The following is a 137831-nucleotide window of genomic DNA, read 5'->3' as shown; positions in this document are numbered from 1 at the left end:
CTGCGCGTCCGGAGCCTGTGCTCCGCGGCGGGAGAGGCAAAAAAAGTAAGAGCCCCGAATACAAAAAAAAAAAAAAAAAAAAACAAAACTAAATTTTATCTTATATTTCCCTTTAAAATTTCATATTTAATTAGCATTATTTTAATGTACATTCATTAAGATCTAGAAATAAAAGCAGAGGTTATCTTAGAAGGCATAAATTATGCATTTCCAAGCATAGTTTGTTTTACCCTATATATTGTCAAATAAATTTTACAGCATTATGAGAAAGTTGAAAGTTACAGTTTAGCCTGGTACTTAAAACCATGGGCTCAGGAGTCACCTTGGTTTAAATACCTGCCCTCTAGTGGCTGTGTGACGTTGGTTCCATTTCTAAACCTAAGCCTCAGTCTGCACATCTGTGAAGGGGGGCTAAAAATAGTGGCCTCTTTAATAGGGTTGTTGGGAAAATTACCTGACATAATTCTTGCAAAGCACAAAGTATATGAATTTAAGGCCTATAAATGTTAGATATTTATCTTACAAAAATTAAAACACTCAGATATTTTGAAGTTAAAGGTGGAATACCTCCAATTCTACACAGTTGTAAGGGATAATTTTTTCTTTCTTGTATACCAATTACAGTAATCATTGTCAGAACAAGAGGCATGTATATTACTTAATTTAACTAAACCATAAAAGTAAGTGCGCTGAGTATGTTTCTTCCTTAGCAAATTGTGCATAATGATTTATCAAATTAAGCATGTATATTTGAATATATATTCTGTGTGTGTGTGTGTGTGTGTGTTTGTTTCTTGAGGAGCCTTATTATAGGAATTTTAAAAAATCAGAAACATGAAATAAACATGAAAAAATAAAGAAATAAACACTGTTAACCTTTTGGTGCTAATATTACCAATATCTTTTAAACTCCTACCCATAAATATCCTCACATGCAAGTGTGTTTATTCTTGTGCATATGTTTCTATGATGCAAAGGCATAAATTATTTGTGCATTTGTTTGCCAGACACTGATCATACAGTAATATTAATTTATACCCTGCCATTTCTTATTTGACAGTATCTGCTACCAGGAATATATAGATATTCTGCAAAAGAACATCACATATGTACAAGATTAATCATTGTGTCATTGTAATAGAAGAAAGGGGTAGCTAATTATTTTGAATTTAAAATATCAAAAGTAGAGTTAGGAGCCTCTCCTTAAACATAAGCTCTTAACACTGGTTTATCATTCCTTCCTTGGTTGGATTCAAGATTATCTCCCTCTTCATTCATTCATTCGGTCAGTTTAGTGAGTCACAAAATGTTTATTGTCTACTCTTTGCTGGGAATCTGCCAGGCCCTGTGGTATTATATGGTCAGTTCCTTCAAGTGGCTTATAGCCTGCCACCTGGTTAATTCCTTTTTGTCCCTCAGGTTCACTTAGATATCCCTTTGTACAGGAAACCAGTGAAGACTGTGTTAAGTGCCCACTTTTCTGTTCCCTAGCAGCCCGTATGACCCCCTTTTCTTAGACTTATCACACAGCATGACATTGCTCGTTTGCTTCTCTGTGCCTCATACTAGCTGGTTGACTCCACCAGTAGAGAGTGTATATTCTTGGCTGAGGTTGTTTCCTCAGCAGTTAGCACAGTGCCAGGCATAGTGGGTTATCAACAAATATATTAAATGAATCAATGATTATTTTGCCTTGACTTCTCCATTGTCCCTATTTATATTTTTTGCTTCATTTTTTAGTGCTTGTGTTTAATTATTTCTTCTCTGTGTGTCAGTGCTGCCTGACCCTAATTGGGTAAGACACTGTCTATTTAATCAATCTTTTTCCATGTCCAGAACAGAACAGTTCATGTGATCAAGGCTGTAGACTTGAAATAACTTGTTCTGAAATTAAATTATTTTAAGCTCAAGGGCAGGAACTACAGAGTTTTCCATTCTCTCACACCTTCTGATTCTCTACATAAAAAGCTATTCAATAAATATTAAGTAATATGAAATGTGATTTCAGAGAAAATATTGACTAAAGATAGCAGTGGAATAGCTAACATGTCTGATAGTTTTAGAGAGGCAGTATACTAAATAGGGCTTGCATTTGGACAGGTTTGGCACCAGCCAGATCTGGATTTGAACACTGGCTCTGCCACTGACTTTGTGGTCCTGAGACTCTTTCTCCATTTTTATAAAGTATTAATAAAACTTATCTAATTAGAGTCTTACAAGGGATAAATAAGATAAAATTTGATAAACACCAGGCACATAGTACAGTGGTCTATAGTTGTTTTACTATTTTCTTTCTGACCTTTAAGAGGCTTCTTAAGATAAATAGGAGATTCTTTACATTTGTATATTATGCCTGCATATTTATTGGTTCTTTTCTTCTACAAAAAAAGACATACTTTTAAGTGCAAGTAAAAGCTTCTGGGTCTTTATAATTGTGGGTGCATAGGAGTGCCTGCAGTAAACAAACGGATTCTATGTTGCAGCTTCCAGAGATGGAGAAATCTGGAGACTGGACCAGAGTGTGAAGAGGATACAATTCTGCATAGAGCCTGCTTTTAATCAGTTGGCCACTAAAAAATGCCAATTCCAAAATGAGTTGTAGAAAGTACTTATTTAAGTTAAGGAGAGTTGGCCACTTTAAACTGGAATGCAGGATATGTCACTTTATTTTAAAGGAAATGATTGCTCCTGTGATATGCTTTTCAAAGCACAATATTAAAGTTGAAAAGAAATCTTTTAAAATGTGTATTTTTATTTTTGTAAAAGCAGTATTAAAATCATATTATTCAGAGTAGAGACTGAAATTGGGAATGACTTGTTTTAAAATCTGTTTCTTGAACTGTCATTACATCTACATGCAAATGAGGTAATTATAACTCAAAATAATCTTGCACATAGTACATGCAAAAAATGTAGGCTAATTCTAGAGTTAAGATTTCTATGACATCCTTTGTTTCAGAATTCATTAAAAAATAGTGTCTGGGCGAGTTGATTAAGTTCTTCTGTTTTATTCTCTGTATGATAACTACAAATCGAGAAATCATTGTATATTTGAATCTGGGTTAACTTCTTGAAGTAAAATTTGAAAAGTAAGAAAGGAAAAATTATACACACAGGGACACACACATTATATGTATATATTTAAGATTTGGAGGAAGCCAAATTTACTCTGCTCAAACACAGACACAGCTGCATAATCTCAAGTCTTTACTGGAGCAAAGCCAGCCCACAAGGGTTACTGCCACTCACAGCAAATCTGAATGTCTCTCTGGCAAGAAGACCCAGAAATAGACCCCAGCAGGTGGAAGCCAAGTTTTCATTGTTTTTTCTACTAAAACCCCTATCAGAGACATTACTTCTCCTCCCCTGGGAGGAGTAAGGAGGTGAACAGAGCCTGGAAATATTCTTTCCACACTTTGCCCTTGGGGAGAATGGGTTGGAAATTTCCTCTATGAAAACATGAGGAGCGTGTGTTTGTGTGTGTGTGTGTGTTATATTGCCTGACACTATTAATACATTTTTAATTTAATCTTTCTCCATATGTATACATACACACATTTTTTTATCTTTAAAGTTTACATAAGTATGTATGTATACATACATACACACACATACTCCTTATGAGAGAGAGAGAAAGGGGGAAGGAGAGAATAAGGAGAAAATAGAATGAAATTTTTCTTTTTAAAAAAATTTTTATATTTAATTTTTATTTAATATTGGAGTATAGTTGATTTACAATGTTGTTTTAGTTTCAGGCATACTGCACAGAAGGAAATTTTTCAATTGTTTCAAGTTTCAAAGTGAAAAGCCAGAGTAGTCATAAAAGTCCAGGAACATCAGCTAATTTACTGAAGATAAATTCCCATAATTATTTCTATTTATCTTTGATCTTTTCTTGTTATGATTAACATTATTGTCAGAGTATGTAATGTCCCCAAAGTCATGAAGAGCTTAAATATGATCATGACATCATTTTTCAGAAAGTAAGGCAAGTATGGGTATCCCCCGAGAAGTGCATTTTGCCTTTTCATATAGCTTAAGATCCATTTGCATATAACATTTATCCATTTTTGGTTTGTTTTTCCATGTTTTTTTTCCAGAAAGGATTGGGGTGGAATTATGTTATAAATTCCTGTGTTTACATGCTTGATTGTGCTCTCAGAATCTAGAGAGATAAAGTCTTTTTAATAAATATCTGTTTCCTTATTTAAAGGTCAAAAACTCTATCCATATTATCCACCATCTAAGTTTTAAAAAAAATACATTGGTAACTTTAGTATTTTATATATAGTTCATGAACCATATATGAAACAAAACATTCACAGCATTTTTATATAAGGACTTAAAATCCAAGAATGTGATTGAGTTCATTTTCTTTTAGAATTTTATTCAAGGGAAGTAGCTTGCAGTAATTAAATAATAAAATAGTTTACATGTAAATTTATTGTTCATTTACCTTTTTCATTTACATACTCCTTTTTCAGGTTTGCATTCTCTGCTAACAGATACAGGATGTCAACATAAACTGAAGATGTGACTGTAGATTTTCTAGACAAAGTAGCTGTGCTTAGAATTTAATGACTACAGAATAAAGGAAGAAATGTTATTTATGTTTGTTCAGACAGCTGATGTATAAAGAATACTATTAAATATCACTGACTCACATTTTCACTTTTACTTTTTAATTCTAGTTGAATTAATTTGCTCTGTTTTATAATATAAATAGGACATTTTTATGAAAGAAGAGGTTCTTTATAAGTACCAGATTTCATATTTCTATTTATGCCTGTCTTAGTCATTTTAAATTTAAAAATATTTATTTGTGCTTATCTTTCTGTACACATTAGTGGTATTTAATGAAAGATTCCAGTTACTAAACTGGTATATAACTTTCTTAGAGAATTTGTGTATTTCTGTTATATTATTTGTTTATCTTATTAGTAATAACTATTACTACAATGAGATTGAATTTCATTAGAGTAATAATAGCTTTGCCTTTATTAAACCTTAGAAGAAATAAATGGCTTTTCTAAAATCAGCTCTTTGATCTATTTAAATTTTAGCTAAGTAAACAGGTGATCAAAGAGTATCCTTATTGTCCCTAATATCATTGTGTTGGGTCTGTGTGGGTCAGGGGTAAAGGAGGGGGTGGATTTGTTTGTATTCCTTTTTTTTCCCTCTCTCTTTCAATGTACTAGGTCATTGCTTGATGTTCACAGCAAGCAGCAAAAGGGTTCACCACTGTGTTCCCAAGCTAGTACCAACCAGCCCTGCTGTTTCTACTCCGAGGACAGAGGATGAGGCCTCTCCTGTCTCCATGACAACGATGTGTCCTTTGGGAAGCTGCTTGTAGCTAAAGACCTTCTGAGAGCTGGGGGAGGGGCCGTTTCTGAGGAAAATCTCACCTCATTTCCCCTCTTACCAGCGCATTATGTCTCTGCATAACGCTGTACCCAAAAGCCACACACCCAAAACCTTATTTCATAAACAAAGGGCCATATCACAGGGATTTTTCTAGCATCTGGCATATAGTTTCACATCCTCTTCTCCCGTTTTGTGTTAACTTTATCTCTAGTTCTCCAATTCCCTGAAATGATTTAAATATTAATGATCATTGGAAAGCCAAACGCTGCCTTAGCCTGGGAATATTGTTGCTATACATTATGAATATTTGAAAGGAAAAAAATGTTTGTTTCTTTACTTTTTGTTTAAACAGACTTACTAGTATAATTTAAAAATGTAGCTCGCACAAAAAAACCATTTCATCCTTAGACAACAGAGATGTGTGCCATATACATTATGCAAACCTAAATTTACCAGATTAATTCATTAGGGGGTGAGCATTTGATTTACATTTGCCACAAATCTTCAGCAATATTTAACATATATATTTATTCCCTTAAATAAGCTCTGTTCCAAGGAAATGAGTTAAAAAAAAATTATTCTTTTTGCCCCGTGGCTCTATCTGGTAATGGTACTGGGCTGGTACAATAACCTTCCCTCTCTTCTCTACGTTTTCTCTCAAGGCGTCTCTTCCAGTTTGTGGCTTCAACTAGCATACTGAATCAAATGAATTACTGTGTCAAGAGTGTCTTGGGGTCTGGATCCTTCCTTACCCTGGGGTGGGGGCTGCACGTGGACCGAATTCAGATAAGCGGGAACTACGTTTCCCAGAATTCCCTTTGCGGTCCGACTTCGGCGTAGTGACGTGCACACGCAGAACTGGAGCAGCTGCCATATTTGCGCTCTGAGGTGGCGTGTGGTCGCAAGCGGAGTGCGAGATTGGGCCTGTGGTTGCCTGTCCTGTGGGCAGCACTGGGGCCTGCGACTCGTCTAGCTCCCGCCAGATCTTTTTCTCCTTCTCTGGGTCCGGGACCAGGCCGGCGTGCGGCTTCGCGTTGCGGGGGGCCAGCCTCTCTGGCAGGCTACCCGCTCTCGGAATCTTCGCTTTTGGTTTCTTTGAATCCTGGACCAGGTGCGTGAAGCACGACCGAATTTAAGCGTGACAAGTCCACAGTTATATGGGAGGTCTTAGCTTACTTTTCTTAGTAACTAATAGAATAAGCAGACAAAACGTCAAACAGAGATGAGTAAACACTAAATATGTGGATCCCTGTACCTCACAATTGCGGAATAGACATTGTTTTCAAAGACATGCAGAATATTTACTGAAAAAGACTATATGCCATCTCTGAAGTAAATCTCAGCAAGATTTTATTTAATTTATTTAAAAAATTTTATTTTATTACATGAATACTTAAGGAGATCTATCCTCATAACACTTTTTTTTTTTTTTTTTTTTTTTTTTTCGCGGGCCTCTCCCTTCTGTTGCCTCTCCCGTTACGGAGCACAGGCTCCGGACGCGCAGGCTCAGCGGCCATGGCTCACGGGCCCAGCCGCTCCGCGGCATGTGGGATCCTCCCGGACCGGTGCACGAACCCGTGTCCCCTGCATCGGCAGGCAGACTCTCAACCACTGCACCACCAGGGAAGCCCCTCATAACACATTTTTAAGTGTACAAAACATTATTGTTAATTGTAGGTACAATGTTGTGCAGAAGATCTCTAGAGCTTATTCATCTTGATTAATTGAAACTTTATGCCTGTTTTAACTCCCCATTTCCCCCTCCTTCAACCCCTGGCAATCACCATTCCAATCTTTGAATCTATGAATTTGACTACTTTAGATACCTCATATCAATGGAATTATGCAGTATTTGTTTTTCTGTGAATGGTTTATTTCACGTCCCATAATGTTCTCAAGGTTCATCCATGTTATCTCATATTGCATAACTTCTTTCTTGAACAGTATTCCATTGTATGTGCATACCACATTTTCTTTATCCATTCATGTGTCATTGCACATTTAGGTTGTTCCCATAACTTGAATATTTTGACTAGTGTTGGCAATGAAAATGGGAGTGCTGATATATCTTTGAGATTGTGATTTCAATTCTTTTAGATAAATAATCAGAAGTGGGATTGATGGATCATATGGCAGTTCTATTTTTAATTTTTTGAGGAACTTTCATACTGTTTTCCATAGTAGCTACACCATTTTACATTCCCGCCAGCATTGTGCAAGAGTACCAATTTCTCCACATGCTTGCCAATACTTATTATCTTCTTGGATGTGTAGATTAATGCTTTTCATAAAATTTGGGAAGTTTTCAGCCATTATTTCTTCAAATGTTTTCTTTTTCTCTTTTTTTCTCTCCTTTTGGTACAACCGTTACACGTATGTTGGTGTGCTTAATGGTATCTCACATTTCCCTGAGGCTGTTTATTTTACTTCATTTTTTCCTCCCTCTGTTTTTCAGTTTTGTGTAATCTCTATTGATCTATCCTCAGCTTTGTTGACTTTTTTGTTCTGTCAGATGAAGTTCACTGTGGAACCCCTGTAATGAAATTTCCACTGTAGTTATTGTGTTTTTAAACTCTAGGTTGTTGTTATTTACTTGCTTGGTTTTTTTTAACTTTTAAGTTTTATTTATTTAGTGATTTGGGTGAACTAATTTTGGAAAGTCTATTTCCTTAGTGCAGCCTCTAATTTCCCTGCTCAGATTATTTTCCTTTATTTTTCTTTCTTAGCCTGGATACCTTGGTATTACCCTGGGATCAGCATTAGCTACTTAATTTGTCAATGTTCTGCTTGAGCCCTCTAGGCCCGTTAATTTTTTTACACTTTGCCATTGGATGTGTGTGTGGCTTGGAGGCTGTTATCCCAGGCCAGGGATTTTGGTTTTTGGTTTTCAGCCAGGAACTAGTAGCTTGGAGTTTTCCTCTCTGATTGCTCCTGAGGGAGTACAGTCTTGGACATGAACACAGTCTTTCAGACTGCCAGGGATGAGTATGAATTTCTTTTTAATCCTGGCCGCCTAGGAGTCACCTCTGGGTCAGAAAAGTTTATTCAGTCAGTGTTTAGTTGGAGGTTGGGTTTAAGCCTTTCATGCAAGTGAGCCTTCTGTCCTATTTTGATGGGTTTGCCTGCAGTTCAGGGAGTGCTTTAATGTCTGCACCATGTCTTCTTCAGATTTCTCCTGAGTGGGTGAAGCCTAGTGCGTGTATACAGTCCTCTTGACCCATAGAATTGGCTATGACCTCAACAGGGCTGTTTTGCCTTTCTCATTCCTTAGTTTACTCTATTAAACTAATGACTGCTCTGCTGTTCTGCTTGTATTGTGGAACTACTAGCCTCCTCTCGACTAAAGTCCACCTAGATCACTCTTGTTTTCAAAAACATCCTTAGACATGGAGTTCTGCACTTCTTGTTCCAAATAAAGTCAGTCTTCTCACGAACTGCTTTAGAGTTTTTTCTCCTTTTGGCCTGCCTTCTCTGGATAGGAGCCCCACACCACTGCAACCGAATCAGAGTCCTGCCTCTCCCTCAGTGACATCCTTCTTTAGGAGTGGGTACTCGATGGTGGGTGGTAGCCCCTGGTCTAGACATGGCATTCCTGTAGTGGAAACTCTGACCTCTGAGTGAGCTGAGGTGGGTGTAGTTCGGGCCCCAAGTACTCTTCATCTGTCATGCCGCGGGTAGAATTTGTGCTATGCAAATGGAGACTGGGTGGGGCAAGAGACACCTGGTCCTCTCAGGAAAGCCGGTCTGGAATAGAGTTCCTGCAGTATGTGGCTGCGGGTGGGGATGGGAATGAGAATGAGAAGTGAAGGCAGCCTGTTTCTCCTGGGACTGAGCACTAGGGGCAGAGGGAGTCCTGCGTTCTCAGAGTGCCCAGGATAAAGCTCCTGTAACATGGAACTGGCAGCAGGGGAAGACAGTGAGTTGTGGCTCAAATGCCACATACCCTTATTGTTTTTCCTGATATTTAGTAGATTTTCTTGAAGAAGTGTTTCTCCATTTGTTGTATGCCCCTAGGACAATTTCCAGAGACCTTAAATAATTGGTCTTAATAATTTTGACCATAGTTGTTTTACTGATGAGAGAGTTCTCTGAGTTTCTTACTCAGCCATGCTAGAAGATTCATCTTTTTTTTTTTTTTTTTGCGGTACGCGGGCCTCTCACTGTTGTGGCCTCTCCCGTTGCGGAGCACAGGCTCCGGACGCGCAGGCTCAGCGGCCATGGCTCACGGGCCCAGCCGCTCCGCGGCACGTGGGATCCTCCCGGACCGGGGCACGAACCCGTGTCCCCTGCATCGGCAGGCGGACTCTCAACCACTGCGCCACCAGGGAAGCCCTGCCTTTCCTTTTGAGTGTTGTGAAAGGTATCGTGCAGATTCTCTGGCTTCTCTTCTGTTCCTCTGAAAAATATCAGATGAGTTCAACTCCAGACTATCTTTCCTGCAGTGGGCAACAGCTGAAAACCCTGGATGTTTAAGACTTAGCATGGCAGCTCTAAATCTGTTGCACATGGGCAAATTTAAGGGCTCAACCAGATTTGTATGGTTCTGTCACTTTCCAGCTGCTGTGGTTGTTTCAAACTCTATGCTCTGATTTCTCAAATTGTAAGACTGTAAATTTCTATCAAGATTTCAGCTCAGTGCTGACTGGATCCTGAACTCAGATGAAAACAGTAATAAACAGGAAACTTATCCAGTGCCATTTCCTTTTTCCAGTTTTCTGGCTTTTTGGAGTCACTCCCTATACCAAAAGGTAATTGTATTTTGTTCAAGATCTACAGTTTTTATTTATCAGAACATTGGTCTGATATTATCTACCTCACCATTTCCAGGAGGGGAAACTAGAAGTTCATTTTTAAGCCTTCAAATATATTCCTAAAAGTTAAATTTGTAATTTAATTGTATCCAAATCAGAAAATGTGGTGTGCTCTGTATGACACCAGTACTTTGAAGTTTTTTGACACTTGCTTTTTGATCTGTCATTTAATGCATTTTTAGTAAATGCAACATGTGCACTTGAAAAAAAAACAGACTTTTTCAAATGTTGTTGCAGAGTTCTTTATGTGTCTAATAGGTAAAGCTAATTGTAATCAAAGATTACATATCCTTATAGGTCTTCCTGTCCACTTGAGCTATCAGTTATTCAGCAAAAATGTTAAAATCTTTCATTGTATGATAAATTTGTCTGTTTCCCCTTGGGATTGAATAGATTTTTGCTTTATATATTTTAAAGATAATTTCAATAAGTGCATCCAGCTTAAAATTGTTATGTCTTAGAGTTTTTTTTTAATTGGAGTATAATTGCTTTACAGTGTTGTGTTATTTTCTACTGTACAATGATGTGAATCAGCTATACGTATACCTATATCACCTCCCTCTTGGACCGCCCTCCCACCTCCCACTCCCATCCCACCCATCTAGGTCATCACAGAGCACTGAGCTGAGCTTCCTGTGCTTTATAGCATGTTCCCACTAGCTATCTATTTTACACATGGTAGTGTATATGTTTTAGAGTTTTAAACCTATTTTGTCTCTAATACAAATATGTGAGTATTCATTATGTTAGTATTTGCCTGATAATTTTCAAATCCTGTTACTTTTAAGTTTTCTGTATTTTTGTGTTTTAGGTTTATTTATTTTAAATAACTAGACTGTAAAAATAAACATGATTTTTCTTTGCCTTTTAACTGGGCAGTTCAATGTATTCACTGGTAATTACTAACATATTACTGACATATTTTTATAGATATCACCAATGCCGTGGTGTTATATTGTATTCTATGCTGGAGTTTTTCTCTAGAGTATACCATTTTTATAGAATACAGTGTGATTTTTCCCCTGGAGTTGTGTAACACAGTTATCCTGGATAATAAAGCAGTATGTTGCAGTGATTAAGAGATTGGCTCTACAGCCAGTTTTCCTGGATAAATATCTTTATTGTGGTTCTTCCTAGCAATGCATCATTGGGCAAGTTAAGAATATTACATGTATCTCAATCTCTTCATAGTTCTTATCTTCATCGGGTTAATGTGGATTAATGTGGATTAATGAGGATTACCATGTAAAGTATTTGAAAATGACTAGATTAGAACATAATAAGCAGTCATTACATGTTGAGTATTGTTAATTTCCACCAAGTTGTTTTGTAGGTTTTATTTGTCTTATTTTTCCCTACTTTTATCTTCCTTCTTGTGCCTTTGAATTTCTTAAATATCAAGTTTTCCATTTTCTTCCTATAGTAGTTATAACGTTTTTATTCCATTTTTTGTCTTTACATGTATATCCTTAAGATTTTAGTAAGCATTTTAAGCAAAATTTAAAGTTAATATCTTTACCAAACTCCTGAACAATACGAAGACCTTAGAATTCTTTTTTTTAATTTAAGTATAGTTGATTTACAATATTGTATTACTTTCAGATACATAATGTAGTGATTCAATATTTTTATAGATTATGCTCCATTTAAAGTTATTACAAAGTAATGGCTGTATTTCCTTATGCTGTACAATATATCCTTGTTGCTTATTTACTTTATACATAGTAGTTTGTATCTCTTAATCCCATACCTCTTTCTTGCCCCCTCATCCCTCTCCCCACCAGTAGCCACTAGTTCTCTATATCTGAGTCTGTTTCTGTTTTGTTATATATATACATTTGTTTTGGTTTTTAGATTCCACATATAGGTGATAACATAAGAGGACTTACCGTGGTGGTAGTGTGGAGCTGTGCTGCAGAGCAGGTGGGGTAGGTGTGGGTTGGGGCATGGGCTGTGGCCATGTGGCTGCAGTCAGGGACACAGACTGCTTCTGATGTGCTGCCTGTGTAAGTGCCAGTAATGTCTGCCCCTGCCCTACTAAGACACTGCTCTGGGTCTGAGCCATCTTTGTGCCTTACAGCCGACACACCCCTCGGCCACAGCAGCCCTCGCCCTGTGTGGAGTTGTGTCCTGAAGCAAGTGGGTCTAAGTGGTGCTCAGGTCAGGCCAGGGCATGTGCTGGGATGGTAGGAGAAGAGCAGTTTCAGTGTGCCTTTTCTGCCCTGTTTCAGGAAGGTGGATTTTAAGTCTCCCATTTTGTTTTGATTTCAATCATTACATTCTTTATTTCTGTAAATAGCATGATATCCTTCAAGTATGCCTCATAATTTTGTATCTCTCACTCATCGTCTTTGTTTTTTCTTTTTCAGGCAGTGTAAATTCTCCAGCTATGTTCTTTTATGTCAAGATTATCTTGGCCTTACTCAGTCTTTTGCTTTTCAATATAAATTTCAGAATCAGGTCATCAGTTTCTATAAAGGAAAAGTCTGCTTGGATTTGAGATTTTTGTTGTGATTGCACTGAAAATAATTACATCATACATGTGTATGATGTAATTTTTTTACATTATATGTATATGTGAGATAATATATATCTCAGTTTGTATATATGACTTTCTAATAATGAATTTTACCACGCATGATCTCTCTGTTTTATTTAGACTCTGAATTCTGGGTCTATGACTATGAATCTTGGGAGACTTTTTTCTGTAAACTAGAGCTAAGACCAGACAGTGTTCCCTTGCTAAGATTTTCTTTCTATCTGCTTTTGCAAGGTTGATTTTTAAAAATGCTTTCATTAAGTGTGTAGCTTTTTGTGGATCTTGAATTTATTCAGGATCTCTAACCCATATTGGGTTAATCTTTGTCTTCTATTTTCTGTACGCAGGCAGTTAAAACCAAGCTATAGGTCACTGGGATCAATAGAAGCCCACAGAATAGCCTCTGACTTTAGTGCTAGCTTACCTTTCACTATCAGCCCTAAGGAATTTCCCTTGTTTTCTGGTAAGGCTAACCGTACATTAAAATGATCTTCTAAAAATATTTTATTCTGTTTTTAGATATTTTGTGACAAGAGTTTTAGGATAATTGTCCCATTATATGCTGGAAATATACATTCATCAAGCAAAATCCTAGTTATCAGTGTATTACCAGTGTACCTATGAGTTATTCAAGTGAAGAATATATACATGATTAAGGTAGTGAAATAAAACCTGATAATGTTTTTTTATCCATGCAGCATACATCTAACTGAGGACAACTAAGTAAACCTATTCTTTCACTGGCAGAATTAATGAAATGAAATTATTTTTTTTCAGTAGTTTTTGCTAGGCAATAGGCATTGCTTGTAAACTATAGTTACAAGGTGTACTGTATTTCTGAGATATTTTGTAATTATGGTAGTGCTTTATCTGAATTTAGATGCTAATAAATTAGAGAGTCATTCTCAGTAAGGACTGGAAAAAATTTACTGGTGGTGTTGTTTGTCACTTAAGTATTTTTGTGTTTTCCTGCAAGACTCAATTCTAGCAATGTATCTGAAAACTGGTAGTCACATACCCTGTTAGTCATTGCTGATAAAGGATAAAAGGGTGAGAAAATTAATGAGATGCATCCCATACCTTGGATATACTACAATCTATTAGAAGAGATAAGTGCAAAGGAGGTAATACAGCATGGTATGGTACATAAAATCCTAGATGCACATTAGGAAGTCTGAGGAGAAATGTTTCGGGGAAATCTGAGGAAGCTTTGAAAAGATGATATTTGAGCCAGTTTTTGAAAGATGAGCAACAATTTGTCAGGGAAAAAAAGAGAAAGACATTTCAGGCAAAGACTGTAGCATGTGCCAAGACAGGAGAGATGTCCAAAAATTGTGTAATTGGAGACTATGTGATTCCGTGGGGAGGAGGCATGAGTTGTGGAGTGATGGCCAATGACAGAGGATAGTAGTGGGATATGTGAGGGACAGCTTATTCAGGGTTTTTTTTTTTTTTTTTTAAACTCTGTAATAAGAAAGGGAAATGGATTTTCTGAATAATGGGATGCCATCAGGTTTAGAAGATTTCAGATGTGTATTTCAGTATGCCAGCTGGACGGAATATTGGAGAGACTCGAGAGAAGAGGAGAGGAGAAATACTGCAGATGGAAGGACACATAGGAAGGAGACAGTTACAACAAAGTTTGGTTGCATCAAATCATAAATGTCTTTCTCTGTGAAAGAATAAAACATTTTAGGTGTTATCATAAGAGAATGATGTGCATCTTTTATTCTTTTTTCAGTAAAAATAGTGTTCTAGGGAATATAAGACTTAAGCCCAACTTCCTTAAGTTTTGTGGCAAATGTTAATGACAGAAGGAGTAAGTACACTTGTAGTTCGAGACAATTTTACAAATAACTAATGATTTCTTTGTTTTAATTTCTTCTGTTACATATCAGGTGTTGTCTTTTAGAAATCTGTAACATCATAGAAGAGAAATAATAGCTGTCCTTTCAATTATTTAAAACATTCTTCAACTTTGTCATATAAAATCTTTGAGGATAAGACTTCTTCATTAGTGGGGCTAAAGTCAAGGTCAGATGTTGCATTTCTATTTTAAGTTATCTGAGTAATGTTTTAAATGGTGTATTGACAATGCACATTTTTTAAAATTAAGTATTATTCATATAAAGGAAATTACTCATTTTGAATGGCAATTTGATTTTGAACATAGAATTTTAGAATTAAAGTACTACTAGAGACAGCATACCTAATCCAGCATCCCCATTCAAATAAAGGGGGAATCTGAGGGGCCAGAATTTGGTTTGCCTGGATTACACTGCTAGTTTTATACCAGAACTGAAACTAGAAGCCAAGTGTCAGAACTCTTGGTCCAGTTCTTCTTACATTTTTCATTTCCACAAAAATGGTCAGTAAGAACTTTCTTTATGATTACTACTGAGTAGTTTGAAATGCACAAGAATGATTTTCAAGTTATTGTATTCTAGTTATTTGAAGATTAGTAAAACACGTAAATTTATATAGACATTATCTTTCAGCTACATTATTTGAAATGCAGAATTCTCATTTTTCTCTCCACACAAATGGTTTTTCTTTACTAAAGGATCACTTATTGGTAATTTAGTATCACTTATTGTTGATTTAGTATCACTTGGTGAATTTAAGTTTCTTTAATTTCATGGTATTGTTATTTCTATGTCCAACTTGATTAATTCTATTTTTTACAAAATTCTATCATGAAGTTTAATAATAGAAGGATTTTTCTTGTGAAAGTAGTCATTTCAAAAATCTGTCAAATTGTATTAGCAACCCTGTATTCTGAACATTTTTCCGAATATCCTTTAGCTAGGTATATTTTTTAAAGTATTTTTTTTTTTTTTGCAGCTGAGACTCTTCTGAACATAAGATCATTTAGATATAATGCATATCAATTAATAGATTGCTTGGCTAATGATTATATAATAGGATGCATAAAAAGGTTAAGGACTTTGCAGAGTAATACTTGACTTCTCTGTGGTGTTGGCAAGATCTGAAAATTTACCTGAACAGCAAGAAGGCAACAAATTACAATTAAGTCACCTCATACCGTTTATGTTGGGGAAATTATGAAATGTGTATTTAGATCCAATTCATCAAAAATATAAGCATTATAACTGGAGTTTTCTACTGAGAAGAAACATTTGGTTTTGACCTGACATAAATCCAAGGGACCCTGAAAAAAATGTTAATATAAATTTTCAATCACTGCATCATTAATATTTTATGTGTAAATAGGAGTTCATAAAATGGATTTAAGTAACAAACTATGTAATATAACATTTATTTAGTGCCAAGAAATTTGGAGATTACAATAATTACATTGAGAGGAGTTGAGGTCAAAATGTTTACAGCCAGGGGAGTTAATTGAAATGGATAACCATTATAGATGGCTACTATTATTGTTGTTGAACTTGAAAGTTGGAATATGTGAGCTTCATCTTTTGCACACAGAAAAGTTCACAAAAACTGCTTTTAATAGACTTTATTCTATAGTACTGCTTGGTGGATCATGCAGTAGGTTGTTATAAAATTCATGGGAACTTTTATGTATACAAATGTCAGATCAAGTACAGGTTTCATTAATTATATATGTTTTAAACTTCCAACAATTAAAAAAAACCCAGAAGCCAGGAAATTAAATACAATAAAAAATGAAATATTTATTCGTTTGGCTCAATAATGACATAGCTCACCATTTGTTTTAGTAATAGCAATTCCCTGCATGCAGTTCATCAATACACTACAAGTAAATAGTTGTGTAAAAGGAATTAACATTAATCTTTTGGTTTGTGCAAAAAACAAAAATTTATATCATGTTAGGTAATTGCACAGCTTAGCCACTATGTTCATGGCTAAGAGGGTCAGAGCCCAAGTTATATCTCTGATAGCTTTAGTGCAATAGGAATTAAAAAAATAAGACTAGTCTGCATAAGCAAATACTACAAAAGTTGAGTAAAAAAAAACCTTCCATGGATAAAGGGTTATATTGAGGCAACCATAGTTGGTAGAAAATGATCTAGGTTTCAATTTTTGACCAATGTTCTCCTACTGGAATGGTAGAAAATATATTATAACAAAGAAATCCACAAAACACATTGTTTAACTTTTATTTTAAGAAATTATCCATTGAAAATTCTTATGGATTTAAAAGTTTGGAGTTGTGATTAAAAATAAAAAGAAAAAGCATAAAGTAAAATAAATTGGCATGTCATCAACCTGAAAATAATTTTCTTATGTACAAAATGCAACAAATAAAATTGATTATATTTTTACATTATTTATATTTAAACAAGTTTTAGACATATTTTAGCAAAATATGAAGTATAGGTTTTGACAGTAGGCAGTATGCAGTGTGTTTCCTTGAAATCTAGAGAGACACCATATGACACAAGTTGAATTAAAAATGCAAAAGGAAAGGTGCTTTTAAATAACTGCAAGCTATTCTGCTTGATGTACTAGACATAGAGCTGGTTAAATCACTCTACTACCAACATGTGACGACTTCTAACCAAGACTTGTGAAGAATGGATTGAGTAAAATAGAGCGGCATAGGTAATTAACATGCATTAGTGGTAGTCTTCAAACTATTTATGTTTAATGAATGGTGCAGGATACAACCCCGTTGGAAGCTCGTAAAAGACACATACACTGTGGTACATACTTGATTTAATAGAAGTTGTTTATCAGGAGATATATATATATATATATATACACACATAAATATATATATATATATATATATATATGTATTCCCAAACATGCCCCACAGGATAAAATAACTATTTACATAAAAGAGGGTGTGTTTAATTGACATAAAATGTCAGCTTTGCTGAGAGCAGAAGATGGCAAAGCAACACTGAATCAGAAGGTGGAACAACTATTCTAAAGGGATACTTTAGATATACTTTTCTAGAACAGATTTATTAGATTACTTTTTTTGGAAAGCATTTAACCAAAATTAAATATAGTGCTCTGGAACTTAGAATAAAATTTGCACTTGCTGAAACAGAATACTTTGCATAAAAATAATCCTTTAAAAATTAGAGGAGACTTTACAGGCACGTAACTGTTTAGATATAAACAAACATAGACTAAAACACTTTCAAAATTAAAGCCATCTAGAAAACGGAAGTACCTGAAATTGTTACTAGATTTTTTCTTTCTGGTTTTGAGCAAGAACTTCATCTCTTGGACAAAACCCTTTGTCTGATTATTCGAGAAACTTGTGGAGTAGGAACACAGGGCTCTTATATACTTTTTTCTCAACTTAAATTTCATTTGCAAAAATAGTGACATAGTATTATGAATAAACTATGAAGTAGTGACTAGGGAAATCCACTAGAACAAATTCTGTAAAAATATTGCAGATATGGAAGTTAAAAATAGAGTGGATGCAAGTACTGTACTAAAAGTGTTTGGTGTAGTTACAATGATCACTTTGCACAACTATCCCTACAGTCTAGGTAGCCATTGAGTTTCTCCTCAGCAGTGTCAGCTGGTAATGAAAACAGCAACCTCTTGTCAGTGTTGATACCCTGACTCACAGAGTTATAGTGATGGAGAGGTCACTGTCTTGTTATAGGCACTGACCATGAGTATTTGTTAAAACAGTTTGGCATAGACCTCCTCTGGGAGTCCAGTTGACACATAAACTTTACCTTCTTAGGCTGTAAACAATTGATCACAAAGATAATTCTTTGTCTCTTTTTACTTTTGATTTTCCCTCACCTCTTTCCCTTTGCTTTCTTTTTCTGGTCTGTCTTTTCCAAACTTTTCTTTGTCTGGCTTTGTTACACTATCATAGGAAGGAGGAGAGGTGGTAGAGGAACTTCCATCTGTTTTTTCTGGGGTGGAGTTCCCATTTAATTTGTCAATAATCATATCGTCTTTTATAGGTAAATCAATCCTCCCTTTGATTGCTTCTTTGTTATACTCACTTAATACCGTCTTTAACCTTTGCCTTAAAAGATAACATCTGAAATTACGCTGAATGATAGCAGCAGATACCTCCTCTTGTTTGCGTTTCAAAGTGGTTGTAATGGGCTCATAGGAGACTTTGGAGGGGTTCGATGCCATGAACCGATCTTCCATTTGTATTCGAAGGGCATCCATCTCTCCACTTTCACCCAAAACACGCTTTGTAAAGGCAAATAAAATGTCGAGGCAGTGGATCCTGTCCCCATTGACCATGGGCAGATCCATGGCAATGAGCTGGACTTTGTTTGGTTTTGCTATGAGAAGAGGAGGATCCAGGGCAGCTGCAAAATCAGAGAGCTTGGAGAACTCTATGAACTGGGTGGCATCAGGATCAAACTTCTCCCAAACCTCATAGAACATCTCAAAGTCGTCCTCATTCAGGGGCTCTGCACTTTCTTCAGTAGCAACACTGAAGTTCTCCAGGATGACAGCGATGTACATGTTCACCACGACCAGAAATGATATGATGATGTAACTGACAAAAAAGAAAATCCCCACAGATGGGTTCCCACAATCTCCCTTAACTGAGCTGCCAGGGTGAATTGTGTCAGGGTCACAGTCAGGCGGTGCACTGTTGAGAATAGGTGCTAGCAATCCATCCCAGCCACCAGAGGTGGTAATCTGGAACAGGCAGATCATGCTGTTGCCAAAAGTTTCAAAATTGAACATGTCATCAATTCCAGCTTCCTTTTTAACATAGGCGAAGTTGGACATCCCAAAGATGGCGTAGATGAACATGACTAGGAAGAGCAGGAGGCCGATGTTAAACAACGCAGGAAGGGACATCATCAAAGCAAAGAGCAGCGTGCGAATCCCCTTGGCCCCTTTGATCAGACGCAGGATTCGGCCAATCCTGGCAAGACGGATCACTCGGAACAGGGTAGGGGACACAAAATATTTCTCTATCAGCTCAGCCAGAAACATACCTATGGAACAATACAGAAAACAGCTAAACAGTGAGTATCTTATGCTTATATGAACGCTTTTTCTTTGCAAGGTTAATGAAAACAACAAATTTGTTATGCGTATAAACCTTTACTGTTTGGATCCACTTCCTAATATTACCAGTGAAAGATTATAGAGTTTTATTTAATAATTCTATAATGTCATAAACCAATATGGACTCTTGCAAAATCCCATAAGTTAAATAATCTCACATAGTGGTATGGCATTTTAAGATTATATACACCCAATTACTATGAATAGTTATCCTCGCATATGAAATGTGCCAACAGCAAACAAAGACTATTTCTGAAATCTTCAAATATATTGTTTTCTTTTTTTGAATAGTTAAATTCTTCAGTTAGTGGAAAATGAACAAGAGTGTTGAACTTTAGAGTTATACACATTATGATTCTCAGATCTAATTTCCATGTTACACAGGTGATAGGCTTTGGGGACTTTTCCAACAACTGCACTTCTCTGTAAATAAACCATTCTTACCTACAATGGAGAGAATCACCACCACAAAATCAAAGATGTTCCAGCCTATGGTGAAGTAGTAGTATCTGAGGGAGATAAGTTTCAGCACAAATTCTCCAGTGAACAGGATAATGAACACAAGGTTGATCCGGGACAAGACTAGAGTCATATATTTGCTCTGGTCATCAGTTTCTACCATCATGGTGACCATATTGAGGCAGATAAGGATCATGATGCTGATATCAAAAACTTGTCTGGTTACAAAATCAAAGACCATTCCTTGGTATTTGTTCTAGAAGGAGAGGAAGGAGAAGGTTAATATGCATATTTCATAAATATTGATCCATAAAATTGCAGATGAAGTCCTTTACGTATGGCCCATGGGATGTGCACCCTTCTCACATTACTGCAAACAAATTTGTTAAAAAAAGAGCAATAAATGAAGAATGTCATATGACAAAAACAAAATATAATTGTTTTATTTAGGTCCCATGGGAAGACAAAGCTGAATAAAACATAAATTGGTGGCAACTGGTTGATAATGTGCATGGGCTTTGCTTGATTTTAATAACTGATAATTTTTACAAAAAATAATGACAACTAATAATGAAGATTTACAAAGTAGGTTAATATAGACAGACTTTTAGATGGATGAATATGCCAATTCATTTATCAATGCTTTAGGGATTTTGAATTATAGCTTATTTCTGTCTGTCCATCCCTCAAAATATGTCAGTTGTTTTCTATTTAATTCTGCCTCTTCTAACTATAATATTTAAATGACATTCAGTAAAGTAGGTATATGCCCTTTTTTGTGCCCTCCCTTACATCATCCCTCTGCCCTGCTTCCCCTCTCCCCCCCACCCCCCTCCTGCACCTACTCCAACTACTCTTAAAAATAATGCAAAGTGGAGTCATTTATAGGATTCATGAGACCTTGTCAAGTCCCAGTTCTGGCGATTACAGGCTTTGTGACTTTACGTACAGTATATACCTTCTTTGGGTCTCAGTTCCTTATTCCTTACCCATCTAAGAGGATAGGTGATTTAGAATACAGCTCTGTGAACATAGTCCACCATCTTTATGACTTTCCACTATAATGAAGCTCTACAGAGTATGCATTCTGAATAAATCTTTTGTGTGTGGGTGTATTTGCTGAAACAAACTATTTTGATGATACCCTTTTCCTTTCTAAAAACGTTAAAAATATTTTCTAGTCATAACAATGGAGAGAACAAATAGCATAGAGGGAGCCCATGGGTGTAGAATGGGAAGTCTGGAAAACTCCAGCTACTTAAAAGGATAAGAGGGTGCCATGTAACAAGATCAGAGGAGCTGGAACCAGGTGTGTTGTTGGCAACAGTAGGTGGCAGCAGGAGCATGAACCTTGCTTTGGAAGCAGTTATTGGGAACCCTGACTTGGAGGTTTTCAACTGACAAACTAAAGAACATTGCCTCATTTTTAAGAACTTAGTAATTCTTACAGTGTAGTAGTTGCAAATTGTGTTACACAGTATGTACTTCACAATTAGGTCATATTATATATTGATGATATCACCTAATATGTTCTGATCCAGAGCACTGCCCAATTTCATCATATGGAAATAGGGCTTTGGAATGTTAAAGAAGATGAGTAATTCTTACTGCAGGCCGAGGTATGGGTTTCTGAGGTTTCTTGGACCCAAGTTTCTTCATTGCATTGTAATATTTTTTTTGTTCCTCTGTCATAAATATGTCTTGACCTCCAAAGTAAAGACATAGTATAAAACTGGTTACAATCCAACCTGTATTACAACAGTACTTTTACAAAAGTATTTCTGAGTCTCTCCTTTAATCCTTTTTTTTCAGTTTTTAAATGGATATTATCCTGCTTCACATAGATTTATCCTGCTTTTCCCTTTTATGTGAAATTCTGAGTACCTTAACATTATGTAAAACCCATAATCACATAAAACTCTGATTAGTACAGGATTCTAATTTGATTATATTACATTTAGAAGGAGGCTCAGGAGTCTCAAATATATTTTCATGAAAGAAAAAAAATCTTAGTCATTTCAGTGTTGACAATTTTACTTCTTTATTCAACACTTTTTGAGCACTTCCTGTGTCTTAGACAGTGCACCCAGTATCAGAACTACATAGATATATAAGACACAGTGTCTATATGCAAACAAAGAAAAACAACCCAGTACTGCAGAGATAACAATAATCTGTTTCTGAATCTGTTCCGAGATTCAGAAACAGGCTTTATATAGGGGAGTACTCTTAAGCTAGACCTTAAAGGATGATTAAGGGTTTGCTAGGCAAAGCACTTTAGGAAGAGAAAATATCCTATGTAAAGTCATGGAGGGAGAAGAGCATGCCTTGTTCAGAAAAGGGCAGAAAATCCATGTAGCTGTGTATGTAGCAAGTGATAGTGTTAATGGTGGGTACCTGAGGAGTAGGGAAGTGCATATAGAAAGTGTGGTGTGGAAGAAGATGAAGCAGGAAGACTGGGTGGAGATAATTCCTGAAAGGCTCTGTAAGCAAGGGTAAAGCATTGAGGCCCACTGGATGTTTTGAAGCAGTGGTCATATTTTTGAGTCAGAAAGACACTACAGCAGATCTGCAGAGGATGAATCTGGAGAGGAGCCACCAGTTAGAGGCTGGGCTCCTCTGCAGCTGAACTGACCACATAGTGAATGGAAGACAATTTAAAAATGATCTAACTCCGTCATGACTATGAGTGTCCTGGTTATTTGGATGTAAAACAGACAGAACCTCAGAATGGAGAAAGGTGAGAGCTGAGGAATACTTATCTTCTTTTTCTGTTGGTTGAAGTTATCTATGATGACACCAATGAATAGATTCAGAGTGAAGAATGACCCAAAGATGATAAAGATGACAAAGTATAAGTACATATACAGATTTTCTTCATATACAGGCTGAAGTTTAACCTAAATAATATTGAAAATATTAAATAATATTTAAAAACACAATAAATACTTGAGCTAAATTAAAAATTTGGTGAGTGTTGTTGCTTATTATAGAGTTATTTTTGCCTTGACCTGAGATACTGTTCTGCAAAAGCAATTCTTTTCTCAAATTAGTATGACCTAATATAATGAAAATTTGTAATTTTACGATTGTTCTTAAATCTATTTTCCCATTGTGGCTTACCTGTACCTATTCTTTAGAGTAAGTAGCAGTGGTATAAACAAGGCAAACATTTTGAACCTGTTATTAGTCTTACTATAATTTTTTTTGCAATATTTTCTCCTTGGGTTTGTAAATGCTAGCTCTTGGAGATAAGGCTTTAATAACAGAACATCAAATTCTAAGAGGAAAATTCAGCATAAACAGATATGTTCTGAGGAACTATTTTTATTCCTATTTTCTAAATTGAGTTTCCCTGAAACTTGCTTGCTTTTATCATGATATTTTTGGAAGCTGCTTCACAGACTCTGGTTTATCATACTCTCCAGGGGTAGGGAGAGACAAATTACTTGCCCACTGAGCAGCTTTCCCAATCTTAAGAGTCTCATTTACTGGACCAATCTGATTCTTCTAATCCATGCAGTTAGATATCCTTTCATATTAGATCTATAATAGACATATGTTAACCAAAATATCATTTATATTGAAGTGAATTGGCTTAAAAAGAGAATTTCTATATGCAGTTATAAATGTTCTGATTGCTTCTAATATAAAATTCTGGGCCTTTCAGTTAAATTATCACTATGGAAAAATCTAGTAGCTATAAATAGTATCTGAGTGAAACTTACATCTCGTGAATCAACAGCTGCATACATAATATCCATCCAGCCTTTAAATGTGGCCTGTAAACAACATATATTTGAATTCTGCATAAAAACCTAATCCAAGAATACGCATTTTACCATATGAAAATATGATAGTGTTATTAAATATAACTTTTTGTACAATATTATGAAATATTCTACAAAGAGATTGAAATGGATTGAATGAAGAAATGAAATTGAAATAGAACAAGATTTTATTTCAAAACTGGAACTCTTTTTCTTTGTTTGTCTTGGAAGGTATTTTGTTTTTTTCTACACTAACATGTAACTAGGTGAAACTCTCATCTCAGTCTCAAATCCCTTTCAAAAGGTAAGCTCTATGATTCAAACCTCTTGTGTCTTTAAACACTCAACTGTTTTCATTAAATTCTTGATTAGTTAATATACTGTCAGTTAAGTCAAAATAATTAAATATTACACATTTTGAAATCCACTCCATAAGATTTGCATTTCCACACATAGTAGAACTATACTCCTTAGATCTTGGTACAGTTATCTGTACATTAATCTGTACATTATCTGTACATTATCTGTATCTGTGTGTTAATTAATACTTAGATTAATACATAGATTAATAATCTATACATTTAATTAATCACTACAATAGATACGTTATTATTTTAATACATATAATTGCTTCTTTGGCATTTATTGCTACAGAAAATTAAAAATGGTAATAGCACAATAACATTCAATAATAGAGTAAGAAAAGACAGGAAGCAGAAATATAAAATCACATTAAAACATATTAACAACTGAACACTGGGGAAAATATATTTTAAAATCACTGCAAAACATCTTCTTTAGTCAAGTCACGCTAATAGTACAGGTGTTATCATCAACTACTTTCGTGCTATCAGATATTAATCACTCAAAGAACATCAGAGAAATGATTTTACTTGAAACATTTTGAAAACGTATTCAAAACTCATACAGTAGGCACTTACCACTTGAAGCAATGCGAGATAGCCAGCGCCAACATTATCAAAGTTTACTTTCACATTTTTCCACCGAGCTTTCTTGCCAAGAGCCTGACAATCACTCAAATTGTTAACTTCACTAACTTCAAACATGTTACCAGTTGTCGTGTTTACACAGTGGTAGAACTTGCCAGCAAACAAATTCACACCCATGATGCTAAAGATCAGCCAGAAGATGAGACAAACCAACAGCACGTTCATGATAGAGGGAATTGCTCCAACAAGAGCATTCACAACCACCTAGAAGAGGAGATAAGGATAAGGCAGCTTACAAATTGTTAAAATGGAAACCATTTCTTCCATTATTTATTCAATATAAAATGGGTGTGAAACGAGTTAAATAAAAATCTAGGTGGACAAGTTTGTTTCTTCTGATATTTTCTAGGACATATTCGGTAGGGGAAAACAAACAGTGACACACTAAAGAGCTAAAGGATTTAAAGAAAGCAAAATATGCCAAAGTGTGAAAAGAAATAAACAAAAACCTGATATAGTAAGATGGAGTCAGAAAATGTTTGTATGCTGGGGAAAAAAAGAAAAAAAAAGATGTATTAAATACCAACAAGAAATAATCATCATTCAACAATACATGTTAACTTTCAGGTGTGTTCATGAATGATTGATTGAAAACATGGTTAAACAAACCCATTACAAATAAAGTATTAATAATGCCTTAAATCTGTATCACCAGATCAAGTTAACTTTTGATGAAGTTGAAGAATGGTATAAGGAATTTACAAGGTCCTTTTTCCCCATATTGATAATTCCTAATTTTAAAAAAGTATATTAAATTAGGAAATGAGATGGAATTTATCTCTGGACATAAATTACTGAATGTATTCCCATTATTATTGATCCAAATCTCTTAAATGTTCACTTCAGGGCACATGTTACTTCACCAACCCAGGCCAACCTATTTCATGAAGGAGAAATTCAGTCATCTTTCCTCTAAATTCAGAAGAGATTAATGTGTATTTTCAAATCTCTAGTGATTTGTATCTTTTCTTATCTAATTAATCTAGCTCATACTGGGACTATTTTGTTAGGCACTTATATTAAATGAAACGATTGTTTTATTTTAAAATACTGAAACATTATTTTAGAAATCAACACCAAAGAATTAATATCAAAACCTGAAATCCAAAATTGTAAAAATTTCTTATGCTACTTGAATCTTATTTCATTTAGAAATTGTCATATATATTATACTGAAACCAGGTTGTCTTGGCTCTAAAATGTGTGTAAAATGACCTCCCACAAGTTCTCTTATCATCAAATAAATGCATGCCTTTTACCATATTTTATACCTAGAATGTTAATTCTGCCATATGACAAAATTAAAAATGCCAAACTAGAATAGTTTTCAGATTAAACTTGGAAGTTTTCTATTTTGTTCAATTGCTGTCTCCCCTCAAAAATGAATTATTCGGGCTTCCCTTGTGGTGCAGTGATTGAGAGTCCGCCTGCCGATGCAGGGGACACAGGTTCGTGCCCCGGTCCGGGAAGATCCCACATGCCACGGAGCGGCTGGGCCCGTGAGCCATGGCCGCTGAGCCTGTGCGTCCGGAGCCTGTGCTCCACAATGGGAGAGGCCACAACAGTGAGAGGCCCACGTACCGCAAAAAAAAAAAAAGAATTATTCATATGAAACCATGCAGCCAGATGAAGGCTTAAATAATGTGAGTGATGGTAAAAGATTGATGTGGAAAAAACTTGAAATTACATAATCATTTTTATTAACTTTATCTTGTCTTGTGACTTTATCAAGTAGCAATGAAAGAAAATTATAATGTAAAAGCAAGTATTTCTTTGCTTACAGTGCATCTGGAGAGTGGTTTCATTCTTCCTGGTGAGTGAATCTCAAAGTCAAAACTGAAGTGTTTTTATCACTTAAACAAACCACCTCCTAACATAAAAGCCCCATGGCATAGAAGAAATTCAGTATCCATGTGCATTTGCAAGCTGGATTAAACAAAGCTGGCCTTTGTGCTAAATAGTATTTTGAGGGGCGTGGCAAGTAGATGTGTATATAAGTGTGTACTTTATGTTTAGATGCATAAAATATACACTAAGGAAGAGAGCTGGAGAGGAAAATACAAGTGCTAAAGGAAAAAGTGAACCTCATTCAGAATGCTCACTTAAAAGGGAGATCTATGAAACAAACCCCAGGGGTTGCCTTCAATACTTAGTTAATTATCCTAACCCCTACTTTGGTTGCTTAGGATATATAGATTTTGTCAGAGGCTACAATTTAGTGTTGTTTTCTTGTACAACAACTTTTATTACTGATATTAATTGAAGAAGTAGAGCACACAAAAACCATTCTATCTTTCATTCATTACTGGTAATTTTTTAGAAATCAAACTACCTACTGAGAGGAAGAAAAATCTCCTCCTAGGATGAATGTCAGTAGTAAATAATTATAAAATGCATAAGCAATGAAAAGAAATAAATGGCAACACGTAGGTTTTACTTGTTGTGGAAATATCCTTGAACTGTCACCAGAAGACTTGGATTCTAGTTCTAGTTCTGCCACAAACAATTTTTGAGGGCCTATTTTAGTTTCAGGAGGCTAGGCTCAGTGATCCTTAGGATTTCTGCTTTGAAATTTTGTAATTCTATGAAATAAATATCAGAAGAGTATGGCAGCCCTCTGTATCTAAATCATTACCTACACTTAATTTTTTTCAACAACGCGTTTTATTTAATTAATTAATTTTTTGTCCGCGCTGTGTGGCATGTGGGATCTTAGTACCCTGACCAGGGATTGAACCTGTGCCCCCTGCGTTGGGACCTGGAGTCTTAACCACTGGACTGCCAGGGAAATCCTTACATTTAATTTTGACATGAATCATCAGAGAACCTGTATTTTTCTTACCCTCATGCCTTCAAACCGGGATAAAGCCCTCAGTGGTCTTAAAGCTCTTAATGTCCGTAGGGATTTGATGGCACCAAGTTCTGAGTAACCGAGAGCATTGGCTACCAAGCTAACCAAAGAAACCTAAAGAAGAAACAAATATCAATCAGTCCACCAAGAATATATCTATTCTTTAGTGCCGACCAAATAAAAATTCAGACATACCTTGGCAGCCTTCATATTCCACATAGTGCGATCATCTTACATTGCCAGCCTCATATCATATTATTGCTTTTCTTATCAGTGAAACTGGAGTCTTTGCCCATTTATATAAACATCTGTAAACCCGTCCAGTTAGATATTTTACCCATGGAGCCCTTTTCAACCTGTGCATACACCACTGATGATTTGGGATTTGATTCAAAAGCCATGTGCTCCACGGATCTGTGCTTAATATCATTGATTAGAAATCATGCTTTGCTTCCAAATTTATGTAATATCTTGGTTATGTGTATTGGAGGCATTGACCATGTAATAGAGTCAATAGGTTAGATATCTTCTCTCCCCTTCCAGGTCACATTAACTTTTTATGGGCTGAGATGAAGCATTTTTCTTTTAACGTTCCTAATAATGTCTGGTTGAATATGTTTTAGTCAATATATGTTGGATAAATAAAAAAAGAATAAAATATAACCTGGAAAAACATTTTATCAGACCACATAGTTTCATAGTAATGAAAAATATTTTATCTAAACTACTGGACTTACAATTTAAAATATAGTACCTCTCATTCAGAATGATAATACATTTTTCTGATATTTACACAAATGCTAAATTTTACTTAAATATATGAAAGGTTAAAGAAGACATGTCTCTTTTGGGAGGAAGAGACTTTATTTGCTTTTATTTTCTTTCAATATAATAACATTTATTGAAAATTTACTATATGTTAGGTTCTGTTCTGAGTGTCTTACATGTATAAATCTCAAGAAGTAGGTACTATTACTTTTGCCTTTTCACCAGTGAGGAAGTTGAGTTTCCCCCACACTCCCCCCTTCAAAAAAAAAAAAAAGATGTACAGGTAGAAAGAGGTGAAGTTAGAATCCAAGTGATCTGACTTCAAAACCATATCTCAGCCTTTTTCCTCCATTATCAAAAATTCATCCTTAATCTGAACCACGGAACACAGAAAATGACTTGTATGATTATCTTCTCAATTCTTGCAAGGATTTTATATTACTAGTCTTCTTCTTGATGCATCAGAGAGAGGTTAATTTACTACATCCACTGGATGGCTTAAAGGTCATGGTGTAAAGGTGACACCAAAACCAGAACTGAGACTTTACAGGCAAATGGAGCCACTGTCCCCTCATTATTTAATTTAACATACATCTCGCAGAATTGAACAGAAAAATAAATGACTTGAATGTTAAACTTCACTAGTGGCAGTATAATTTATCGAGCTATTCATTTCTGTCTAGTGTTTGCTGCTACAGAAGAGTGGAAAGATGGGGAAATATACATCTCTGATATACATCAGAGAATGCACAGGCTTGTATATTCTGGGCTCATTTGCCTCCGGAAGCATTCACAGCTTTAAGTTTCTGGAGCTGCTTTCTGAAGACTTCCCTCATCTTCCCAACCAAGTCCTGAGACTTGGGCATTTAAAGGGAAGTGGCTGCAAATTTCTTAAGACCCTGATGTAAGGAAGCTCACGCTTTGAAAGGAAAAGAAAGGTAATGGTCAGAACCAGGAGGTTCTGGAAGAATAGCAAGTTTTGGGTTCAAATCTGAGAGGTACCACTTGCACACTGGGGCGGCTCTGTGTGTTGCTAGAGAAGCTGCATTTTAGTGAACTGCCCTCTTTTAATGGACTTCATGTCATTTTGTGTAGGACAAAAACTCATTGAGTTAAGTATTGTGAAAAACTTAATATGCTTTAAAGGCAATTTTGAAATAAATAATTTTAAAGATTTTCAACATACTTAAAATTGGAAGATGATGCCTTATGTTGGTAGGGTGCTTTAAAACTTACAGTGATCTTTTTCACTCATTATCTGTGTCTGAGAGTAGTAAAATGACTAGTCAAAGAAAAGGTAGCAAGGGGCAAGCACATAACTGGAATTTCTGTTTTCAAGTCCAGTGTGTTTCCCATCTCAGCAACTTTGTCCTTGACCTTTCAATACACAATGTTTTAATCTTAGTCTCTTATGCTAAACACAAAAGGCATTCTTCCTAATGTGTGCAAAGTGTAACAGAAACTCTTTGCCAAAAACTGAATTTTTAGTACAAATTTACATGATTCTAGATACCTTACTATCCAGAAAATATATGAAACCACAGGGGGTGGTTTAGTTGTCATCCACACCCTTCCACAGTCCTGTGGCAGTTGAGATTGAGAAGGAAGGGAATAATGCAGGAGGGAGTTGACGGTTCTGAAGAAGACCCTGGAAGTCCTGTGATTGTTTAATGAACTAAGTGATATGAATTTATTTCCCTTAAAATGGCTAAAGATAATTTTTTAAATTCAGTATAAGCAGTTAAAAGATTAAAACCATATGATCACCTCCATACATCGAGATGATACATTTCATTGCAAAGCCTTGCTTAATTTTTGATGGAGAAATTTAGAAGCATTCTCATTAAAACCAGAAATAAAAAAATATGTCCACTATCAACATTATTATTTAACACTTTCTGGAAAAAGAAATAAGAGCTATAACAATTAGAAAAGTGGAAGAAGCCATTATTTACATATATGTTATTTTTGACCTCAAAAAATCAGGGGAATAAAGTGAAAAACTATTGTAAACAATAATATAATTATTTTCGGTTGTAATATATTTTTTCATATTAATTTTTTAAAGTTTATGTGTGTCTTTTGAAACTACACAAACTTTAAAATATTAACAAGGAAAAATAAAAGTATAAGAATAATCTAAAATATTGTTTTAAGAAGAAGAGCAATCAGAAAGGACAAATTCCACCTGATATTAAAGCTAATTATAGATCTACAATAATTAAAGCTGTCATATTAGTAGACAAAGAAGTGAATTAAACAAACCCAAATTAGACGCAAGGCATACTGGCATACCAAGATTTAGCACATAGAAAAGGGTAGCATTTTAAATGAGAGGTGAAAGAAACAACTAAAATGAGAAGCCATTTTGAGGAAGATAGAATTGGAGTCTCACCTCACACCTTACACCAAAATAAGTTCCAGACTGATCAAAAGTTCAAACATAAAAATGGATGAAGAAACAAAACTCAAACAGTAAAGCTGAGGGAAAAAGCATGACAAAATGTTTTAATAATCTTTAAAGCAAATGGTCTTCTAAGCATGAGAAAAACCAAAAAGGGAGAAAAAGGCTGATAAATTTGACTAAACCAATATGAAAACATTTTCACATGACAAAAAAAAAGCTCAAGAGACAAAAGCCCAAATCAGCAAAATAGTCATACCACATGTGACAAAATAGTAAATTTCCTTAATGTAAAAGGAGGTCCTACAAATCAGTAACAAAAAGGTCATTAACCAAATAGTATGACATACAAATTCCCTCTAAACTTTCATTTTAATATATTTGTTTGAACAACATATTTATTTATACTCCTTATTGAAATTTAACTCGAAGGAAAGCAAAAGAATACAAAGAGAATGCAAGAGACAAGAAGGAAGAGAGTTTTAAAAAAATTCTGGAGTTTGAAAAAATAAAGCACACCGGAATGATTACTTTCTCAGCAGAGCAAAAGCAGCAGCAGAAACCCAAGTTCCTGAAGAAGTAAGTCAAATTGTTCCAATGGACTCTGAAAATTTCTGGACATGGAGGCCCTGTGTTCTTCTAAAACAGGCGGTAATGGATGGCATTGAAAACAGAATCGATTCAAAGTCTCTGTATAGGGAAGCTGGACATTCTTGAGTCCCTTCACCCACCCTTCTCCAGCCCTGCCAGAGAGCAGAATGGAATAATACTCCTTCACGACTTACAAAGTAAAATCTGTATTTGTTACAGAGGTCAGAACGTAGCAACAATAATCCACATTGTGGTTGGGTTTCCTTGTGAGACCACAAAAGCCTCTTTAATACATCATGCAATGGAGGGTTTTCCATTAATAGTACCATAGGGTTTAAATAGCATGTAGACTAACTCAGTATTTCCTAGAGAAGGGCACCTGGAGTTTCAGATTGCTAAGTGCATACCTCCTTCCTTCTACTCCAGAACAGTCGGCTAAGCAGCTTCTAAAATGGGGCTCAGGTGATGGTGAGGGAACAGGTACAAATCTTCCATGGAAGTGGTGGCAGAGGGCTCTTAACGAAGATGGGAGGTTGGGGATACTGGAGATGGCAGGGTTTGATCAGCTGGGATGGGTAATGTTTATAGTAGGAATAGAGTGAAGACCATCCAGTGTCTGAGAAGTGAAGAGCAGTTCGTATGCAATGTCAGTCAGGAATGAAAGTCCTTACACTTTTATGTAATGGAAGTCTGTAACTCAAGCCTGCCTCTTTGCTTTTGACATTCTCCTACTTTTATCTTAGGCTTTTATAGTTTATTTATTTGTCTATAACTTTTTACATGATTAGAAAATTCATAATGCTCACCAGACATGTAAAAGTGAGCATCTTGGTAATTATGGTATTTGTGGCAGAGGGAAACTGGAGATAATCTAAGTGCTCATTCCTGGGGAATGGATGAGTAAATTCTGGTGGTGCATCGCTGGGGACTGCACTGTGGCATGTAGACACCATGGGTTCCATAGGAATTTCATTGAAATATTGCAAACACCATTTTTAAAAAAATGAGGACTTTGAATCAGGTGATTTCTAAGTTTACTTCCTTGCCTGGAATTCCATAATTCAGTAATTTCAAGATGATTAAAGCAATATAATGCTATATGTTATTCATGTTGAGAAGATAAATCACAGTATCTTTACTAATGGAGGCATCATCTTTAATCAAGTATTCTACTGGTAAAATACTGGTAAAAGTGCTAGTCTGATTGATAGTGAGCATGATTACTTATGGGGTATGTAATTGTGAATCTGTTCTTAGGTTTAATTATTGTTTTTTTCTAGGAAAATAGGAATTGTTTTTGACATTTTACTTAATGAACATATGTTATATAGTCACTTAATAGCTAAGTAATTACTCCGTGTCTCAGTTTCCTCATCTACAAAATTGGGATCATAACAGTGGATACCTCAGTGGTTGTTGTGATGATTAAATTAATTAAAGCAAAGGTTAATCATTATTAATATTATACATGAGAGCCCTTATCTGCCTTCAGTGTCACTGCTTAGAATCTTAGCAGTGATGAGCTGGTACGATATCCGATAGGAAGGCTTTTAGAAAAAGAAAGAGACATGTGGATCTTCCTAAGGGAGATATTTAACGAGGTCATGACTAGAGAGGCAGGGAGAACATTTATAAAGCAGCTCAGTGCTTTGTGACCACCTAGAGGGGTGGGATAGGGAGGGTGGGAGGGAGACGCAAGAGGGAAGACATATGGGGATATATGTATATATATATCTGATTCACTTTGTTATAAAGCAGAAACTAACACACCATTTTAAAGCAATTATACCCCAATAAAGATGTTAAAAGAAATAAAAGCCATTGCTTGGTCTAGTTAGTCATTGTGATGTTGGTGTGTTGTTGAAGAGGAGGGTCCAGACCTCCAATTCATTTTTTAGTTGGTAATTTGAAGTAGAATTTGCTGATTGATTGACTGTGAGGGGTGAAAGAAAGGGAGAGGCTGAAGATGACATTTAGCTTAGCTTCATAAATATACCACTACCAGACTAAACAGGACATTCAGGAAGAAATGCATGACTGGAGGGAAAAAGTAATGAATGTACTCAGTCAGGAGGAGGATCAGTAGAATTATCTAGGAAGCAATTAGAAATGTGAATTGGGGTTTAAGGGAAGACCAGTATTGGCTAAAAGTCATAATCTTTTAAAAACTGGAATATAGAATTTATGCTATTAAATTAACAGGATTATCTCTTTAAACATAGCCAGTGAAAAATTTTTCTTATTAATAAATTGATAATGCTAAAAGAATTAAATTCTTCCTGAAAAGGAACAAAGTGAGTCATTCCTATTAGGAGACATTTGTAGAAAAAGCCAAAGCACATACTAGACTGTTTACATGGAAGTATGTTTGAAGAGAGATCAGAAATTGATATGAAATGACAATAATTTATAGCTATTCAGTTCCTTTACCTCAAAGTTTTTAAGTTAATCAAATATTTCCACAAGAGCTCCAGGTGAAATTCAAGGCAGGTGTGTACATATTAGCAAGGCATCTTATTGTTTTCATTCACCACCACCAAAGGCAGCCACCTTCAGAGTGTAATGTGGGAACTCTTTGACTAGTGCAACATGACAATTTACGTATATCTGTGCTCTGTTGAAAAATATGGGGCAAAGAAAGAGCACAGTGCTAGACAGAGGTACCTCTGACCTAATAGCTGTGTGACATCTCTAAACCTCATTTTATCAGTAGCAAAATAGAGATAAAAATAAGAATTACATCACAGGATTGTTATGAGGATTAATAAATACTGTATAATTAAAAAGAGATACTGATAATGAGGTTGGTAATGTAGGGGTTAGGAAGCACAGTCATTAGAGCCAGACTCCTTGGTTACAAAATCCAGCTTAGCCTCTTCCTTATTTACTGTGTTTACAAGTAACAACTTTTCTTTGTCTTAGTTTCCCCATCTGCAAAATGAGAATAATTATGGTTTCTAGCTCATAGAGTTTTGAAGATTAGATGAATTAACATGTAAAGTGATTTTAGCAGCAGTTGTACACAGTAAGCATTAAATCAGGGTTACCAATTTTCTTTATTATTATTAGGTAAGGCTCTGAATTAGTGCTGTTCCCACAGTAAGTGTTCAGGACTAGGCATCTTATTGTGGCTACTAATATTAATAACAATTCTGGCTTCATTGTTGAGGATGCTGTTATGTCAAAAATAAATGTCAAGAACAGCCAGGATCACCTGATCCTAGAGGTTGATGGCAATTGTAAATACATACTAGAATCAGAAAATGTCCCTATTCTGCTTTTGTTCACTTCAGCAGAGCAGCTGATGAGGATTCTAAGGAGCCCTTGAGCAAGCAGGATGTCTGAGTAGCAGACATCAAGCATCTCATTTCAACCACATCAGCAACCTGTGCTGTCTCTAAAGTGGAAATCACTTGTGGACAATAAATATTTCATGATGGTTGAATCTTTACCAAGAGTGTGTTTTGGAAACATTAGCACCTTAGGATAATTTAGAACCAAATTTGAAGTTGTCATGATAGATGCTCAATGAATTTTCTTAGGGATGACACTTATGCAAAAATCCATAAGGACCGCAATAAATGTGATTTTTTTTCAATAAATTATGATCACATGTTTAATTCATTCTATGGATAATAATAGCATCTAAAGTATAGCTTGTATAGTTATAATACAGGATAGTTTGGTTTTCATATGAATATAGTATCTTTTGCCTTTGGATAGGAGAAAATAATTATACAGAGTTAGAAAAAGTGGTCCATCTAGTGTGCGATTCTGACAACAAAGGCATGGGTTAAGTTGTCCTACTTGATTCCAACCTGAATTATCATACTTGCTGTCTCTATCTCTTCGCCTCCATTCTTCCTCAATCTTACCAATATTTCTAGTACTTTATCCCCATACTTCCATGAGACATCTCTTAACTATGACAGCAATGACGTCCATTCTGCCAAATCTAAGTGTCATTTCTCAGTACTCCTGTCACTTGACCTCCTTGCAGCCTTTTGATCACAAAATTGATCACCTCTCCTTTGGAAAAACCCAACTATCCTCCTCTGGGCTTCTGTGATACCATGTATATTTTGTTTTCCTTTTTCTTCTAATTGCTACTTCTCAATCTAATTTACTGGTTCCTTCTCTTTTGCCCAACTTCTAAATGTTGAAGTGTCTCCAGAGTTTGGTCTGAGCTCTTTTGTTTGTCAGCTTGCATTCTCTCCCTAGGTGAGCTAATCCAGGTTCATGATTTCAAATGTCATCTCTTTCCTGATGACTGACAAATCCATAATCAGGTGTTAGATTCTCTTCAGAACTCGAGACTTGGGTAAAACTCACCGTGTATTCTTGAATGTCTAATTGGCATCTCAAACTTAGTACATCCCTCTTCCACCTACCATCTGCTTGCCCTGTCAAGCCTGTTTTCTGATCTTATCCATTCCAGTTAATGGTTTCATCTTCTACCCATTTGTTCAGATTGAAAGAAACTCTGTTTATCGAATTCTCCTTTTTCTTCATGTCATACAGCCAGTTCATCAGTAAGTCTCATTGCCTTAGTCTAAGACATAATCTTCTCTTTCCTAGATTATTAACACAGCTCCCTAATTGGTCTCCCTGCTTTGACTTTTTTGCTGTTCCTTCACCATAGCCAGATGTGATAATTTCTCCCTTGAGTTTCCCATTGTAACTGTAATCAATATACATTAAATTACATAATATGTACAATATACATTAAATTACAGTAAAACATGAACTTCTTACCATGGCCTCTAGGTGCCTTTCTGAATTCAGTGTCTCTTGCCCGTGTTTCATCACACACAAACACAACAGTTTTCCTTCTGTCTCTTGAATGTCCCTGGCTTATACTTCGGCGCCTTGAGATTGTTCTTTTCTATTCCCTCAGGTCTTCAAATAACTGTCCCATTGTTATAGACTGAATGTTTATGTCCCCCCAAAAATTCATATGTTGAAACCTAATCCCCAGTGTGAAGGTATTTGGAGGTGGGGTCTTTGGTAGGGTATTAGGTTATGAAGGCAGAGCCCTCATGAATGAGATTGGTGCCCTTATTTATAAAAGACACCCCAGAGAGCTTGCTTACCCCTTCCTGTATGTGAAGACACAGCGAGAAGACTGCTGCCTATGAATCAGGAAGCAGGCTCTCACCAGACACTGAATCTGCTGGCACTTTATTCTGGGACTTTGCAGCCTCCAGAACTGTGAGAAATAAATTCTGTTGTTTACAGGTCACTAAGTCTATGGTATTGTGTTACAGCAGCCCACAGGTACTGAGACACTATTTCTCATCATTTACCTTCTCATCATTTACCTCATCAAAGACACCTTCCATAGAGACTCTGGGTAAAACTCTCCTCCTCCCCACTCTGCAGTCATTCTCTATCCTGTTATCCTGTTTTCTTTCATAGTAGTGATCACCATCTGCTTTTATCTTATTTTTGGATTTTATTTGTTTACATCTTTACTGTCTGTTCCAGTCTCTCCTAGAGTGTTAGATCCTGTAGATCTAACAGGGCTTGATTTGTCTTGTTCATATCTTCTTTATCTAAAATAGCATGTGGCCCTTATTAGGTGCTCAAAATATTTATTAGATCAATGAATGAATGTTAATGGAGGTTGGAGAGATAACCCAATACCTTTACTTTTAGGTAGGGAATTGAAGATAGATAAATTTTACATAGATAAATTTCTCCAGGTTTAAAAGTGTATTTCTTCTGGTTTGAAGTTACTTCACTTATACTTCAGTTTTTGGGGTTTTGCTTTGTTTTGTTTTGAGCTTTCTGTGACTGCTTAGTTGGTATAGCAATCTATCTTACGGACTGTGAAACTCTTTTAAGTATGTTTTACTTGTACTTTCAAAAACTGTTTTAACTCTTTTTACTTTAGCTTATTGGACCCAGTGGTCTGAGAACAAGTTGTTGGTTGAGGTTACATGAATTCACATATTTGAGTCCCTGCTTTGGGAAAAGAGGAAGATAGATCCATTTAAGATTACATAACTTGCCCAAAGGTACTCAGTTCCATTTTACTAATTTAAACTTACTAAAAGGGAAGTAATTTGGGGGGCACCATTCTTTGACATTATTCTGTAGCTAACTAAGTGTCTATATTAGCTTTCTAAGGATTCAAACATGATACAAAACCTTGGCAGGTTTTTGCATCACATTTATTTCTTCTATATGAGGGAAGTACACGGACTTAAGTACAATGTAGTAAGTGTTTCAGTGAATGTAAAATTTTCAGTTAATGAAAATATTTTAGTAAATTTCAGAATTTTCTGGAGAAGTTCTATCACATTTTTAAGTGATCTTCATACATGACAAAAGTTTTTTGAACCAGAAACTATTATGTGTTTCGTGTCCCATCATTTCAGGGAAAAGCTGGAGATCATAAATGCTGAATTCCAAAGCCAGTATGAAAATATAAATATAACATCTGTACGAGTTAGATAAGAAATCTGTAGGGTAAAGGAGCACTGAATTGAGATTTAGGAAATTAGGACACTAATCTCAACTTTGTTACTAAGTAGTTGTGCTATCTAAGGAAAATTCTTCAAACTGAGGCTTTAGTTTACAATAAATTGTTTAGAAGACTGTGTAGAATAGAGCGTAGATATTCTTTAAGGTCCGTTCAATCTGCAGAATATGAAAATATTAAACTTCCCTGTTTGGAAGCTTTTCAGGACAGTATTGAGATTCATCTCTATTATTCATTAAAGACCAGACACGGGAAGTTGGAAGTCATTTCTGATCTATTAATAGTGACTTGGCACCAGATTTCGTCTCAACTCAAAGGGTTGAACACATTTTGGTTATAGAACTTCGAGTATGTATGTATGGGAGAAAGGGGAGTAGAATTTAGATAGGCCCACACTTGTCAAAGACGATAAAAAGAATGAATGCACACATAATGACAATCATTGATTCATAGTGGCAAGCGTTAGAACTAAAAATTAAGTGCTTTATAATTGCTGGGAAACAGCTAGAGATAGTGCTTAAGCACCTTTTTGAGGTGGAGGAGGCTGAGAAGCCTTGTGCAATGGAACATCACAGACTACAAAGGACCAGTTGACTCTCATTTTGCCCCAGTGCCTGTCCATTGCTTGGAATAAAAAAGTAGGCTGCAAGTCAGACAGGTCTTGTTATTGGCAATGTTCCTGTGACTGTTCACCTCAGGGTAATCAGATTCAGAACAGGGCTTCTACACCTATCTCTTTGCATGGTAAATATTTCATTAGCTACTGAGATATCTAACTACTGATTTAAGAATGGAAATACATTTTATTGTCTCTGTGGGTTTGTGGCTGAATGAATACAGTGAATAGGTTATTTTAACATTATTTAGTAACATACACTCTAGTAAGGGATTAGAGTGCAATTCTGACAATTCCTGGCCCCAAATATGTCTTGATTTTGCCTCCTGGAGATACTTTTTTTCAATTGAACTGTTAATAAGCTAGATCTGTCAATTAACAGATTTTTAACTATTCCTTACCTTGAGATCCTTAATTTTCAGAAAAAGAAGAGCTATTTGCTTGTGGCCTAGAACAACTCTCTCTGTGTTTTCTCTTACCACTGTCCACATTTTTAGGACCTTTTCTACTGCTTTCCCTTGAGACTTACCTCATTTTTGCATTTTTTTGTACTTTTTTAAAAAGATAATTGCATAATTGTGTCAGAATTAGTGAAACTAGGGTCTAATTAAAGTCAAGGTTTTAATTATAGAAATATATGAAATGTCAAACTTGCCTCTTTTAAGAATAATTTCATAAAAATCACTTAGGATACTTACATCGACAATCAAGAAATCTAGCCAGCACCAGGCATTAGTGAAATAGGTTTGAAATCCATAAGCTACCCATTTGAGAAGCATTTCCAGGATGAATATATAAGTGAAGACCTTGTCAGCATATTCTAGCATGGTTTTGATAGTTTTTCGTTGTTCAATGTATATATCTTCAAAAGCCTGTGAATCAAGAATGCTTTTATTTTATTTGAATGGCTTGCCTCCACCCAAATACTTGATAAATTCTTAGTAGAATGCTTGGCACAAAGCACTAATTTGATAAATATTGGCTAGTATCAGACAAATGTGGAACCAGATGAAATCTAAAGACTAAAACTAATGGAAAATGTTGGCAAGAAAACGTCAGTATCTTTACTGATTTAGTTTGTGCTTTCTTCTCTGCCTCTCACCCCAAAATCTGTATCTCAATTACTTCTACAAAGACATGCTCTTAGAGAAGTAATATGAACTCAGAAAATATCTAGAAGTTCTGTTAACGAGGGATAGACTTGGCCTATTCCAACCTTACTTTCATCAATTCTCTGAATGATCTGGCTCATTTTGAAAGAATAAATTGATTAGACATAAAAAAATACACTTTTAGTCCATAAATATTACTATGATTATTTGGGAGAACTGGATGGGATTTGACATGGAAGGTAATGTAGTTACAGAATGTCCCTGGAAATGGTTGTCTCAGTAAGGAAAACATCTGTTAGAAAAGCACCAGATGAGAAATTCCATCTGGCTGCTCATGGTTCTAATTTATTCTGTAATGAATTTTGCATAGTTAAACCCTGGGTGCCAAGCTCTGCAAGGTACAAATACACTTCTTGTTTTGCTCCTTAAACTAAGTGTATGCTTCTGGTATTTTTGGAGATAAGCTATTTCACTAGAACCTGATTCTTGCCAATAATGCGTTACACTTACCAAAGCACCACTACTGAGAAGGATCATGAAGACAATGAAAGTCTCAAACCAGTTGTGTTCAACAATGCTGTAGCAGGTTTTCCGCAGATTCCACCAGACTTTTCCTTTGCCTTCTTCTATACTTACTTGACAGAATGGAAACTTTTTAATACATCCTAAAAGATAACATTAAATATAATAAATTAGAAATATATATTTCAATCTTAAATAGGAAGAAATAAACTTTGTTCCTCCCTCCCCAGTCCTAGTCTCAGATCATCATTTTATACAGCAACTGGCTACTTCATCCCTTAGTTATCTTCAGCATCCCTCCTGTATAGTGAATCATTCTCAGACTTACATATCAGCCAGCTACCTAGAATCAAAGAATTACTTTACCAAGAGCTGCTTGAGTATAAATGGTTCCATTCTTTAACCCTGCTTAGGATCTGTCTTTGCCTCAAGGCCAATCATGGACAAGAACATCTCTCAGGTTTGGGGAAAAACTGCATATTCAAATTGTTTATTCATTTTTTGATGTGATCCTGGATTTTTACACACTTCTTTTCACACAGAAAATTCCCCTGTCTCCCAAGGTATCATCCACTGTCAGTTTTCCCAAGCTATTTATTTTCAGCCTCAGTGCTTTTCTTAGTCACACCTATGACTCATCTTGTCAGTCAGTATCTCTCTTCCTTTGTCCTACCTCTCTTAGCTTTCATGTTATTTCTAAACTTCCATCCACTCTTCTGCTCTGAGTTACTACTTATGGGATTCAATCCAATCACACTGAATCAGCAAACCTTTATTGATTTGTGTGCTAGCCACTGTACTGGTCACTGTGAGAATAACTGCTGGTCTCCCTGACAAGGCTTTAGAGCACATCTATATCCCCAAACAGCTCTGGTCACAGCCCAAATTAACCACATTTGAAACTGTTAGAGATGGAGTGTAATTATTGCAGCATCTATAAATCAAATCACAACATTGCCAATGAGGTCTGAAGGGATTGCTTTATCAATAATGAGATGATGTTCCAGAATGCCATTTATCTTCTAGGGTTCACTTCTCCACATTCTGGAGGATGAAAAAAAGGACGTGTCAAATTATCTTAATTGTCCAGGCACAGTAGCTGCTATAGTATAAACAGGAAATACAGATAAATTAACTTTTTGGAAGAAAAGAGGAAAACAAAGATAAATATGCCTTCACCATTTCATTGAAATATTTCCTTCAAATGAGGTATATTTAGTCTCTGTAAGGAAAGAAGGGAGATTGCATTTAACCATATTAGAGCTTGTTTACCTTCAGTAAAACAAGCTTCTGGCTTAAGGTCTTCCTCGGGTTCAATTTCAGCTTGTTCACCTTCTCGGGGCAGAGCAACATCAACTGTACTTCCTTCAGATGAGCTGATTGCATTTAATTTCTGGAAACAAAATCGCATTGCAAAGATGTGATTTTTCTCCCCTTTTATTCAGCTAATTTGGAAATGCTCTGTGATGGTGTGAAAAAATGATGGTGGTAGTGATAGCATTTGACTCTGTTAACAGTACTGATAATTGTGTACTAATAATTTAACATACTTGAAGTCCTATTGTTTAAAACAATGTAACTACTAAGTTGATTCAGACAAAAAATGGTTAGACAGCATTCAATGTGGGTGATTTGGAAGGGAGTGATTTTACTGATTAACTTGTTTATGATCTCTATTTGTCTATGGATGCCATATGAAAATAATTTAATACATCAACACTCAGGCCAAATCAAGAATAGTTTGATAAAAGTTTGGTATGCTGACATTCACTATTGATTATATTAACTAAAATGCTTCAAATCAAATTGTAATTTCCACTCTTCAATGGAAATTTTCAGAGGGCAAAGAACATTACCAGTTGTCTGTAACTACTGTCCATGTTTCTGTAATTTTAGAAAGGAAGAGTGGCACATTAACATTAGTCACAGTCATTATAGTTCAACTTTGAGCTATATTTTTCTCTGGCTTACATAATTTTCTTTTTACTTTACTAGCAGAAAAATGATAGATCTCTCTTTCTCTTTCCCTTTTTTGAACTGCTTAAATGAATTCAATACTTGCCAAAGAATTCTAAACGAAATGGAAATTTCTTTATAAATGACATTGTTCAAAATCTGTATAGACTTTCATTAGGAGCATATTCCGAATTCAACATGTGATCAGGCTGTGAATTTTTCCTTTAAAAAAATTATTGTGACATGCCACGTGGCTAGGAAGAGCCACTTTAGTGTTGCAAGAATAAATATCTAATAAGTACTCTGATACCACTTGGGATGACATTATGGATGTGCAATGCTTTATGAAAAGTGATGCAAAGATATGACATACAGCACAACCCAGGGAATGTAAAACTTTTAGAATGAAAGAACATGGACATGTTAATGGTTTCAAAGGCCCCATTAACTTTAGTAGCTGAGTGATAGGGTCACTCTGCCCTAACCCTCTGAAAGAGTTAATGTGTTACTGAAAAATACCTGGATAACTCCCTAAGCATCAGTCATATTGGAGGAAATTTGGCTCAAAATTCTTGATTTTTTGAAATCACCATGCAAATGTGGTTTAATACTTTATAACGTGAACATGGAAGAGTAGTGTCCAGATGATATTTTCTGTGGTATTACTTTGAGGGTGACGTTAACCATGTCCAATTAAATATATTATGAAAGTTACCCTAAGTCAAAATATAATTCTATAATAAAATATCTCCTAGTCTGGAGTATGCTAAAGAGAGGCTAGGCCATCAATTATGGCCTATGGTTCTTAGGATCATTAGAGTACAAGAATTTTTACCATTAAAATCCTCTACTTTTTGGAGAGGTGGAAGGTAAAGACATATTTTATTCTCTCAGGATTTTTCTACTTCTTACAGCCAGAATATCTTTATTCTTTTAAGAAAATCCCAGGAAAGCTACTGCTGGATAGAATTGCAGCAGCCTCTGGTATAACCAAGAAAATACTAGATAATTCTTCCCTTCCAATTTCATTGGTGGTTTATGAGTTGGACACTCTGACATTTGATGAGTGGCAGCAATAATATCCACTGTATAAATAAAACCAGGAAGAAACCAAATTATTTTGAGGTTAGTTATAAAAAGCTTCATGTTTCTTCTTCCTTTTGGCCAATCCAAGCTGAATAATTTCTTCTGAGCCTGGTCACGATCCACCTTTTCCGTGAAGCCTTTCTTTCTTATGATTTCTCCATGCTAAATTTTATAGAACGTTTTGCCCATAATACTTGTTTGCTTTGACCAAATAGTCTCATAAATATATATATATATATAAATTATATATATACATAAAATTGTATATTTATGTACATATATACATACATATTAAAATGTACACACATACACAAATGTACATCTATACACCAAAAGATTCAAGCATAGAACAGACACTAAATGGTTATGTTGAATTTATGAAAAATGAATGATTGAATGCATTTTGTTATTACTCTTATAGAGAGAATTATAGTGTTTAGATAATTTGATCTCTTCATTTTGATATGTAACTCAATTGTGGCCTTTGCAGAAGTCTGTTTAGTTGTATTAGAAAATGCATTTTCTTAATGAATAGGAATTATTAATGATATTTTAGTGATAAAAACACATATTTCCAAAATGTTTCTCTAAAATATTGGCAGACATTCAATAAAGAAATCTGAAGGAAGAAAGTTATAAGTATATATGTATACACACGCAAATACACATATACTTTTCCATTTGAAAACTTTAGAAAATATACTCACCCTGCACTTCTTATTTACCACTGTTAATACAGTTGTGAAATGTTCAATTTTTTGCATTATAATTCTCTGCCATGTATTACACAAGTGTCTTATATTTAAATACAAATATTTAAAGCAAATCCTTTACAGCACAAGTGATGGTAGCCATTAATCTGAATGGCAATTGTATCCACCATTTACCAAGTATCGACCTCTGGATGTGTCTTTGTTATTGGTACTGTCTTTAGATTGTAAACTTTTGTGAATGTGTTTAGTATGTTAAAATACAAATAATTTCAATTTTCTAAATAGCTATGGAGGTAATGTACATTGTAAAGCAGAGAGGGTCCGTGTGTGAGTTAGTTTACCTCTATCTGCCTGGCATTATGAAGCATAGCATGTCTTTTGAAAACAGACAAGGAAAAAAACTCTGCATGTATTCTGCTCTTCTCAAATGAGCAGAACCCATTTTACATGCAGAATTGCTTCACCGTTATCCAGGAGTTTTTCTGATTATAAGGATAAGCTCATTAACCTTATGCTCTGCAAAACTCCTTAAGGAATGTTTAGACAGAGACTTGATGAATCAAGGTTTAAAAAATAGTTGGTAGGCTAGTGTTTCTGCCACTGAAAGTGTTTTGTGGGAGGCTCCTTTTCCTATGAAAGTTGGCATAAAGTTAATTCCTGCTAGTTGGAGAGTCAGGCTTATTCATGGTATAATCTTCATAGGCCACATTTTTGTCATAAGAAGGTACATATACTTTATCCTATGAAGTTATAAAAATATTGTATCAACTACATAAACATTTTAAAGTTGTGAATTTACCTACATTTATAAATTAAAGCTTAGACTGTGTTCTTATTAAGTTACAACAACTTACCAATTAAGATATACTGCCTGATAAGCTTTAGTCACTGGAAACATAAAGAATTTTACTACTGTATTTTAAAATTTTGAAATTTAGATCCTAGAAAACTACTTAAGCATTTAAAATTCTGTACATGGATATAATACTATCTTCATAATCTAAACATTTCTAATTAAGTTCAACATTTTGGCATTCATACTCTGGTAGAGGGTAGTTTGTCATATATTTTGTCATAACCATACCAAAATGACTTCCAAATTTTATTTAAAAACACATAACTGATTTAAAAGCAGGTGACTGATGATAAATACAAAGAATAACTTACTTTCTTTAAATTGCCATAGCTGTGCTACTAAAATGATAAAAAAAAAAGATACCTGAAATGAAATTTTCCACATTAAGGAACTTGATGACTATACTAAATAACTAAAATTAATACTTGTTCTGAAGTAGTTATAAAAATGTAATTAGGTATATAGGCATAACAGTAGAAAGCTTCCATATAAAACCACATAGTACAAGCTCATCACTTGTTTTCTTGTACCATTTTCTCCCTATCCGTCCAATATTTTATGGCACTTAAGGCTAGATTCTTCCATCCCTTGTAGAAACTACTGAGTCTACAGAGGGATGATGACTTATGCTCTACAAATGCACACTGGAAAGCAGGTTTGAAGATGCAACATTCTCCAGGCCTAATTCAGCCACAGGAAGCATGCCTGGCTGAAGCAGAAGCCCGGCGCAATGCTGTGGAAGCCGCACGCTGGTCCAAGAACCATGTTCTCAAAGACATGGTACCTGAATGTGAAGTTTTCAAGGTTAGCTGCAAATACTACTTGTAAGAAATGACAGAATCAGCACCCAGAAAGGCCATTTTCCCCTGATAACATGAACTTATATAGAAATCCCCCCTTATGGCGAATATTGCTCAATTTTTATCTAATTAAATAGTGAAATTTAACTTTCAGAAATGGAAGAGAATGTTAGCAACTGGCCTACTTCCACCGAAATGCGCTCACATTTCATTTATTTTCAGTCAGCTGTCAAATGTTTGACTCTCACAAACTGCTATATGATTCAAAAGGCAAAAATAAAAGATTCAGCCATTACAGACTGCCTTTAAAATCTAGCCATTTCTTTCAAAATTTCTGGGTTTTGTCTTGAAAGTAAAAGAAGAAAATCTTTTGGTTACACAATCTATCAGGGCCTTAGTCTGATCTTTTGGATATGTATATCCATATCTTGACTGATATTTCATTTGAAGGACAGGTAGCCACACAGTGAGGTCACTGGGCTGCATATCCAAGGCAGGAGGAACACGACTAAAACCAATAGCTCTTTTTTTTCTGGACCACTTATTGAATGGTTAAAAATATAAACCATCTCTATTTAGTTTGGCCTTAACATATTTTAAATGTGTAACACCCCTGATGCACCTTTTATTTTAAAAGAGCCTTACTACGAACATAATATAGGAAACTGACAATAATTATATGGTAGTTGAAGAATAAGGTAAAAGGACATCCAGCAGGCAAAAGAAAAAGCTGGTTTATGTTAAGAAGATAATACAAAATTTCCATCTAAACTTGCCTTAATTTTTATTTCAGCAGAAGTACACTGAAGCACCAAAACCTTTCTCTAAAGGTCGAGATAGGTTTAAAATGGCTATTCACACTCCCATCTGTGCCACATTCAGTTTCTCAGAGAGCATTTGGAAGACACTGAGAACGTAACAGAAATAGGAAGCTAGAGGTATTCTCCCATTGCTCTCCAGATTCTGAAAACGGAGCACAGGGCCTTTTCTAGAAGGGTACGTGCTTGGGACCTTAGTCAAGCATCATTTTCAAAGTTTCCATAACGACTTTGAAAAAGAGGGAATCCTGTTATAAACATGGTGTAAAAGATAATTTTCCAGTACCATTTAATTCTGCCCTGCTTGTGAAGAAAAAATAATCAGATTTTCTTCAATGACTAATAATCTTGTTTTACTCCTAAAACTAAAAAGTCATTTTAAGTAAAATTACATAAATCACCAGGGGCTGTATTTTAGAAAAATTTTTATTTATAATTTTATGTCTGAATTTGTTTCATTTTACAGCTAATTCTCAGTTATCCCTAAAGAAGAAGAGAGTATGTATAAATTAAACCTACAGACAAACCCCAAGCTCTAATTAGGTTTTTTTTTTTTTTTCACCAGAAGCCTTGAAAAGTGCTAATACTCATGAACTTTTCACTTTTGCTTTTTAATTTGCCTTCAAGAACACTCACTCTGGGGAATTCCCTGGTGGTCCAGTGGTTTAAGACTCAGACTTTCATTGCTGTGGACCCGGCTTTGATCCCTGGTCAGGGAACTAAGATCCCACAAGCCGTGTGGTGTGCCCAAAAACAAACAAGCAAGAACACTCACTCTGGCTGTGATTCCAGTAACAGGAGAAAGTTGAGTCAAGAGAATAAACTAAAGATTTATTTCATCCACAAACCTACAGCAATTTTTGGAGATATCCTTTATTCCTCATAAAACTATAATCAATAATTAATAATCCAAAGTAGGAAATTTTCCAAGTCTCTTTTTTGCCTGCTCAGTTTTGGGTAGAACATTTAGGGAGAAATTAATGTAGATCAGAGAAATTTAAAAAAATGGGTACACTGAACCAATTACTTAATATTAAGATGCAATGAACTTTTCCTACCCTGTATCATGATGCTTTTCATTTTTTAATTACAGTGATCATTTAGGGTTTGGCAGACACATGACTTAACAACTTCCCCAAACTACATGAAAATCCAAGATATGTAGTGCCCAAATGTATACAGACTATGGCCCTTCATATCCAAAATCTCATGATCACCTTGCTCTTTTTTTTTTAATGGAGGCTTTCCCCCAAAACATGAAAGCAAACATTTCTATCTGGAGCACATGACTTGGATGGGTTGAAAATTATATTCACAGATCTGAATATAATGATCTGAAAATGGCAACACTGTCAAACAAACCCTGTGAGGCTCATTTTGGTAATACAGTTTACTTATAAGGGCTGAATCAACAACAGCAAAAAGTTGTGGTCTTATTTTAATGAAATAAAAGCAGAAAAAAAAATGCATCCTCTCAAGTTCTTAACTATTTTGAACTTTAAACATTTCTATCATGTTTTAAAATAGATATAAATCCTATAGAGCATGCAATTATTGCTTTTAAAAGCCTAAACAGACTAAACTGGAAAGTCATTAACAGAATCAAAAACGGTGTTGGGACTGCCCGTCTTGCCTGACCATGCTGTGATGTGTCACACGATTCAGCAGAGAGCAGCTGGGCACGTCTAGCACTTCCTTGCCATGGCAGGGGAAGGAACGTAGCTGAGTAGCATGCAGGCCAGTCAAAATTTATTTAGAAAGTGATTGTACGTGTACAACTTGCTTGGGTAACCTGGGTAAAAGTGGTGGCACGAGCCTCTGGCTGGTTAAAAAACACCAGAGTTTCATTCTTGAAGGCTCCAGCTTGATTTTACCCCTGTGAGAAGTAAGAATGGTAAGCAGTGAAGGTCACAGTATGATATTCCTAGATTGAGCTTTGGAATTCAACTTCAAATATGCTTCTTCAGAGCATTTATTCTATATCCTTCACCTGGGAAGACAATGAAAGCTTTCAAGAACTAAATTGTAAAAAATCCATAATTATATAAAAATGTCAAGAAATCATGTTTATATAAAAACAGAATTCTACATTATATCTTGTCATAAGATATATACAATCCCAAGGTTTTACAAAATAAAAGGATCACTATTTTGAAATTCATGCCTTCAATTTCCTTAAAATTTTTTTCATGCAAAACTGTATGTTCGTTTCCATACCAGTCTGTTTATGTTACTGGTGCATATAATAGATACACATATATAAAATATGTATTACATAATATAATAACAGCAATTCATATTTTTATCTCTAAAAACTTCTAGAGATCATTTCTCCCCAACTGTGGTATAGCTAGATATTTTGAAAATGAATGGAAGGAATAGAGCAGCTAGAGTTTTCAAATACTATCTAAATTAATGATTAATTTACTGCCTCTTCTTAAAGCAGAAATGTGTTGCAAATTTTTTTTTCTTTTCTTTCTTCCTTTCTTTTGAAATGTATCGTTCTGTTAGGTTTAACTTGTATGATTTTTCACTTTGTCAGCAAAGAGAAAGGATATTTTGTGTCCCCCAAAGCACCGCCCAATGTTCTTTATCTACTTGTGTTCAAAAAACTAAGAAGTGCGAACCAATATGCCACTTTATGGATACGTTATTTTTAATTTGTGTGTGTGTGTGTATGAGTGTGTGTGTGCAATAGCTAATAAAAAAAGAACAACCCAGCCAACATAAATGTGAATCTGATATGTGACCTGTGTTCAATGCCAGCAGTTTTCAGAAATTTCAGATCAAAACTGAACTTCGCTGGAATTTATTTAAATTTATTCTATAATGCTGATTTTTACTTTTATTTTTGAAAACAGTGTACAGTTGACCCTGGGACGACACAGGTTTGAACTGTGCAGGTCCACTTACACACAGATTTTTTTCAATAGTAAATACTACAGCTACAGGATCCTCAGTTGGCTGCATTTGTAGATGTGGGAGTGCAGATACGAAATCATGTATATGGAGGGGCAACTGTAAATTATACTCGGATTTTCAACTGGATGTAGGGTTGACACCCCTAACTCCTGTGTTGTTCAAGGGTCAACTGTACTTTTAAACTTAGTGTGAGCATACGTGAGAATTGCCCTATTATTCTTTCAAGGTTTTTCTGGTACTAATTTAAAAAATCATCCACGTAAAACTTACTGCTGAATTTAATTTTACTGTGCAAAATAATTTGAAATTTTATCCTAGCTTTACAAAAGTTTTAATTTTATATTTACTTTTAAGTATTTTCCCTCTAATATATCTGTATACTTTAAACAATTTTATTACATTCTGTAATTGGATTCCATGTATCCAAAACTAGCTTGGAAGAGGACAGATGATTATTTAAAAAAATCACCCAATAAAGAATTTTTGTTCAGATAATAAAATGTTTTCAAGGACTTGAAAATGAAGACATTGTATCTCATTGTTCCAAGTTTATGATTTTTTAGTCATTAAAAAAAAGGACATGACAATGAGGTAGTATTCTCCTAAAGCAATAATTTGAAATATCTGTGGACATCATAGAGTTTTTTTTTTTTTAACATCTTTATTGGAGTATAACTGCTTTACAATGTTGTGTTAGTTTCTACTGTATAACAAAGTGAGTCTTTGAAGTATTCTGGAAACCAACTTTTTGGTAAAAAGAAATTAAGATATATCATTTCCATGAGTGCAGTGAGATGAAACCTATGATGTTAACATAGCAAATGTTTCTCTGCCTCTTTGGCTTTTCTATCTCTTCTTGACCCCAAGCTAGTCTTGTCCCGAGTCTTCCCTTATTTTCTCTTTGTAATTACTTCTTTAGGGAACTCCTCTATTTTCAAGGAATCAGATAATTATGAAATCTGCATTATTAAATCTCTTTTTAAACCCTGACTGCTCATTCAGTCTCTCGTTCTCACTATATCCCACTTCTAATTCAGTATGTCCCAATTGAATTCTTTCTCTTCCCCCATAAACCTGGTAACCTTCTTAAAAAGGCCATTTCAGACAGTTGCATCACCATTTTCCCAATTTCTCAGATTCTTTACTAGGTTGGTCAAAAGCCAGTTAGTCTCAGTTCCCATACTTATTACCGTAGCCCAGAATTCTGTCACCTCATTATTATCAAATGATTGTTACCACATTCCCCAAGATAACAGTTCTCACTCTAAACGGTTTTACTTATTGCTATCAAATAAATTTTCCTAAAACATCACTTTCCTATTGCTTTTCACCTGCTTAGCACCTTATTGACTATGCAGCCAATTCCAAGCTCCTTGACTTACTTCAAAGACTGTATAATCTGAAACTACCTTACTCACCCATACATATTTTTCCAGTCTTTTCAACCAATACTTTATACATGCTGATTATTTCACTGCTGCACCTTAATACTAAGCTCACTCTAACTCTGGCTTTTGTTTAGTAAGTTTCTGCTTTTTGCTTTCTGTTCATGTATTTGACCACATTTTGAGGTCTACTTTAATTTTATCTCTTCCATTTAACAATTTGCTATGTTCTTGCTGTTCTCAATACTTGTATAATCTTGTATTCAGTCCTACAGGATTAAACTTTTTAATAGGTTTTTAATAATTTTGTGAGTTAGTATTAGCTTCCTCAAAGATGCTGAGATTTCCCTGAAGGGGGTTATGTTATGAATCTCTCCTTTAACTCTTCCTTACCCTTAGTATCCAGCAGAGTGCTGAATTCACAAAAGTGCTCAATAAATGCCTGTTAATTAATTGATGATTTTCTTAAATAAATCTATGTCAAGTGATGGAAAATAAAATTAGAATTTAATTCTTATTTCACCAGAATGAGCAACACATAAATTAGAATTGAACTCTCTAAGTAGACTTTGAGTGGAATTTCGGAGAAAGAATGTTATGCCTCATTTTGTGTGTATTTTTACCTTTTTCAAAATATTTTCAAATTTACCATTATAATATATCTCAGAAGCTCTGAAATGCCTGAAAAAAAGGATCGGGAGGCTATCAGTTGTGACACTGTCAGCTACTTACTACTTATACAAATTCTGTTGACATATTACTAAAAAAAGAAGGTTCCAAAATATGCTCACAAAATTAGACATGATTTGTCTGATTCCTATGGTGTCAATATTTATACCCTCATGCTAAAACCTGTCTTTTATAACCCTGTGCTAGACTTAACTTCCTACTTCCTACTGGTATATCAGAAGTCTATAAATAAGTAATAATAAAAAATTTAATCCTGTTCTGCACAATTGCAGAATTAATACCACTAAGCTACTATCATAGGATCCTATGAATTTTAATCCTACAGGAGGAACAATTTCCTTTCTTTTCTTTTAAATAAGTAGTAATATGACAGTAAGAACAGCTTTCCAGTCTACAGTTTAACTGTAATCCTTAAGTAGAGTTTTTTTAAATAGTTCTTAACTATTTCCAAGTTAATCTGGAAGGCCTTATAGATTTGCTCATCCTTAACTGGGCAAAATGTAATCAGTACTACTTTTAATTTCCTAATATGTGTAAAATTTTAATAAATGAATAATACTCTTATCATAGGCAATAAAAGGTTTAGAGGAGAACAAAAAGTACACAAAACTTTCACATTAAAAAAAATCATAGCAAAACTTAATATATTATAGAAAGTAAGGAGATAACACTTTAACAATAATCAATAAAATATGGTTCATTGTTATTTTTTCTAAAGAGCATAATCGAATGTAGAATAGAATGTATTAAATAAAATCTGTTTTTTTGAAGGCCACGTCTTTTAATCAGACTTTCAAACTATCAAGAAGATGAATATACTAATTATTCAGAATGATGATTTTCTGTGGAAAGTTGGAATTTCAATGGATGGAATTCTCAAAAAATATCTCATAATTTTCCAACATTACTGTATATATGACTTTCAATACACTTTTTAATAATGCATATAAGCACAATAAAAATACTAAGTAACTTGTGCATGGTTTTTATAGGAAATGCAAGAAAAACTTTAAAAGCATTCTTACCTCTTTGCTTTCTTCTAGTTCTGACTCACTGCTGAACTCTTCAGTATTTAAGTTTTCAAAGTCAGACTCTCCAACAGCAATTGGCACTGTTACAGTGAGGCTGGGATTATTTATGAATGACATATAGTCATTTTCATCGATTACATATTTTTCAACACTGCTTCCAGTACCTACACCACTGGTGGTTCCATTCCCATCCTTAAGATAATTAAGCTCTTTGCTTATTTCAATCCCAGTATTATTGGACACACAGCTGTCTATTTTGTTGCCTTCATGGATTTCTATACCTTTTGGCTTTCTGAAAAAGGTTTTTTGGAAACACTCCTGTATCTTATTTTTCACATAATCAATTCCCTTTTGCATCCTTCCTACTGCAATCTGGAGATTGTTCATTTCATTATCATCATCAGTGGCAGCAAGATTGTCTGAGCTAAATGAACTCAACAATAAGGCCAGAAAGAGGTTCAGAACCTAAAAGAAAAAAAGAAAATTTTGCTGTATTAATATTGAAGTATGCATAAACATAACAGCTTAAACAGGGAACTCATAGATCTTTGCTAAAATTAATTCAACAGCTGCTTCTTGAATGCTTACTGTATTTCAGAAACCTTGTCTTAATCACACACCATTTAAAGAACCTGAAATCTTCTACCTGCTCTAAGGACAAAATGGTAAAACAAGCACCCTTCCTTTCAAACCGAGAAGGACAACAGGAAATTGGAGGTTCTAAGATTTAAATTGTGTCTACTCAGGGTTGCCAGTGAAAATACAAAAATCCCGTTTTTGTGGTTTTGGCTAATGAGAAAAAAAAGAGATATTTTCATTTTAGTCATTTTACTGCATTTTACCAGCTTGTCTAGGGAATGTCTAGCTTCATGTGTGTAAATAATGAATTTATCTGTTTAATAGCCTGATGGATATGTGTTAAAACAACATACTTGAAATACAAATTCCATTGTCCCATGACCACAAACTTTTATAGCAGCAGAAATTACTAAAGGCGAATTATAAAAGGTTTAACACATTTCTCATCAGTATACTTTGAAATATATGTGTCCAAATAGTTCAACAGATGGAGAGAAGTCTAAAATTATTCCAGGGTTTAGGCTGGACCCATATAATGTAAATTACTTTTCTTTTTACTTTTTTTTTTTTTTGCAGAAAACATGAAGAAATCTCAGTGTATCATTTGGATACATGGGGAAAAATATTACCCAATTAACTGATAAAATATGAATAATAGAAGAAGAATTCGTTATAGCTGATACAAAATAAAATTTATTTATAATAATATTTTTAGCTTGAAATGTAGTTACTGAGTTTCAAAATATGTTACATGGTAGGAAGACTCATGCTAAGCCAGAACCCCAGTTTGTTGCCTTATTTTTATATCAGATTTATTCAGAATCTAGAGCTTCCTTATTTACTATTCTGAAAAAATTGCATGTCCACAGGTATCCCACAAACATTCTTTTAAGCAGTCTCATTTGAAATGTACTTCTCAAAGGAAAGGTTCAGTATGATAGCATAAAGAAACACTCTGACCACACATGATTGAAAAATGTAAGCATTAAAACACATAAATATACAAATTGTGCTTCTATATTAGTGCTTTTAAGTCAGAGCTAAAAGTAAGTCTTTTAAATCTGGTCAGTGTTTATACATGTGCATAACTTAAACCTCAATAATTTATTTTCCTTTAATAAAGCAAATTCAGGGAAGAATATATTTCCAAGATGTTTGGATAATTACAATACATAGCTAAAATATAATGCACTATTTCATTGAAATTTGTCTTCAAAATTTGGTAATATGCAACTTATGCCTCTGAGTAAGCAAACAATATGAACTATGTATGTGTAAAGAACAGTTTTAATAGTCTTTTGTTTAGAATTACTGGAGATTGTAACCTCATCAAAATAATAATAGAATAAAAATAATTCAGGCCATAAAAAATAATATTAGGACAAAGCTAGTCTTGACAAAAACATTTTTTTTGAAGAAGGAAAACTAAAAACTAATATTTTTGTCCCTGGACTGTCACGGGTATACCTCATGTAATCCTCACATAAACCATAAGATTTCAGTTCTGTTTTTACAGTTTCATAGTCGGGGAGTTTTAGGCTGAGAGAAGTTAAGCAACTTGCCCATGCTCAGAGTGCTAGTACTGGGATTTGAGTCTAGGTTGTTGATGATAAAACCAGATGTGTCTGCTGCATCAGGCCACCTTCTTAGCCACTGTCTGATCTTGTTCTTAATTATGAGCATTTGTAATACATACGTACCACCAGGTTTCCAATGACCATGACCAACATGAAAACAATAAGGCACATGGTTTGGCCAGCGACCTCCATGCAGTCCCACATGGTCTCTATCCACTCTCCACACAGCACTCGGAACACAATCAGGAAGGAGTGGAAGAAGTCATTCATGTGCCAGCGTGGGAGTTGACAGTTACTAGAGATCTTGCAGACACATTCTTTGTAGCTCTTACCAAAGAGCTGCATGCCGACCACAGCAAAAATGAAGACGATGATGGCCAACACCAAGGTGAGATTACCTAGAGCCCCCACTGAATTGCCAATGATCTTAATTAGCATATTCAGAGTGGGCCAGGATTTTGCCAGCTTGAAAACTCGAAGCTGTAATCAAGTGAAAATATACTCTTAGTAGTAGTCACAATATAATTTTAAAAGTTAGGTAGACATCATTTTATCAGTATGATACTATATTGTAGTCCCACCTCTGAGGAATATAAAATCTCAAACTATATTAAAATTCAAATCCAGAAAAAAGTGTTAATAATACTGGAATTGTAAATCAAATCATAATATCATTTAAGTGCAAATATAAGAGAGAGAAAATATTTCAGAAATGAGAAAACATTTCTGATTCATCAACAGATATATCCATGAAAACAAATTAATACTTTGATTACAGACATTTGTGAATTTAGCAAGCTAATGTCACCTCCAACTGTATTTTCGAGAGTAAAAAGAAATATTAAAAGTATGAGGTGTATATATATATATATATATATATATATATATACATATATATATATATATATATTTTTTTTTTTTTTGTGGTACACGGGCCCCTCACCGCTGCGGCCTCTCCCGCTGCGGAGCACAGGCCCCGGACGCGCAGGCCCAGCAGCCATGGCCCATGGGCCTAGCCGCTCCGCGGCATATGGGGCCCTCCCGGCCCGGGGCACGAACCGGTGTCCCCTGCATCGGCCAGGCGGACTCTCAACCACTGCGCCACCAGGGAAGCCCTGAGTTATATATTTTTAATGGACACTTATAAAAAAAAGTAAAATAAATTAATTTGATAAACTTAAGGAAAAGCTTCTTTTCAATTTGAAAAATACACATTTTACTTAATTTCCAATAAAATTTTGCATATTTTTAAATAATTTTTCTTGCTAAATTCAAAAAAATTTGTTATACCATTGTCTAAAGTGCTAATGGGATCAAATGTTTTCCCACATATTCCTTTAAAGTAGTTACCACTAATATAAGTAAGGTTGATAAAAAGATTTATTGGGTATAAAGTTTTTATTTATATTTCTTTAGAGACTTTAAAGCAAAAAAATTTTTTTAATGAATTTAAAACATAATTTTAGAAGCACATGTGTGTTTTTAAATGTGCCTTACATAGTTAATTATTATGAAGTGTTTCAACCATTTTTCATCATTCTTGATAAACAGTCACACTCAGCTTTAAAGAGAACATTTATATATTTTCTTAGAATATCACACATACTGGTTTAAGTTTAAAATATCATTGAGGTAAAAAGCTATAAAAACTATACACATTGATTCATTTTTGAAATAAGTATTTTGCCAATGAAAGATAGAATATAAACATAGTCTATGCAGATACCAGTCTGAACGATCTCAGTACAGACAGTCCCTCCACATTTGCCAGGCCAAGCTCCATTAAACTAAGGCTGACAATAATTCCATCAAAGATATTCCAGCCCTCTTGGAAATAATAATATGGATCCATGGCAATGATCTTGAGGACCATTTCTGCTGTGAAGATCCCAGTGAAGACCTAAAGTAAAATAGAGATCAGTACTTCAAGCATTGAAAAAGTTTTGACACTCTAAGAATTTGTAAAGAAGGTTAAACAGTTATGAGTAAAAATATCTAAAATTTAAAGTGAAGAAATGTGACAAATGGATATACAAGTTTAGCATTTTTTTCAGGGGAATATTTTAAGTGGATTTGTGTTAGTTAATGAATCTGCTAGATTTCCAAGACAATGCTGATTTGAAAACATTTCATTGTCCACATTTGAAATCCGATACTAAATAATAGCTACTGAATTATTGCCTTTTTTGGTACCCTATGTTTCTACCATAATCCCAACCAATTTTTTTTAAGTATTGCAATAAGAACAATTTATGTATTATTGGAAGTCACTCAAAAATTACTTCAAATTGGTAAAAACCATATTTTGTTCTTCATTTTTATTTGTTTTTAAGGGACACCATCTTATTTCTATAATTTTATAAACATTCCTGAAATAAGAGTGAGTTTGCCACAAATGTTTTATAATAATTATCTCTGGATTTATGCCTCAGAATTAAGGTTAATGGATAAGTAGAGCAAGGAACTGCAGATTTAATTGAAAGCATCAGGAGAACATTCTCAGTATGCATACACCCAAAATTAGGATTAATAAATTATTTGAGTGGCTGGATGAATGTCTATTTGAAAATGGTTTTGTTTTTTAATTCAAAACCACAGGCTAAGACGCCCAAGGACATGAAGAGCTATGAAATTATTCTTGCGAAAAATCTTTTAAAGCAATTATATTAACTATAGGTAAAAGCTGCATATTATGACTAAAGTCAAGCTTACCACTTACCAAGGTAAATCAGCCTTTACCTTGAAGGAACTTTGTCAAAATAACAGTATCAAAATTATTTGGTTTCCTAAAATATATTAATTAAAGGAAATCTTGTTCTACTCTTACAAAGTGTAATTGCAGCCAGCATCTCATTTTCCCAATCACAGAAAGACCTAAGGGAAATACCCATAGCAGAAAAGATAGCTTAACTTCAGTTCATCATTCATTCACTCAAATAGAAGTAAAATGTAATTCAAGCAAGCTTAGTACATGAAAATCCAGATATGCTGGAATGCACATTAAAAAGTGATTTTTTTCATTTATAGAAGGACTTACCCTGGGGTATTTTTTCCCTGGTGAATGTAAAATAAGTTCTGATTTATATGAATTTTATTTCTTATATAAAGTTTTAGGAGCAGCTACTATTTGAAATACACAGCCTGATTATAGAAATATATGAGTTAAATTGAGTTAGAAACAATCCAGGTAAATGATCTACACATATCTCTTCCTACAGAAAATCATAAGGTGAACTTTTCAGCTCTTCTGAAATGACTAGAAGATGTCCTGCATTTTAAAAACCCATACCTTAAACTTACATTCTTTCATCTAAAATTTAATCCCAGCATGAAATTCTCTTTAAAAATAACATTTTAATTACAATTTGCAGTTTAATGTCATAGCTATTTATCTCTTTAAATGCTTTCAGTTTAGGCCCTAAAAATCATTGGGATTGTTTTACGTACATTTTAGTCTAGTTTAGCATTGTCAGTGATTAAGAGTTTTGAAAAAATCTTTCTCATTCTAGCAAAGGTCAACTGAGGCTATTGATCATGATGCTTATGTTTATAAAATTTTAAAACTCCATCAAAAAATGCTAAGAACACAGAGAACTGCAACCCCTGGATATGTATATGGTTATGTACATAAATCCGTGTATGGTTTATAAACATACATTCTGCTGCCTTTGAATTTCTTTATCATGAGGAATTTTTAAGACTAAGACAATTAATAAAAACATACTGAATGTTTATTGTTTGAACTTAGCCTAATTATAATATATCTTGTCTTCTGAAGAAGCTTTTTGTGTTTTGAAATTTTGGATTATATGTTTCTGTAGCCATTCATTCATTAATAAAAAATTGCTGAGTACTTACTAGACGTTGTACTAGGCTTTGAAAATGCAGTACTAATTAGGATATACAAACTGAGAATGCATAAACCTAATTCATTTAGGCTGATAAATTTCTTATGGAAAATACATCTATAGGCTTCCTAAGCCAGCTTCTTTAATGAGGAGGTAAGTTCAGCGAAAAGTTTCTAACCTATTGTACGTGATGACACAAGACAATCAGCAAAAGTGTAAGTGCTAAAGGTGGGGATGAGAATCAGCCTGGGAGTCTGGACCAAGAGTAAACAAATTTCAAGCATTTTGTTTTGGGGGGTACTGGGCTTGGATGATCAAATGTTAGGGCTTAAGGTCTCAGTTCAGGGATAAGAAAGTTTCCTTACTGAGTATTTACTTAGAGAGGAAAGTTCTGTTGATACATACATTAAAAAGATAGAAATGTTAGTTCTAAAGGCTCAAGTTTGAATATTGATCAGTTTGCTCCACAGAACCTCTTCTTGTCCAGACTGACATTCCACTCTTTTGTAGTGAATTTGACATAACTGTAGCCGCCTTTCGCTCCATTACTATTAGCTTCTTGTTTTAATGGTTTTAGTTTTATCATCCTCATGCCTTTTGGATTTGTATCTTTAAATATTTGTTGTTGTTGTTGATTCTTTTTTGAAGGATGAAATTGAAATATATTTAAAGAAAAATGGTGGGACATCATTTAACATTTATGATTTTCTTTTATCTCATCTGTCAGATGAGGATAGTGAGATGTTTCATCAGGTCTGTGTTTAATATTCTTGGATTTCTATCAGTATTATATTGCTTAGCAAATTTTATTACAAACTGTAGTGTACACACAATTATTGTTACACAAGAACTTTATTAGTAGTTGTTAGAAAGAGACGAGAAGGCAGTTTTATATTACACTAGGAGAGGAGTTAGATGGCCAAATAGCACTTCTTCATTGATGAGAGTGGCTTCATAGGTGAGGTCTAGAATTTGGCTCCCATGGTTTTATCTTTCAATAAACGAGCCATTTTTTTCCTTCAAAAAGTTATCATGTCCCTTTCCTGAGATTTTGAATTCATATCCTACACCACACCATTTAATTAAAATTATTTTGCTAATTATGTTTCTTTAGACTTTTATTTGCAAATAGCCTGTAAGATTTTTAGAACAGGTACCATTTTCTAAGTTCCCATCTAGGTCTAGCAGAATAAAGGGATATCATGGACCTCTAATCACTGGTTAGGAAAGTTATAGTAAGAAAAATAATTAGTGTAGGTGCTACAGATCTCTATCAATACTCCCTGAAGAAAAAGTTACAGGTTAGTTGGAAATGTTTGTATGATGAAGAGGTTATCTAACCTACTATGATTGATGGAAGATTCCTTGCTTATAGAATCCCTAAGATGAGTGCATGGGTTTTATAATGGTTAAAACAAAATTTAAAAATGAAAGCAAAACAGAGCATCTTAGAGAAACTCAGTAGAGATTTGAGGTCTCTTGATACTCAAATTTGATCAATCCAATCAAAAGGAAGTGATGTAATTTTTATATGCTCCAGAAAGAGGAAACAAAAAGGCACATTGATCTAAGTAAAGACTGGAAGTTCCACAACTCTTTTATGGAAAATTCTTTTGTTATCAATTCAACCAAAAAACTCGATGTCCTTATTTATAAGGCAATATGCAATCATTTGCGTAGTAATAAACTAGTCCATAGAAATTTTAAATTTATTTTAATGAGAAAACTGTAAACTCCCCACAGAATATGCGATGTAACATCCATCCATGGAGTATAATATAAATCCAAATTCAGCTAAGTACCCATGCTATAAGGAATATATTCTCTCTTTTTCTCTGTGTATATATATATTATATATATATACTTTTTCATATATAAATATTTATTATAAAGCTTGTTGTGGGTATAAAATAAGATATGTAAAACTATGAAATACTTTACAGATATACATTATTACTACTACTCATAATGAGCTTTTAGCCAATAGTAACAGTCAGTTTACACATTCTCTTATTCCTAAGGTTAGAAATAGTTAAGTCTGTTCTCTGTCGTCTACACTCTCTGTCTTCAAGAGTCTTGTTTTCCCAACACTAAGCTCAGCTTATGCATGGTTCTACCACAGTCAACCAGTGGTAGAACCCCACTTCCCTACTTCATTATCTCCATCACTACTCAAAGTTACAGATTTTAGAATGAGGGACATCTAGTCCAACACATTGTGCTCATGAGAAGGAAATACTTGTGACTTTTTTAAGACCACCCAGATATTTAGCATGGACAACTGGATTTGGACCCAGATTTGTTGCTTTAGTCTAGTGCTTTTCCATTTGATTGTCCTATAATCCAATGTCTCTTATCCTGTCCCTCTATACTCAGTTGCTTCAACATTGAAATTCTATAAAACCTCAGCTTTCTGCTTCACTCTGACAAATTTCCAAAATTTTCCCTAACTGTCTAATATCCTGGGAAAAATACAGCAGCTAGAGCAGAACTATTTTCCGTCAGTATTTCAAAGAAAGGTTAATAGCATACAGAAGAGGAAGGAAATTGTTTATTGAGCACGTGCTAGATGCCAGGCACAGTGCTACGTGTTTTCACATTATCTCATTAGATCTTCACAACAACTCTGGGAGATGAGTATTATTATATCCATTTCAATAATAGAAAACAAAGACTCAGATTTTTTATCAAACTTGTCCAGATGCTTCATTATTAGTAAGGTCAAACCCAGTTCCACCTGACTCCAAACCCATGTTCTTTTATGAAAAGATGCTGCATGATGCCTTTTTGGGTAGGAAACAAGCAGTTGGTTATTTATCGAGCTACAACCATGTAAACACTCTGCAAGATACAAAAGAAAAATGGGATGTGAGCTCTGCTATGGAGTAATTTTTAGTGGATTTTGTTTAATATTCAACTAAGTTCTATTCACAAATGCATTAGGAATTAAGAAAAAGTGTGTTTGATATGGGCTGAGTATCATATTAGAGGAGATGAGGCTTCAGTTGGACCTTGAAGAATATGAAGAATTGAGATGAAGTGATTTGAGTTGGAGTACTTTAAATGTGAAGGTAGAGAACAGTGATATACTATCCCATATGTAAGCATATAAACATTTGTGTGTTATAGTGACAAGGCTGTTCTGATAAGACTGCTGGTGGTTGGTTAGGAACCAAAGGAAAATAAGCTGGTATAGGAAGGATGGAATCAGATAGGGAGTTTTGAAAACCAGTTAAGAGTGTTGAACCACAAATATAGGCAATAGATACTTTAGCAAGATGAAAGCATACTGAGTGCAGAGTACTAGAAATATGATTTTAATAGTAGTTACAGGAGTAAAGAAGTTGATACCTGGAAAAAAAGAAATAATGGGTCTTCATATAAAATTGTATAAATATATAAGAAATAAAGAGAAAGTAAGTCAAATGGCTATCTTCGAAGCTGGAAGGCTCTTTGAAGTTGGAAGGCTACTACTAGAGGTAATACAAGACTAAATTGAGATTTTTAGGGCTTTCAGTAAATTGTGAGAAAGATGATATTTCAGATGTCTCATACTGTGTTTAAAGTTATCCTGGAGCAATGATCTGTAACTGTTGGAAATACAGGAATGGAACACAACTTACTCTATAATTGTAGATAATACCTAGAGTTGTTGAGTACATAGTAATATTGAGTGAAAAACATAGCCTTAATAGGTAAAAGAAGAGAAGTCCAGACAAGGACGCAGAGATAGAGTGATTGGAAAGATGAAGGAGAAATCATCTCCTTCCGATGAAGGAGAAACTGGAAAAAAAAAATCAGTATCACAGGTGTCAAAGATGAAGAAAGTGTCAAGAATCTGGTGGGTGTTCTATAATGCAGTGAAGTTGAGTTCTCTTATTGGAGTAGACATTTATGCAACTGTCTGCCCAGTATTCGCTTTCTTCTTTCTGTTGGGAATAGTTCCTCCACCTGTGTAATTCCTAAGGACTGCCATTTTCACATGACTCCACCCTCGCCAATGCTGATGAAACCACAGGTGAGCATCTGACCCAGGTTATGCTGAATAGAATCCTATCACGAGAGTCTGAGCTGGAACTGAAAAAGAGATCCAGTCTTTTTCCAGTGCAGAGGTTACAAGATGTAAAACCAATGAGCTATGGCTGATCATGTTCCTGACCTACAGAGAAAAGATGCAATGAATGTTTGGACTATATCCAGTCCCTTGGTTAAAGGATATCCTGAAGCCCATCCTGAAGCCCAATTGCAAAATTACCCTTCATATGTTTTGGTAGTTCATCTTTTTCTTTCCATTCCATGAGTCAGTCTTTTTACTTTCCTCTTAAGCTAGTTTGAGTTCTGTTTCTGTCTTGTGCCAAAAAAGGTCTTGATTAATAAACTATGTAAATTCTTTTCTTATTTGTTCATCCATTTCAGATTCTTCATATACATTTAGGAGGAAATGTACAAGTCAGCATACACATACACAGATGTCTGCCCAAGTAACTTGAACCAAAAATGTGGCTAAATTACAAATGCATTTTTATCAACTATTTCTTCTCTTCTGTGAATTCTACTGAAGCATTTTATTAAGTTCAGTTTGAAACAACTATGCCCTCTTTTGCACAGAAATCAGTCCTTACGTATTCTCTTCAAAGAACATGATTTCTTCAGAAGCTATGTGTGCTAAAACTGCATGCTTGTGGAGCCAGAATTAGACGTCATTGTTTCTCTGGGCCTATATTTCCAGCAAGAATGACAGTAAAGATTTTAACAAGTTTACAAAGGGTAAGACACCATGATCAGTCAGCACAGATGTTGGTCTCAATAGTCAGCATTTATACCCGAATTCTAGACCTTATCACTGAGAATACCTTCAATATTCCTTTAGATATTTCTTCCTATGAAGAAAGACGGTATAATTAGGGAGTTCCACACAGCACAAATGGATTTCTTCTTTGGTCTATCTGCCCCATCCCTGACAAAGTAAATAAGTAAACATCAAATGAACTCACCAGGTTTCCTACAGTCAACACACTACTGAATTGACCAGTCATTGGGTAGTGCTCCATGGCCATGAAGAGGGTATTCAAGACAATGCAAATAGTGATGGCAAGATCAACAAATGGATCCATAACAATTAAATTCACAAGATGCTTTACTTTTAACCATGGATCACCGCAGTCCCAGATCAAGAACACATTGGCAAATCTATACCAGCATGGTGGACATTTCTGCCTAGATTCTTCAAGCTCTGGAGGAACAATAAAGAGTAAGAGTAGTAAATAACAATAAAAACAAATTGTTGTTGTTGCAGATTATACATTATTTGATTAAATTGATGCTTCTACTTGGGGTTGGAAGTTCATATTAGTTTAACAGACTTGAGAAGACAATCCCATTAAATATTTTCACAATATATTCATAAAAAATGTCAAGTAAATAGACTTTCTTCTTTAATTAAACAGAAAATAAATACTTTGAATTTAATATTTTGCCTCAAACTAACGTAATTATCTATTAAATAGGTAATGGGTCATTAAATTGCTATATTTTCTTTATCAAAACAGAATTTTAAAGTAACCTTTTAGAATTATTAAATATATCAAACAATTATTCTTTTGAAAGACCTTTTTAAGAATACTGTCTAAAGCTGTGATCCTTATTAATGTGTGTGACCCATTCTTTCCTCTCTCTGTCTCCACATCAGCATTGATCTTCCACACACTGAGAATGTAGTATGCCCTTCTTTTTAATATAGATTTAGAGCCAAATCTAGTTCTGTTATTCATAATTACTCATATATTTTTCAGAATTTTAGCTTAATATATTAAAAAGGCACTAGTAATTTAATGGGTGAAACCTATTATAATTATTATATGCCCATTTGTATATCTAGTACGCCAATGGGATAAGATACAAAATGTAATTGAAGTTTTCTAAAGAATTCATATTAGATATGACTTATAAATGATTTATAAAATTGCAGTACTAATATAATATTCCTCCAAACTTGAAGAAATGGGGACTTAATGAATGAACAAGGAAGTAATTGTTGCTGCCCATTCCAGTGTATCAAAATCAACAAATATTTGTGTCAGCTGTTCATTGGAGGAATGTAATGGTTTCTGTGTATGTGGAAGATGGAGGAAAAAATCTTTTTTTAGGGTCCCTGTCGAAGTGGAGCATAGGTTTTGATTCCTCCAACTCATTCATATGCCTCCCCAACCCATCACTACCTCCATGCCTGGACAACAGATTGAAGCTTGAAAGAGATGTTTCCTTGTGCTTCTAAAACTTAAAAAGGCAAGTTTTTACTCTAATTGCTTAAGGATAATATAAGGATAAATCCTCACTGATGAGGTATCAAGTGGTGAAATATCACTCTTCAGATGAGAACCAGAATCAAAAAGAAATAAGGACAATATTAGTTTTTGTAATCAATGTGATAATAGTGTATTCCATATATTATCTACTTAGGTCTATTATACAATTTTGATCTTGGGTAACTGACTTTCATAATTCTATGGGAATAAATAATAGTTTCATAAAGTATATAATCATAGGAAGCTGACTATCCCATGACCTTCTTCTTACCCTCCATTGTGTTAGTCAGGATGCTGGCTATGCTCATGGCTCTTTGTCTTCCGGAGGAATCCTCTAGCATCTCCATTGAAATCTGGTAAGAACTTAGCCTTCTCTTTCTGACTTCTGTTTCAGTGGTGGTACCCTGCAAACCAAACACTGCTGGCTCAAACCACCCTTTTCAATGAATAATACAACACAACATAGCATTTCTCTGGAAAGGCATGCTACGTGCAGTTTTCCCAAGTAACAATTTTCAAGTAATAGTAAAATACTAAATTTATTATTAAGTTATAAATGCTTAAAAAATCACAGGTGGTACCCTAAAGGGTTAAAACAAGAATTTACTAGTTGGATGTAATTATATAAGGCAATTATGTTGCAGAAATATTTTAGTTTACCTGTTGGAATTTTCTGGGAAAATTTTCATAAGCATGCCAAAGTCATATATTATTCCATTTCATTCAAATGCAAGGAATTTTAACTTATCTCAATGATTAATAATCAGATCAATCTTCCCCCAAAACAAATAATAGTATTATATAGTCTTAAGGCTGAATTATTATCTTTGAGGCTTTATTGAAAATATTGACATATATGGGCCAATTTTTTTCCATGCACAAACACAGATGTACAATGAAATGTGTGTGCTTTCCTGAGATTTCTTTAGTTATTTCTATATGCCATCCTATAAGAAATCAAAACACTTTAGAGTCATTTAATAGACATCAAAACATTTTAGAGTCACTGTAATATTGACACTTGTATGAAAAGTGCCCATTATCAATATATTGGTCATTACAATATTTAATTTTAAGTATATGAAATTTCCAGAATATGAATAGATTATTATACAATTCTGGGTCGACAAACATCTATAATAGCAATTTGGTTGTCAAAGTGCCCATTATTTTGTGCTGGTAGGTCGACTGAATTTGCAGATACGAGTTTCATCCCAGTCTCTAAAAACTGGGCTCTTTTAACCTAAAGCATTTGGAAGTTAATGGTCCCACACAATTTAGTTGGTTCTAAAGATCCTATTGTTTTCCATTCAATAAATCATATATTATTTTTAAGGACTTTCAGTTTGGGGAAGCAGGTTGGTATAACAGGCTAAAATGCCCAGGCCTTGGTAATTTAAAATTGGTATATAATGTCAGTAGAGCTAATTTATTATCTATTATCACCTCTGGTGGAAGTTGTCCAGTAGGTGAGGTTAGAGCTGATGGTCCACCCACCAAGGAAACCACACCATTGCAATCCACAGTGCTGTGCATCTTCCCATTTGCTGGAAGCCCTGGCACCATCCTGGATGACATACTGGCCTGACTAACGTTACTGTTGCGTCGCTCTCCGTGTCTGTGTGGCACAAACAGTGAGTCTCTCCTGCTCTCGCTGTCTTCAAATGTACTGTGTTCATCATCAGCAAAGTCATTTTCAGAACCAATATCCTTTGCCTGACCTCTGAAGCTGAAAATACTCGTTTTGCTATTGCGTCGTGGGGAAAACAGGGAGCCACGGATACTTAATAGAGACTGAGGAGAGAGCAAGGAAGAAAAGAATTGGGATGGGGGACACAACTATTTAATAAAAGTCTTAATATTACAGAATCTATTTGCTTTTGGGTTAGAATAGTCTTGCTCTTAAACACAGGTAATCAAGTTTACAGAGAACTCATATGTTTTGATATTTTTATTAAAGACCACAATGCAAATTTAAGTATAAAAGAGTAGTTTTTCTGATTAAGAATTCTGATATGCAATCTACTAAGTGCGTGACCACTTCATTTAATCTTCACTCTAGTACTGTGAGGTGGATTTTGTTGCTGTAATATTCTAGGAGCAGAACCTGATGCTGGAGAGGACAAATGATTCTTTTTGGTAGGTGGCTTTCACTCCTAAATGCTATGGTCTGAAAGGGCACACAACTTGGAAAACAAGTTATGGTTCAAGTGAGACTGTTGGCTTAAATTTAAAATATTTGTACCAAATATGTTACTTTTGGATAATGATTTAAAAATGAAACCATTATCTCTCCATTCTCTTATTTTGAGTTCTAAAGGAAATTACTCTTTTTTTTCTGGACTTGCTTGTCTCTATCCACATGGGCATAAAAGTCACAAAACTTAACCTATGATGCTATCTTCTAAATTTGCTAACAGTTTCCCAAATGACTACTAATGATTCACCTGTTTTGAGGGAATATATGTCATAGCAAACACAACAGAGAGAATGCCTAAATTGCTGTATAAATTACTATTCTTACTTTAAAATTTAACACTGCCTTAAAAAAGTAAGACATTTACACATGACTTTACCAATAAGGGTGATATAGAAGACAGCTTATCCTTCTAATCTCAATTTAACTTTATTAAAAGGAACTGGATGATTCAGAAACTTTTAAAATTATATTTGTTTGTGAATAAATCAAGCAAACAGTTTCTGGTACTTGAAAATGAGGATTTAGCATGAAGCCCCTTCTTCCAGTTTTTCAATGGACTTTAAATCAGCAGCATCAAATAATTCTGTGTTTATTTTAGCCTTGGTGAGTTTTCAAAAACATCTCTATTCTCTTGCAGAATCTTTGTTTACTACCTTCCTCATTAACAATGACATTTCCAATATTCCCCTCTCACCCCCAGCAGTTTCTCATGGCCTGTTCTATCTCTCTGCATAGCCAGGGTAACGTATATACATACATACACATACATACGCATACATATCCATATGCCAGCAGGAAACATGCCTGGACTTTCCCTTTCTTCCTCCAAGCTTCGGTGTAAAACCAAAGAAAATAATTCTAGTGGAAAAAAACGTAAGAAAGGCAGACTCCCTCAAATTTATTTTTGGTCCCTCTGCCTAATTAGGTCATGCTGATTTTCTTAGGCCCCATTTTTAGTTTTATTTTTATGGCTTTTCCCTGCCTGCAAAGCACTAGAATAATCTTTTTGCCGTCTGTCTCAGTGATGTTCTGGAAAGATACTATTCATTGAGAAATGTGCTATTGCTTTGGATTTGGTTAGAAACATTCACAGGAATTATTGACTGCCCAGCTTATCTAGCCTGAGACTGTGTGTATGTGATACTCAGTTCATGCAGAAGGTTTGTTTACCCAATGTCAGTCGGTAGTTAGACTAATTTTCCAGTCATCAAAGTGATCAAGAAATTAGACATTGTGAAGACATTAATTCAGCTCTCAGTAATAAGGAATGGTAATGTTTTTAATCTCTTCAGACTCAATTTAAATTATCAATATGATATTTGTATGTTCAGACTCATATTTGAAACCTTAGTGTGTATTTTTAGGTCCCAGCTTTCTGGAATTGGGATTCAGTAAACAGGGGGTAGGACTCTGGAATCTGAGTATTCAACATACATTCTAGGTGATTCTAATGCAGGTGGACCTCACCCTACACTAAGAGGAATACCAACATTGTCTTACACTATTTCCTAGGATGGCTCAATACAATCATCTTAATATACCTGTGTTAGAATACTGTCTTTGGAAACTGAAAATCTGTATACACAGTATTGGTTGGGAGTATGTGGTATGTGTGTACATCCATAACGTATCTGGTACATGCCTTTAATTTGCATGTTTTTATGTCAGGCTGTTTTCAAAGGCGTTCCAGATCCTTGGGTTTATTTGAAACTTCTATTCACTCTTTGGAAAGTATAATAATGGGTGTGAGCACAGCTTTCAAGGCAACAGAAACTGAGAAAAGAAGATAGCAAAAATAGTATTGAGAGAAAATAAACCAAAAATAACACACTAGAAGATGCAGCAGAGTGGAGGGAATACCCACAGCTGTGGCAGCTCTTTCTCTACGGAAAACAAGCTTTTATGTTTTAAGGACCTAAAGGCCATCTTTCTTTGCCTCAGGCATGCCAAAATATAAATTCCAGGCATCTTTTTCTTTTGCCTTGTTCCAAGAAGGTAAATCTGAACTCTTTTTCTTAATTTTCAGTAACAAAAGGGAAAATAGAAGAATTTAGGTGTGTAAGACACAATCCTGCATGTAGGGACTGAACCTGAAGTGGAATGGGATGTCAAAATGGAAGATGCAGGGAATTTGAAGATATTCTAGTAGAAGCATGTAAAGTGAGTATTTGTTGGAAATACTCACTTAATAGCATTTCAAGTTAAATATATGTAGCTTATCAATGTTTTCAATAAGTCAACAACTACACTTGGTTCTAGCTATAAAGCTTCTGGTTTAAAATAGTCTCCTCATGTCCAGACAACATAGATAAAATCTTTGGGGGGATTCACTTTCCATTGTATGCCTTTAAGTACTTTTTCATGCTGTCTAGGAACATGTATTATCTATTTAAGAATAAAATAATATAATAAATATAAAATAACATGTAAAGTTTATGTTAGTAGAGGACAGGGTACCCATTATTTATGGCTTCTTGGCCTTAACATTGTTAGAAGATATGTTTGTGTTGAACATTATGCCATGTCCACCTTATGCTTCCTATCCCCACTACCTCCACTGATTCTCTTACCTTTTAGAGAGTTTGTTTATACAACCAGACACTGTAAAGTGCTTCTGGTATATTTTTGCTTGTGAGTTGTGGTGATGCTCTCTGCCTGTCTTTACTGGGATATGTAACTATCAATGCTAATAGGCGATTTCTTTTTCTTTCGCAACATCTACTATCTATCTATTTCATCTACCTATCTATCTATCTATCTGTCTATCATCCTATCATCTCTTTCTCTCTCTCCCTATCTACCTACCTACCTCTACGTATGTCACTATCTGTCTATTTACAAATATGAAATGAACTACATATAACGTAGGTATATGCCAATTCTGTTTCTAGTATTTAAACTCTGGCTTTCAGCTAACTTCCCTGTGCTGTTCCCTCTCTGTGGTTCACTCAACAGAGGCCTTCCAGCTGCTTCTTGAACATTCTGGGCATATTACCACATCAGGGCCTTACACTTGCTCTTCAGTGAGCCTGAAATGCTCTTTGATGAGATAGCCTCTCCCCTTGCCTCCTCGAAATCTTTGCTGAGATTTCTCCTTTACAGTGAGGGCTTCCCAACCCACCCTATTTAAATTCTTTTTTTTTTTTTTTTTTTTGTACCACCGGTTAGTGTTCCTAATCCCCTTTTCCTGCTTTATTTTTTTTTCCATAGCACTTATCACTTTCTGACATAGTCTATAACTTACTTATCTTGTTTATTGTCTATCTCTTCCTTTAGTATAAAGTTCCATGAGGTCAGTGAATTATATTGTTTTGTTCATTGAGATTTTTTTCTAGAACTCTTTCTTCCACATAGTAGGTGATCAATGTGGATTGGCTGAGTGAACTGATCCACAAGCTTTTGGCTGAGTGAACTGATCCACAAGCTTTTATTTGAGCATTATATGATGAAACAGTGATGGAAATAGTGCTATTTTCAAAACACCTAAATATGTTCATGTAATTATTACTACTATGTGTATACATTTGTGATAACTGAAACTACTCAAAAAATTTTAGTTTTCCTAATTTGTAATTCAATGACCCATTTTAACTTAATAAGAGCTCTACTATTTGTCACATAGGGTTTCTATATATTGCTTAATATATAGAACTCTTTAAGAACCCACAGCTCTTTAAGGTAGACATTATTACCCCATTTTACAGAAATTTTACAAAGTACAAGTGACTCAAAGTCACAGAACTAATTTGGAGTGGAGATATGAACATAAGCCTTAAGTCATTATGCTATAATATCAAATATTCTTAATCTTAATGACTCCTAATGGTCTTAATAATGCTAAAATATCAGGAGTGAAGTTTAAGCCAAAAAATCTAATCTGAGAAATTAACTTGGCCTATTGAGCCTCAAGTTAATCCCAAATGTATTATACTCATGTAATACCATACTTTATATTTGTACTATGCAAGGTAATAGTTGGATCTCTTGATACTGGCATTGTCTGTAGGGAAACGGTTTTTGTCTTATAAATTTTTGTGTGTGCATATATATTTTGTCCTAATACGAAAATTCAAGTTATAAGTTATTAATATAGAGTTTATTTCTTTTTAAAATTCTTACTTACATATTCAATATAAACTATAAAATAAACACCCATTGTTAACTAGCATATGCATTTTCCTCAGCCAAGAGCTAAACACTATACTGAATTTTGTGCTTATCACTCCATTTTTTCAAAAATATTTGTTTTTTTATAAGACCCCTTGGATGATGTACAGTTTTTTGATTTAACTTAATTATATAGCGTGTCTCTCAAAGCATTATCTTTAGGACATAATTCTGACCCAGATTAATATAATTAGAAGAGTTAATAATTCATAGCCCATGAAATTCTAATGGAACCAGATAGGGTTCAAAGCCATAATTATACTTATCACAGATTTCATAACTATTTACTCTTCATTATGCAACTGATAAAACTTATAAACAAAGAGTTGAAACTATTTTCCCTCTTTGACTTGAAAATATGCTGAAGAATTGGGTACTTGGCATTAAATCAGAGCAAAAACAGACTGTCTTTAATTTAGTTCTCTTCGAGAGCATTTAGGTCATAACTTCATTCTAATGTATCAAGGCATGACACCATATCAGCACAGTGGAAGCTCATGAGAGTACAGTTCTCATATCAAAAGATGAAAGCAGGGCTTCCCTGGTGGCACAGTGGTTGGGAGTCTGCCTGCCAATGCAGGGGACACAGGTTCGAGCCCTGGTCCAGGAAGATCCCACATGCTGCGGAGCAACTAAGCCCGTGCACCACAACCACTGAACCCGCATACCACAACTACTGAAGCCCACATGCCTAGAGCCCGAGCTCTGCAACAAGAGAAGCCACTGCAGTGATAAGCCCACGCGCCATAATGAAGAGTAGCCCTCGCTCGCTGCAACAAGGGAAAGCCCACGTGCGGCAATAAAGACCCAATGCAAACAAAAATAAATAAATAAAATAAATAAATTTATTTTAAAAAAAGATAAAAGCAAAAATCCAGAGACATTTCTTTTCAAAATTCATACATATCTTGCATCACAACCTCAGATAATAAAGGCAGAAACCCATATGCAAAAAAAGTAGGTTCATCTGAGGTCTCAAAATGGAAAAGGTAAACAAGGGATTACAAAACTGTCTCACTGAAGAAAAAAATCTGATAGATAGTTTTCACTCCCCCACTTCCTCAAAAAGCTGATTAAGAAAATGGTCTCAAAATAGTGCAATGCTTAAAACTGATTACCTTAAAATAAAAGTTATTAATGATTTAATAAAAGTCCCTTTTAAAGACACTTTAGGGTATAAATTTAAATAATCGTATTAAATGTTAGTTCCCCGTCCCTCATTTAAATCAGGTATTACAAAAAATATACCAAAATACAACAATGACAAAACAAACTGGAGCACTTAGTAGAAAACCATACCTGATGAGGGGAGTAGAATTTCTTGTCACTAGTCAGTCGATTTCCATCCATGGAGAAAAGGAATCTTCTTTTGACACTGTCCTCAGATACAGATTTGGGAAACCTGTTTCCCGCTCCTTTGTTTCCTTCAAGATGCTCCCTCTGTCTTCTTTTCTTTCTTCGGTTCCTCCACTCCTTAGCACTTTTAGAGCTTAATTTTGATGCTTCTGAAGAGCTTTCCAAGAGCTCTCCTAACCCACCTATTCCACTGAAATCTCTTGAAGCAGCTGCTGCTGCTGCAACTGCCTGTTTAAACAAAACCAGGCATTATTTAGAACATACAACTTTGGAACAGTTGAATGTGATACAAATGTTGCTATTTAAGACTATTAACTATATGTGAAAATGATGTCTTCTGGTCATTTCATTGTGTTTTACTACAAGAGAGTTTACTTAATAATGACAATTTTAAATAGTATAAAGCAATATGTTAGCTTATGCATTAAGACTAGAAAAGTCTGGTTTGGCACATCTTCTGAAGAGTCTTTTTTTTAAAAACTCTGTTGAGATTAGCTTCATTTCAGGGAACAACTGCTCTCTTAAAAATATCTTCTACACTTTAAAAGCAAATGTTCTCTAAGTGGTGGTTCTTGGTCTGATTACTATTCCAATTCCATCCATAGGTTTATTCCTCCCACTTGTGATTGTGAACAACCTAGTGGTATTTTTTCTTTCTAAATCTAGGACAAAAGTCTTTTTCTTTTCTTTTTTTGTGAACTCAAAGCATTTAAAGTGTCTACTCTTTTACCTCTAGATGGGAGTAGTGGGAATGTATTGGCTAGTTGATCCTCTTCCTTTATTTGAATCACATTCAGTGTTATTGTTCCCATTCCTGGGGTCATATTAATCTCACAGTTTAACATGATTAATTTATTAGATAGCACTTTTAGCTTTAAATTTTAAATGTTTATATATTATTTATTATTATTATAAATCGTAACAAATGATTAACATATAAGTCAGTAAGTACCTGAAATAATCATTCAAGGGATTATGAGTACTTCTTGAAATACTTTCTTTTCATATTTCATCACTAAATATACTTAAGCATTTTGAATTTCTGTACCTACTAGAGAAACACAGCAGGTCGGAGGTGAAACATGGCATGCCAGATGTTTTGTATTTTTATTTATATGAATAGTAGTTTTAGATGGGAATTGATCTAACCAAACTGGAGAAGATATGAAACTCAAAGCTGAGTTCTCATTAAGTATATTCCTGTTTATAAACATAAATGATTAAATTATGAGAATATTGGTTCAACTCTTTACATATGTCATTACTGAATACAAACAAATCTAATATAGCTACCATTTTGTTCTATCTTCTCCACTTAGACTCTAAGCTAGTTAGGAATTCTGTCATTTGTGTGTGTGTGTGTGTGTGTGTGTGTGTGTGTGTGTGTGTGCGCGCACATTGCCTCTTCTGTCTCCTGACATAAAAAAAGACTCAGTAAATATTTGGTGAATTAAGGCGAAAAAAGAGATCGTGCTGTCAGTTGTCTTAGACACTGAGTGAGGGTGGGGGAAGAACAAGACATACTTAGACTTGACTTTTTAAGATCTCATAAAAACTATGTGTCAGAATGGTCTGTATAATAGAAACATATTTTAGAAAAGAAGATAAAACTCATATTGAATGCTTTGACAACATGTTGTGCTTTATGTTTCCTCCTCCTTGAGAAGCAAACCTTCCTAAGTAGCTTCCATTTCTGAATCTCATCTCAACTAAAGATTTTAAAAAAGGTTTAAAACTAAAGGTGCTGTGATACAAATTCTCTGAGATTAACATGACCTCAGGGATGGGAACTATAGCATTACATATAGTACTAAATATGTGTGTTAGGCTAAGCAACACATAAAATGTTTATATTGAATACTATATTCATCATGGAAACCCAGATCTAAGACTCGATATAGGACAATGCCTAACATTTAAATGAAACTTTAATTCAGAACTTATAGAATTGCATATAATCAGATAACCAGATTATTTTATTGAATTCTTGATCATCAGTATCACTTTTAATATCATCAGTAATGAAAGATGAGAAATATTAAGGGCCCTTTATAAATATGAATGTTTAATATAAATGTGTAAAATAAAGTGGATAAATGAAGTACTAATCTGTAGCAAGTTAAATATAGTTGCATAGTGCTTGATACATAGGAGATACATAATATACACCACTCCTTGAAAGAATGAATATATATATATATATATTTCTTTTTATCCGAATAAAGTCAGTTCTCCCTTCCATTTTGTATAGGCAGAAACACACAACACATAGTGCTAATAATTTATTGGCTTGTTTGTCATCAGGAACAAAGGACGTGGAAGTGGTGGTAATATTCCCTTGCCATATTCTGAAACTCAGTTCATTTAAATCACTTCTGGAATTTGTTTTGCATAAGACATGATTTCCCTACCTATCATGGGTAACAGTTGGAGTAACTCAAAACCAAACAGATTTGCAAGGCAACAACGGTAACCTCCCAACACAACACATTTTCTGTGTCACTCGTTAACTCAAATTTGTCACTTGTTCCACTTCCAGGGATTTGCCAATTCCCTTTCAAAGGCAGATGTTTCCTGTCACCTCCCATGTCTGTGTACCTGTTTATACCCAGCTCTGTGACATGGCCAGTGTCCTGTTTACTTAGACTAATAGGGTTACTTTCACAACTGCCTTGCTGAATTCCTCTTGTAACAAATAACAAGTATGTGCTAATATTTCCACAGGGAATAACATTTGCTTTTTCTTATATCATTTCTGTGTGATTCAAAATAGGCTCTATAACTTACTGTATCTGTGTGTCCTTAAAAAATAAAACCACATGACTATGTGTGATTATACTTCACTGTAAACATAAGATCCAGTTTTAAAATCCCATTTTAAAACTACAAGACATTAACTATACTTATTACAATTCTACCCCTAATTATATTGGATCTCTTAAATGCCACTATTTCTAATTTTGCCCCAAAGCTTACTCCTAAATTTTTCCTATCAGACCAATATATACTGCTATGGAATATGCTATGTTGGGCACTATTAGACGTTTAAAGATCACAAATTAAATGCCGAACACAAATATGACGGTATAGGACAAAGCATTTCTTTCTTTGTTGGCTTTTCTCTCTCTGTCTTTTAAAGTTGTACTTGGTTTGTGAATCCACTGAGCTGAATACGAAAATTTTTTTTCATGTCTAAACAATGACTAGCACTAGGAGGTCCTTCAACAGTTATTAAATAAAAATGGAAATGATGCTAGGCTTCATGAAGTCATTAGCTAGATAGTAGCTTTTGAAGAGTCAGAGGTGGTCAGCAAGACTCACATTACACTGGAGCACCAGTGATCTCATGGGTGGACTAAGTCCACCCCCCCCCCCCACCTGCCTCCACTCCCTCCTCTCCTTGAACACTGGCTATTTATTGGTCATTGCCAACTGCATTGTCAATAAGGAAGTAAAATTAACTTAGTCCTGTGCCATCCCAGTCAATATTAAAACACTGGGATAAGATACCCTGGAATCAGTATAATTTTTTTTTATGTATGAAGCTAAAGCTGAGTCAAATCATGATTTGATCACTGTAATCCAATAACTGACTTTTAAGTGAAAAGAACTGACATTTTTTTAGCTGACCTAATTAGGATAGAGATAATTAAGTTCTTTTAACTTCTGTTAGACATAGTGCACTTTTACTGCTAAATTTAAAAGATTATACTCTTTTAATTGATGCCATATTTTCCCTAAAGTGGCTGAATTTCAGAGTACATTCTTACCCCTGTACTGTATGTCTGTTTAGTATTTTCAAGCACATCGCTTTGTCTGTTCTTATAAATGATAATAGAATAATCCAATGCTTTAAAATACAACTGTGCATTATCTATGTATACATGTATATTATTTCCTATAACATTTATTTAAGCTTCAAAATGAAGAAATTCTTTGCCCTGCAAATAGCTATCTTATTTCATTATCTTACAAATGTGTTTTATTTGTAGTGATCTGGAATAAACTCTTAGATACTTGAAATATAGAAATTTATGGCAAGCATGATGTATACTTTATAAGATTTTCAAGAATCACCAAATTTGTTTATGGCTTTTCTTATAAAACTCAATAAACTATAACCATGATACTGCTCTGTACCCAATGGTAAGACAAAGATTCCAAGGATTTACTGACATTTGAATAATGCTTCAAATATTTGGAAACATCCATCTGAAAAAAATCACTATGCACAAAAGTTATTTGGACTTCTGCTTCTGATCAAGATATAGTAACAGCTCAGATTTGCTCTTCCTCTGAAACAACCACTAAAACAGACTAAATACATGTAACAATGGTTTTGAAGACACTATATGAATGGGCCATTGGGTAGAATTTTCAGAAGGATTTTCACTTAGTAGTAGGGAATAATTAGCCTTAGATAAAATTCTAAGTTCTACCTAACAAATCTTCAAAGGTTTGAAGATGGAAAAGATCAAACTGTTTATAAGTAATTTAACTATGCTCCCAAACAAGGATTGAGAATTTTTATAGGAATACAACAATATCCAGCACCCCAAAAGGTAAAGTTTCAGACGTCTGGAATTTAATTGAAGATTGTCAGAAATGCAAAAAAAAATCAGGAATATGTAACCAAAAATGAAGAATAAATTATGAAAATTGACCAAGATCTGACACAGATGTTAGAATTAGCAGACAAGGACTTTAGGACTCTAAACAGTTATTATAACTGTATTGTGTATGTTCAAAATGTTAGCTGTGTGGGAGATATAAAAGAGATGCAGATCAAGCTTTTAGAGATGAAAACTATAATGTCTGAGATGAAAAATACAGTGGATGGGATTAATGGCAAATCCAGTGTTGCAGGAGAAAAGATGATAAATTTGAAGACATAACAATAGAAACTATCCATACTGAATTGACAAGCTGATTCTAAAACTCATATGAAGCTATACATTTTTAAAATATATTTGACCTGGAATAGTCAAAACAGTCTTGAAAAAGACTATCTGATTTCAAGACTGTAGCTATTAAATAGCTACAGTGATTAAGAGAGTACAGTTTTGGTACAAAGAGAAGCAAACAAATCAATTGAATAGGATAGAATCCAGAAATAGACTCACTCACATATGGACAATTGATTTTTGACAAAGGTTCAGTGGCTGTTTAGTGGAGCAAAGATATTTTGTTCAACAAGTGGTGCTGGAATAATTAGATATCCATATGCAAAAAAAGCCTCAACACATAAATCACACCACCTTACACAAAAATTAACTTAAAATGGGTCATTGACCTAAATACAAAACATAAAACTATAAAAATTTCAGAAGAAAAATTAGGAGAAAATATTTGTGATTTTGATTTGGCAGAAATTTCTTAGATGCAACACCAAAAGCATGGTCAAAGAAACAGAAAAAAAAGTTTGATAAACTGTACTTCATCAAAGTTAAAAACTCTTACCTCGGAAAAGTACAGTTAGGAGAATGAAAGACAAATTACAGACTGGGAGAAAATATTTGCAAAGCATAGATATCATGAAGGACTAAAGGACTTATTTCATTTATATATTAAAACTAATCAAACTCAATAATAAGAAAACAAACAACCCAGCTAAAAAATGGGCATAATATTTGAATATCCACTTTACAATAGAAGCCATACAGATAGAAAATAAAAACATGAAAAGATGCTCAGATTCCTTAATAATTAAGAAAATGCAAAATAAGACATCAGTGAAATACCTAGTAGAATGGTTAATAAGACTGATCATACCAAATGTTGGTGAAGACGTAGAGGATCTGTAATTCTCACTGAAGTGAATCGGATTTTGCTTTGTCTTCCCATGACTTTCACCTTCAATTTATGTTTTTTTCTTTAAATCAAGTACTGTTTTTCTCTCTCTTTTCCTCAAGACATGAATGCCCCATTCACTATGGCCCTAGCCCAAACGTCCTTTAATATTAATGAGAATTTAAAGTTGGAATCTAGTAGCAGATGCCTTCCTGATATCCTATTGTGCTATAGAAATTCCAAAGAATGGTTAATGTTAGGTATGCATAAAGTTTTCTTGTTCACATTTGAGATCAATCAACTATAGAATAAAACTTCAAATGTTGTAATTAGGGGTAAAACAGGAATAGTTGGAAATATCCATTATGTATATTTTCTACATTAAACTGAAAATCAAAATCTCCCCTGAGTTTTCATGTGACAATTGCATAGTTAACCTTATTCTGAATACGTTTTCTACCCTGAGCTAATTTCCTTATCTATAATATCTAAAAAGCTACTCTGACTCTAACTTAGGAAACAATTTTATGTTTGAATAGCTTTCTCTTTTCTAATGACAATGCCTGTATGCCAAATGAAAAGCCAGTTCCAGTTTGACCTCTATGGTACAACAGTATTCCTACTTAAAACTAAATAATAATAACAATGATAATAATAATAATAAAGCAGCTTTGCTTATTATCACTTAGTACCTGAGCTTCTTCCTGTTGCTTTTTAATCTGTTCGAGCATTTGCTGAAATTCAGCCTCTTTCTGTTCTGCCTCTTCTAAGGTGGCCTGATTCTGTTCTTCATAGGCCATGGCTACCACAGCCAGGATCAAATTCACCAAATAAAAAGAGCCCAAGAAAATCACCAGGACAAAAAATATCATGTATGTTTTTCCAGCAGCACGTAACGTCTAGGGAAAAAAAAAAAAAGATAAATTTCAAAAATATTTTATAAAATGTCCCCAAATAAAGATCGGATTAGCATCATTAGACAGAAGACAAATGCTTTTTAGCATTCAATGTATTTTGACCAAGATTTTATTTGGTGTTCAAATGCACACACACACACACACACACACAGACACACACACACACACACACACAGACAGACACAAATAATAGTTAAATTATTTGAGGCTTGATTGTAGTGTCGTTTGATGTAAGCATACACATTTCAAATTAGTATATACTGGATATGTATTTGAGCACTACTAAAATGCTTTTCTTAGAGTCTATAATGTGGGGCAATATTACAAGTAAGGACACTATTTTTAATTCCTTTCAATGGAGTTACTACTCTCCACATCATCTAGAGATAACATCTTTCTTCCCTCCTCTTCTAGCTCCAATTAACCTTAGGTTTAATTTGAAATTTTTATATAATTGAATTTCAAAATCTTTTCACATGTTCTTGTTAAATCCACAACTATATTATAAACTCAAAGTCATGAACATTCTCTGCATCCTCCATAGCGCCTAGCAGAATGCTTGTCATCAAAGAATCTCAATATACATGTACTGAGTGAATGAACAATTGGGATCCTAGGCACACTTGCTTTATTCTGTACCCTTCTCTGTATTCTAGAGTATTATAAACAAATATCTATACTAGTCATTTCATATATGTTCATAAATTTAACTTTCATGCATGTTAGTTTGAACCTTTCTGCTGTGCTCTGAATGTGTGTGTCCCCTACCCCCCGCCCAAATTCGTATGTTGAAATCCTAATGCCCATTGTGATGCTATTAGAAGGTGTGGCCTCTGGGAGGTGTTTAGGTCATGAGAGTGGAGCCCACATGAATGGGCTAATAAAAAGAGTGCCTAATAAAAAGAGACTCCAGAGAAATCCCTAACCCCTTCCTCTGGGTGATGACACAGCAAGAAGATGTCAGCTTATGAACCAGGAAGAGGGCTCTTGTCAGAATGCGATCATGCTGGTGTCTTGATCTTGGACTCCCCAGCCTCCAGAACTGTGAGAAATGTATTTCTGTTACGGCATTTTGTTATAGCAACCCAAAGGGACTAATACACTTACCAGCTGGTAAAGGTTCTCCCAGTAGTCTTGAGTCATGAGTCGAAATAGAGACAAGAAAGCCCAGCTAAAAGTGTCGAAGCTTGTGTAGCCATAGTTGGGGTTTCGACCAGCCTTCACACAGATGTATCCTTCTGGACACTGGCTGCAAGAGAGAGAAATGGAGCTGGGGTCAGCAGAGCAATTATAGCTATTTCAATCCATATTAATTTATAGGAATTGTCAAAACCCAGAGTTGCTGTATGTGATGAATTTGCTTGCCTTCATTTCCAGAACACTTTAGATAATTGTTCACAGTGAAACTGTTATCAGATGAAATTTAATAGGAAAATCAATAGAAAACTTAGGTGTGAGGAATCATTTATAGACATTTAGAATGGCAGAGAGGCAGCAACCACACATTTTTTTGCCTCTGACACCTTTCTTTTCAAAGTGGCAAGAATCAGTGATTAAAAATGAAAAGTCAGAAAACAACCAAAAGGTAGGGAACAACTTAATGAGTTACTTCATTAGTCACTTCTATAAAAATTCCTAAAATAAAACTTACATTTTAGAATAATTATAGATGTGCAGAAAAATTGCAAAGAGAGTACAGAGACTTCCCATTTATCCCATGCCTAGTTTCCCATATAATTAACATCTTATGTTGGTATAGTACATTTCAATCAATATCGCTATATTATTATTGGGCTTCCCTGGTGGCGCAGTGGTGGAGAGTCCGCCTGCCGATGCAGGGGACACGGGTTCGTGCCCCGGTCCGGGAAGATCCTGCATGCCGCGGAGCGGCTGGGCCCATGAGCCATGGCCGCTGAGCCTGCGCGTCCGGAGCCTGTGCTCCGCAACGGGAGAGGCCACAACAGTGAGAGGCCCACGTATTACCAAAAAAAAAAAAAAAAATTGATATATCATTATTAACCAAAGTCCATAATTTAGTCATATTTTCTCCGTTTTTCCCTAATACCCCTTTTACGTTCCAGGATCCCATCCAGGATGCACATTACATTTAGTCATCAGGTCTCATTAGGCTCCTCTTGGCTGTGATAGTTTATCAGACTTTTCCTTGTTTCTGATTACCTTGACATTTTTGAGGAATACTGGTCAGGTATTTTGAAGAATATCTTTCAATTGGGATTTGTCTGATGTTTTTCTCATGATTAGATATTGAGGTTATGGATTTTTTGGGAGGAAGACCACAGACATAAAATATATTTATCCTTACATCATATCAAGGGTACATGCTATCAGTATGACATCACTGTTGATGCTAACTTTCATCACCTGACTTGAGATAGTGTTTGTCAGGTGAGATAGTGTTTGTCAGGTTTCTCCACTGTAAATCTACTCTTGTTTTTTCTTCTTTTTCCATACTGCACTCTTTGGAATAAAGTCATTATGTGCAGCCTACACATAAGGAGCAGGGAGTTATGATCCACCTTCTTAAGAGTGGAGTATGTACAGAAATTATTTGGAATTCTTCTGCATGAGATTTATCTATTATCTCTCATTTATTTATTTATTCAATCAGTTATGTATATAAGTATATACTCATGGATATTCATTTTATACGTTGAATTATAATACAGTTATATTTATAATATAATTATTGTAATTTTTTGCTCAAATTATTCCAGTTTTGGCCATTGGGAGCTTTTTCACTTGACTCCTGTATGTCTTTGCCACAACCCATGGAGGTGTGTGTTTTGTTTTTGTTTGTTTTTCAGCACTTTCTTACATTCTGGAACTACAAGATGCTCCAGGATCATCTTTTATATTTTCTGCCCCAGTCCTAGAATCAGCCATTTCTCCAAGGAGCCTTTGCTCTTTTATTGAAGAACAGCATTAGAAATTATGATTAGTGTGTGTATGTGTTTGTGTATACACATATATCTCCTCGCTCTGCCAGCTGAGGGCCTAGAAGCAATGACACTGCCTTGGTAATAAACACAGCACCCAGATCTTGCTTTCTAATACCATATATATATTTTTTTGTATGTGCCTAGATTAAGCTAAATATATGGTCATACTCATTTCTCCAACTTTATTTCATTACTATGGGATCATTCTGGATTGATCCTCCTCCTTTTGCTTATCTGTAAACCCTCACTCCAAAAGTGAGAAACCTGGCTTCTGTCATCTGCTATCTATATACTTAATTGTTCAGTACCAGTATACATGTATAATTGTTTCAGTATTGTTAATCCATATTATCATGGAAAACAGCTTTATCAGATAGAGTACAGTTCCTTTTGCCTTAGTCTTACAGGCTCCATTCATTTCTGAAGTTTCTTAGATTAGCACCTATTCCCCTCCTTCAGTGAGGTTATTTTATATTTTAAAATATATTTAGATACCTTTGTCACATTCTGTGTTTCAACCTGGGATCCCTAAACCTCATGTAAGATTTTTTTTTTTGCTTATACTGTTCAGTCTTTGTGCTGTAAAGTTCTATGAATTTGACAAATGCTTAACGTTCACCATTTCAGAATCATACAGAATAGTTTCTCCACCCTACAAAATCCCCTATGTATCAACCAGTCAAGGCCCTACCCTGAACCCCTGGAAAACATTGATCTTTTTATCATCTCTATTGTGTATCTTTTTCAGAATGTCATGTAATTGGAATTATACAGAATGTAGCTTTTTCAGATTGGCTTTTTTTCACTTATTAATATGCATTTAAGGTTCATCAATGTTTTTATGGCTTGATAGCTCATTTCTTTTTATTACTCAGTAATATTTCATTGTATGAGCATACCACAGTTTGTTTACTCACTTCTTGAGGGATAACTTGATTGCTTCCAGTTTCTTGTGATTATGAATGCATCTGCTATAAATATTCATATCAGGATTTTGTGTGGATATAAATTTTCAAATTAATTAGCTAAATATTTAGTAGGGCAGTTGCTGAGTTGTATGGTAAGACTGTTTATTTTGTAAGAAACTGCCAAATTGTCTTTTAAAGTGGCCGTACTATTTTGCATTCCAACCAGCAATGAATGAATGAGAATTCCTGTTCTGCATCTTCACCAGCAGTTGGTATTTTCAGTTTTTTAAAAAAATTTCTGTCATTCTAATAGTTATATAGTAGTAACTCATTATTGTTTTACTTTCAACTCCCTAGTGACAAAAGATGTTGAGCATCTTTATATATCCATATTAGCTATCTGTGTATATTCTTTTGTAAGGTGTCTGTTCAGAGTTTTGCCCATTTTTAAATTGGGTTATTTGCTTTCTTTTTTTGAGTTTTAAGGGTGCTTTGTTTATTTTGGATACAAGTCCTTTATCAGATATGTGTTTTGCAAATACTTTTTCCCACTCTATGGCTTGTCTTTTCACTCCCTTTACAGTGTCTTTGCAGAGCAGAAGCTTTTAATTTTAATAAAGTCCAACTTATCAATTATTTCTTTCATGGACTGTGCTATTGGGGTTGCATTTAAAAACTCATCACAAATTCCAAAGTCATGTAGCTTTTATTCTATGTTTTCTTAAAGAATTTTAATAATTTTGTATTTTACATTTAGGTTTATGATTAGTTTTGAGTTAATTTTTGTGTAGGGTGTAAAGCTGTATCTAGATTCATTTTATTGCATATGGATCACCAATTGTTTTAGCACCATTTTTTGAAAAAATTTTCCTGTGTCTATTGAATTGCATTTTCTTCTTTGTCAAAAACTAGTTGACAACATTTTTTGTGGTCTATTCTTTTGGCTGTCTGCTCTGTTTCATTGATCTATAGCTACTATTTCCCAATACCATATTGTCTTAATGACTATAGTCTTATAGGAAGTATTGAAGTTGCATAGATTTCTTTAGAATTTTATTTGACATTTAACAATAGAGTGACGGTCAATTTTACCATGTAAATTACCTGACCCATAGCAGGTACTCAATAAAGGGAAGGGATTAGTATGGTTTAGTAGGGATAAAGTATGCATTAACCAACCTTATCCAAAATTTCATCTAGGTTTTTAACCGTAATAATAAAAACAATAGCTAACATGCAATAAATGTTTTTGATGGACCAGGTGCTAGTCCAAGTGCTTTATATGTATTAAGTAAGTAATTACCATAATAGCCCCAAGGGAGAGATGATATTACTCTCTTCATTTTAGAAATAAATAAACTCAAATACAGAGAGCTTTGGACACTTTTCCAAGGTCAAAGAGATTTTAAATGGTGGAGGTAGGATTTGAACCCAGGTATACATAAACTGTAGAACCTATGCTCTTATTCACCATGTTCTCCTACCAAAGTTTGAGAAAACTATCAGGAAAAAAAATTTTCCCCAAATTCCATCTCTGTGACTGGTATATGGTTTCAGTAACCCTCTTAAACCTTTATGACCACACCAGTTTCCCATTTTCTAGGATGACTCAAAATATGTTCTGTGTAAGTTCTGTGATCTAAGAGTCACTTACTATTGCTATCCCTTGGCTTCTAAGAAATTCACTCTCTACCCTGATTTAAAATTAATTTATAATACTCTTGGCAAAATATGTTAAGTATGAGAGACTAGCAGGATAGCTAAGACATTACAGCATCTCTTATTGTAGAATGTGAAAAAAAACTGTAAAATATGCAGATGCAGACTCAAACATGCCTTTGACATACATCTGCCACGTGGCTTCCTTGCACACAGGATTTTATGCTATTTCAAGAATACCTAAGTCTCTCAAAGCAGTTTCCCAACTGGGTTTGCACCCTGAAGACCATGTTACAGTCTGGATCATTTCTAGCCACAGCAAAACTTATCCCATCAATACATCCTCACATCAATCAAAATGTACCCATCTTATGTTTCCTTCCCTGTAATTCTTAAATGGCTCTGATGGGTTTACAGACAAGACAGATGATGGGCCTTCACACTTGGACCAATAATTCAGGTACATCCTAACTGTCAAATTCTTGATGACAGTTCTTCACCCAAAGGGATGATTTTAATGGCTGTGAGTTTAGAATTGATACCAATCCAATTAAGACAGAGAAGGTACTTCCTAAGTAGGCAGTACCACTCTTTATTATACACATGTAAGGCTACCCCGGTATATTTTTCCTATTTGCTTTTTTTCCAAAGTGTTCTACATCTTTAGAAAAAAGTTATCCTTACCCTGCATCTGAGCCATTTCCACAGAGTAAAGGGTCTTTTTGTCCATCCAAAACATAAAAGTGACCTGTTAATATAAAGAATAAACTGTTTCATTTCATATCAGTCCTATTGCCATTAGGAACAAATGAGAATTTGTTTAGTTCAGTTATTTCCAAAGTGGACACCAATTTACAAAGATGGCTTCAAGCCCACAGCCTCAACTATTTATAGTTGAAAACTCATTCAGCAACACTGAGATTAACAATGGAGCAATCTTGCTTACCTTCCTCTTCAATGTAATCCTTCCAGTTAAATGTGCTCATTGTTACATTAACAAATGTCCCATTTGAATTCATTGTGCCATTAAAGAAGGAGGTGGTGTTGGTTTCAAAAGCAGAATTGCTTGGGGGCCATTGCAAACATTTATTCCGCAGGTTGCCCATGAACAGCTGCAGACCAATTAGAGCAAACACGCTCAGACAGAACACAGTCAAGATCATGACGTCAGAAAGCTTCTTCACAGACTGGATCAGGGCACCCACGATGGTCTTTAAACCTGAGGAGAGAGAAGGATAGGTCAGCTGAGGAAGAGTGTCATAAGCCACAATGTCTTCTTAATAGTCATACACATTCTCTTTCCCCACAAACAATTGTTTGTCTCTTTAGACATCAAAGCTTTATGGACAGCCAGATGGTTTGGGAAATGGATGAAGAGCAGATTTTATTTATGATCAGTGTGCTTTCTGGAGGTTTAAAATAAAGGTGTAAATATCTAGGCAGGAGGTTTTCTTAATGTGTGGTTTTATGTGCTGCCACGAACATGTGAAGGCAAACTTGCAGTTGTTTTACACTTCAGATTTTGTGTTTCATGAGGCTGTTTCTCTCCAACCATTTTTTAATATTAGCTTCCAAGTAGCAATGATTTAGAGGAGGAAAGAATTTTAAAATAATAAAAATCCCATGCCATGTACATGCCGTTCAATAATAATCTTTGCTCCTTTATAAGAGGAGATCCACTTTCAAAATAGATCCACGGTAAATGGTAAAATCTAAATCAGTTAGTAAAGCCATGGTAGCAAAGCTTTTTTAGAATGTAAGAAAAAGAAAACATTGCATCATAAATGCAAAAAAAAGTGGGTGAGAAAGAGAGCAAAACCAGTATTTTTTATAGACACCTCATGCAATTCTCTGTTAAACTCAAAGGCTGACTTTATAAATAAACATGCAATTTCATTTGGCATTCTTGAAGATGACAAACAATAAGCAACAAGGCTAATGTTATAAGTGTAATTTCAACCTCAATATTATTACAGTGTATTTAAAGTCAGCCTCGGTGTTTAAGCTAGCTCTCACCTGGAATGACTGAAATTGTTTTCAGTGCTCGGAGAACTCTGAATGTTCTCAACGCTGAGACATTGCCCAGGTCCACAAACTCTGTCACATATCTGTAATAGGGAGTTCACACACAAACACAATAACACAAAAGAAAAGTTGGAGATATAAGGGGCCTACCATCTTACACCAGTTTCTTCTTACCTGGGATTACAGAAATAGTTTTCAGAGCTCTCAAGACTCTGAAAGTTCGAAGGGCTGAAACATTGCCTAGGCTTACAAATTCTGTTACATACCTGTAGAATTAAATCAGAGTTACTGATAGTTTTGGAAAAGTTTATACTAAATAAAGAATGAAAAGTGGTTTGGTTTGGCATATAGAGCCCCTTGAGTTTTATGGAAATGCTATAGACTTCAGGGTGCCATGTGCTAACAGCTGCCTTTACGGAATAAAATATTGCTGCTTTATTTCAATGCAGTTTTCACTAATATGAACAAGTTTGTTTACAAAACTAATCGAAGTACAGTTGGTGGTATTAAATTATAGTCAATGAATAACTTCACTTTGATGAAGTAGAAGGCTATATGGCATGAATGTAATTCCATTTATTGCTCATTTACCAGATATATTTACCTTGCAATATATATTCTAATATGTATTCTCAAAATATATGAGGCATATAGTTAATTTGGCTTATAAGCAAACTCTACTTTAAAAATATGTCACAACTACCTTATTTATGCTGCAACTATTTTCATTCCTTTGAGCGTAACATGTTTTCAAAAATACTCACGCCATCACAATGACACTGAAATCCAGCCAGTTCCATGGATCACGAAGGAATGTAAAATCTTCTAAGCAAAACCCTCTTGCCAAGATTTTTATAAGTGACTCAAAGGTATAGATTCCAGTGAATGTGTACCTAGGAAAAGCATCCAAACAAAAATTAACTGCTTCGTTTGAACTGTTAAAATATAGCAAATCCTATCCTTTTGTGGTTTTTCACTTCACTAAGACCTTGTTCCTTATTTCCACTTACAAAAAAACCCTGCTAGTTTAATCTTATGAGCTTGAGTAAAGGGTTAAACTGAAGAGATAATATCTTCCACAAAGAATCTGATCTTGTTTAAATATTTAGGTTTTAGAATAATAGTTTCATGTGTTTTATGGATATTTATCAAGCTTGATGTGCTAGAGCAGCACTGTCCAAATGAAATATAATACAAGCTACATATGTAGTTTTAAAATTTCTAGTAACCAAATAAAAAAGTAAGAAGGAATGAGTAAACTTAGTTTGCATATTATATTTTATTTAAACCAATATATCTAAAATGTTATCCTTTCAACAATTAAGACTAGCCAAATTTCAAGTTTCAATAGCTGCATGTGGCTTATTGGACATTATAGCTCTAGAGATAACATTTCTTGGATTTGTTTATTTATAATAAAATATTTCACTCAGATTTCTTAATGATTAAAATAATTTGGGGGGATATTTTACATGTCTAATCTAGAAAATGTACTTCCCCCTTTTTTTTTTTTTTTTTGCGGTACGCGGGCCTCTCACTGTTGTGGCCTCTCCCATTGCGGAGCACAGGCTCTGGACACGCAGGCTCAGTGGCCATGGCTCACGGGCCCGGCGGACCGGGGCACAAACCCGTGTCCCCTTCATCAGCAGGAAGACTCTCAACCACTGTGCCACCAGGGAAGCCCTACTTCCCCTTTTTATCCTTAAGATTCAGGCATAAAGTTATAAATCTGCTTTTCTCTCTCTCTCTCTCTCTTTCTCTCTCTCTCTCTCTCTCTATATATATATATATACACACACACACATATATTCACCAAATATATATATATATATATGTATATATACATATTCATTAAAAAACTTTCAGTGCATTAGTATTTTCTGTGTGTGTGTTTACACAATTACCAAAATTACCAAAATTCAGGGATACCAAAATTCCTGAATCTAACCTCTCATCAGTTACTATGCAATTGGGCCAAATAATTTAAACATACTCAAATTCAAGTTTCAGCCTCCAAAATGGTGAAAGACTTTTCCATTTGTTGTTTGGTAGTGAATTTCTAGCCCTCTCTCCTTTGAGTGTTGACAATACAAGTTATTTCTGTTTCTTCCAGAAATAGTTGGGAAAGAGTACTTGTTTTTCAACAGTGGATTCTTTTTAAAAGTACAATCTAAGTTTGTTCTTCAGATTACTCCTCTCAAGCCACAAAGATTTAATTTACTTTCATTAAAATTCATTATCTTTTCTAGCCTACTAGTATTTTATATGTGAAAAAAGTTAGGAGAGTTATTTTCGCTTTTTTTTTTTTCTGTAGAAATTTCTGTCTTATGAGGGAACAAAGAAATCAAAGGAAAATGTATGCAGAAATCTTCACGTCTAGTTTTCCTAAGTCTTCCTTTTTTAAACAATTCAATTAATTTCATGAGGAGTAAGTATAACTGCTATCTTTACTTATTATGAAGTAGCTGACTTTATTAGGAAGACATAATTTACAATGCCAAGCTTATGGTTACTTGTGTTTTGGTTTGGATCTTTGTGTATTACATATAATCACCGTGACACTTCTGTTTGGAGAGTTACCTGGCATTGCAAAAGGCATGAGACAGCTCCCATGTATGTTCTGTTTATCCTATTAATGGTTAGTGCCCTGTGGTTTATGCTTAAGCAATTCTAAGTTATCTGCAGACTAGAAACAAGATTAAAGTCCCTGCTCCTATTCCTGTTTTGGAAAAGGAAGAAAATTTGTGGGGACATTTGGAGTGTATGGTGAGTGTGATAGCTATCCAAGGAAGAGAGGTCTTAGAACTTAACGTTTGAGACAGCTTTGCACAGAATGGGTGTTCAGATGTACCTATTAGCAAACTAGATTGAACAGGTCAGTGAGAATCAAGGGGATTTTGATTTTTCTTGGCTGTACCCCCACTAGGCTCTTAATCATATTGTTGATTCTGTCCATTTTACAAGGTGTTTTATTTTCCCCTGTAATTTTGATGTCCATAGAAGTGCCTTGCCTTACATAACAACCTTCACTATGCAATATGGTCCTCAGGCCTTCTGAGTATGCTACCTCTTTGTACAGGGGTGGTTTCTGCTATCAGTGACTTCTATTTTCATGTCGGGACTGACTTCTCTTTGCATTGGACTCTGTTTTTTGGTGTGGTTTTTTGTTTGTTTGTTTCTTTGTTTTGTTTTGTTTTTTGGCTGTAACCACTAATATTTTGCTTGTTTTCCTGCTGCCTTGCTGTCAACTGACTAGAGATAATTGATCAGAAACCTGTGCAAAGTTTCCCAACTAAACCGTGTAAGTCAAAAGCTTTTGTAAAGCTAAGACTTTTCATAATGGATATAGTCATCTCTAAAAATGACTTTAAAAAGAGAAAACTGCATATTCAAATAATAATATTTAAGTGTCCCCTTTACCTGTCTCTCTTCTTTTTAAATATCTTTATTGGAGTATAATTGCTTTACAATGGTATGTTAGTTTCTGCTTTATAACAAAGTGAATCAGCTATACATATACATATATCCCCATATCTCCTCCCTCTTGCGTCTCCCTTCCACCCTCCCTATCCCACCCCTCTAGGTGGTCACAAAGCAGTTCTATATTTCCTTTTTACAGGACACACCTGTGGTGTTTTAGCACACATCCTCTGTCTAAATAAACTATGTGTCGAAATGTAACTAAACATCAAAGTAACTTAAATACCTAAATGTATTTTTCCTAAATGCAGTGATAAAACATATAACTGAAATGCCTAATATAGTAATATAGAGCTAAACACCTAAATCTATTTTATCAGAATATAACAATAATGGTAATATACTAGAATAAAATAATTTTATTTATGAAATTATTCAAATGGTAATTATATTTTATCTAAAGTGCATAACTGTGATTCAGTCTTAACTTCTATGCTAAATGATTGTTTAGTTTACCACCTAGTATATACAATTAATAACCTTTCTTAAACAAATACTGTCCTTTGTCAGAAGAAATACCTACCTCATAGGAGAAAAAGTCCCCTAAGAACTTCCTCTATTTTTTTCATATTATGGAAATAACTTTTTCTTAAAAGTGTTTAGCCTGACTTCAAAAAAGTGGAAACCATGAGTCAGACCATAACTATAAGGAGATTGCTAGAGAATTTGAGTGTGTATTTCTCATTCCAAGAAATTATTTCTACTTACTCTACATTCTTTGTCCAGTCTGGAGGATTACTCAGGGTCATAAATACACAGTTGGTCAAAATAGTGCACATGATAAGCATGCTGAATAAAGTAGATCATAGTTAAGGAATAAATGCTAGTACAATGTCATGGCCACTTAAAAATGATCCAGTACAAAAAAAAAAAATCAACACAAGTTACCTGTAAAATTAACCTTACTTATTTCTTTTAAAACAATGGCAAAAACAGTAAGAAACTTCAAAGTCTGTCATATACTCTTGGTCCATTCTTTTTTATTTTACATCATTTTCTCACAAAACTGAATTCAATAGAAAGAGATCTCTATTTGAAGCAAATGTGAATTTTGCATTTCAGTGAGTTGTGTGAAACTGCACTGCAGGGGAAATGACCATTCTTTAGTAAGTTTATAGTATAAGTCTAAAAGTTATACTTCAGGTATCGTTTACAATTTCTACTGACAGAAAAAAGGTTAATGAGTGCAATGTAATACACTTGAGAATGTACAGCCCCATATATTTGAGGATTACACTGCTTGAGAATTCCACTGTAATTAGAAACTCTAGCAGTCTTATAGTGATGTAACTTGTTCCTTTAGCGTTTACAATGTAAGAATAAAGAGAGAGACAATTTTTTGCTAAAGAGCTAGTATTATTTTCTAACTTTCTATTTTCACTTGAGAGTGTGGGAACTTTGACCACCTAGCTATCTTCCTGTATCTAGTCCACACTATACCTAAACAAACACTGTTTTTAAACCTTCCTAAGAATTAGATATGGTAATTTCCCTTAGGATCTCAATCCAGACTTCACTCTAAGGAAGTTTATGATTACATATTTTGAGGTAAATCTTTTATTTTAAAACGTAAATACTTTACAGTATCAAACCATAGAATGGGAGAATTCAAATGCATTTCAAAAGGTTATCAGTCCTATTTCCCCTGTCTCTAGGTTAACCCTGTCTCTATTGTCTCTCTTTTAGTTTTTATGTTAGCCTGTTTTGAATCTGTATAAGATGCCATTCTTGAACACTGCATCTGAAGATCACCTTTCTATTTTATTATCATGTGTTGAGAATTTTCTTGAAATCCACCCCTATTATGTCATTTTACATATACATTTTGACTATCACTGTAAGTAGTTTTAAGTTCAATGAGTTTTAAATATATATTATCAATCAGATACATAGGCACATAGTAGTTTAAAAAATATTTACTAAAGGAAGGAAAGAGGGAAGAAAGGAAGGAAAGAGGGAAGAAAGGAAGGAAAGAGGGAAGAAAGGAAGGAAGGAAGGAGGGAGGCAGGAAGGGAGAGAGGACAGGCCCAGGAGATGAAAATACAGAACGAATTAAGGCACAAAAGTTTGAACATTTGGTAATATAGATAATAATACTAAGCACCATAGACTATGTTTCTTTAGTCGTGGTTATATATGGTCTAATTGAGGTTAATAAAAAGTTTGAAGTAGATTTGCTGTTATTCGTACTACACAATGTGTCTCATTTACACATTCACTATCATGGTAGCGTTTTTACTTCTAGAATCATAATAGTCATTCTACAATAATCTTGTTATAAATAGCAGAAAATCATGAGTAAAACAGATTAAACAACAATGTTACCATTAATCCCAAAGAAATTTTATATATATATTTTAAAAAGAATGACATTTTTTGTAAAATCAACTACTAGAAACAGCATTTAGACAATTCACATGAAAAGGATATGAATGTACCAAAATCTTAATAGCAATTTTCCTAACAGGGTTTAGCGGAGTTAAAATATACAAGGCAGAGGTGGCACTGAATCGGAAAATTGCCTTCCCTTTATTCAACACTATAAAAGTCTGAAAAAGAAAATATGAGAAAAAAATCACTAGATTAGACATGTGGCTTATTTGAAGAGCTTATACACATAAAAAAACTTTTTACCTGATTTGTTTGAACTTGTTTAAGCCAGTTTGTATATCATAACTATAAACATGTTAGATGTTTCTCCCTTAAATTAACATATAGCTACAAATAAAGATATGATATACTATTATCTAATCTGTCTCTCAGGTATCAACTTCCTGATACAAATTGATGATCCTACACAAAATTTTTACCAAGATGTAAGGTAACTTTATGGACTCTACGTCTATCTAAGCCTTAGATAGACTGTCTCCAGTTTTGGTAACTTTTGTCTCCAGTTTTGGTAACTTTTCAGATTATTCTGTACATACTGCTATTAAAATAATCTTTTATAAATATTTTAATTGCATCAAGTCTTTTAACTCCAAAGTTTATGAAGGCTATTTTCCCTCTGGTAGTTGTCCTACTTTAAAATGTTCAAACAGGCTGAATAAACTGTTTTTGCTCATTCTATAGATCTGCTGGTAATACTGAGAAGGAACAGCTGCATTAAGAGTTAGGCTGAACTACATCATTTCAAAGGGCATTCCCTGAAACCTATAATCTTCAATTTACCATTTAAGCTGTACTACCCAGTGATTACCTAGTAGGTCTCTCTAGGATCATCTTTTATTTTTTTCCCACCAAAGCATCTCTGTTCCAGCCAATTCAATTCACTTGCCAGTTCCACTCACTGTCAACTTCTCCCTCTGATTCTGAAAATGAGTGTCATAGAATCCTAGAGGAGGGAGGCACCTGAAAGGTCATGTAATGCAAACTTCCTCCTGTTTCAGGTCCATAACAGACCTGACAATAAGGTCCCACCTACAATGACCCACTATTATATCAAAGGTTCTTAGTCCTGTCCACATGTTAGAATTTCCTGGGGTGATTTTAAAATCGCCAGTATATGGGATCCACGCGAGAACAATTGAATCAATTTCTGGAGGATGGGCGCAAACAATGGTATGTTAAAAAATTTCCTCACGTGATTCTAATATGCAGCCAAGGATTGAAAATTCCTACTCTCTGGGAATGTCCTCAGCTATCAAGATCATCTCCTCCACCATGTCTTTCCAGATAAATCACACTGCCTTCTGATCACTCCCTAATTGTTTCCCTTTTCCAGTAAGTCTTAGTACATTAATATACGCACATTGGCATGTTGCTTGTAATTAGAGTCAAGTAGCAATTTACATGTAGAGTTCATTCCACTGAGGACTAACTTAGAAGTTGTTATAAATCATTGAACATAAAGAGCCTGTTCACTACTTTTTCTCCATTTTTTCCACAGTATTTAATAGCCTGGTTTGCAAATAAACACTTGTTTTAAATAAATGTGGGTTTATCTTTAAGATGCCATTTACCTTTAAGACATCTATTCTATATAACCAGTTACTTAATAATATGTTTTTATCCTTTAAATAAGGGCTATATCCCATACATTCATGTTCACTGACAACATGCTCTGTTTGAATAGATATATTGTGAGTATAATATTTATATTTTATAAATATAAAATATTTATATTGTAAGTATAAAGGGTAGAGAAAACAACTTCTCTGCACATTGGCCTTTCGTATTCAAGACCATGGACCTCACCAACCATTTTCCATGAACTGTACTCTATAAATTTGAACAATTCTATGACAAGGGCAAATAAACTGTTCTTTACTAGCACTGAGATTATCCACAAGGGACAGTGGACATTGGGAAGAGTGCCCTTGAAGCACAAATGCATTAAAGGATTTTTTGAATTCACAGGGTTAAATCATGTAATATTATAGCCAAACAATCTAGATCCATTTAAACATTCAATGACAGCAGTAACATGTAAAGTTTACCATAGTTTAAGGTGCATTTACTCATGCTTTTTTGAAACAATATCCCTGAAAAAACCACTTGTAACATTGAGAGGATTTTATTTTGAAAAAATCTCCAAAAATAGAGTGAACAGGAATGAACTGTCCCTTAAAACATGGAATCCTCTTCTCTTCCCACAAGATTGGCCTTTGTAGTACTAATGGGATTAAAAACGACATGCCAAGGGCATCTTCGGTGAATTTACTGATTCTGGAAAAAGCAGACCTTAAGAACACAATACCAGTTTATTTCTGGAGAACAGCCCCTAACACAAAGAAAACTCTGAGTTCTGAGAAATTAAGAATAAAACGTTAATGTCCTGTATAGTGAAAAAATTTCAAGAAAGGCATTTGAAATTTGGGGCTCTTATGTTATTGAGAGATATATCTAAACTGAAAATTGACAGAATGACACGTAAATAGAAGAGAGAGAAATAGTGTCAATTCCAAAATCAGTCCTCTAAGAAATGATAAGTATTGATGTGACTTAAAAAAATAGTACTACTTATTGCTACTAAGATGATGAATGTTATATCCGGAAGTATGTTAAACTGGTTATTGTCTACTCTGGAATGCTGCCTGCTTCTTTTTTCCAGGTAAATGCACATTTTACAGGTTCACTAAAATTTTTACTACTTGAGGCAAGAATAAGTTCTCTGAGTAGAACCGCATACATCAGAGAATTCAAAATTATAAAACCAATTTTTAAAAAAACTTTCTTTTCTTATATTAATAAACACCATATATAGTTTTGCTTAGTGGTTAAGAGCTCTGGTTCTGGAGCCTGACTGCCTGGGTTCGAATCCTAATCCACCACTTATGGAATGTGACTTTGGTCAAGTTACTTAACCTCTCTGGGCTTCACCTTCCCATCTATAAAATGAGGTTAACATAGTACCTGCCTCACTGGTTCTTTGAATATTAAATAAGTTATACCAGTTAAAGCACTCAAACAGTGCCTGACAAAGTATGAGCATAACAAATGTTAGCTATTATTATTACTGTCACTATTCTTAAGTTTTATCTGTTCAATTTGAATGCCATTAAAATACACTGTGATGTTGCTCATATGATTAAATTAGGTATGTAAACTGTATCATTAACTGATGGAAGCAAAGTTACATAATGCTTTACAATTTTAAAATGCCTTTCTCCTGCATTATTTCATATAATTAACAAGCTCTATACCGTATTTTAAATTCCAGAACTTCTCCATTAACTTCCTATATTAGCTCCTTCTATCCTAAGAACCACAAACTACCTTTTTCTTCAATAGCACCTCAATCTTTATCTTTATGGACACTTCATAAAGGAAAGCTGTGCAGACAACAGTAAACAGTCTAGATGTCTCTCAAGATGGGTCATGGCCATTATGAATAAATCAGGGTTCAAGTCTTGCTGTCAGACAGGAAGGCAATAAAAACTGACTTTGTCAGCACACAGAGAATAATTCTGTTTCTCAGCAGCAAACTCACATTAACCAAGCTTTAAAGCCTGATACAAAATCAGAATGCCAATCTACTTATATACAACCAGTTATATCACTGTCACATGGGCTGAAATAATTGCCATAGCACAACCAGCACATTCTTTTCTTTAAGCAGATCTATGAGAGGACAAATTATAAGATATTCTTTGCTGAGGGTGGAGTCCAAATAAGCTGACTTAGTTAAATAAAACATATGTTTGATGACATCTTGATTAGGTAGTACAGTGTAGCCCCTTTACAATGAAGTGACTTTCTGGGAGGAATATGCTTTCAGGGCTACTACTAAAGATCTGTCTCCCTGGGAAAATGCTAATGTTTGTCTCTACTATTCTCCTTTTTCCACCTTAATTTTACCAGTTCCCTTTCTTAAGGACACTTCCTTTCTTTAAGTAGCAAATACTTTTAATCATGTCAGAGTATCAGTCATGCCCCTGTCTCTTGAAGGTATCTTTGCAAATATATAGTTTGAATCAATAATTTTCAGAGGAGAATTTTCTTCTAGTTTCTTGGGGAATGCCTCACTAGCATCATCATGTGTTATAATACAGTAACTAAATTTCAAAATTTTCTTTATCAATTCTATGGTAAAGTACTGGAATAAATTATTTTTAGAACTATATGAATATTTATTATCTGCCACCTTTCATGAAGCTAGTTTAAAAGGAAGAAGAAAGGACCTGTTTATTTAACTTTGTTCTGTAACTTTAAATAAAACATTTTAAAGCTCGCTACTCGAAGCATGGCCCATGTACTAGCAGCATGAGTCTCACTCGAGGGCTTGTTAGAAACGCAGGATCCGTGACCCCACCCCAGATCGATGGAATCAGAATCTGTATTTTAACAAGATCCTCTGGTGATGTGTATGTACATGTAAGTTTGAGAAGCAGTCCTTTAGAGCAATAGGGCTAGTTCCATGTCTGAATGGTTGTCAGTTCCTTTAACCATTTTTGATCTTATAAATTGTATGCTGCTTAAAGAATGCAATTTCTTTCGCCATTCCTTATAAAAGGGCTGGCTTTGGCTAGTAAAAGTGCTCAATATCTCCTTTAATCTGTAAGCGAGTGGCTCATGGTGATATTAATTTATCTTTAGTTTCTACATGGGCCTGTTTTTATGCTTGTGAACGTGAAATATAAATTGTGGTTGTAAGATGTCAAAATACCCAATTAGAAAGCATAAAATCTATCATCCGTTTTTTATATTTCCTATAAAATACTGTACAGCTGGTTTAACATCAAAAACTAGCTAATTCTGACAGAATTATGTGATTATTATAGTATTAGCAAGGCACAGTCATAGCTGTTGATTTAAATCATATATGGATGGAAAAATGAGGTTTTGGGGGGGTTGCCTTCTGTTCTTGACATTTTTTTCTTGGAGTGATTTTTTAACAATATGTAAGTGTTATAGAATCTAGCCTGTGACAAATTAAGGTTAAGAGAAGCTCCCAATCATATTCCAGGTTAGTGGACCAAAAACATGTATCCTTGGGTGAACATGCTTCTCACTGTATATCTTCCTATAGGAGGATGCTAAGTAAAAGCTTATTTATTGCTCTCTAGAACACAAATCTATTGTGAAGAAACCTCAAGCCAAATAAGAACTAAAAAATAGTTATATGTACCCCATAACTCTTCTTTCACATAGCTACTGTTCTGTTGTCTACCGTGTGCTTAAATATGTCGGCAATAACAGATATTTTGCTTTGTTGATGTCAGTTTTAAGTTTGACAGTATCAGTTACTATGAAATTGTACAAATTGTTCATCTCTTTATATCTCTTCACTGTGGCCAGATCTTGACTTCATTTCTTATAAATGTTTCTGCTTATTATATTGTGCTTAAAAATAAGTGGAAATAAAAAGTATAAAACCTTTAACAGTAGAAAAATTATGGTGTGGTATATATATGAGCCCCAGCAAAGTATATTAAAGTTGAGTTAAATTAAAGATGTATTGGAAGGATAAAATCAACACTCACTTTCTTATTGATATAGTACGGGTCCAGGTCCTCCAGTGGCTCTGACACCATCCCTGGAGGGATGTCTCCGTAAATAAATGGAAGGTTCTTTCCAGCTTCCAAGTCACTGTTTGGCTTTGGTTTGTTCTCGTCATCGTTGTTTTGTTCTCTCTTGGGTTTCTTGGCTTTCTCTTCTGCAGCACGTTTTTCGATAGCAGCAAGAGATTCTCTAGTAAAAAGGCGGAAGCTTTCAGGTCCTGGGGGTACCGGAAGTGCCTGTGCCATCTTTTCATCCTGCACATTTAATTACGTTTAGCTTCTTGCATAAGAATATCCTACAATTTTTAAAAAATGCATGAGAGATAGGAAACCAAATGAACGAGAGGGATTAAGAAAATCAACCAAGATGTCATTTAGTGTTTCTTCTAGTAATTTTTTTTAAGTATAAACTTTAAGTAGTGCTTTTCATGCTGCACTACAAATTTTAACTTAGAAGCATCATTCAGTCTAATTTTCAATACACCAACTTTATATGTCCTTCAGAAGTCTGTTCTGATACCTTTGCACCAAAGTATAGTATATGTTTGGTAAAGAGTAATGCCAAGAATGCTTGTCAATAAAATTACTCAAGGACCCATTATTTCTCTCATTCCTCCTTTTATCACATCTTACTAACTTTCCAAAGAAAGAAATCCTGGTGACAATGCAGTGGTATATCCCTGACTCATAAAATCTCAGGATAGGAAAAGAAGTTTTGCCTAACCCAGCCACTGTTCTGATTATCAGCATCATTGACCACTGGTTGTCCAGACAAGGTCTGACTGTCAGCAGGGACAGAGAAGTCAAAACTGTTTCCGTTTAGCTTTTCACCTTGGATCTTTCTGAGGTATCTTCTGAAGCAATGCAGAATATATTTACTTCCTTTCCCAGTCTGCTGCTCTTTAAGTATTCCAAGACAATTTTCATCTTTTTCCTGAATCTTCCATTCGGTGTAGTGTGGTAAAAGCATGGACTATGGAGCTAGACTTCTTCTGTTCTAAACCCTGGCTCTGCCACTGATGAGCTGCATGACTTTAAAAATGTAACCTCTCGGTGCTTCAGTCTTCATCTATAAAATGGGGATAACATGAAAACTGACCTCCCAGGTTATTGTAAGGAATAAATGAATTAATTTACATTAAATGTTTAGACTATTTTCTGGAATTAGCAAGCACTGTACTAGTGTCAACTATCATAATCTAATTATCTTCAGTTCCTCCAGCCATTTCCTCTGTTGTGGTTTCAAGCATCCTCACAATTCAAGCCACTCTTCTTTAAATAAGGTCTTAACTTGCTGGAACTACAACTGACTGTGGAGGTTCAGGAATGGGCTGGGAATTGCAGAGTACAGGGGCACCTTCATTCATGCCTACCACCTGGCTGGGAGAGGAATGGAGGTAAGGCAGACATGTGGAGTGGACATGTTCAATTTCCCAGGGAAGGGAAAACATTCTATCTGCTGGAAATGTGACAGAGCTGTCAAAAATACAGGAAATCAGCTACATAAATTTTGAAACATAAGTTAACAGTTATATTATTTTGCACTGTGCCAAGAATCTCATTATAAAAATCAAGATAGAAAATAGAAAAAATAACAAAAATACAATGAGTACACCAGTCATCTTGTAGAATGATCTACAACCTTGGCATCAAAATAATCATCCAAGTCATCTGTGACATTTTCCCTATCTGTAACCACCCACCCGTCTCTGCCCTTATTCTAGTCTCCATGGTAGTTTATCCCTAAATGGCCTTCTAATTCTTGGTAGTTGATTGCATGGATATACTGACCTTCCAGAGAAGCAGAAACTCTAGATCTTATAGTAACATAAGAAAAATGATATAAGTTATTATATGTTTTTTGAGTGTATATCTGAGTTACTGGTTCCCTGGTCTGTTCCAGTAACAAAACATATTTTAATACCTGTGTCTTTTCATAGAATTCATACTCATAATATGACATTGTTATTATATTTCCTGCTATTATGAAGGTATATTCTAGATAAGTTATAAATTATCAGACTTGTCAAAAAATTGTGCCATTTTTGCTACTAGTTCTGAAAATGAACTTCTGATTTGTGGTGGGACAAGGCTCTTTTTTTATACTCCATCAACCGGTATATAAATCAGAAGGTTTGGGAACAGTTATTCTGTTTTACTTAAAAATCAATCAATCATCTATTTTGTGCCTTCTAAATTCATGGTAGACAGCACAAAGTAGAATTAATAGTTTCAGCCATTTTATGTCATTTCAATGGTGACATAGTCACTCCAAACTCTAGGCTGCTGTGGAATAATCACAGCTTTTATACTTTTCAGTGTGGAAAGAGTTTGTGCTTAACTGCAAACCTTAAATACCCAGGGATGTGTAATCCACCTGTGTCTCATCACCTGTCATGAATTAAATGGATAAGGTTCTTCCCCATTGCTAAATGAAAATGACACAGCATGAGAAAACTTTCTTTAAAAATTTCTGTGGAACGTGGTTGCTTTCTTAAGGGAGAAGAAAGGTTACTTTTGTATTTGAGCATTTAGTTGCACTGATTTTGGTTTCTTTACTGACAATGGAATGAAAACCATGCAGCAATTGGTATCAGAGATCTAGATTAGTATTGAGTCTGTTACTGTTTGTCATTTAACCTTCCTCAACCTCAGTGTCATCGAAGTACCTTATCATGTATGAGGCAACACTTTGCCATAAAGAAATAATTATACTTATTTAATTGGAGTCTCCTGGTTCCTAAGTTTTAAAATGAAATTAGTTTAAACATGTAGAAATCTTTCAGTAATCTTTACAGATGACTGATTTCTCTGGGATGACATGGAACAAGGAACCATCACAAATCATGGAAATTTATTTAAAAATAAATAATCCTTTACCTTCTTGTTCACTTATCAAGGGCTAGAATAAAAAATTTGAGTCTTGGTCAAAAGGAAGTAAAGAAGTCTCTGAAATTCCCATGCTGCTGTCTCTAAATCCTGAGAAGACAGGCCAGTTCTAGACTCTCAGATTTTTGTCTGCAAGGGGAACTAGGGTTTGTTCAATATTTGGATAGGCTGAGACATTAAAGATTATAGTGAACATCTACAGCATTGCTGTTTAGAAACCTCTCATAGTTCTTTGGCAGTTCTATTTTAATTTTTTTCCTCTTCTTTCTTGTTCTTTGTGAGCTTATTATACAGAGCTCTTACATAATTTTATATTCCTATTAGGGCCAGACTTTAGAAAATTAATTCCTACTGATGCCTTGGTGTGGAATATATATTATTAATGAATATATGTGCATTATAATTTATTAAAACACATCAAATTTAACATACCAGATTTTCTCCAGAACTGTCCTTGCAAGGACAAAAAAGATAAAAGACTGAGGAGATGATCTCTTTGATTAAAAACTAAAGTGTTTTTGTGTGTTAATGTGTGTGAGTAAAACAAATACATCCTTCTGTTAATCAAGAAAGACTGTGGTTCAAAATATCCTATTGTAGGGGTGGACGACAGAATGTCAAGCCTGGAAGGAACCTTAGGATCATTTATTTAGGATATATTAATTGAGGGACTACTATGTATCAACACTGTGCTTGGACTAGGTACCCATAGTCCCTGCCCTTAAGGAACTGACAGTCCATTGAGAGAGACAGATTTCTATACTAATAATTATAATGCAATTATATGTAACTGCTTATTGTCTGAGGTCCATAAAAGGGAGCAATTTATTCTGCCCAGAGAGGTATGGTTCAGGCAAGTTTTCCTGAAGAAGTGATATTGGGGTGGGTTTTGTAGACAGGTTGGGATTTGACCAACTAGTTGTTGTGGTGGTAGTTGGGGGAGGGTTGGTAGGAAGACATATCAGTAGAGACCTACTTGGTAGGCAGGGAGGCAGCATGTATATGGACCCAGAAATAACAGAGAGCATGGATTGTTTGGGAGGAACTATAAGCAGTTCATTATGGGTGGAGACCAACCTGCCCAAAAGGGAGTGGAAAGAGAAAGGAATGGAAATTTAGGCAGGATATAGATCACCAAAGGCCTCATTCAGCACACTAAGGTCAGCTGTGGGTGGGGAGTGGCATGATCATTTGGAAGGTTGGAAAGATGGTGGCGGTATGAAAGGCAGACAGATAGGGAGTGATCCGAGAGCAATGGTTTTCACACATTTTGGTTTCAGGATTCCTTAATACTCCTAAAATTATAGAAGACCTCAAAGAGCTTTTGTTTAAGGGGAGGCTTATCTATCCATGTTTACTGTATTAAGAATTAAAATAGAAAATTAAAAAACATGCTTTAATTAACTTAATAACAAGCCCTTGTATGTTTACATATAAAACAGATTTTTAATGAAAATAACTTATTATCCCAAAGGAAAAGAATTGAGTAGAAGAATGAACTTGTTTTACATTTGGGCAAATCCCTTTCCTGTCTGGCTTAATGAAATACACCGAGATTCTCACATCCTCTTCAGGGTTCCATCTGTTGAGATTTGTTGTTTTGATTCAAGTACAAGATGAAAATCCTCCCGGGACTTCCCTGGTGGCACAGTGGTTAAGAATCCGCCTGCCAAACCTGGGCTTCCAGTGGTTTGGTTTTTGTTATTTTGTAATTTTGTTCTTGTTTTTCTTCTACTGTTCAGCTCTGTTTCAGATAATTGCAGTTGATACATTTCTTTGTTCTTTAAATCTTAGATTGAGAACTATTTAAATATTTCTTGCTAGAAAATGGGAATTCAAAATCAAGAACAATCTTGAAGTTAAGAATTTGATATTTTAAACTGTTACCTTTATGTTGTATTCAGCTAAATGCAGTTATTCTTTTTTTTAAAATTTTTATTCTTTTTTAAAAACAGATTTTTAAATTAATTAATTTATTTATTTATTGGCTGCGTTGGGTCTTCCGTTGCTGTGTACGGGCTTTCTCTAGTTGCAGCGAGTGGGGGCTACTCTTCGTTATGGTGTGAGGGCTTCTCATTGCGGTGGCTTCTCTTGTTGCGGAGCACAGGCTCTAGGTGCACAGGCTTCAGTAGTTGTGGCATACGGGCTTCCATAGTTGTGGCTTGAGGGCTGTAGAGCACAGGCTCAGTAGTTGTGGCACATGGGTTTAGTTGCTCCACAGCATGTAGGATCTTCCCGGACCATGGCTCAGACCCATGTCCTCTGCATTGGCAGGTGGATCCTTAACCATTGCACCACCAGGGAAGCCCAATGCAGTTATTCTTAAGAGCTCATATATACAAAGCAAAAAGTTGCAGAGTATAAAATTAAGTTCATGGCATTTTAGAAATTACCTGGAGTATTGACTCCCACTGCTTGTTTCTATGATAAATAAAACTCAAGAAACACACACACACACACACACACACACACACAAAGAATCCGCCTGCCAATGCAGGGGACACGGGTTTGATCCCTGGGCCAGATAGATCCCACATGCTGTGGAGCAACTAAGCCCATGTGCCACAACTACTGAGCCTGTGCTCTAGAGCCTGTGAGCCACAACTACTGAGCCCATGCACCGCAACTACTGAAGCCCTTGCATTCTAGGTCCTGTGCTCTGCAACAAGGGGACCACCACAATGAGAAGCCCGTGCACTGCATCAAAAAGTAGCCCCTGCTCGCTGCAACTAGAGGAAGCCTGTGGGCAGCAACAAAGACCCAACACAGCCAAAAATAAATAAAATTTTAAAATAAAATAAATTTTTTTTAAAGAAAGGAGAAAATCCTCTCACATATATGTAACTGGAAAATAGGGAATATTTTAATTTCTTTATCAGACAATTGGGATTATTATTCTTTGATAAATACCAAAACTCTACAAATGGTACTCTCTTAAATTAGTTTCAATGTGGAATCAGAAACCATATCAGTGAACTTTTGATTGATCTTGCCCTTTGGATGGATTTTGTACCATCATGCAGGGATCATTTGGGAAATATCAGCACATTATTATGCAGATTTTTCAAGTTTTGACAAATTTTATTATATAACATTCAAAAATCACATTTGTTAATATCACCATTGATCTCTTGAGAAAAGTCATAATGTATTGGGAGACTGTCAAGCTCCCAGTGTCAGATAAAAGTTTTCCAAAATTCCAATTTCCACTTGAAAGCTCCAATTTTAACATTGGCAACAAATGCTGTCATTTGCTTTCCCTGAAATGACAAGTTTTTCCTTTGTTCATTTTTGAGAAAATATCTGCCAGATACCCAAGTTTGAATAACATAGTTTGTCAGTTCTTTCTTTCAAGTGAAAATGGGGTTCCATGAAAAAAAAAGTGGTATTCAGCTCCTGACACAATCACACAAGTGCTTTTCCTTGAGACAACCATGGTGCTCAGTATGCAGAAGAAATGCTTTATGTATTCTTTCCCTATCATCATACAGAGTATTAAAAATATGTGTTCTTTAGGGTCAAGATTTAATAAAGTTAATAATATTTACTGCTTCATCAAAGATGTTCTTATGTGAACTGGTATTTTTTTTCTTACTGAAAGTGTTTGGTGGTGAAGAAACGAAGGACTCCTCCTTCAGTATGACGCCACTGCCTTGATTCCCACTCAGGCATTAGCAGTTTTACCCCCTGACTATAGCACTGTCAATGCAAATGTCAGAACGGCAAAGAAAAGGCAAATGACACCTTGGTATTGTTAAGAAAATAGTTTCTACCTCAGAGCCCCTCTGAAAGGGACTCAGGAATACCGCATTGTCTGCAAACCACCCTTTGAGAACAGCTTCCTTAAAAGGAAGCAGATGGACACCAGTGGTCTGAAGTAGAGGGCAAGAGAATTTGACTATAGCTTTATTATTTAAGGGCATGGACTTGGCAATTAGGACTGCATTCAAGTCCTGGCTCTGCTACATTCTAGCAGTGTGACCTTGGATAATTTTTTTTATCCTTTATAATCTTCAGGTTCCCAATCTACATAGTGAAGATAATGATAGCAATGATAGCACATACTTCATAGAGTTAATGTGACCTTTAAATGAGAAAATGCATCTAAAGGTGAGCAGGTGCCTGGAAAATAGTAGGCAGTCAATAAGTTAGAGAGAAAACAAACCATGGCCCGAGGACTGTACTCAAGGCACCATTAGGAAGAGAAGACCAATAAGATTTTGTGATGATTTGATAGGGTGAAGAAGAGTTATGGGGTTAAGTTCATTTCCAGATTTCTGGTTTAAGCCACAGATTTAACCCAACGGAGACATGGAGAAGGTTTATAGGGCACAATAATGAATTATGCTTGAGTTTTATTTAGTTTCAGATGCCTGTGAGACAACTGGATGTGCAATTAAAATATGGGTCTGAGACTCAAGAAAGCTGCCTGGGCGGGGAAAATGTTGATTAAGCAGTCACCAGTTGAAACTGAAGAATATGCAGTACATTATTTAGGAAAAAATCGGAAGATGAAGAGCAGGACTCTTGTGACTACCAATTTTAAGGAGAGGGAACACAGAGGATATTAGACAATGGAATTAGAAGAGTTATATGGATGCCAAAAGAGGAATTTCCAAGATGCTAATTAAAAGGCATGCATTAGATTTGACAATTAGTCGAACTTCCTGCCTTTAAAATAAATGAGGAACAGGCACAGAGAAGCAAAGTAATCTTCACTGAAGTGTCTGTTGACAAACACAAATTGTTGCTCTGAGGCAACACATTTTCCACACAGTCTGTTCTTTATGGATTTTTCCTACTGTTGTTGACATTTTTTTATCTTGAATCTTACTATTGTGGGATTTGATATTAAAGATCTAAGCTGTATATTAATAACTACAGAAAAATTGATTCGTATACCTCAGTTCAGTTTTCCAGGCTCACATATCTGTATGCTATGATACTAACATAAGCTGCTATATGAAACCAACAAATGAAATGAATACAAAACTAATAATTGTTAATGAATCAGAATCTAAGAAAAGTGGCACAGTAAATATTTGGGATATGCAGTGGCATTATTGCGGCAAAGACAAAGTATTTTTTCCATTAGTCATTTAGCCCGTGAATTCTCGTCTTGCCTGATTTTCCAGAACAGAAGACAGTATGTTGAATTGTATTGGTTTATAGCCTGTTAGTATCAATAGTCTCTCCCTCTGTAGGGATTTTTATAATTATGTTACAGACAAAATCAATTAATTCTGGTCTGTTCCCATGAAAAGAAAATTATGTCAGAGGCAGTAAGTTTGCCATCTTCAAGGATAGAAAGTTGCTCTGTGTCATGCAACTTGAGAGATCAGGGGGAAAAATAAACATCCAAATGTATTTTCATGTTCTTGATGACAAGGGAGGGAGTTGTCAGGGAAAGACTGGGTCCATTACTAAGGAAAGGATGCTGTCTATGTTTTCTTGGTATCAACAAGAGACTATTATAGGAAGGGTATAATCTAGAAGACAAAGTGGACCAATTAACTACCGTCCTACTAAAGAAAGTTATTAATTTTTTCCAAAGGAATTTTCGTTTAGGGCTAATGATTGTCTAGTATTTGCTATATATCCTCAGGTAGCATGTGTGACCAAGAGCATATTTTATCAAAGGCATACACACAGCATTCAGCACATTATAATAATAAACACTGGATACTCGCCAAGGCAGAATAAAATATTATTTTCCATGTTTTAAAAGAGTTTTGAAATAATACTTTGTTGGTGTGCCTACCGAACCAGGTGGCTTTGAGGATTAAATAATACTAATAGATAAACATCTGTTGAATGATTACTATGTCTCAGACACTCTGTCATTTAATTTATGCACACTAACTCATTTTTTTTCTTTTTTTTTTTTTTGGTGTGGTACGCGGGCCTCTCACTGCTGCTGCCTCTCCCGTCATGGAGCACAGGCTCCGGATGCGCAGGCTCAGAGGCCATGGCCCACGGGCCCAGCCGCTCCGCTGCATGTGGGATCTTCCCGGACCGGGGCACGAACCCGTGTCCCCTGCATTGGCAGGTGGACTCTCAACCACTGCACCACCAGGGAAGCCCCACACTAACTCATTTAATTGTCATTTTAATCTTATGAGATTAGTACTATTATTATTATTCCCATTTTACAGATCAAAAGACCTAGGTGCAGGTAGGTTAGATAACTTGTTCAAGTTACAAAAGTAATAAGGAGTCAGGATTTGAACCCAGATAGTTTAGGAAAAGCTGGGCCCCAAGCCTGCAAAATGAGAAGAATTTTAGTTCATGTTTTCAGAAATGGAAATTAGGATGAGTCTGCTACCTTATTAGGAGGTTATTATGTATAGAGCCCCATGTTAGGAACAGGGTAGTGCAGCCTAAGAAATATAGCAATATAGTCCTCACCTTTGTTTTAAAGTAGAATACAAAACAAGCAGGAATGAATTAATAAAACCACCATCTAATAGATACCTGCTTACATGTATGTTAAGCATTTTGGAATTATTTAAAGGTAAATTAAATGCTTAGGCTAGCTTCTTCTTCTGTGTAATGTACCTCTTGTTCTTAGTGTGATGTCAAGGAATTCAGTATTACTATTGGTTTGGACAAACCTACTGAGAAAGTAACTAGTATGGATATCACTATGCCATGGCCAAATACAAATGAAATGTAGGCTTTCTCTACCATTGTTCCTTTCCTGTTAGCTTAACACATGATTGTCTATACACAAATATAATTATTGATTTACTAACTGTTTAATAAAAAAAACTATTTTTGCCTTTCTCTAATGTCATGCCTCTGAAAAAAATAGCTGAGTGTGAAAGCACAAGTCATCTCTGTCTTCAGAACAATTTTTGTCTTGGAAATAATAATCATCTTCTAGGAGATGAAGTTCCCTGTGACTTTATCTTTATCAGACAGCTATAAGCTTAGAGAGACAACTGCTCGCTAATAACAACAATTAAGCCAACGTTGTAATAGATATATCAGCATCATTGGTTTCATCAGCTCCTGAGTTTTTCTACTGTATGTTTGCAAACTGAAGCAGATTTTGTGTTCATCTCCCCAGTGACCATTCCACTTTGACACCTCCTCCAAGCCCCTTGCCAATCATTGGTTAAGGATTAGGCACTTGGTGCAATTCTGGCTAATAAAAGATGAGGGGAAGTCTGCCAAGTGGGTGTTTGTAAAAGATTTCTTCACTCAAAAGAAAGAGACCGAGGAGGAGACAGAATTCTCTGTCCCCTGGACCTTAGCATCAGGGTATGATACATGGCACTACTGTAGGCACTTACAACCAGAATGGATGCCATTGTGAGGGCAAAGCTGACAGACTTTGGGTGGCAGGTCACAGAGACAGATCTACCCCTGGTCTCTTGATGGATCACTCAGCTCTTGGACCCAAACAACCTGTGCACTGCTTGTTATGTTCAATAAACATCCTTCTTGACTTAGATAATTTTAGAGAGCTTTTTTAGTTAATTGCAGCTGATACACCAAATAAATAAACACTCCTCAATAGGTTCAAAAATTTGGCCAGTCCAGAAGCCAGCTTATAATCAACTTCTGACCACATGTTTTGTTGTCCTGTATCCTATACAGAGAGGTGAACTATGGAACCAATTACCACATAAATATAATAAAATTCAAGTAAATACAGTCCTAGGTAATACACAGGATGAATGTCTCTTTTGAAAGAAAAATAAATAAAAAGCTGGGTTAGTTTCTCTTTCTTACATCAATAGCCTTTATCGTCATTCCACTCCCTGAGGTCATCTCTGCCATGTCTCTAAGTGTTTTTCTCTTTGGAGGAACAAACTAGCAAAGAGGCAGGAAATCACTCTTCTACCTTCTTTTTGTCCTGAAACTGCTACCGCTGTTAGCTAATAAAGATTTTAGTTTACCTTCCACAAACACAGATTTATACCCATTAGCAGATTAGGTACCTTAGATAGTCACAGCACCTTTTTCTGGAAAAGCTCCAGGCCTCTTCTGGGAATTATCTCATTTGTTCTTACACTAGTCTTACAAGAGATTCTTTTTATTCCAGTAAGCCACTCTACCGCAAGTCCTTGAAAGGTATCTCATCCCTGATGAATTCTGATGTGGCTTGACATCAGCTTTCTTGCTCCATGATCTGTGTAGAAAGAGAACACAGGTGAAGTGAGCCCAGCATCTTTGGCATTTGGATTGATGTGAGTGCTCTGGTTCTAGGTCTGGGTTTTTGTATTTTGTTTACTTACAGTCCTAGATCAAGGAAGCAGGATTGACACAAAACAGGTTGTTTGACCCGTGTGAGAAGCATGCCCTTGTGTGCTCAAGGAAGGATGGAGCCTGGAGCCACTGTCAGTATCCTAGGGTGGGCGTGGGGCTCACTATCCGTCGTTGACAGCCCTGATTCAATCACCCCTTCTGAAGCCAGGCTGGAGCTCTAGAGCATCTTCCTGTTCTTCACCTCCTACTTCCTCTCCCCTCTTTACTTCCCCTTTGTTTCTTTTCTTCAAATACCAGAAAGGTCGAAGAGGTAGACCAGTGGAGCATGTGGTCCACATGGATGTTGTGGGTTATTATTCCAGTTCCTTTTCAGCTCCTTTTCCTCTCCACCTAAAACCCCATTTGATTGGCTGACTAAGATAAGACCAATAAACTTTATTCAGTGGCTTCTAAGAATAAATTTTAGATAAGCAGGGGTGAAAAAAACAGCATGTTAAACCTAGGCATAATATCTGATGTCATATTCCTTCCAGCTATAACCATTAGCAATGGCTAAGCCCAGTTAAACCAGGATTTTTAAAAGGACAATATATGTAATTTTTAAATCCCCAATCGATATTTTAAAAAATATTTCAGTTCACTTTACAAAGCTTACGAGTCAAACTGGTCTGAATCCTCACTAACAAATCTCCTTTTACAATTTACTATGACAAAAAACCATTAAATGTCACCTTTTTATTTAATGCACAGTCTTCTACCATCTTTGTTTTCAGATGAGAACTCATTCCTAAGCTACCAATCTTTAATCTGTCATCAGAGTGATCTTTCTAAAACATACATTTTACCCTTATTAAAATTTGTCAGTGGTTCTCAGTGACTTATCACTTTAGCAAAGTGTGCCGGTGCCTTTATGATCTGGCCTCTGCCTCTCCTCTCTTACCTTTCACTTGGTAACAACACAGACCTGGCTCTGCCACTTGCTAGCTGTTTGACATTGAACGTGTTACCTAACCAATCCAATTTTTAGTTTCCCATCTGTTAATGGAGATTATAATACACAGTGAAAGAGGGTTGTTGTTAGAATTAAATGATCTCCCGCACACACACATGCATGTAAAGTCACTTGTACAATAGCTGGTATAAAGTAGGTATTTCATAAAAGCTGGAGGTTTTAGTAGTAATAAAAGTAGCAATAATAGTAATAATAGTATTATAGCTATTATTACATTAATAATACCCATCAGACAGATCCTTGCATCAGAGCTTGAACCATTAAATTGTTAAATAAATTTATAGTCCTTAAATAAATGTTAGTTCCCTCTACTTTACAGCCACAGCTTAATAAATGCTACTTCGCCCCTTCACAGCACATAAATAACTGGGTTTTAAATACCGTGATCTCCAGCCTGACATATAATGAGTGTGACGTTAAATAACCAAAATAGCAATTTAGATATTCCAAAGTATTTGCAGTCTTTTCTCTGAGGACAAGGAGGGGAGTGAGGTAAGGAGGGCTGAATATCAAAGAGGAACTAAGAAATTAAGGAGGAACAGAAGAGTGGAGTTTGAGAAAGCTTGCCAGCTTGAGTTCTCTTTCTTTAACCTTCCCTTATGAAAATCACTGATTCATGGATCAGAGAAAATATATCTCATGGCCTGGGCTCCAAATGCGAGAGATTTTTTCAGTCTCAAGTACCCATGGGAAATAGTGATTTCAGCTCCAATTTAGGCCTCATACTGTAAGTTGTATTATGTCCTAATAAGATCTCTATCTCACTCATCTTTCAAAGTAGACCATGGCTTATAGATTAATCGTAAGATAAAATTGGACTACATGAGTTAAGAGGAGAATGAGGACTCTTTAAATCAGTTCTGAACTTCAGTGCGCATAAGAATCATTTGGACTACTTGTTAAAGTTGCAGATTTCTGGGTTCAACCTCTGGAGATTCTGAAAAAGTTGGTCTAGGGCAAGGCCCAGGGAACTACATTTTAATCTTGCTCCTTAAATGAATTTGGTGGAGATGGCACATGGATTACAAGTTAAGAAGTTTGTACTGAAGGAAAAGAGTAGAGATTACTATGAATATGAGATGGTCACTTTATACAGTTGAGGCTGGCATTTAGCGCTCTTGTTCCCAGTAGGTAAGAAAAAGTGGAAGCACACTGGGTCACATGTATTTGATTTTATTTTAGGAAGCAAAACCAAAAACAATTCTTAAAGGCTATGTATAAAAAGACAAACTTTCTCTGAGAACTAAACTGAGGGATGTTTTGTTATCATAAGGGACACTAGGTAACATGCTTAGCAGATGTCTTAAATTTAATTTCACAGAAGACCCATACAAGGTTTAATCAAATAAGACTTCTACTGATGGCTAAAATTAGTTAAGCTCAGTGAATTCCATTTAGATGGTGATGAGATAAGATGATTCAGAAACTATACTTTCAGATTATTTAATACAAGTATTGGACCTGGAGATCTCCCCAAAATGGATAGCCTACCTTTGAAATTACCTTAATAGAATTTTAGCTGTTTGGAAATTAAGGGGAAGTTCTTTATACCACAAATGAGGAAGTGCTTGTTCAAAGAGTGTAATAGAAGCTTTACTCTGAAAAGGGTAGGTGTCACCAGCTGAGGAACTTTGGACAAAGTTGGTTTAATTTTATTAACTCATTTCTATTTTTACTATTAATAATTTTAATACTAATGCCAACAAATGTATTTTGTAGAGATAAGTTTATTTATATTTCCTTTTGTGTTAGTTTATCCTAACAATTGATTTATCATTTAATATCTTTAAAGTCCAGTGTATATTTAATTTTTGTCTTACTCCAGCTCCATTGTTTTTAACCATTATTTTGCCTCTTTAGTTTCTCCTTTAGCTACTTTTGGCCACTTATGCCATTTTCTTTCCTTTCAATCCATTTTATCTTCCTTTATGCTGATGTGATGTACCTGCTTCAGAATTTTCCAGATAAAAACCATTTCTGGCAGGCATTAGGCTGTGAAATTCTGGGACTCAGCTCTTTGTGCAAGGGTTGAAGCAAATCCAAAGCCGCTCACTGAGTAGCTCACAGATTTTGCCAGCAGGTCCCTGGCAGCGTTTCCCCATGGGGAAAGGGCAGCCTTCCATCTGGATGGGATCGCTGGTTGGCCCTTCAATGTCTGTAATAGCCCTATCCTACCAGCTGCTCATTTGGTTTTAAGTCTTGAGACTCTTATCAAGGAAATAACTTCACATGGTCAAATCACCAAGATATCGTGAAGTGAAAAACTGGAAATTTGTCTAGGAAGCAAAACCATGCATCTACTTCTCTGTGTACTCCAGAGATTCTCCTGGAGCAAATTTGACCATTAGAAGACTAAATGGGGGTCTAGGTTAGGTTAACTGAATAGCTGGGATTTCTTTCTTTGAGTTGTATTAAATTCATTTCTGCCTTACTCTAAAAATGTTGAGCCCAGGAGGCTCAGAGCTAAATGTACATTCTAAAACAGTAACTTCATTAATGCACAATCTTTAACAGGTTTATCATCTACACTTTCTCCATTTTCCTTGTCTTCAACTGCCTAGTGCATGTGGATTTTGAAAAAATAATATACCACTTAACTTTTTTATAAAGAGATAGAATATAATAAATAAAAGTTAAATTTCTCTAAATACATGATTTAAAAGATTTATTTGTTCTTAATCATGAGTCTATGCTTCTTATAAACAAATCATTTTTCTCAAGGACTATACTTAATTTTACAATGAAAATAAATGTTAAACACTGAGCTTGGAAGCTCAGTACCCCAAAATTGAAAAGGATCTTTCAGGCCATCTAGTTTTCACCATTAGAGTTTATAGCAGTGGTCCTCAAAATTTAGCATCAGAATCACCTGTAGGGCTTTTATTAAAACACAGCTTGCCAGGCCCCACCCCAGAGTTGCTGATTCTGTAGATATGGGTGAAGCCCCAAATTCTGCATTTCTAGTAAGTGCACAGAGGATGCTGATGATGCTAGCCCAGGAATCACATTTTGACAATGACTGGCTTGTAGACTCCAGAAGTGCTTTTTTTGTTTGTTTTGAAGTTAGAAACATATATACCAGTCATACTGCTCTCATTTTTATGATTTCTCAACCATGACAGTCATAGCTTCTTCAGTGTCATTTGTTCATTTGTTTAATGTCCTGTGGTGTAATTCTTCTGAACCTGGAACCTTGAAATGATTTATGGCAGTATTTCACAGAAGCCTGCAATAGCTTCCTAACCATCTCCCTGCTTCCAGCCTGATTCCCACATAGCCTATTTTCACCCAGCAGTCAGAGTGATTTGGGAAAAACAGAAAGCAAATCAAGTTATTCCTCTGTGCAGGAGCATATAGGAGCCACCCAGAGAAAAAGCCAAACTCCTTACAATTGCCTCTCAGACCTTATGATATGGCGTTCCAGTTACCTAGCTGAACTCATCTTGTGCTCTCCTCCTTTCTCACTCCTCCCTAGCCAAATTGGCTTCTGGCTGTCCTCTGCACCTACCAAACACACATATACTGTTCCCTCTCCCATGAGTGTTCTTTCCTCTAGATGGCCTAACTTTCTCATTTCTTCAAGTCTTGGTCAAAAGTTTACCTTTTCAAAGAGACCTACTGTGCTTCCCCTCCAGCTGCTTATCCCACTTTATTGTTTCCAAAGCACTTATCACCTTATTATGTACTATGTAATTTACTTACTTATAATGTTTATTGTTCATTTTCTATTTCTCCTGGGTAGAACATAAGACTTACAGGGGCTGGAATATTTGCCTTTTTTGGTCCATTTTGTTCACCAATGAATCCCAAGTGCTTAGAACAGTGCATATAGCACATACTGGGTACTCAACAGACATTTTCTGAATAAATGAATTATTTAATTTTAGTTTATCAAAAAGATTTAAACTTTTTACTTAGACTTACTATTTAGAAGTTCAGCCTACAAGTACTCTTTAGAAAGTCTTGTATTCTATTTAAGGCAGCATATATATATATATATATATATATATATATATATATATATATTTTTTTTTTTTTTTTGCGGTACGTGGACCTCTCACTGTTGTGGCCTCTCCCGTTGCGGAGCACAGGCTCTGGACACACAGGCTCAGCAGCCATGGCTCACGGGCCCAGCCGCTCCGTGGCATGTGGGATCCTCCCGGACCGGGGCACAAATCCATGTCCCCTGCATCGGCAGGCGGACTCTCAACCACTGTGCCACCAGGGAAGCCCAAGGCAGCATATTTTATAACAGCAAAGTCTGGGAAAAAACTGAAATATCTACTAATAGGGGATTGGTTAGGTAAATAAAGTAACTCAGTTTTGTATCATACAGCCATGAAGATGATAACACATAAAAGAACAACAAAAACTACATTCTCTATAGGTACAATATTTCTGAATTATGTTGTCCTATTTAACCTAGACCAAAATACATACATTCAGGTCCTGTTTACCTCAAAGATAATTGACTAAGTAAGCTAAGTTTACCAGACTCTCTTTAAAACAAAGCAAATTGAGGACTGAATGTTTTACTCAAAGAATTTCCCATTTCAGAATATCTTAGAGAAGTAATAGTGGTGATAATAGAGGACACGGACTAAGCACTTGCTCTGTGCCAGGCACTGATTAGCTCATTTTATCTTCACAATAACCCTATGAGATAATGGTGATTATTGTCCTCATTGTGTAGGTAAGGAAATAATAGGGTTCAGAGAGGAGAGGTAACATGTCCAAGGTCACATGGCTGGTAAATCATGCCACCAAATCCAGTGTCTTTTTTTCTTTAGAAAAAGTAATAATCAGAGACTCTCTCTAAAAAGTATTTTACTAATCTGCTTCTCCAGCTTCATCTTACATGTATGCTCCTCCGTAGTCAAACTGATCTAGTCACCATTCCCTGAAAGCCCCCAGTCTCTGGCCTCTGGCTTTCAAAAACATTCCCTCTTCCTGAAATATCATTTACCTCCAAAGAACACATGCAGATGGCCAACAAACACATGAAAAGATGCTCAACATCACCAGTTATTAGAGAAATGCAAATCAAAACTACGATGAGGTATCACCTCACACCAGTTAGAATGGCCATCATGAAAAAATCTACAAACAATAAATCCTGGAGAGGGTGTGGAGAAAAGGGAACCCTCTTGCACTGTTGGTGGGACTGTAAATTGATACAGCCACTATGGAGAACAGTATGGAGGTTCCTTAAACAACTAAAAATAGAACTACCATATGACCCAGCAATCCCACTACCGGGCACATACCCTGAGAAGACCATAATTCAAAAAGACACATGCACTCCAATGTTCATTGCAGCACTATTTATGGGTTGGCCAAAACGTTCATTTGGGTTTTTCCATAAGATGCTAAGGAAAAACCCAAACGAACTTTTTGGCCAACCCAATGCAATAGTCAGGACATGGAAGCAACCTAAATGTCCATCAACAGATCAATGGATAAAGAAGATGTGTTACATATATACGATGAAATATTACTCAGCTGTAAAAAGGAACAAAATTGTGTCATTGGCAGAGACGTGGATGGACCTAGAGACTGTCATACAGAGTGAAATAAGTCAGAAAGCGAAAAACAAATATATATTAACGCATATATGTGGAATTTAGAAAAATGGTAAAGATGATCTTATTTGCAAAGCAGAAATAGAGACACAGACGTAGACAACAAATGTATGGATAACAAGGGGGAAGGGGGGGTGGGATGAATTGGGAGATTGGGATTGACATATATACACTACCATATGTAAAGTAGATAGCTATTGAGAACCTACTGTATAGCACAGGGAACTCTACTCAGTGTTCTATGGTGACTTAAAAGGGAAGGAAATCCAAAACAGAGGGGATATATGTATACGTATGGCTGATTCACTTTGCTGTACAGCAGAAACTGACACAGCAGTGTAAAACAACTATACTCCAATTAAAAAAAAAAAATCCTACCTATACTCCAAGGCTCATCATACCCAAATTCTGAGTCAGAAGTGATTTTGCCTTCCTCTGAACTCCAACAACATGCACATATTGCTTTAAGAATTCATATAATAATTATAATATTCTGGCTTCTGCTTTTATTAAGGATGTGTCTTATTGCTTCTACATTTTAAATTCCTTGAGGATAAGGATTTTATTGCTTACCTACCATAGTAAGCAGGACATTATTAGATATCTCTTGAATATAATTACCTAAAACAAATTCTGCAAATACCCTGTCCAATGTGGTAGCCCTGGTCACATGTAAGAATTGAGCACTAAAAATGTCGCTAGAGCCAAATCAGAAATAATATTTTGGGTATATTGGCTTAAAAAAAAGCATTAGTGGGCTTCCCCAGTGGTGCAGTGGTTAAGAATCCACCTGCCAATGCAGGGGTCACGGGTTTGAGCCCTGATCTGGGAAGATCCCACATGCCGTGGAGCAACTAAGCCCGTGCGCCACAAGTACTGAGCCTGCGCTCTAGAGCCCACGAGCCACAACTGCTGAAGCCCGCTCTCCTGGAGCCCGTGCTCCGCAACAAGAGAAGCCACTGCAATGAGAAGCCCATGCACTGCAATGAAGAGTAGCCCCCGCTTGCCGCAACAAAAAGAAAGCCCACGCGCAGCAACGAAGACCCAACCCAGCCAAAAATAAATAAATAAATTTATTTGAAAAAGAAGCATTAGGAACATTAATTTCACTTGTTTCTTTTTCTTTTTTTATGTTAGCATCTAGAAATTTTCAAAGTACATATGTGTCTCATTATATTTATATTGGCTACTGCTTGTCTAGTGTATGCCTTTCCCCTATTCCTTCACCCTCCACCAGGTGATCAAACCCATAAACAAATGCGTGAATTAAGAAAGGGGGCAAATCCCTCGTTGTGAGATGCTCTAAAAGGGAGGGGCAGGCTCTCTCTGGATTGACAATTTTCCTGTTTTACTTGGTCAGATTTTGTTATTAATTCCTAGGATTTTGGGCTAAGAAACAAATGTGAGCATTGTGTGTGTGTGTGTGTGTGTGTGTGTGTGTGTAATGCATGCACGTGTTTCAGGAGCAGAAACCACATTTAAATCAGAATATAACCAGAATTATAGGAAGCCTTCTATTCTGAAGTAAATTGGCATCATGGAAAGTAGAAAGCAAAGTTCTCAGCCCAATAAACAATCCTTGATCCATATTCCTATCGTAACATCAGTTTTGCTTCAGCCATAATAGAGAGCCTTCTGAGTTGCCCTCAGCCACGTCTCTCCTACTGCTTGCTTCTGACTTGTGCTTTAGCCAGTTTCTTTCCAAGCAACCACAGACTGTTTATTTACTGTAATCAAAATGACAGTGCACTGTTTTCACAACAGAGTGTTAAGAGTTGATTGCCTTTTTCACTTGGCAACCTCAGGGAACTCGGGGTACAACTTGCATTACTTCAAAATGGTGGTGCTTACTTCACATGTTACCTGTACTCCTTTGAGGCTTAAAATACAGAGGATTGAGCTTTATCTAGCCTGGAGCAGGGAAGCTGTAAAATCTGCTCTCAGATTAGTGCTAGTGGTAAACTCCACTGGAGCACAGACTGATTTAGGTGGGGCTGCAGTTCGGCTGTCACGTGATTCTTCACCAGCCAGAACCCAGCCACCTGAGTGGCTTCTCTGTTAAGCATTTTCCCTCGCTAGATGGTTATAATGCTGTGGAGTCTGATTGCCCTGAAGTGGTGCTGCAGAAGACAGTGTAATATAATGGAAAAGCATGCCCTGCCCCATCTTTTTAGAAACAAGGTTTAATGAAAAGATAAGGAAGAGAGGGAGGAAAACAGAAAGAGGGGAATGTACCTGCGATTCAGGTAACCTGTTTTCTAGGCTTATCTTTGACATCACTTGCTGTGACATATTGAACACTCAGTGTCTTTGGTGTTGAGTGTCCACATCTGTTATAGAGAGGGAGTGGAGGAAAGTGACTAGTTGATTTGTAGTGCTTCTTTTATCTCAGAAGCGCAGGGACTCTGCACTCAGTGTATTCCAACATTCATTCCTTCTGAGAGACAATGATCTAAGGGTATAGCAGTCGCCTTATACTCTGAACAAAAAGGGTCATTGAATATTGGACTAGTGATGTAACTGGAGTTGGCTGTGTTATACCTATTAAAGTCTGCCTTCATATTCAGAATACTTCAGTGAACTATGTGCTTGCTCAAATTTAAACTATGTTTTTTGATGAGTCAACACTATGAATGGCTTGAGAAGAGCATAGCCAGAGAGTTGGTTTCTGAAAAGAACTATCGCTTGAATCCTTTCTAGCTTTAGATATTCAATTCTGTATACATGATTTCTTCATGAAATTGGTAATATCAAAAATCTTCTCATCTGAGAAATTCTATACAAATAATAATTTTTTTAAAAAATGACAAAACTTGAAGTCTAGTTTTCAGTGAAATATGGCCAGTCACTAAAGAAACTGAAAATATCGTCCCTAGGATCTGAATTCAGGACTCAGAGAGTCTATGTTTTTCCTTCAGCCATTTAGCACATCACTGGCACCAAAATAGAGCAGGGGCCTGTGTGTACTGCCCTGATTTAGGTGTAGATGTGTGCCACTTATTGCAGCGGGAACACACAGTGAAGGGTCTCTGCATGGAAAGGCAGGAGGGATGCTGTTCGGTGCTCAATTCTTTTGAGGCTAAAGGAAAGCCAAAATGCCACAGGTAAGAGAAAATTACATTTGATGCAAAACTTTATTTCTGACAGATTGCAGCAACCAATATGCTAATTAGAGAAAAGACAAGCATAGCCTATCTGGCCCTTCCCAGGATGGAGGATCTAGCAAGTAAGACCACGGCTAGAGAGGGCAGCAATCATGAGGAGAAAAGTAAGAGCTGAATAGAGAAGATGCTGGGAAGGACAGAACTAGAATTTGTGGCATTTCTACAATGTTCCATGTGTGCAACCTGAACTAACTCCTCAAGGACAGGGATAATTTAGGATTCTGATCAAATTGCCTGTGCAAAGTTGAGCACTGAATTCAGTTATTCTTCAATTGTCTTTTCCCTTTTAAAAACACTTAATAGATCTGCATCATGATTTGGATGTGCTCTGCCACTTTTCATTTACGCCTAAGCATTACCTTTTCCCTTTGCAAAATATACTTGATGCTTTTGAATAACAAGTTGGAATTCTTTTCCCCAAAGAATCAAGTTAGTTCTCACAGTTGTCACTGTGTTGGTGGAGGGAATGCTTTAGTCAACAGTAAATTTTTTGCTCTCTACACTGACTAATTTAAGGTGATCCTTCATCAAAAAACATTCTTTTTGGTTCAGGCTTTCTTTCTTATTAGTATTTTACTGGTTTGTTACTTATATTTTCATTGTAGACTACCAAAGTACTTTGTGTATAAAGCTAGGATGTAATTTTTTTGAAAGTCAGTGATCCAATCCCAGTTTGAGAACCCAAGCACCATTTCATAGACATCCATCATAAACTTAGCCTCAAATATAATATAGTATTCCTTCTGTTCACTGTGCAATCACCAGCCTCCTGATTCAAAATATGTATATTCTTATCCTGAGATTTAACAGATCTTTCAAACATGGTGATAATTGTGGTGACCTGGTTGACAGACTGGTAGAGGTCACGAAGAAAGCATAGTTCGGTAGTAATATTAAAGGATGTTTCTCCAGAGGAAAGACTTTAGGATATAATCTGCTCTGAAGGATGTAGAGGATTGTTTTAGTAGGGGCTACCACAGTCTCTCCCCAGTCGCGGAAAGGACTGTGGGAAATCAACATGGAAAAGCAACTGTGGTGTTAACCCAGCAAATGTCTGCTTAAAGAGTTGAAAAGGCAGACTCACCTTAGTAATGGAATTCCTTTTTGGAAACTCAATTCATTATTAATTCCACTTAGCTATTAGGTTAATTCATTTCTTCCTCAGAAATGCCACTTGAATTTTGGCTTTAAAAAATTTGTTGGTTTACATATCTGCTTTTCCTCTAATCTGCCACAATTGAAGTTTCAATAATTACAAATCAATGTTTTGTTTCCAGCTGAATGACCTGGACATTCAAAGAGTATCTTTCAATGGACACTCTTATTTGATTTTTTTTTTTGCGGTACACGGGCCTCTCACTGTTGTGGCCTCTCCCGCTGCGGAGCACAGGCTCCGGACGCGCAGGCTCAGCGGCCATGGCTTACGGGCCCAGCTGCTCCGCGGCATATGGGATCTTCCCGGACCAGGGCACGAACCCATGTCTCCTGCATCGGCAGGCGGACTCTCAACCACTGCACCACCAGGGAAGCCCTCTTATTTGATTTTAAGACAGTTTTCAAAGGAGCAATTTATAAGGTACAGAATAAAAAGAGGGCAAATCTCTGGTTGTATAAATTGAAGTTAATGGATGCTTATTTCTGAGTGTGCACAATTGTTTATATTGTTAGTTTGCAAAATATACCATAACCAGCAGCTGGGTCAACTTTCAAGTAGAGGTAAGGGTAGGAAATTAACAATTTGAAATATAAAACTGCTTAAACATATAGAATAAATACCACCCTTTTCAACCAAGGGAGAAATAGACACGAATGCATTTTTTGCTATTTTAAGTATTTGCATAATAGTCTTTTTACTTAACACGCGCCCACTTGTTAGAATTTTGAAATTATTCTGAAAGTCATTTCTCAGTTGTCTTTCACTTCTCTGGCCAGGCTTTCATTAGCTTCTCTTATTTTTCTCTGTCTTCCTTTAGTCAGTTGCTTTTCAAACCTGGCTGCATATTTGAACTATGCTTGCAGAGCTTTTAAACAAACATGGATACGCAGGCTTAGCCCCAGAGCATCTAATTGAATTGGCCTAAGGTGGAGCCAGCTTTGCTCTTTTTTTAAGCTTCCCAGGTGATTCCAATGTGCAGCCAGAGCTGTGGGCCACTCTCTGAATAAGCTCATCACGTTTTACCTCTTTCCATTTTCTCTCAGATGTTTGCATATCTATTCCCGTTCAACTGTTTTTTTTTTTCTCCTGTCATTTTTATTAGGAAGTTTAAAAAATCTGACTTTTTTCATTTTGCTTTTTCTTTCTGATTTTCCATAACAGCCAAGAAGTTCTCATTCTAGGCACATGTATTTGATTTTTATTCTTATCTAATACTACCAAGTTTCATATCAATGAAAGAGAATGCAATATATTTGTGAATAATACTTTTGTCTGTTCTTCCAATGCTAATATAATAATATACTTTAATTTTTGCTATAGGTATATAAAGATTGATAATAGAGCCCAATAAAATTGTTGAAAAATAATATTAAGAATGGATTTACTTGAACTGTAATCAGTATTGGCTATGATTAAAGATAGTTTAATAAGATATTTTAAAACTTTGAGACCATATGGACTCAAGGACATATAAATATCCTATTAATAATATTTTTATCTTTTCACAGCTAAAGGACATGTTTGCCCTACAAATTTCAGTCATTTCAGAACAGTGCAGAAATGGGAATATCACATACCTCATCAAATAGCATATCAGTAACAAGATATCCACAGCAAGGGGAGCATTAATAGCAACAAAAAAGGGGAGAAAAAAGATCTATGAAGACAAAGTTCAGTGATGTAATTAGCAGCACTATAAACAGAAATGTGGGAGGGAATATGTAGAGCATTCAAGGATTTGAAATGAAAGAGATAGAAAAATGGTGGGCAGTTGGTTGAGCCTGGAGGAGCAGACAAGAAATCTGAGCTCTAGTGTAGCAGTTCCTCCAAATACAGTCAAGCCATTTCCTCTCCATGAAGTTTATTTTCCTTCATTGGTAAAACTTCTGGTTGGATTGGCAAAAGGAAAAAACACCTGGCCAAAAATCCCTTGGCCATATCCTGCCTGTAGGTATGCTTTGTTGAATCTATCCAGTATTGTAAATAATTTGAAACAGATGACAACATTTAACAACAGAGAGGTTTCTCATAAAAATCTAGATTTTAAGCTTCATTGGAAAAATCATTTGATTCAACAGTCTCCTAGCCCCTCTTTAGAAAGTACATGGACTTTGGAGTTCCTTAGTCCCAGCCTGACTAACTTTACTCATTTTTCTTACCTGCTTTGTGCATGTAGGAATTTGGGCTTATTTCTTGGAGAATTTATTCTTAAGGTTATGTCTAACCATGATATAAGTTCCATGAAAAGAAATTGCTTAGAATACTTTGTTTAGTCTACAGCCATACCACCCTGAATGCTCCTGACCTCATCAGAATACTTTGTTTGGGTACAGCAAAAGTAACCTATAAAGAGAAAAATAAATGTCACAAGCAAAAACATCAAGGACAAAGAGAAGCTAACAAACAGGTCATCAGTTCTCAAATAGAGGCTTGAGCCCATAAAACGTGTCCTATTAATAAGCTCTGTGCAAGAATATTTGGGGTTCTGGTTCAGAAGCACAATGTCACTTAACAACAAGAGCTGGGATTTAATGAATTATTCCAGTTCAAGCTCTTGGAAAAAGAAAAGGACAAAGTGTTCTGTACAACCCAAGTAAGAATAAAGTATCTTCTGAATATTAGGAGATTAAAATTCCCCAAAGTTAGCTTCTTGGCAGAAAATGGCCAAAGTTATTTAAAGAGTGACTTCCCATCTTTGAAATCACCCATTGAATAAAACAATATTAAACCACTGTTTAAAAATTTAAGGACCATCATTTCTTTCACTTTCCTCCAGCTCAGAGCTTAATCACATGCAGGGCTCCCTATATGCAGTCTCCAAAAGGGTGAAAACCTAATTCAGTTATTATAGAAATAACTCCAGACTTTTAAAAGTTTTCTCTGAACTAAAACAACCCCTGAGAATTCCCTAATACAACCACCTAGCATATGTTATATGCACTGTATTTGTGTTTAATATGTATATTTAATTTGTAAGCATGCTTATAAGTTACTTTGCCGCTGTTCTCTATTCATATATCTTGGGCAGAAATTTCTTTAATATTCTCTCTATAAGGTCCTTTATCATTTCAAACCCTGGTAAAAAGAGGTGTAGGATTATAAGAATCACTCAGTAAATACATATTAAAACTTCTGTTATCCAATTGAGTAGGTATGCATATAAATTTTAAAGAACTCTTCTGTTGTGGCTAATTATATGTCTGAATGTAGATTCAAATTTCAGATATCCAAAGAGCTGATGCGCATCAGGCAGTTCACAGAGCAAAGCACATCTTTGCTTAGCAAGAGAGCAAGATTCTCTTCATTAACTTATTTTCAAGTAAAATTAACAGAAAATTAACATTACTCTGCTCTTAAATCTACCCTTGTTATATCCCATTAAAATGCATCCAAAGAATGTGTTAACTTCACCCCAGTGTGAAAAATATTATCAGGTAAAGCTGACCTGAAAAGGCAGCTTCCTAATCAAAGATAAATATGTGAGCTTGCAACCCAAGGGACAATAAAATTGGCTTTATCCTTCCAAAATTTTACAACTACCTCAAAGAACAATCTACCTCAAGAACGAGTAGTTTGTATACCAGGTTCTACACTGAATTGCCATTAAAGGTGTTTATGGATAAAATTTAAGTGGAAGTAAAGATAATTTAGGATTGAAGTTAATAAAAATTTAAAAACAGATCCCCAGTACAGAAGTGTACTGTTAATATCTTAAATTATATTTCAGGGGTAGGTGGATAAATTAATCCTCATAGTTTTGGAAAACTGGTAAAATAACCATTAATATTAAGGTGGAAAGAATATTTTTAGATGACAAATTAAACATTAATTCCCAGCCTTCAGTGAGTTCATAGTGTTCCTATACATGAGTGATGATGAGAAAAAAGTAATATGCACAGCCACCCATGCAAAGAAATTTCACTGTCTAGTCACATGTTCATTCCTTGGTGAAAAAAAGTATTAGTTTTTATGTGCTTACACTCATGGGTGCTTTCATTTAACCCCTAAAAATAAGGAATCAGAAGAGCTGGGAGTGAGCCAGAGTCAGGGAGATGGACTAGTTACAAATTCCAAGCAGAGCATTGTCTAATTGAGAAAACTTCCACTCATGTCTTTAAGACTCTCAAACTCAAGGCCATCTCAGATCTGTCTAATCATGAGCCCATTAAGTCATCTTGGCTGCCATGAAGATGAAACTGACAGCACAGTTATTTGAGTCAGTTTAAAGAGGCCCAGGGTGGTTGAAGGGAAGGCTTAGGAGGCCTGGGGTGCTGAAAGGACATCCCAGCTCTAGCTCCCCAAGATCCCAGTAGCACACAGCTGTCAAGAGCACGAAGCTGTATGTAGAGAAACCCTTGGGAGGGAAGCAGGGATTTTGCTGTATGTCAACAATTTCATCAGGCACAATTTGACTTTCCACCTTTCATTGGACCATCAATATGATTTAAACAGTAGACAGTTTGTGAGTTGATTGCATAGCCAACACATGCAATCATTTCTGGGATTCAGGTTCTGTAATTTGATGGTCATAGTAGAAATTATTTGGCATATAAATGTGGTTCTTGGTGAAATCTAGATTTTCTCTGTGAATCTTCACAAAGCCTTTTGTCTAATGGGTGTATCTATTAAGGTACAAGTGAAATAAAGTCTTTTGGCCCTATTTTTGTTAAAAAGAAGCAAGCCTTTGAAGTGGGGTCTGTGATAATATATCATTGGGCAAAAGAGTAGTCTTCTATAAGGTATTATGAGAGTTCTATAAACAATCCAGGAAATGGCCAGATGTTAACACTAATTGATATTATTATAGGGAACACATGTTTTGTTGTTGTTGTTTCAGCAAGGACATGCTTCCAGGATGAGAATTATTCCCTTTTCAACTACAGAATTTCTTGGCAGTTTCACTCTGTTCTTCCTGTTGTGGTGGAAGATATATTACCATCACCAGTATTAAAATGATATCTGTTCCTTTTGTCAGGGGTTGGGGAACAGGGGAGGAGGGGAGGGTGGGCATTTAGTCATGTCCCAGGATATATAATAAACACTGGACAGACAATATTTATTTACACAATCCTTCAACATAGGCATCATCATTCCTATTTTATAGGTGATATAATAGAGGCTCAGAAAGTTTCAATCTTTGTCAGTTAATAGTGGAGCTAGGATTTATTCTGCCAGACCTTTCTCTTAACCACTTCTCCATATTGCTTTCTGGTTGTTTCCACCACAGAAAAGCTGGCCAAGGACCTTTAAAACCTCTCTATTTCTCTATCCTCATGTTTAGCACACCATTAATGGTAACAAACAACTCAGTAAAAGTCAAAGATGCATCAGATTACTATTAAGCAGAGAAATAAATTGGTGAAAATCCAGATAAATTAGAATTAATAGAATTTTAAAATGAAAAGTGTCCTTATATAGCCTTGATTCCAATTCCCATCTTTTACAGGTATCTCTTCTGAGGTGACAAAGCTTATTAGTAGCAGAACTTGCATCAGAAATCAAGACTTCCAGCTCAGTGTCCAACCTATTTTTCTCTGTCACACCAATAAACTATAGTTACTATTCTTGACCTTACAAATGAAGTCACTATTAGTTCTTTAAAAGAATAAGATACCAAACTTATTTGATATATCATTTAATCAAAACAGATTTGATTTCTAAAAATTTTCAAAGAGCACATTTAGTGAAGAACTCTGTGTTTGTTCTTCACATTGTGACTACATATACAGACAAAAATTAAGAGATTCTTGCAACTATACCGATAAAAATATTGCTAATTATCAGGGCCAAAATGTAAGCATCCATTCATAAATGTAAAACAGTTCTGAAAGACCAGCTCTGGTGTTTACACAGAACAAAGTTATATTCAGTCACCTGTAAAGAAACATGGAGTGTACAATATGCTCAAGCCAATTAGCATCCATTTCTGGGAACCCCTTTCAAAGAAACAGTTTTCTCTATATCCTATGGTAGGAGATCTCCTGAAATACATAAAACCTAGGGCTTTTCTCTGAGGCAACTGCTATTTTGTAACATTTTTAGGGGTAGTATTATTGCTACCCATGGTAAAATCTTAGGTGAGAAATCAATATTTTTCCATATTATTAGAGATTACAGTTGCTTTTAAAGCTGAGGCCTCAAGTTCTGTTTTTAGGCTGATTTGACCAGTACTAACTAGAAACCCAGGTTGAAATCAGAGGTCTTTATTCCACACAGGGCACTCACTACTTGGACTGATTGTGATGAAATGTTTTCATGCAAATTCCTATAAGCACGTATGCCTTTATCTTTGTCCCCGTATGCTACATTACACCACCTGTTGTATTTTTTAAAAAGCTTTATGATTTTTAAAACTCTTCTTTAAATTAATACCTATAGATTTTCTGCCAATAATTTCCTGTTCTAACTATGTGATTGCTAACTGAATAAAACATTTATGATTATTCTATAAAATATTTTAAAGAAAACTACAGAAAATACAGATTATAAAGTAAATAATTGTTTTTTGTCCAAGTGGCTCTCCCTGATAATTAGTAATAATAATAATAACCAGGTATTAAATACACACAGAAAAAATACAGAAATATATGAAGCTTATGAGACAACTCATAGAAGGTACAGTACCCTTTACATCAATAAATAGAATGGTAAATATTTAATATAAAATGTATATACTAAAATAAAGAAACAACACATACTGGAGTATATAGGGATCATTTTATTACTAGAAGGTTAAATCTCATTTTAATGATTGGTATTGGTGAGAATAGATTATTTTAGAGACAAATGATAATGTTTTTCAAACAGCTATATACCTCTATATTGTTATCACTCCCTATAGGCATGGCCTCTCTAAAGCTGTTAAAAAAAAAAGACCAAAGCACAAGAATGACAGTTCCAATTTCACTATACATTTATGTTTAAAAAATACTTGGCACACTGGACATTTAAATAAATAAGGTGCAGCCACAAAATCAATTAGGCTAGCTCTGTGTAATCAAAAAATATTTTCTCTGACTACAATGGATCATAAGCATCTACATGTTTCAAAAATACAAGCTCAGTAGTGCCTAGTCTGTACCATAAGTCACCATTTCTAGACAGAGGCTCTATTTCCTTTGAGATAAAGGAATAGTAAGCAGTTTACACATCAGATGATGCCTTTGGTTCCTGTAATTTACATTAAAACAACATTAGGTTAAAAATAGAAGCAAGAGGATAATTTTAAAATAAGAAAAATGATCTGGTGGCTAGATTCTATGGTTCAGATAATTAAATGTTTTGCCAGCTTACCTGATAAACCAGAGTCTTATGGATCACAGCGTAACAAAGCCCGCATCCAAGATGGTTAGAGTAGAATGAGCCTCCTGTAGTTGTTCAGATTTTTGGCCACAGAGGTTTACATATTAACTACAATTTTTTTTTCTTTGCTTTCTCTGGGGACAAGAAAACAAAGAGACCTTTCCAGAATCCTCTCTGCTTATGCCTCGGCTTCCTGTTCTGAGATTCACTCTGTGGTACCCAACATATATCAGAAAACAGCTTTGAGGAGAAAAAAAAAAAAGCCGACGGCACTCAACTTGGTACCGCCATCTACTGGCAGACACATAAAATTGAATGAAAGGAAAAACATCCCCATTATTCTTTATCATGAGGTAAAATGTAACCTATCCCCTGCATATGAGTATGTACAAAAATATTCTTTTGCGTACTAAATTACTTGAGTATGCACATTTTCTAATATTGTATATTTTTCTAAATTTTATAAGTTTACAAAGTTGTTTCAACCATAAATGACTACAATTAAAAACCCTCCAAATTTCTGTTTGAAAATTAGGTTTTTAGATTACCTTACACCTTACATGTAGAATTTTGTAAAATCTCTCTTGTGGCCTGCTCTAGCCTTCTGAAAACTTTTATTTTTGCACAGGATGAATTCTCTTCTGAGTGAGTAATCTGACTCCTTAAAGAACAGTGTAAAGCTGATAGTCATTTTGTATTGCTTTTTGGTAAAACATTTACGAGAAATAATATCTGGGAAAGTATTTTAAACTTAAGTGAGGCCTATGTAATTTAGATTTATGGATTATTTGGTCTGTATATGACACAAGGAACAGGTGAAATTCATCTTACATAAGATAATTCAATCGAAGGTTATATACTATTATATCTATGTAGTTAAAACACTTAAGAGAACATGGCTTATAAGGATATTGAAGCTCACAATACATAAGCAAAATGAAAATGATTTTATCAGTTTATTAAAAGAGATTTCTTAACTATAAGTGCTATTCATTTCATTTGACTATTCAATTTACTTTAGAGAAAACAACTATAATTTCATTAGTTTATCATTAATTAATTAAATATGTTCATATTGATGGAGCACCTTAGTATATGTCAGGCATTATATTAGCTTTGAAAAGACAGAGATAAAAACACACAGTGTCTGTCATCAAGGAACTTACGTATAATGAAGAGAGAAATATAGCGGGTACCGTATTTTTATGCCATGTGCTCAAGGAGTGTTATTTACTTAGCTTTTAAATTCTAGCGCCCATTTTGCCTAATGGTAGAAAAATAAATCCTGTCAATTCCAGGTGGACTGAATCACTTGAGGCTTTCTCCAGTGATTTCAGGTTTATACTCTTCTCACAGGGACTGATCTCAGTCAGGAATACGTATGGAGAAAAGCAGAGTTTGATCCCCAGCCTCCCACTTTTCTATGTGGGAATCCAGTGAGGTGTAGAATTCTGTCTGATCCCTGGGCATCATCATCCCTCCATGCAGACATCTACCAATGTGGCTTCATTCCTGTTTGGCCCCAGAAACACCATCAATTCAGTTTTGCATGGCAGCATCCCCTCTTCATGACCATTAGTTACCTCAGGTTTTGTCAGCTCTTTCTCTCAGGTAACTTTTGTTCCTGTGCTTAGGGCAAAAGGGAAAACAAGCAAGTAGCGACTTTCCAGAGTCACTCTGGGCTGTAATTGACTGACATAAGTCCCATGTCCCAGGCACCCCACATGGCCATCTCTGTTCTACTGTTTCCATCCCATGGAGCATAATGTGTTCTGTGGGCTTCAGACAAATGAGGCACAATCCCTGCTACATTAGAATATTTCAACTTCTTATCTTTCTGCCTTTTTAGCTACTACTGAGCAGGCAAGCTATGTAGGGGGCCCCTTATTAGAGACCCCAGTTGGGTTGGGTTCCCTTGCTTCTTCACAAGCTTCTGTTCCAGCGCCCAAAGAGTTTAGCTTGGCTCTCTTCCTTTTGTGCCAGTAGTAAACTGGATCCACAAGTTTTCCTCTGAAATCTTTCCTGTCTTACATATAATGTGTTAGTTTGCTTGGGCTGCTATAAGTATCACACTGGGTAGCTCACACCAACAGAAATTTATTGTCTCACAGTTCTGGAGGTTAGAAGTCCTAAATCGAGGTGTCAGCAGGGTCATGCTCCTTCTGAAAACTGTAGGGATCCTCCCTTGTGTCTTTCAAGCTTCTGGTAGCCAAGACATTCCTTGTGACAATATAACTCCAATCTCTGTCTCTGGCCTTTCCGTAGTGTTCTCCCTGCATCTCTTCATATTGTCTTCCCTCTGTGCACACCTGTCTCTGTGTCCAAATTTCTTCTTTTTATAATGACACAGGTCATTTTGGATTAGGGTTGACCCTAATGACTTCATTTTAACTTGCTCACCTATATAAAGACCTCATTTCCAAATAAGGGCATATTTTGGGTCACTGGAGATTAGGATTTCAACATATTTCTTTTCTGAAAGTGTGTGGAAACAATTGAACTATACATTAAGACTTTCTTTCTTTCTTTCTTTCTTTTAACATCTTTATTGGAGTATAATTGCTTTACAATGGTGTGTTAGTTTCTGCTTTATAACAAAGTGAATCAGTTATACATATACATATATCCCCATATCTCTTCCCTCTTGCGTCTCCCTCCCTCCCACCCTCCCTATCCCACCCCTCTAGGTGGTCACAAAGCACAGAGCTGATCTCCCTGTGCTATGCGGCTGCTTTCCACTAGCTATCTATTTTACATTTGGTAGTGTATGTATGTCCATGCCACTCTCTCACTTTGTCCCAGCTTACCCTTCCCCCCCCCCCATATCCTCAAGTCCATTCTCTAGTAGGTCTGTGCCTTTATTCCTGTCTTACTCCTAGGTTCTTCATGACCATTCATTTTGTTTGTTTTTTAGATTCCATATATATGTGTTAGCATACGATATTTGTTTTCCTCTTTCTGAGTTACTTCACTCTGTATGACAGACTCTAGGTGCATCCACCTCACTACAAATAACTCAACTTTGTTTCTTTTTATAGCTGAGTAATATTCCATTGTATATATGGGCCACATCTTCTTTATCCATTCATCTGTCAGAGGACACTTAGCTTGCTTCCATGTCCTGGCTATTGTAAATAGAGCTGCAATGAACATTGTGGTACATGACTCTTTTTGAATTATGGTTTTTTTCAGGGTATATGCTCAGTAGTGGGATTGCTGGGTCGTATGGTAGTTCTATTTTTAGTTTTTTAAGGAACCTCCATACGGTTCTCCATAGAGGCTCTATCAATTTACATTCCCACCAACAGTGCAAGAGGGTTCCCTTTTCTCCACACTCTCTCCAGCATTTATTGTTTGTAGATTTTTTGATGATGGCCATTCTGATCGGTGTGAGATGATATCTCATTGTAGTTTTGATTTGCATTTCTCTAATGATTAATGATGTTGAGCATTCTTTCGTGTATTTGTTGACAATCTGTATATCTTTGTTGGAGAAATGTCTATTTAGGTCTTCTGCCCATTTTTGGATTGAGTTGTTTGTTTTTTTGATATTGAGCTGCATGAGCTGCTTGTAAATTTTGGAGATTAATCCTTTGTCAGTTGCTTCATTTGCAAATATTTTCTCCCATTTTGAGTGTTGTCTTTTCGTCTTGTTTATGGTTTCCTTTGCTCTGCAAAAGCTTTTAAGTTTCATTAGGTACCATTTGTTTATTTTTGTTGTTTTTATTTCCATTTCTCTAGGAGGTGGGTCATAAAGGATCTTGCTGTGATTTATGTCATAGAGTGTTCTGCCTATGTTTTCCTCTAAAAGTTTGATAGTGTCTGGCCTTACATTTAGGTCTTTAATCCATTTTGAGTTTATTTTTGTGCATGGTGTTAGGGAGTGTTCTAATTTCATTCTTTTACATGTAGCTGTCCAGTTATCCCAGCACCATTTATTGAAGAGGCTGTCTTTTCTCCACTGTATATCCTTGCCTCCTTTATCAAAGATAAGGTGACCATATGTGCGTGGGTTTATCTCTGGGCTTTCTATCCTGTTCCATTAATCTATATTTCTGTTTTTGTACCAGTACCATACTGTCTTGATTACTGTAGCTTTGTAGTATAGTCTGAAGTCAGGGAGCCTGATTCCTCCAGCTCCGTTTTCCTTTCTCAAGATTGCTTTGGCTATTTGGGGTCTTTTTTGTTTCCATACAAACTGTGATATTTTTTGTTCTAGTTCTGTGAAAAATGCCATTGGTAGTTTGATAGGGATTGCATTGACTCTATAGATTGCTTTGGGTAGTATAGTCATTTTCACAATGTTGATTCTTCCAATCCAAGAACATGGTATATATCCATCTGTTTGTATCATCTTTAATTTCTTTCATCAGTGTCTTATAGTTTCCTGCATACAGGTCTTTTGTCTCCTTAAGTAGGTTTATTCCCAGGTATTTTATTCTTTTTGTTGCATGGTAAATGGGAGTGTTTCCTTAATTTCTCTTTCAGGTTTTTCATCATTAGTGTATAGGAATACAAGAGATTTCTGTGCATTAATTTTGTATCCTGCTACTCTACCACATTCATTGATTAGCTCTAGTAGTTTTCTGGTAGCATCTTTAGGATTTTCTATGTATAGTATCATGTCATCTGCAAACAGTGACAGCTTTACTTCTTCTTTTCCGATTTGGATTCCTTTTATTTCTTATTCTTCTCTGAATGCTGTGGCTAAAACTTCCAAAACTATGTTGAATAATAGTGGTGAGATTGGGCAACCTTGTCTTTTTCCTGATCTTAGTGGAAATGGTTTCAGTTTTTCACCATTGAGGACGATATTGGCTGTGCGTTTGTCATATATGACATTTATTGTGTTGAGGTAAGTTCCCTCTATGCCTACTTTCTAGAGGGTTTTTATCATAAATGGGTATTGAATTTTGTCGAAAGCTTTCTCTGCATCTATTGAGATGATCATATGGTTTTTTGCCTTCAGTTTGTTAACATGGTGTATCACCTTGATTGATATGCATATATTGAAGAATCCTTGCATCTCTGGGATAGACCCCACCTGGTCATGGTGTATGATCCATTTAATGTGCTGTTGGATTCTATTTGCTAGTATTTTGTTGAGGAATTTTGCATCTATGTTCATCAGTGATATTGACCTGTAGTTTTCTTTCTTTGTGACATCTTTGTCTGGTTTTGGTTTCAAGGTGATGGTGGCCTTGTGGAATGAGTTTGGGAGTGTTCCTCCCTCTGCTATATTTTGGAAGAGTTTGAGAAGGATAGGTGTGAGCTCTTCTCTAAATGTTTGATAGAATTCACCTGTGAAGCCATGTGGTATGGGACTTTTGTTTGTTGGAAGATTTTTAATCACAGTTTCAATTTCAGTGCTTGTGATTGGTCTGTTCATATTTTCTATTTCTTCCTGGTTCAGTCTCAGAAGGTTGTGCATTTCTCAGAATTTTTCCATTTCTTCCAGGTTGTCCATTTTATTGGGATAGAGTTGCTTGTAGTAATGTCTCATGATCCTTTGTATTTCTGCAGTGTCAGTTGTTACTTCTCCTTTTTCATGTCTAATTCTATTGATTTGAGTCTTCTCCCTTTTTTTCTTGATGAGTCTGGCTAATGGTTTATCAATTTTGTTTATGTTCTCCAAGAACCAGCTTTTAGTTTTTTTGATCTCTGCTATCGTTTCCTTCATTTCTTTTTCATTTATTTCTGATCTGATCTTTATGATTTCTTTCCTTCTGCTAACTTTGGGGGTTTTTTTTGTTCTTCTTTCTGTAATTGCTTTAGGTGTAAGTTTAGGTTGTTTATTTGAGATATTTCTTATTTCTTAAGGTAGGATTGTTTTGCTATAAATTTCCCTCTTAGAACTGCTTTTGCTGTATCCCATAGGTTTTGGGTCATCGTGTTTTCATTGTCATTTGTTTCTAGGTCTTTTTTGATTTCCTTTTTGATTTCGCCAGTGATCTCTTCATTATTAAATAGTGTATTGTTTAGCCTCCATGTGTTTGTATTTTTTACAGATTTTTTCCTGTAATTGATATCTAGTCTCATAGCGTTGCAGTCAGAAAAGATACTTGATAAGATTTCAGTTTTCTTAAATTTACCAAGGCTTGATTTGTGACCCAAGATATGATCTATCCTGGAGAATGTTCCATGAGCACTTGAGAAGAAAGTGTATTTTGTTGTTTTTGGATGGAATGTCCTATAAATATCAATTAAATCCATCTTGTTTAATGTATCATTTAAAGCTTGTGTTTCCTTTTTTATTTTCATTTTGGATGATCTGGCCATTGTTGAAAGTAGGGTGTTAAAGTCCCCTACTATGATTGTGTTACTGTCGATTTCCCCTTTTATGGCTGTTAGCATTTACCTCATGTATTGAGGTACTCCTATGTTGGGTGCATAAATATTTACAATTGTTATCTTCTTCTTGGATTGATCCCTTGATCATTATGTAGTGTCCTTCCTTGTCTCTTGTAATAGTCTTTTTTTTTAAGTCTATTTTGTCTGATATTGCTACTCCAGCTTTCTTTTGATTTCCATTTGCATGGAATATCTTTTTCCATCCCCTCACTTTCAGTCTGTATGTGTCCCTAGGTCTGAAGTGGGTGTCTTGTAGACAGCATATACACGGGAGATTAAGACCTTTCAAATTTAAAACACAAGAATCTGATGATTCTTTTTTCTGTTTCCCATGACAATTCCACTTAGGGAATAATAGCCTTGATATCTGGCCAGAATTTTGGGGGAGGGCTGCAGGAAGAGGCTCTGGTAATAGTGAAGAAATTTAATAACAACAATAAAAAAATATTTATTTAGTACTATGTGCCAGATGTTGTTTTATGCATTTTGCATATATTCATTTAACCCTCACCCATAGAAGGTATTATTACTTGCATTTTACAGGTGAAACAATGAAATATCGAAGGAAGTAAAAGCACGTCAGTTAGTACTTCACATTTCTTAACCACACAGGCAATTATAAGCTAGTAACATAACTGCTATGATACAAATATGCACCAAGTGCTGGAGGAGCATAAAGGAAATGAAATTCTACTAATTTAGTCCACTGCTACTCACAAATTCAGTTAAAATTCAAGACAATTTACAGTTTTGCTGTGTAAGTTTTCTGTCATGAGATATTTCTATTTTCTAGGAACTTTTACCGTTTTCTCTTGTCACAGCCAAATTATCCCTTCACTAAATGCTCATTAACTCTGCCTGTCCTTAGCGCTCCATACTAATTTCTCCACTAGTAATGATACTTAGAAGCCTATTCATTCTGATGACCACTTTTGGGTATCCATATGCTCGAGAAAGTTCCTGGTAGTATTTTCTGGGGAACTGATGTTTTCAGGTGATTCTAGGCTGTGTGTGTGTGTGTGTGTGTGTGTGTGTGTGTGTGTGTGCTTTAAAGTATAAACTTTTCTTAGGACAATGAGGGATAATTATCATGGAATGAAATTGGTGGAAGAAAAAGAAAAGCAATTAAGTTCTATAACAAATAAACAAATGGAATAATAAATTTAACAGAATTATATAATTATAATAAGTATGAATTACAAATATGAATTATACTAAATTTAACAGATAGAATTCATACGTTATCATGGAAATATATATCTTATCTGATTCACATAGTCATTGCTAATATTTTTAATTGTTCCAGTAGATCTGCCAACGAGTAACAATTATTATTCCAAATATCCAAACCTGATTTAGCAATTCTCTTTTAAAGTTTCCTAGATATCTCCCTCTCATTACCTTCCTCCCCTACCTTACTATTTGGAATGGTGGTTCCCTGGGCCTAGACCAAACATAAAAACTAGACCAAACATAAAAACTAATAAATCTGAAAAATCAAGACAATGCATGGAGCTAAGATAAATATGTGAATACTATATTTAATATCCTAGATGCATCTATGAAGTGAGAGTAGGATACCTTGGGGGAATAATAAAATATATAAAGATCTCTCATAAATTATATGTATCATAGATAAAGCAGGGGAAAATCATTCGACAGTTTGGAAGAAACTAAAGACATCTTTTAGAAAGTTGAACAAAACACAAAGATATAAAATGTGATAGAAAAAAAAAGTTAGAGTATCAGTCCCTAAAGTAAAATAACAAGTAGATATATAGTACAAGACAAATTTCCAGAAATGAAAAGGCTCACCAAATGTTCACTTGATGAAAAAGAGCACACATTGAGATACATTATAAAATTTCAAAACATCAAAGATAAAAAGAACAAACAAGAATCAGATCACCATCAGACTTATTAACAATAACTCTTGGTAGGAAGCAAGGAAGAAAGGCCATCAAAACATGTAGGGATATAGTTTTATTCCCAGCCAAGCTGAAAAATCAAATAAATCTTGTATGAGAAGCAAAAAAAAGGTATTTCTGATTATCTAAACTCTGAAATTTTAACCGCTCTATATCCTTTTTTAATGTTATTTGAGCATACAATCCAGCCAAGAAAGAAAAAAAAGACGGAGGGAAGAGAGGAAGGAAGGAAGGAAGGAAGGTCAAGGAAGAGAAAGACATGACATCCAGAAAACATCCATGAATCTACCTAGTTGGGTAAGAATATCCTATCCCAGGATAACATTTTTGTGGAGGCTGAAAATGCTGTTAGTCCACGTTGTAAGATGGAAACAAAGGAACATCCACAAAAGAAATCTAATTTAAGTATCCAACATAAATGGGATGATTAATTCCTTTTTGTTAGCCTGTTGCTGTGATGGATTGCATTATCTGTTTTTTTTAAATGCTTTTTTATTGTGGTAAAAGTCACATAATATAAAACATACTACTTTAACCATATTTAACCGTACAGTTCAGTGGCACTACGTGCATTCGCATTGTTGTGCAACTCTCACCATCATCCATCTCCCGAATTTTTCACTTTCCTAAACTGAAACTCTGTCCCCTTTAAACATTAACTCCCCATTCGCCCTCTCCCCCAGCCCCCACCCACCAGCCCCTGGCATCTACCCATGTACTTTCTGACTCCATGAATTTGACTATTCTAGGTACCCCGTATAAGTGGAATCAAACAGTATTTGCACCTAATACATATTGGAATACATTTTGCATTAATTGATTTTTGAATGTTGAACCAATCTGGACCACATTTTAATGACTGATTTGAACAAACTGAGGAAAACAAATGATAATTATTGTGGCAATATACCTCATAGCAAAGAGAAAATAAATGAATATCCATGAAGAAACCTTTACCTTTTGTTTCTAAAGAAATTCTTTTATGTGTGCAGGTTTATCATTTTAAATACAAAAAAGAAAAAGGAAAAGTGACCAGAAGGGTGGTATCATTTTCTATAATTCTAAGCTTCATTGTGGCTTTTGGGCTTTCCTTCTGCAGATGGAATGACAGATGAACTTCAGGTCTTCAGGAAGTGGATCTTGAGGTTTAGGTGAAATAGATACTAGCTACAAATATAGGGCTTCTGGAACCTCAATGGTATCTGACCATGCTTTGTAAATATATTATATATGCATATTAACTGTGCATAAATCACAAAAGTTCAGAGTTAGAATAGAGCTATAACCTCCAGTTAGGACCTTTGAGTTGGTCTCTATTCCTTCAGCCTCTAGTTCCTCGAGATCTTTGGAAACTTTGTGGGTAGAACTATAACTTTACTTGGCTCTAATTTGATATCATAAGCATCATAGCCAAATAATGCTTTTTCATAATATCTATAAACTTCATGAAAAAATTCACAGAAACAAGCCTTATTTTCCTGTTTCCTAGACCATTATTTTCAAAACAGTGTTTAGAGGAACACTCTTGTCCTGCTGGTACCACTCTATACCCACCAGAATGGCTAAAATTTTAAAAAGCTGCTAATACTAGTGTATTATAGCAGTATATGGTCCGCAGTATATGAGTGTAAACTCTCATATACTGCTGATCAGAATGTAAATTATTGTAGATTTTTGGCTTGTGTTTCCCATGAGGTTTTGAGATAGCAGTCTGTATATGTACAAGATTGTTTTAAGTTCCTGGTCTCTTAATTTCTAATGCATTCCCAATATCCTACATTTGTACTCTCCTCATGAGTTCTGGTTTTGATATCATATTTATGTGTGGATGATTTCCTACCTTTACTTTATGTTTGCCTTTACTGATGAGCTTTCCCATTCATAATTTTCGTGATTCTAGTTTTGGCCTTTTCTTTTCCACCTAGAGTCATTCCTTTAGGATTTGTTGTAAAGCTGGTTTGGTGATGCTGAAGTCTGTTA

General features: G+C 35.3%; 1 protein-coding gene across 8 annotated transcripts; it reads right to left on the bottom strand.

The window, feature by feature from the left end:
* Positions 1–16180: 16180 nt before the first annotated feature.
* On the bottom strand, positions 16181–127772 carry SCN3A (sodium voltage-gated channel alpha subunit 3). 8 transcript variants are annotated; one of them, XM_027129419.1, is made up of 28 exons: positions 127564–127772; positions 109089–109279; positions 98233–98546; positions 92738–92856; positions 91016–91105; positions 87592–87720; positions 87002–87093; positions 85749–86021; positions 85487–85550; positions 80383–80524; positions 79051–79257; positions 72512–72796; positions 66292–66639; positions 65117–65249; positions 63535–63773; positions 56419–56592; positions 54816–55172; positions 52531–53001; positions 41552–41672; positions 40268–40422; positions 39344–39517; positions 27771–27893; positions 24860–25132; positions 23877–23930; positions 22911–23048; positions 21757–21861; positions 20134–20404; positions 16181–19616 (listed from the first exon to the last, which is right to left on the bottom strand). In XM_027129419.1, the coding sequence occupies exons 3-28, from the start codon at positions 98494–98496 to the stop codon at positions 18421–18423; spliced, it is 5997 nt and encodes a 1998-aa protein (XP_026985220.1). In that variant the 5' UTR covers positions 98497–98546; positions 109089–109279; positions 127564–127772; the 3' UTR covers positions 16181–18420. The 8 variants fall into 8 exon arrangements, with proteins under 8 accessions (XP_026985220.1, XP_026985253.1, XP_026985205.1 ...); XM_027129452.1 differs by having other exon boundaries at positions 66439–66639; XM_027129404.1 differs by lacking the exon at positions 87002–87093 and adding an exon at positions 86819–86910.
* Positions 127773–137831: the final 10059 nt, after the last annotated feature.

Source organism: Aethalodelphis obliquidens, unplaced genomic scaffold, assembly GCF_003676395.1.
Source record: "Aethalodelphis obliquidens isolate GAN/ISIS:26980383/991018 unplaced genomic scaffold, ASM367639v1 scaffold2, whole genome shotgun sequence".
Lineage (NCBI taxonomy): Eukaryota > Metazoa > Chordata > Mammalia > Artiodactyla > Delphinidae > Aethalodelphis > Aethalodelphis obliquidens.
The sequence above is the reverse complement of the archived record's forward strand: the minus strand, read 5'-3'. Positions and strand labels throughout refer to the sequence as shown.

What these genes read in the sequence shown, in the direction of transcription:
- SCN3A (XM_027129419.1), bottom strand. Translation starts at nt 98,496, where the DNA reads ATGGCACAGGCACTTCCGGTACCCCCAGGACCTGAAAGCTTCCGCCTT. An exon ending in TTCAGTGTCATTGTGATGGC is followed by an intron (nt 87,094 to 87,591) that starts GTGAGTATTTTT and finishes TTAATTCTACAG; the next exon opens with GTATGTAACAGAATTTGTAA. An exon ending in AACCCATACCTCGGCCTGCA is followed by an intron (nt 20,405 to 21,756) that starts GTAAGAATTACT and finishes CTCTCCTTCTAG; the next exon opens with AACAAATACCAAGGAATGGT.